This window comes from Aristolochia californica, unplaced genomic scaffold (genome assembly GCF_029961685.1).
Source record: "Aristolochia californica isolate CCGP_79_NKW_82.1479 unplaced genomic scaffold, dmAriCali1.0.hap1 SCAF_13, whole genome shotgun sequence".
NCBI classification, from domain to species: domain Eukaryota; kingdom Viridiplantae; phylum Streptophyta; class Magnoliopsida; order Piperales; family Aristolochiaceae; genus Aristolochia; species Aristolochia californica.
In genome coordinates this window covers 27028893-27148856 of record NW_027181804.1, presented here as the reverse complement: position 1 = coordinate 27148856, position 119964 = coordinate 27028893, and the positions used below count along the sequence as shown (strand labels likewise).

The 119964-nt window shown below is 39.1% G+C and overlaps 11 protein-coding genes across 15 annotated transcripts; 5 read left to right on the top strand and 6 right to left on the bottom strand.

Annotated features, from left to right (window-relative positions):
- The first annotated feature begins 10207 nt into the window (after positions 1–10207).
- LOC137947782 (LRR receptor-like serine/threonine-protein kinase SIK1) lies at positions 10208–17208 on the top strand. Its single transcript, XM_068793546.1, has 27 exons — positions 10208–10459; positions 10945–11083; positions 11171–11242; positions 11328–11399; positions 11496–11567; positions 11647–11718; positions 11836–11907; positions 11995–12066; positions 12160–12231; positions 12329–12397; positions 12712–12783; positions 12970–13041; positions 13145–13216; positions 13306–13377; positions 13467–13538; positions 13630–13701; positions 13827–13898; positions 13995–14066; positions 14153–14224; positions 14545–14616; positions 14697–14768; positions 14887–14958; positions 15088–15161; positions 15244–15375; positions 15461–15799; positions 15889–16259; positions 16620–17208. The coding sequence occupies exons 1-27, from the start codon at positions 10372–10374 to the stop codon at positions 16959–16961; spliced, it is 2922 nt and encodes a 973-aa protein (XP_068649647.1). The 5' UTR covers positions 10208–10371; the 3' UTR covers positions 16962–17208.
- A 1376-nt stretch (positions 17209–18584) lies between these two features.
- LOC137948490 (protein TPX2-like) lies at positions 18585–30321 on the bottom strand. Of its 2 annotated transcripts, none has more exons than XM_068794577.1 (17): positions 29752–30321; positions 29189–29341; positions 28145–28451; positions 27794–27902; positions 27597–27647; positions 27363–27460; positions 27201–27279; positions 26985–27047; positions 26792–26878; positions 26256–26353; positions 25994–26081; positions 25822–25887; positions 25665–25727; positions 20243–20320; positions 20086–20133; positions 19783–19912; positions 18585–19056 (listed from the first exon to the last, which is right to left on the bottom strand). In XM_068794577.1, the coding sequence occupies exons 3-16, from the start codon at positions 28213–28215 to the stop codon at positions 19820–19822; spliced, it is 1092 nt and encodes a 363-aa protein (XP_068650678.1). In that variant the 5' UTR covers positions 28216–28451; positions 29189–29341; positions 29752–30321; the 3' UTR covers positions 18585–19056; positions 19783–19819. The 2 variants fall into 2 exon arrangements, with proteins under 2 accessions (XP_068650678.1, XP_068650676.1); XM_068794575.1 differs by having other exon boundaries at positions 26256–26398; positions 27794–27893.
- A 1316-nt stretch (positions 30322–31637) lies between these two features.
- Positions 31638–43623, top strand: LOC137948971 (1-aminocyclopropane-1-carboxylate synthase 6-like). Its single transcript, XM_068795213.1, has 4 exons — positions 31638–32285; positions 32370–32495; positions 42156–42316; positions 42396–43623. The coding sequence occupies exons 1-4, from the start codon at positions 31815–31817 to the stop codon at positions 43219–43221; spliced, it is 1584 nt and encodes a 527-aa protein (XP_068651314.1). The 5' UTR covers positions 31638–31814; the 3' UTR covers positions 43222–43623.
- Positions 43265–45279, bottom strand: LOC137948972 (uncharacterized). The gene is made up of 2 exons (XM_068795214.1): positions 44365–45279; positions 43265–43532 (listed from the first exon to the last, which is right to left on the bottom strand). The coding sequence occupies exons 1-2, from the start codon at positions 45247–45249 to the stop codon at positions 43380–43382; spliced, it is 1038 nt and encodes a 345-aa protein (XP_068651315.1). The 5' UTR covers positions 45250–45279; the 3' UTR covers positions 43265–43379.
- Positions 45280–45673: 394 nt separating this feature from the next.
- LOC137948970 (probable LRR receptor-like serine/threonine-protein kinase At1g12460) lies at positions 45674–49359 on the bottom strand. The gene is made up of 2 exons (XM_068795212.1): positions 47265–49359; positions 45674–47175 (listed from the first exon to the last, which is right to left on the bottom strand). Exons 1-2 carry the CDS (start codon positions 48428–48430, stop codon positions 45684–45686), a joined length of 2658 nt encoding a protein of 885 aa, XP_068651313.1. The 5' UTR covers positions 48431–49359; the 3' UTR covers positions 45674–45683.
- A 987-nt stretch (positions 49360–50346) lies between these two features.
- Positions 50347–59851, bottom strand: LOC137948973 (uncharacterized). Of its 2 annotated transcripts, none has more exons than XM_068795217.1 (5): positions 59117–59851; positions 51897–52133; positions 51559–51776; positions 50649–50825; positions 50347–50563 (listed from the first exon to the last, which is right to left on the bottom strand). In XM_068795217.1, exons 1-4 carry the CDS (start codon positions 59366–59368, stop codon positions 50651–50653), a joined length of 882 nt encoding a protein of 293 aa, XP_068651318.1. In that variant the 5' UTR covers positions 59369–59851; the 3' UTR covers positions 50347–50563; positions 50649–50650. The 2 variants fall into 2 exon arrangements, with proteins under 2 accessions (XP_068651318.1, XP_068651317.1); XM_068795216.1 differs by having other exon boundaries at positions 50655–50825.
- Positions 59852–61619: 1768 nt separating this feature from the next.
- LOC137948729 (uncharacterized) lies at positions 61620–85205 on the top strand. 3 transcript variants are annotated; one of them, XM_068794884.1, is made up of 13 exons: positions 61620–62135; positions 63377–63543; positions 63640–63743; positions 64571–64648; positions 73883–73986; positions 81449–81535; positions 81791–81993; positions 82407–82608; positions 82704–82754; positions 82847–82945; positions 83120–83179; positions 83716–83840; positions 83927–85205. In XM_068794884.1, exons 1-13 carry the CDS (start codon positions 61854–61856, stop codon positions 84918–84920), a joined length of 2556 nt encoding a protein of 851 aa, XP_068650985.1. In that variant the 5' UTR covers positions 61620–61853; the 3' UTR covers positions 84921–85205. The 3 variants fall into 3 exon arrangements, with proteins under 3 accessions (XP_068650985.1, XP_068650983.1, XP_068650984.1); XM_068794882.1 differs by having other exon boundaries at positions 64568–64648; XM_068794883.1 differs by having other exon boundaries at positions 61621–62135; positions 64568–64648; positions 83719–83840.
- Positions 85206–85854: 649 nt separating this feature from the next.
- LOC137948078 (probable sodium/metabolite cotransporter BASS5, chloroplastic) lies at positions 85855–90542 on the top strand. The gene is made up of 9 exons (XM_068794016.1): positions 85855–86010; positions 86100–86150; positions 86255–86352; positions 86716–86846; positions 87023–87216; positions 87302–87554; positions 88774–89027; positions 89106–89188; positions 89982–90542. The coding sequence occupies exons 1-9, from the start codon at positions 85878–85880 to the stop codon at positions 90054–90056; spliced, it is 1272 nt and encodes a 423-aa protein (XP_068650117.1). The 5' UTR covers positions 85855–85877; the 3' UTR covers positions 90057–90542.
- Positions 90543–93159: 2617 nt separating this feature from the next.
- LOC137948079 (uncharacterized) lies at positions 93160–98327 on the top strand. Its single transcript, XM_068794017.1, has 5 exons — positions 93160–93533; positions 93647–93725; positions 95436–95504; positions 97254–97424; positions 97537–98327. Exons 1-4 carry the CDS (start codon positions 93187–93189, stop codon positions 97359–97361), a joined length of 603 nt encoding a protein of 200 aa, XP_068650118.1. The 5' UTR covers positions 93160–93186; the 3' UTR covers positions 97362–97424; positions 97537–98327.
- Positions 98328–105122: 6795 nt separating this feature from the next.
- Positions 105123–108767, bottom strand: LOC137948681 (4-hydroxy-tetrahydrodipicolinate synthase, chloroplastic-like). The gene is made up of 3 exons (XM_068794808.1): positions 108555–108767; positions 107644–107727; positions 105123–106506 (listed from the first exon to the last, which is right to left on the bottom strand). The coding sequence occupies exons 1-3, from the start codon at positions 108638–108640 to the stop codon at positions 105579–105581; spliced, it is 1098 nt and encodes a 365-aa protein (XP_068650909.1). The 5' UTR covers positions 108641–108767; the 3' UTR covers positions 105123–105578.
- Positions 108768–110815: 2048 nt separating this feature from the next.
- On the bottom strand, positions 110816–112487 carry LOC137948945 (pentatricopeptide repeat-containing protein At5g66520-like). Its single transcript, XM_068795173.1, has 2 exons — positions 111413–112487; positions 110816–111214 (listed from the first exon to the last, which is right to left on the bottom strand). Exons 1-2 carry the CDS (start codon positions 112415–112417, stop codon positions 111098–111100), a joined length of 1122 nt encoding a protein of 373 aa, XP_068651274.1. The 5' UTR covers positions 112418–112487; the 3' UTR covers positions 110816–111097.
- Between the last annotated feature and the right edge of the window lie 7477 nt (positions 112488–119964).

Here is a 119964-nt window from a genome sequence, read left to right as displayed (position 1 = left end):
ATTCATTCATCTATTTAATGATCATTAAACTTAAACTATGTAAACTAACAAACTTGTAATTCATACATATACATTTTCTTCAAATAACTCAATTACAAGGTCTATAAGGAATAACCGATAAAACCGACACAAGACCTCAAGCTTGAACAAAGAGTCAATCACATTGAAGAAGCACCATGGAGACAAATTAGAAAATTCTCAAGAACTCTAGTTATGATCTAGAGTTTTGAGCATTGCAAAACAACATGATTGACCAACCTATCCAAGGACTAATTGATCATACATTACCAACTAGCCTGCAAAATATAGGCTTGACCGATCAGCCTTTGGGCATGAAGATTAACCAAAATGTGGACAAGTCAAGTTAAAAGCTTGATCGATCAACCAAAGTGTCAAACCTATAAAGCATAATCGATCAACCCTCATAAAGCATGATTGATTAACCCACAAAACTAAAAAAACTAGTCGTTGAAGGTCGATTGATAGATCAATCAAAAACTCTTTACTTATAATTACAACTGTATTAGTGAAATTTTCCCGAACAAAGGTTCTTGGGTAGTGATTACCACTAAGGGGACATTGAAAACAAAAAAACCTTGACCTCCTTGTGGTGTGTGTATTTACTCAAGTTCTTTAATTTTATTTTATATTTTCAATTCACCCGACTTTTTTATAAGCCATGAGCCAACAACAATTTTCCTGACTACACGATTGATCCAATACGAAAAATCATTTGGGCTAAGGGCCCCTTAGTCAACAAAATGAAAATTTGATCTTCATCTTCATCTTAGGGGGGGTTAGTCAACTTGAAGGACAAGATGATCTTCAACCACATAACGCCCTTCTCCACTTGAAGTCGTTAGTGGAGCGCAGATGAAGCTTCATCTCGATGCGGGGGATGAAGGGGCCCTTCATCTCCACGGTTTAATTTCAATCATGTGGAAGAAGGCCCTTTTTGATCTTCTTCGAATTGAAGGACGGGCGACGCCCTCGGCCTCGCTCTCTCTCCTCGCACCCCCCCCCCCCCCCCCCATCGCGCGTCGTTTTTTCTTTTTTCTTCCTCTCTCCCGCACTGCCTTCCCCATCGCCGTTCGCCGGGCCAATAGCTTTCGCCGCGCCACCGTCGTCCACCGCCATCCAGCAACCGAGAACAAACCCGAGGAGAGCTCGAGAGAGTCTCCGTCGAGGTGAGTTCGACAGTAGTCGCTCGCCAGGCCGAGAAGAGATCCGAGAGGCCTTCTCCGGTGCAACTTCCGCTTTCCGACCATCCTCCGGCGTCGGTTACGTATTTTCGACCAGTCCTGGAGCTATTCCGACTCCAACCGAGACTCGAGAGAGCCGGTTGGAGAACGTCAGCTTTGTTTCGCTCTTCGCCGGACGTTACCTCCGTCCGTCGGCTTCTAACCGTCGTCGCCGGCGTCGTCTCTACCTCCGGCCACTCACTATTGCTACCCGACGCCACCAATTTCCGAAAATTGCAGCACCCGTGAGAACGAGTTGCTGCCCGAGCGAGAGGAGGAAGAAGGGGAGTAATTCGTCATTATTGAATTTAATTTTTCATATAGTTTGAACTTAGGTTTTGAATGTTAATTGAATTTGATTTGATAATTAAGGTTTATTTAAGATTTGTTTTCTTGATATTTGATTAAATTAGCTAATTAGGGTAAGATTATAATTGAGGTTGGATTTTGGTATTTTAATCCGATTTCTGTCTTTAACCCTAGGCGCCCGAGAGGGGCTAGACGCAAGGATTGAGAATCCGGATTCGTGGTTACGTGGCGCTCGAGAGAGGCACGAATCACGGTAAAATCCAAAGTTGATAATTTTAGCATCATCACAATAGGAAATTGATTCTCTGTATTCTATTGTAATCCGATCTTTGTCATTAACTCTAGGCGCCCGAGAGGGGCTAGACGCAAGGATTGAGAATCCAGATTCGTGGTTACGTGGCGCTCGAGAGAGGCACGAATCACGGTAAAATCCAGAGTTGACGTTTCCTGTTGTGCAAGTAGTTAATTAAATTATTGCTTGACAATTTAGGAAGTAGTTAATTAAATTATTGCTTGATATTAGGATATAATTAGTGTTTAGTTCAGATTAATTCATCATATTTGGTTAGGCTAGTTGACTGAAGAATACACAAAATTCAATCCTCCCTGGTAAATAAAATATAATTAAAGTATGCATTTGATTAATATATCATCATTAATTATGTCAAAATATATTATTAATTAATACAATACAAATCTATCTTATGTTATTAATATAATATTTTTTATTCATTAATCAGAATTTTTTTTATTCACTCTATTGTATTAGTGATTTAATAGTGGTAATTAAAATATTGTTAACTCAGACACTTTGGTTTAATTAGTTCATTTTTACAATTATTAAAATCAATAATTTTAAATTTCTATAAGATGAAGATGAAGATGAAGTTGTCTTGACTAACACCCATTTCGAAGATGAAGATCATGTAGATACATAAGATGAAGATGAAGATGAAGATCAAATTTTCATTTTGTTGACTAACCCCTCCTTATGTATCTACATGATCTTCATCTTCGAAATCTTTGAAATAGGGTGTTAGTGTGGACAACTTCATCTTCATCCTCATCTTATAGAAATTTAAAATTATTGATTTTAATAACTATAAAAATAAACTAATTAAACCAAAGTGTTTGAATTAACAATATTTTAATTACCACTATTAAATCACTAATACAATAGAGTAAATAAAAAAATCCTGATTAATGAATAAAAAATATTATATTAATAACATAAGATAGATTTTGCATTGTATTAATTAATAATATATTTTGACATAATTAATGATGATATATTAATCAAATGCATACTTTAATTATATTTTATTTACCAGAGACTTAAATATGAAGTTTAATATAGTAATAAAATAAAATAAAATAATAAATAAATACATATACAACTTTTAAAATAACCTAAAAAAATTATTCAAATAACGAGTTCGTGCCTTTAATATTACAATCAACGAGTTACAAGTTTAGTACATATCAATTACGCATGTTCAAAAGTAATAAGAGTAAACCATCATTTATCGTTCCACATGGATGCCAGGGGTAAATAGGTCACTGACAAATAAATTTGGACCCACACGAATGGACGGTCTGGTTATAATCTTAAGAAATAACTTAAAAATCTCAAGAATATTCTTCGCACCGGTAAAAAATAAGTCCACAAAAACCTAGGGTCTCTTTGGAACCCATGAAAAAAATAAAAGAAATAAAAATAAGAATTTAATTATTATTATTTCTAAAAATAATTAAAAAACAAAAAAATATTATCTTATTTTATTAACTATTAAAAATAATAATAATCAAAATCTTATTTTCTTTTTTAGGATTCCAAACAAACCCTAAGACCGATCCAACTTGGATTTTCTTGTATCTAAATCAGGTTCCAAATCCGATTCAAGTCCAGAGTCCAAATAAAAAAACCTTAAAGACACCTGAATGAGACACTAAGCCCTACCATTTTGTTACTTGTCTTCCATAGGATGAAAATGAATTTAAAACAAAGCATTATCACAACCTTCCCATATGAAACCACAACTACTTTATATGTGATAAATTTACACAGAGTTACCAGGAGATTGTACACTTGCAACCAAGTGGGATGTTATAGAGCTAAATAATGCAATGAATAGATACAAATAGGTACAGATGATAATGGAGCTACACAATGTACAAGCAAGTTCGGAAGATGATTTGGGAAATCACTGTGAGCAAGCTTCAACCAACTTGCTTGCAAGAATTTGCTCTTTCCTTTCGATATAAGCAGAAGGAAACCAACCGGCCGTTCCATTACACTCTCCTTCAGACCAACCATTAGGTGCAACCTGTTGATCGTTAAAAAGAGAGTAGAAGCGTTTTGAAGAGATTCTAATGATTTTCTACAGTGAATGCAAAAAGAAAAACCAAATATTATGTTTACCCAGTTTAGTCTAAGAAACCTACAATTTTGCACCAGTGGGACTTGTTTACAGTGAAACTGATAATATTGTTGTTCCAGTCGAGATCAATAGAGAGTTGCAGCTGAAGATGATACCATATAATATCAGCAAGTTCACACCAGAATAGCAAGATGGATTACCTGTCTAACGACAACATAGTCACCAGCAGATAGACTAAGTTCACCCTCTGCCTGTGCATCAAATGAATGTAAAACCTGAATATAAACAAATAAAAATGGCAGTGTCAAATTATTAACTACATCAGAAAGAACTTTTGTCATGCTTGTACTAATCACCGAAAGGATACAAAATGATTACGTATCAAATAGATAGTGGGCATAGCTGTTTGAAAATAGAAAATAGAAAATTTGCAAGAGAGGTGAACAAGGAAACAGTGTAGCTATAGTCATAAACGAAGATTTATGAAAGAAATAAATTCAGTTATAGAACATGGAATGCGGGAGATAGATTTTTTAGAAAGCATGAGATGTCTGCATGTTTGGTAGTCAGTTCACTGCCTTTGAGAAAAAGGTTTAGGAAAGAAACAAATTCAGTTATAAAAAGTGGAATCCAGGAGAGAGAGGATATAAGCTAATTCAGATGTCTGCACCTTTGATTGTCAGTTCATAAGCTAATTCAAACAGTTCACAGCATCGAACTGCTCTATGGTCAGAAACAAATCATACAAAAACTGTTTAACACAGTTAAGGCCTTACTTTTGCAACAAAAAACATATTTTTCTCCATAGCAGTCTGCAGATCATTGGGTTTATTAGAATGTTTGGTATCTATGCACTCTGTTGAATTCTGCTCAGCAGTTGAAGAAGCTGTGTATTCTAGGTTTGATTCAGAAGCCTGCTTCTGCCAAATCATCTATTCCCAACAGAAACAAAACAGTACAGATTAAGAAACTAAATTTCTTCACAAAGATGCAAAATGATGCACTAGTTTGTGTGAGTACAAGTAAAAAAAATATGCACATACAAAATTTGTGGCATTGGGTTGTAATATGATGTACTTGAGCATGGAGATTGTCTAGAATTTTGCCAACACTGCGATGGTAAGATCTCTTAGCATTTACCTACATGGTAAGCACAGTCACGTCATTCCACCTGCCACATAATATCTGGGTAGAAAATATTAAAACTTCTAGTGTCTATAGCTCACCAATAGTAAGAGAGTTAATAAACTAAAATATACTCTGAAGGAGGGTAGCAGGTTCAGATTGCTCTTCATGTCTTACACGGATCATGGTTTTTAAGTTTGCAGCAGGTCAAAAATGACGGGGTCCTAGTACAGTATCCCGGCCAAATACTACATTACAGTTGCATCTTATGTAAGCTTTTTATGATTTTCTTTAATATCAAGATAAAGCACATTTGCCTACCTCACAAAAGAAAAAAAAAGTAAAAAAACACTGAAATCAGGAGATCGGTTTTCCATATAAAAATTAACTAAAAATAAAAATAAATAAATCCCACTGTTATCAAAACATTGGCTTTTCCATTGAACAAAACCATATCTTCTCTTATTTCCTTTCTCTTTTAAGTCCATCAAAACACTGATCATATATAAGAATTTAGACTATAAACCATAACCCTAAATCCCAAAATAATGCACAAATAACCCCCAATTACGCACTGAAAATAAATTTAAATAAAATAAAACACTAATTTAATGAAAAAAAAATATTAGGGTTTAGGTATACCTTCTGAAATTTGGGAAAATTCGAAGCCGAAGGGTGAAGCCGAAGGGTGAAATCGAAGGGTGAAATCGAAGGGGAAAATCTGAAGCCGAAGGGTGAAATCGATGCCTAATCGAGACTAGCCAGAGAGAGAAGGGAGTGGGAGGCCGAAAGGGAGAAGAGAGGGAGAAGACAGAGAAGAAAGGGAGGTCGAGAGGGAATAGAGAGAGAGAGAGAAAAGCGAGAGAGAGCTTGTCCGAGAGAAGAGAAGGAGTCACGGAGAAGAGAGAGGGGGTGCCAGAGAGAGGGCGAGGCTGAGAGTTGAGGCCGGAGACGAGAGGGAACTGAGGTAGTGGCCGAGATCAACGTCGGGGGCGCTGGGAGAAGAAGGACGAGGTCAATGTCGGGGGCGCAGGGAGATGAGAGAGGGAAGGAAGTGCTGGAGAGAGGAAGAAAAAAGAAAAATGACGACGCTCGATGGGGGGGGTGCGAAGAGAGAGAGGAAAAAATACGAGCGTCGCCCGTCCTTCAATTCGAAGAAGATCAAAAAGGGTCTTCTTCCACATGATTGAAATTAAACCGTGGAGATGAAGGGCCCCTTCATCCCCTGCATCGAGATGAAGCTTCATCTGTGCTCCACTAACGACTTCAAGTGGAGAAGGGCGTTATGTGGTTGAAGATCATCTTGTCCTTCAAGTTGACTAACCCCCCCCTAAGATGCAGTTCGTATATTTTGCACCAAATGGTTTTTTTGTATTTGGATTTGTCAATGGATAGTCTCTTCCCAATTGGCGTCTCATATCACTCTCTTTACACAGTGAACAGAACAACAAAGAAGTCTTCTGCAATGATTCATCGAGTTTGTTGCTCGTCTTCTCTCTCTGCTCGCGCTCTGTCAAAGTTAATGGCTATTACTGAAAGGAAACAAGTAAGGTGAGTTCTCCAGATGCTAACCGTTGGAAATTTTACTTCCTGCGTTATGAATCTCAGTCAATGGACAAAGTACAGGCCGAAACTTCAAACAGAATTCATTCCTCCATCATTTGCACCTTCTTTGATTGTAAAGGCACGTACATATCTACCCAGTTTATTCTGCATTTTCTCTTCTTTCTGGATAGTTAATCTAAAAGAAAACCTCGTTATTAACACTTCCACTTCTTTCGATTCTTCTCTTCCGCCATTAATCTATTTGTCCACTAAGAAATTTGAGTTTATTCTGCATTTTCTCTTCTTTCTGGATAGTTAATCTAAAAGAAAACCTCGTTATTAACACTTCCACTTCTTTCGATTCTTCTCTTCCGCCATTAATCTATTTGTCCACTAAGAAATTTGAGTTATTCTGCATTTTCTCTTCTTTCTGGATAGTTAATCTAAAAGAAAACCTCGTTATTAACACATCCACTTCTTTCGATTCTTCTCTTCCGCCATTAAACCAGTTCGTTATACGAAACCCATCACCATAGATTGATGGTATCTCAGGAGTTGAAATCCCGTGCTTAGATTTTGAACTTAAAAGCTCTGTACAGTGTAGTTATTGCAGGCAGCTGCTATAGAAAACTGCAGTCGGCTCCACACGGGATGGATTTCAATTTTGGATTTCAATTTTCAACTGTTCCTTTTAAACGTACACAGAACAGCAATAAAAGACGTCGATTTGAAGGAACTTTTTCTCTAAAGAACGACGAAACCATCGTTAGATTACGTAAATAACGACCGAGTGCAATAACCATCAGCATTCACGTTCGTCTCTACCTGCTCCGAGAGTTTTCCAAAATCCCAAAGTACAGATATTTCGAATATCCAGGCTTCTTCCGCGCTGAATGAAAATGGCGAACCCAAGCATCTGCACGCAAGAATTAATTGAGCCAGCAGCTGCAAGATGATGATTTGATGAGTTGCCGGCCAGGTCCACGCGGGATATCTTTCAAGAGTAATGCTTTTGAGAATTCAGATCGAAGTAATTGCACCATTGAGAATTCAGTACTCTTGCCTGCAGATTCCAGTAAAGTTCATCAAAGATCTAGTTATCTTCTCAATCTCCCAGTGGGCATACACAGGGATCATTCTTAACTTCTACAAGAATTGCCTCAACAACTTCAATGACATGAATTGAAAACGATAATTAAATTTTAAATTTGTGATTTAAAGAAGTTTTTCAATCAAGTCAAATACTATTGTGTTTATGCTTGATATTTCACTTATATTATAGGAAGATTATGCTTTTTTTAAGACTAGTTATTGTAGTATATATAGACCAAAAAAAAAAAAAATCTTTTAATGTAGATAAATTTACTTAAAACTTATAAGGATAGATAAAATGATAGAGTCGTGTTAAAATATTTGTTTGTATCGACCGGGCAAACAAATATTGCAACAAGTCGTTAATCGGTGAAGTTGCTAACCCCCCTGTGGTAGAAAGAAAAGAAGGGAGGCCCTCCCCTCTATCGATACAAAGTTTAGCCTGAAAGGGAGTGTTGGGGGGGGGGAGGAGAGAGAAATGAAGCAAACCATCCCATTTTTTTTTCACATGGGGAGGGGGTAATAACACCCTTATGGCAAAAAAAAAAAAAAAAAAGGGAAATTCTCTCTTTTTCTTCTAGGGCATCAATTAACTATTTTTCATATTCCTTTTAATGTTACCCATTTTGTGTAAACTAAAAAAGGATATTTCCTTTCATTTTTACGAGTAATCGGATAAATGGGTAAATTTTGTTATATTATTTTAAAATAAATAAGTATAAATAAACCATAAAAATATTAAAACCAGAGTTTTTTTTACTCAGATACATAAAAAATCCAAATCATATCGATACGAATAAACTTGGGGCGAATCAGTAATCAGATAAATGGGTAAATTTTGGTATATTTTTTTAAAATAAATAAGTACAAATAAACCATAAAAATATTAAAACCAGAGTTTTTTTACCTCAGATACATAAAAAATCCAAATCATATCGATACGAATAAACTTGGGGCGAATCAGTAATCAGATAAATGGGTAAATTTTGTTATATTGTTTTAAAATAAATATGTATAAATAAATCATAAAATTTATAAAAATCAATTTTTTTACCTAGATACATAAAAATCCAAATCATATACAAACTCGCTAATCGAGTGAACTTGGGGTAGATAAATGGGTAATTTTTGTTATAATATTTTAAAATAAAAAAGTACAAATAAACCATAAAAATATTAAATCTAGAGTTTTTTTTATGTAGATACATAAAAATCCGAATCATATAGAAATGAACTTGGAGCGAATCGATAATTGGATAAATGGGTAAAATTTGTTATATTATTTTAAAATAAATATGTATAAATAAATCATAAAAATATTAAAACCAGTTTTTTTTTTTTATAACTTAGATACATAAAAATCCAAATCATATAGAAACTCGCCGGTTGAGTGAGTGAACTCAGGGTGAATCGGTTAATTATGGTGGGATAGAAACAAAGGGGTAAAATCGGTAGCTCCATTCCAAATAATGAAGCGAATAGCTGTTTTATAAAGGCAATGCCCCGTTTCGCAATCATTCCAAGCTTTTTAATTAAAGGCAATGGAAAGGAGGCGTCACGGGTCCTATGATGTGTTCAATCAATTTCCCTTCCCCGGGGGTCTCTCCCTCCTAAAACCCTCTTCCCTACGGACCCCCCTCCCCCCCCTGCTTCTTCCTAGACAGGAGGCGTCGCAGAGAATCAGACCTCTTTCTCTTGCCTTTTTAGTTTTTACCCGCCCACTTCGGGACTTGAATTCTCTCCCTCGTCACGTCCCGTCGCTTCGGCACGCCGCTTTATGCCTTATCTCCTTTTCAATCATTACTAACTAACCTTTCCCTCTAATTCCTTATTATCTCATCATTATCTCACTTAAGCCAGTGCCGGCGCCGGCGCTCCGCCATTTTCCCCCGAAATGCCCCTCTTCTCGCAGGCCCCACAGCAACCGGAGGGTATGAATTTAAGGGCGTTTTAGTCCGTTTCAAAATATTACAAAACCGGCGATATTGCCGATATCGGCGATATTGTTTTATACGAAAAGGGAGAAAAAAACAAGGATCGGGAATAATGGGATTGGCGCGGCTGTCCCGAGGAGAGCAGCGAAAGCGGCAGCTCCTCCCTGCACCTGTCTCAAACTCGACATTTCTTTTTTCTAATTTTATCTATTTACGGAGCAGCAACGCTGTAAGCGGCAGCTTTAAGCGAGCGACCGACTGACGAAATTTGCTCCAGACGCTCTGCCCGTGTCTAACCCGGTTTGCCCCGGTCTTTGTCGCTACTCACTCTTTTACCTTTACCCGCGCCCGGTGTGATCTTCTCGGCACGCGCTCCGTACTCCCGGTTAGAGCGAAGACCCAATCGCTGCGACTGTCGTTTTCGGTTACAGCGGTTCAGCTACGCTGGTTATTTTTGGTTCTTTCGTCCACGTCCGTTCCCATTCCCCCATCTTCTCACTTCCTTGTGGCTCTCCTCGCCTTTTAATTTGCTCTGCACCTATCACTGCTGTACAGTACGCATTACTCAGACACACTCTTCTCTCTCTTCATAAAACGGAGTCGTCGCTTCTCGCCTCTCTTTCCTTACTCTTCACGCCAAGCGCCTTTCCTCTCTGAAGAACATGAAGCGGTTTCGCTGCTAGACGGCTGAGGGGCTGGCCTCTTGTTTTCCTCCTAGTAAGTCTTTGTGTAGTGGTTGCAGGAATGTTGGGGAGGAAGGAAGTTCTTTTCGCCCTGTTAATGGCGCTGGTTGCGTCGTCGTTTACCGCTGTGTATGGACTTCCAGATGAAGGTGAGTTTATTTCTCAGCTTTTCTGTTCACGTTGCGCTTTTGGGTTTTGTGTGTTTTTTTTTTCCTTCTTCTGGTTCTCTTCTTGTTTTCAAAGTTGCTACTGAATGTGGCTTCGGAGATATATGTATTTGTTTTACCTGGAAGAGCTATATAGTGTGCGAACCCTGCATGTATTAGAGAACGGGTAAGGAACAGTTTCGTGGTGATTGTCTTCTTTAAGCGTTTATTTCATTTCGGTATATGTAACAGCATTTGCTGTTTTGGTCTCCATTCGGGTCGAAACGGCTACCTTAGAAAGTACCCTGTGACTTTCGAGTGCTTTGGAAGTGGTTGTTCCTTTTCTGAAGCTGCTAGTTGCTGAAAGATACGATTTCTGGGCTTTTTTACTTTTTTTTTTAAACTGATCTCTTCCTTTTACCTCTTTTTAGTACTGTAATGGTTTTGTCTTTGTTTATGATTTTTCGGACTTGCTTAATGAACGTCAGGAAGAGCATTGATGAGCATCAAGGCGTCGTTTAGCAATGTTGTTAATGTGCTTTTGGACTGGAATGAAGACTCTGTTGAAGATCACTGCTCCTGGCGTGGTGTCATTTGTGACAATGTGACATTCAGCGTGGTTGCTCTGTACGTATCCCTACTTCTTCTGTTCCTTTGGTATCGGCTGTCCCTTGTTTCCACTTGCTAGTTGCTGATGTTACCCTGTCGGTGTAGCAACCTATCCAATTTAAATCTAGGAGGGGAGATTTCGCCAGCAGTAGGAGACTTGCAATATTTGGAGTCATTGTATGTTGATTTGGTTCTTATCTTATTTACTTTCTCTCCTCTGGGTATTTGCAATCAAATTTTAATTGGCTCTATTGCTGTGCAGAGATTTAAAGAGCAACCGCTTGTCTGGACAGATCCCAGATGAGATCGGAGACTGTATTAATTTGAAAAATCTGTAACTTCTCTTGTCCTCTTCAATTTGCTTTTCTCTAGCAGTGTTTTTCTCCACTGATCATTTGTTAAATATGAGGGTTGGACAATGATTTTACAGGGACTTATCTCTGAACTCCCTTTATGGTGATATTCCTTTTTCCGTTTCAAAGCTCAAACAACTTGAGGACTTGTAAGTGAACTCTGATTACTTATTAGACATGATGTCTGCCTATGGTGCCGACTGAAGGACAATAATGCTTGTAATGTAGGATTCTCAAGAACAATCAACTTACTGGTCCAATACCTTCCACGTTATCTCAGATTCCAAATCTGAAGACCTTGTGAGCTTCTCCCTGTCCATGCTTTAGATATGGTGGCACATTTTGCATTTTTTCTGAATTCTCTTTGTGATTTTTAACAGCACTGGACTCTTATTTACTTTCCATTACTTTAAATAGGGATCTTGCTTTGAATCAGCTTACTGGTGATATACCTAGGCTAATTTACTGGAATGAAGTTTTGCAATATCTGTAAGTCTTTGCCTTTCATATATCAACCATTATGAGTTAGCTTTTTTACATATTGCTCATATTATGATTGGTTTTCTATGTTTGTAGTGGGCTACGTGGCAACTCATTAACTGGAACACTATCTCCAGATATGTGCCAATTGACTGGTTTGTGGTACTTGTAAGTGCTTTCTTTCCTGTTACCTGTCTACCAAACTACCAAGGGACTTCACTTCCTTATTTAGGCTGACCAGATCTGGTATTCATCTTGCAGTGATGTGAGAGGAAACAATTTGACCGGAACTATTCCTGACAGCATTGGAAACTGCACCAGCTTTGAAATACTGTACGTTTATTTGAGTCATCTTTAAAGATCTTCGTATCTGTATTACACTTTTAATGCAGTTCATTATGCTAAAATTTTACTGGTATCTGAATTCCAGGGATATCTCTTACAATCAAATTACTGGGGAAATTCCTTACAATATCGGTTTCCTGCAAGTGGCAACATTGTATGAAATGTTTTATGTTGTTATTTTACAGCTTTATATAATTGAAACTGGGGTTATTTATTTTTCCTGCAAACTGAAGGGTTTTCCTGACCCTTTTTATATAAGTCAACTTCAAATGCATCAAGTCTTTATAGGGAAAGATATCATTCATTTATGAATGTTAGTTTGTCAACCTTCTTTTCTGTTGCCCATATCAACTAGTTTACTAGCCATTGCATCATTGGAGGTTTTCCCATATCTGTTATTTGCTCTTTCAGTTTGATTGACAATTTAGATGTGATAATGCTTTTTGTTTCACTTATTATTTCTTTCAGGTCACTTCAAGGAAATAGGTTAACTGGTAAAATTCCTGAGGTGATTGGTCTAATGCAAGCACTTGCTGTCTTGTAAGTTGTTGTAATCAATATTCTCCAATTATATGCACTTTTTTTCTTTAAGTATTTTCCATAAATAGTTATATTACTCCTTATGTCATCAGTAGTTTTATTTTGGTTTTTCATCTTAATAATTTTTTTTTGTAATGTTGGCACCTTCTTTGATGGTGCTAATAATAATATTTTATATGCATCCAGGGATCTAAGTGAGAATGCATTGGTTGGGATCATTCCTTCAATACTGGGCAATCTTTCTTATACTGGCAAGCTGTATGTTGTGAATTCCAGAGTTACTACATTGTTCATGGCCAGAGGCTTTTACCTTCATTTAGATGTGGTTAGAACTGACTCTAGGTTGTGTGTCCTGTCACAGGTACCTGCACGGTAACAAGTTTACTGGACCTATTCCACCAGAGTTAGGGAACATGTCAAAGCTAAGCTATCTGTAAGCATGTTTTCAGTTGAATAAAAATTTGAAGTGTATCAGTTTAGAGAAGGTGGATTTTGTGACCTGTTATTTTGGTTCTCCTACAGGCAGTTGAACGACAATCAGCTGGTTGGTGGAATTCCTCCAGAGCTTGGCAAGCTGGAAGACTTGTTTGAGTTGTAAGTTGTGTAATTGATCTGGTGAACTTCTTGTCTGCAAGCCTAATGGAATGGCATAAATCTTAATTCACATATGTTGACCACGTCAGAAATCTTGCCAACAACGACCTTGAAGGACCCATCCCTCGAAGTATCAGTTCCTGTACTGCACTAAACCAGTTGTGAGTCTCTACCGGATTTAGTTATATCTTGTAAGTTTTGTTTTCTATCTTCTGGTGAGTCTCTTATTTTTTCTGCATTTTCTTGTCTCAGTAATGTACATGGTAACCGGTTGAATGGTTCTATTCCATCTGAATTCCAGAAATTAGGAAGTCTGACATATTTGTAAGCACCTATGGACCTAGATTCTTCTACATGTTTTTAATCTCTTTCATTTCAGATTTCCAGTTACATTATGGTAAGTCAGGAATTTGACGTAGTTTCTTTCCTCATTTGAAATGCAATTGCAGAAATTTTTCTTCTAACAACTTTAAAGGAAGGATTCCTGTTGAGTTAGGGCGAATCATCAATCTTGATACATTGTGAGTCTTTCCCCATAACATTATTACTTTCTGAGCAATGTGACATAAATCTTATTTTTCACTATTTGTTCTTTCTTTTTTTTGGGTGAAATCCAGAGATCTGTCCGATAATGACTTCTCAGGACACATTCCAGTGTCTGTTGGTGATCTAGAACACCTTCTTCAATTGTAAGCTATCAGGACTTTGCTTAGTGAATATGTGTGTATACTTTTTCAGATGTCATGATGGTTACATGATTGTGCATCTATAACAGGAACCTGAGTAGAAATCGCCTTAGTGGAGCCTTACCTGCTGAGTTTGGAAACCTCAGAAGCATCCAAGTCATGTAAGTTTTGTTTATGACAGTCATTCGCTGTAACTTTTGGTAACTTCTCAAAGGTTTTGTCGAAAAGGCAGTCTGAGTGGCCATCGAGGACACTGGGCGTCATGACGTTGTGCATTAGCATGCTGTGTAGACCAAAGCAAAGTAGTGACTTCTCTTTTCTACTTTTCATCTCCCACTTACTGTGTCTGTCTCTCTCTGTGCCTGGCACTGTGTCTATCTTGAGTTTCTTAACATTTACCATGGCAATTGAGCAAATGTCACTCTTTATTGGCAACATATATTCATTTACTGTAGGGTAGATACTTATATAAACTTTGCAGGGATATATCTTTCAATCAGCTCATGGGTGGCATCCCAGAAGAACTGGGGCAATTGCAGAATATTGAATCCTTGTAAGATCACCATTCAAATTGCCATAAATTGTTCTAGAATACTTGTAATCCTTGTAACATTTTCCATTTTGTTTTTCTAGAATTCTCAACAACAATAACATGCATGGGGAGATACCTTTGCAGTTGGCAAATTGTTTTAGCCTAGTCTCCTTGTGAGTTTCCCTTCTTTTCTCAGTTCAACCGTTGTTTTCCTTCATTACTGTTTAATTTATTTATTGGAGTGTATGTAAACTATTGACAGCTGTTCTATTATTCAACTAAAATTTGCAGGAACCTTTCCTACAACAATCTATCCGGGAATATTCCTGTAACTAAAAACTTTTCAAGGTTTTCATCAGAAAGGTGCTAATCTACTAAACGAAATTGAGTGCAATTGAATCAATGAGAAAGATGAACCTACTGCATTGGTAGTCCTTTCATTTCTCCCACTATATGGGCATTGATATAAAGTATTTTCTTTCTTGTGTTCAGTTTCTTGGGGAACCCTCTGTTGTGTGGTAATTGGATAGGATCTTTTTGTGGAATATATGGTCGAGGACCCAAAGGTTTGCACTCGTCTCAATTTCCTGACTTTCTTCTTCCTGTGACGCTCTTCAAATTCTGTGAACTTCTGTTTTCTGTTTGCAGTTATTCTGTCCAGGGCTGCAGTCGTATGTATAACGTTGGGATCCATCATACTGTTGTGTATGATTATTGTTGCCATTTACAAATCCAACCAACCAAAGCAGTTCATAAAAGGCTCTAACAAAACTATGCAAGGCATGTGTACTTTCATGACTCAAACACTAGTATCTTACCTTGTAACTTTTTTATTTTTTCTGAAGTGTTTCATGATTTTGTTCAGATCCCCCAAAGTTGGTTATTCTTCACATGGATATGGCTATTCACACATATGATGACATTATGAGAATTACAGAGAATTTGAATGAGAAATACATAATTGGTTATGGTGCTTCAAGCATTGTGTACAAGTGCATTCTCAAGAACTCGAAACCCATGGCAATTAAGTGCCTCTATACACACTATCCGCATAATCTGAGAGAATTTGAAACAGAATTAGGGACTGTTGGGAGCATCAAGCATAGAAATCTGGTCAGCTTATATGGATATTCACTATCACCTCATGGCAACCTTCTTTTTTACGATTACATGGAAAATGGGTCTCTTTGGGATCTCCTTCATGGTTTGTGGCTTTATGTTTTCTACCGTCCTTGGATTTTAGTGAATTTATCATCTATTCTTTCTTATAAACTTTTGATTGTGTACTCTTAGGTCCATCAAAGAAAGTAAAACTTGATTGGGATGCAAGACTGAAGATAGCTGTTGGTGCTGCTCAAGGTTTAGCATATCTTCACCATGACTGTAACCCACGGATCATTCACAGAGATGTGAAATCATCAAATATCCTCTTGGATGGGAATTTTGAAGCACATCTTTCTGATTTTGGGATTGCCAAATGCATCTCATCATGTAAGACCCATGCTTCAACTTATGTTATGGGCACAATTGGCTATATAGACCCGGAGTATGCCCGCACCTCCCACCTCAATGAAAAATCAGATGTCTACAGCTTTGGGATCGTTCTTTTGGAGCTACTCACCGGAAAGAAGGCTGTTGATAATGAATCCAATTTGCACCAACTGGTCAGTACCTTTTTTTTATTTTATTGAAAATGCATTTTAGCAATTAATCTTCTGGTTATTTCTGTGAGCTCTGACATTTCTTATGCCTGGTAAATTTACGCATTTAAACACCGAGTAGAGGTCTCACCTATCAAGGCCCTGCTTTAAATCCCACTTGGTCAATTGTCCCAGCTAGCTACATCTATTACATGGTCTGGTAGCTGGTATGCATGTCCAAGGTGAGGCTTTAGGGTAAATTGACCATAGCCCAATGTATGTATGCAAAGGTGCTGTGCAGTGTTGAGGCCTTGGCTACTTGATTGTAGTGCTTTGTGGCATGTTTTGAATCTGACCAGGACCTCTTCATGCATTTCTACTTAGATCCTCTCAAAAGCAGATGACAATACTGTCATGGATGCTGTGGACTCAGAAGTATCTGTTACATGCACGGATCTCAACTTAGTGAAGAAGACCTTCCAACTCGCTTTGCTGTGCACAAAGAGGCACCCTTCCGAGAGACCCACGATGCATGAAGTTGCTCGAGTTTTGGTGTCTTTACTTCCAGCCCCCTCCATAAAAACCTGCTCAGCTCCATCCAAAGGAATTGACTACACCCGGTGCGTTGTTGATACAGAAAGAAAGCAGAGTAGTCCAGACAACAGTTCCTCTGATGCACAGTGGTTTGTTAAGTTTGGGGAGGTTATATCAAAGACATCTCATTGAAACATCATAGGAGAAAGACAGCCGGGTCCCAAATTTTGTTGCAGTGAGGACTTTTTTTCAGATAGAATCTTGATTTCGTGTTTGTTAATTTATATCCTGAAACAGATGGATGGTTTACACTTTTACAGTAAAAGATTGCAATCGTGTTTCATCCATTTACAGTAGTGTCTGTTCCATATTTAGTTGTTTTGCTTCAGTTTCTATGTGAACAAGAACTCTTTTTTTTTAAGAAGCAGGGATTAAATCATGACCAGCTTGTTTACTTTCCCAGTACTATGTTTGTCAAAATAAATTAACAACAGAGACTAGTGAATGCTCCTTCACAACAACAAGGCAGAGAACTTGAAAAATAGGATGGTTTTAAATAAAATTTTCTTAGATATAATATGTTTTAATGTGTTTGGGTAGAAGTTATAATTTCAATAAGACCCAATAAATTTTAGGAAAATATTAGTAGTATTTTTTATAATATTTAATCATTTAAAAAATTGAAATAAAATTAGGAAGGGAAAAGGGGGAGAAATTAGGAACTGACTTACTATTTTGATCATTAGCTCAAAATGATAGTTTTAATTATTTTTCCAAGATTTTTGAGCTTCAATGTGATTGGTTCAAAAAAAAAAAAATTGATCATTTTTTTTATAAATAACAAAGGACATTTTCTAAGAAAAATGGCAAGAAATGGCTAGTTTTTTATCAGTTAATCAAGTTCTATTATATCGATTTTACGCCCCATATTATTCAAACATTGCTAAGCAAAACAAGTTGTGATTCCCGAATTCCAAACAAAAACACCAAAACTCGGAGATTTTGAAATTTCTTGATTGAGCTTAGAAATTTCATGTTGAATTTAGCTCAATATATTTTGAAATTATTTGATTTAATTTCAAATTACATTTTGGTTGCAAGTCTTTTAAATTATTATACTCTCAAATTAGGGCTATGGATAATTGAGTTTTTTTTTTATTTTTTTTATTTTATGATACAATTACTTTGAAAACATACTTGAGATCAAAGTTGAGTTGTATAGGTTGTTGTAGAATCACCTAAGACTAAATCGTATTCTTGTGTATTTATTATTTTAATATATGTGTATTTAGAAGGTTTTGTGCTATAATTGAAAAACAAGTAATACTTGTATTTATAAAGCAATTAATTAAACTTTGGATAAATTGATTGGCAGCTGAAAATTCATTTACCCAGTTGCTCCTTATATCAGTTTGATGCTTTCAAGTATCTCCCAGATTTTCTTCGATACATCCAATGGAAATTCTAGGTTTCCTTTAAAGTTCTCAAACCTCGCCTCAAATCTTATTAGTATCTCAATTTTACTAACTTGTTTTGGGAATAATAATGGTCAAATTCTTATTTTCTTTTCTAGGGTTTCCAAACAGACCATTAAAGACAATTAAACTACCCATCTCGCTTTCGACCCTGTATTTCCTGAACATCTCTAATACTTGCAGCATAAGAACTGCTTATCTTGAAAAAAAACTTAAAAGTAACTAAAATTGAATAAAAAACTTGAGACCCTGAAAATCCCTTTTCATATTCTTACTCAACAAGATGAAAATCTAGGCACAAAGTTCAATTCTTATGACTGGTTTAGCATTAGAACACGTATTTCAGGAACTTTAGAGATGCCTGATCATATCATTCATCGGTTACTCAAATTCAGCTGAGCATCACATTTTGTATCAGAAATAGCTCTGTGCAATATCAGAATTCTGAAAATATAATTCAACAAAACTTACAAGCTGTTTAGGCGCTATAGAAAAAATGCAAGAATTGGAGCTGCATTTCCTGTGCTAACTCCAGCTTGGCATACTTTTACTACTGACTTGACAAACTCATCTTTACAACAATCAATACCATCAATGAGATTCTGGATAAACCCAACTGCAACAAAATAAAAGCTTTAATGATTTATGAAAGATTTCCTACTGACAAGCTTCACAAAAGCTGGATCTCAGAGAGAAGAACTCTCCTTGGAAGAACATATTTATCACCATCAGCTCACAAGTGCACAATGTAAGGTGTCAGGGCTCACTCCAGAACATTCCTATCTCCCAGAACTTGTCAATGGATGCTGCAGCTGCATAGTGATGACCATGTGCCCATGGAATCAAAGTCTTGATTAGAAGGTGAATAACAATTCCATAGTTTTGTTCATAGAAAACCTCTGATGCATAATGAAAAATGAATTCCACCCGGAAAAAGCATTCACTACTTCATCATATGAACATGTGGTTATTTCATCAGATAATTCAAAAAGCAAGAAGAAGGAAAGGTCCCTGTGATGCCCCTACTCTCATGAATTGCAATGTGAGGGAACAGTAAAATGTCAATCCTATAAATAGAAAAAGTCCAATAAATACACCAAAAACAAAAAACAAAAACATTATTATGACTTTCAAACTATGCTGATTTCATATTGCTGCCACTATCAAACAATTTATAGACATAAAAGAACACAATTAATCACTTTACCCTTTTCAGCTCTTTAATCTATTTCATATTCCTGCACTAAACAAGCGTCTCTGAAAACTAATGTCAGCTGACATGAAAATTTTATGCAATCATTCGGTGTTTTTCTGGCCTATTTGAGGATTTTCTCCTGCCCTCATTCTTGATAAACTTTAAACAATATATTGCATCTTTAAATAGAAATATACCAGTACATCATACACCACATATCTGCCTTGTAGGCCAGATAAAAAGAACAGAGCAACAAGAAACCTTGATATTGATTGAAGAATGGATGACTTATATTGGCACATTATAAGTAACTATATCCCACACTCATCAGTCCTCAACTTACTCTTTGTATGATTTATTGAGGTCATCTACACATGTTCTCAAGATCTAACTTCCGTCAAACCCCCTTTACTCCCACACATACTCTGCTTTCCCCTTAGGTTTTGCGATATTTCTTTGCTCAAGCATGTGCCCTGAAAGTATAAATTTGATGAAACACCCTTAGAAGATATATCACCCTCAAAAGACTCACAGAAACACTTATCATGTGTAAAAAGAAAGAAAGTTTAGTTATAACATCCTTGAACTCCTAACTGACAGCTGATCAAGCTGAGGATGCTTAGTCAGTTTTCTTTCAGTAACTTACCTTGCTTTCTTCTCGTCCTAAGAAATCTGTCGTGTTCTCTTTTGAACCCTTCCATTCAAAATAACAAAGTATATATAAGCATGAATCAGAAAAGAAAAATAAAAGTAAATAGGACATGGAACAAATGCAATACAATCAACATGTCAAACATGAAAACCTTATTAGGTGCTCGAGGAATGCAAGACAATTTTGGCTGAGATTTTGCACTTTGAGGAACTTCAGATGCCAGTGAGAGCTAACATTCAAAATCACAAAGAAATGGGATAAGTTACAGCCACATTAAACAGTAAAAACCACAATAGTCAGATCAATATTAGTGGTGTTACAGACATACTTATTGTTATAACTAAATCGAAAACGATTTCGAGATTATATCCAGCATCGAAATATATATGTAAATGAGAAATAAAAAGAGGAAATAAAGAAGTAAATCAATCACACACAAAAACACAGAAATTACGTGGTTCGGCAATAGCCTACTCCACGGGAAGAGACGACGAGCGATTCCACTAAATCAAAGACAAGGGCTGTGCGGCTCCGAGCGATTACAAATCGATTTTCGATTTCTCCCGTCAAAACCTCTTTTTCGAAAACCCCCTTATAAACTCAAAACCCTGTTTTGGCTTAACAAGGTCGGGCCATAACAGTGTGGCCTAATCGGGTAATCGGGTTTACATTCAAAACACCTACATAACAAATCTCCACCTTGGCTTGAATGCAATTAATCCTCTCTGAAAAATGGAATTATCTATCGTCATCTCCACCTTGCCCCTTAGGGCATCCTCTTCAGATACTACGAATACCAATCCAATCCAAGTAGTGCTTGAACTTGAGTGTAGGAACTGGTTTGGTCATCATATTTGCAGCATTCTCTGCGGTACCAATCTTCTTTACCTCAATCTGGCCCTGAGAGACAATATCTCTCACAAAATGATATTTGACATCAATGTGCTTAGTTCTCTCATGATACATCTGATTTTTAGTCAAATGTATAGCACTCTGACTATCACAGTGAACAACTGTAGCACCTTGTGGTAAACCAAACTCACCAAGTAAGCCTCTCAACCAGATAGTCTCTTTCACTGCCTCAGTCACAGCCATGTACTCGACCTCTGTGGTGGATAAGGCAACTGTAGTCAGTAATGTTGCCTTCCAACTCACAGCACAACTCGAGAGAGTGAAAACATAACCTGTCAGAGATCTCCTCTTATCATGATCGCCAGCATAATCAGAATCAACATAGCCAACATCACCATTATCTCTGCAACCCCCAAATACCAAACCAGTATTAGTAATACCCTTCAGATATCGAAATATCCATTTCACAGCATACTAGTGTCCCTTGCCCGGATGTCCCATATATCTACTCACAATACTAACTGCATGTGAAATATTTGGACGAGTGCAAACCATAGAATTGCACTAGCATATGGAATATGAGACATGTGCTTCTCCTCCTCCTCGGTCTGCGGTGATGACTCTGCTAAAAGTCTGAAATAAGTAGCAAGTGAAGTGCTGACAAGTTTAGAATCCTGCATCCCAAAATGCTCAAGTACCTTCTCAATATAATTCTTTTGTGACAGGTACAACTTGTTTGCCTTTTTATCCTTGCGAATCTCCATGCCCAATATTTTCTTTGTTACGCCCAAATCTTTCATCTCAAAATCACCACGGAGTTGAACCTTTAACTTGTTGACCACAGACATGTCTTTTGCTGCAATAAGCATGTCATCAACATACAACAACAAATACACAAATGAACCATTTGCAAGCTCCCTGAAATAAACACAACTGTCATGCTTACTTCTAGAATAATCATGGTCCACCATAAACATGTCAAACTGCTTATACTACTGTCTAGGTGATTGTTTCAGCCCATAAAAAGATTTCTGAAGCAAACAAACATAATCCTCCTTTCCCAAAACAGAAAACCCCTTAGGCTGATGCATATAAATCTGTTCTTCAAGCTCACCATGTTGAAAAGTTGTATTGACGTCAAGCTGCTCTAGCTCTAAGTCAAACATGGCAACCATAGCAAGCAACACGTGAATAGAGCTATGTTTCACAATGGGTGAGAATACCTCATTGAAGTCTACACCCTCTCTCTGACTATAGCCCTTTGCCACTAAACGTGCTTTGTATCTAGCATCTTCCTCACCTGGAGTTCCTTCCTTTTTCTTGAAGACTCATTTGCATCCAACAATCTTCTTTCTAGTTTCACAAGCTCCCAAGTTTGATTCTTTTGGAGAGATTCCATCTCTCCATTCATAGCAATAGTCCACTTTTCAGAATCACTACCCGTGACAGCTTCACGGTATGTAGAAGGCTCTTGAAATTGAACGGTCTTTGCCACAATCAATGCATAAGCAACCATGTCTGCATAACCGTACTTTTGAAGTGGCCTAATCTGCCTCCTCACTCGATCTCGAGCCAAACTGTATTGTTGCTCTTGTGATGCATCTTCTACCTCACTAGAATCTTGCACCTTTTCCTCAATAGACTGAACTGGAGTGTTTACTATGTCTTTCCCAGAAGTGTCACACTCTAGCTCCACCTGTTCATTGATATCATGATTTCTACCTGCATCATCAGACTCCTTTCTCGGGTGAAGCTTATAAGTTTCATTAAAAGTAACATCTCTACTAATAAGAAACTTAGGTGACTTTGGATCAAGACACCATAATCTATACCCTTTCACCCCAGATGCATAACCCAGAAATATACATTTTTTAGCACGAGTTTCTAATTTTCCTTCATTAACATGAGCATAAGCTAGACAACCAAAATTTTTTAAACTAGACTAATCAGCAGGAGTTCCAGACCATACCTCAACAGGAGTCTTACACTCAATAGTAGTCGATGGAGACCGACTCACCAAGTAGCATGCTATGGAAACTACCTCAGCCCAAAATTCTTTACCCAAACTTTTATTAGAGAACATACATCTAGCCCTCTCCAAGAGTGTCTTGTTCATGCGTTCTGCGACACCATTTTGCTGAGGAGTCTTCCTAACTGTGCGATGCCGAGCGATTCCCACATTCTTGCAAACATCATTAAACTCCCCTGAACAAAACTCCAAACCATTATTAGTCCACAGATGCTTTATCTTCTTACCAGTTTGGTTCTCAATCATGGCCTTAAATTGCTTGAAAGTAACAAACGCTTCATCCTTTGTCTTTAGTGGATAAATCCAAACCTTCCTAGAGTAGTCATCAATGAAGCTAATGAAGTACTGAGCACCACTTTTTGAAGGAACACGAGAAGGACCCAACAAGTCAGAATGAATATAGTCCACTGTACCCTTAGTTCTGTGGATTGCTGTACTGAATTTAAGTCGCTTTTGTTTCCCAAAAACACAATGTTCACAGAAGTCTAAATTCCCTGTTTTTTTACCACTAAGCAAACCCTGGTTGCTCAAAATTGTCATACCCCTCTCACTCATATGCCCTAAGTACATATGCCACAGACGAGTAGTGTCTGGATCTGAATCTGCAGATGAGGAAACTGTTGCAACACCTATAATTGTACTGCCCTGAAACACATAAAGGTTACCAACCTTTTTTCCTTTCCTCACAACAACCAAAGCACCTTTACAGACCTTAATAACTCCACCTTCAGCAGTATATCTGCAACCAAGACAATCAAGAGAACCCAGAGAAATAAGATTTTTCTTCAAATCTGGTACATACTGAACGTCTAACAAAGTTCTCACTATACCGTCATGCATCTTGATTTGAACCGTTCCAACCCCTACAGTTTTACAGGGCATGTTGTTCCCCATCAAAATTGTACCACCATTCACCGACTGATATGTCGCAAAGTAATCCTTGGTAGGACACATGTGATAGGAGCAACCCGAGTCAAGTATCCACTCATCTTGTGAGTGTGCAGGACAAACATCAACTAAGAGAACATATTCTGAACCATCTGAATGATCTTCAGCAACCCCAGCAACGTCTTTATTTCCTTCTCTTTTCTCCTTCTCTTTAAGTTTTGGACAGTCTCGTACAAAGTGACCCGGTTGACAACAATAATTACACTTGCCCTTTTCCCCTTTTAACTTTGACCTAGAACGACCACTGACTTTAGAATTTGATAAATCTTTTCCCTTCGTTCTCCCTCTAACAAACAAACCACCTACTTGTTCCTCGTTCCCATTGGTAGACACCTTCTTCCTCAACTCCTTAGAGTATAAGGATGCCTTAACATCCTCCATAGATATGGTATCGTTCTCATGGAGCATAGCCATAACGAAGTGCTCATAAGAGAAAGTAAAGAGCACAGTACAATCAGTACTTGATCCTCATCTTCAATAGTACCATCAATATTTTTCAAATCCATAACAATCTTATTGAATTCATTAAGATCTTCTTTAATAGATGTACCTTCTTTCATCCGAAGAGTGTAGAGGCGTTGTTTCATGGATAACCTGTTCGTGAAAGATTTAGTCATATAAATACTCTCCAACTTGAGCCACAAACCAGCCGCGGTAGTCTCATCTGCAACCTCCCGCAAAACCTCATCCGTCAAGCACAACTGAATTGAACTAAGTGCTTTGATGTCAAGTTCCTCCTTGACTTCCTCTGACATCGTCACTGGAAGCTTCTCCTTCCCATTCAATGCTTTGTAGAAACCCTGTTGAACCAACAGGGCACGCATTTTCACGCGCCATAAACTGAAACTCATTTGCCCATCGAACTTCTCTACTGTATACTTCGCAGCTATTTGACCAAAATAATCTCAATTGCAAAACAGAAAAAAAATTAAGTTCCCTTGCTAGGTTGATTAAGCCCTCTCGGCACTTACAGAAACAAGTAGCAGAACAGGGCTCCCTCAAGACTCACGAAAAACGAGCTTCTCTCTCTCGGGACAGAGATCTCTCTGTCGCCGCTCAGAGCTGCGGAAGCAGAGAGAGGAGCTAAGATCCGGCGCCGTTGCCAGAAAGGCAGCTCTGATACCAGTTTGTTATAACTAAACCGAAAACGATTTCGAGATTATATCCAGCAACAAAATATATATATGTAAATGAGAAATAAAAACGAGGAAATAAAGAAGTAAATCAATCACACACAAAGCACAGAAATTATGTGATTCGGCAACAACCTACTCCATGGGAAGAGACGACGAGCAATTCCACTAAATCGAAGACAAGAGTTGTGCGACTCCGAGCGATTACAAATCGATTTTCGATTTCTCCCGTCAAAACCCATTTTTCGAAAACCCCCTTATAAACTCAAAACCCTGTTTTGGCTTAACCGGGTCGGGCCATAACAGTGTGGCCTAATCGGGTTTACATTCAAGGCACCTACATAACACTTATCCTATAAAGAAACATTCAGTATGCAGGGAAACCAGATCATAGTAGCTAAAGACAAATGATTTCTCTAAATTGAACATTTAATACAGGCAATGTTCCAAGGTGATCAAATTTTCAGGCACAGTGAGAAAACAGATAATCAATGCACACAATTATCAGACGAATATATCATTGCTCTGCTTGTGCTGATATTACATACTAAAGAAACATCACACCTTATCTTTAAACAGCTACTAAAGTAAAAGATAAATGACATACTCACCTTGCTCAAAAGTTCCGTAGGTGGATTATGCTGAAATCGCTTGTCTGTCGAGAAATTAAATCCCTGTAGAAATGCAAAATATGACATGAAAACCTTCAAAATCAAGATATTAGAAAAAGTAAATCATGCTTAGTTATTCAATAAACATAAACAGAACCATGGGTATAGTGGTTTCACGCTTGACTGTTCGAAAGACACCCATATCCCCTTTACTTGTAAATATCTGCATGTTTATAAAAGAAATATCTTAAAGTAAATATCTACTCATTGACATAGAATATTGAACTTGTTAAGGTATTTCTAGGTATAGAAACAGACTGTCATATTACAAGATACAAGTAAACCTTCTTGTCAAGAGGTCGAGCTTTCAGTTTGTGCACATTATCTTCATGTTTTAGATCATCTCTCACATTGGCTCTGACCAAAACAGTAAGAAAGGGGTTCATCCAGAATAAGCAGCCACCAATAAAGACTACCACGAAAAAGCTCCAAATCTTGGATAAAGAGAAGTGCATAAAATTCTCAAAAGTGCACTCTCATTAAACATAAGCCACTCAATGACATGAAACCTGCCTGTAAAACAAAAGTTACCTTTGAGGCTTAGAAGGTGCCACAGATTGCTGCATGAATTGAGAGGACCCAATCACTCCAGTAATCGTACCAAGAGTTGTCCTTTCCCTCTGCATGACCTGCAAATATGACATCATCAACATCTTACAGAGCAAGACAACTACCTGGCTTTGATTTAGGACATTAATCAGTCAGTCACAAGCAAGACACCATCTTCAGTGCAAACTGGACATAGCTGTGTAACCCTAACTACTGTTCACTAGCTCTTCATTAGTTAACTTTTAGTACTAGTGATTCACTATTCTACCTTCCATATTTCTAGAAAATGAAATGATTCTACAGTGAATTTTTTCCTGTGACATTCTCAAGTCACCTATACAAAAGTAGAATTGTTTGTAGGTTACCCGAGGCCACGCATACTTAGGGTTAGCACCATTAGTCTTCATGACTACCATAGAAGTAGATGCTATGAACAAACCAAAAAAAGAAATAGCATGTTCCCTAAGATAAGAAACGCTACTCTCATTTACAATGACATCAAGTAAAAAACCACATACCTTCACAAAATATTTTCCAGGCAACTGTGATGAAGACGCATTAAACAAGTGGTGCTTGGCCCTCTCAGATGTCTTCAGGTTAAACTCCTAAAATACGCAACATACAAGCAAAACATTCAACAATGACAGCAGGCCCATTAATGACAAAGAATTCTCTAAATTGACATTATGGAGAAGGGTAATAATCACTGACTTGAAACTCAGGTATCCGGGGTGTACGTTTTTGTAAGAGTGACAATGATGGCACTTCAAAAATCTGTATTTACAAAATATAAAAATTGTGACCACATCAAACACTTTCTTGTTCAAAATTTATCGTCAGACAAATGTCAGTAAGGTTCTGTGTGTGGGGAGAGAGAGAAAGAGAGGTAGTGTACTATTATAAGACCAACAAATATGAGGTGCTAACTTTTCGATTCAAAGGGCGTGCTCTAAATATGGATGTAGTGGTTGGTCTGCTTTCTCCAAACTCCATACCATTCTTGGACCTGAAATTTCAGTTTAAAATGTTTTGGGCTTACCATTTCCTCAACAAAAAACTACATTTACCGATATAAAAAGTCAGCTCTACCTCATCCTTTGTGCTCTTTTAGATGTTAACAATTCAGGCTCCCTAGGAATAGTCAGCTTCAATCTTGGCAGCTCAAAACAGCCATCAGCAGGGGCACCCTGCAGGAGCATTAAACATTTGTAAGGATTCGGAATTAGTCAATAAATACTAACAAATGAATGCTATCCAAGGAAAAAGGAGAAACCACTTCTGGAAACGTTAATGAAGTTCTTGGGATTTCAAAGAGTTAGACACCTTTTTGGAAACCTTGTGGGTCAAATTGGTTTGCTGCTGTGAATCAGGTACCTGTCATTGGAAAAGATATGAACACTCTAAACAATTGCATATATAGATGCTAAATCCACAAAAATAAACCATTTCAAAGAGTAACTATCATTCAGCATAACCAGCACTTAAATGTATATAGATTGGAGATACTCGTCTTATTCCACCTTGCACAGATGGCCTCCCTCAAGCTTTTGCCTCTTAGCAGCCTGAATCTCATTTGCAGACTGATTCTTTATAATTCTCTCAACTTCATGTCCTAATACCCTGTCAAACCTAATTTTAGAATATATTTAAATTACATAAAAGAAAAAACATTTAAAAAATGAAGCTCATTAATTGAAATGTTTAAATCCTGAGATAACCCATCCCAGCAGTAACTTCAAACAAAATCTGTAGTATAGCTGAGCATGGAAATCAAATTAGATACGTCAAATAAACCCAATCAAGCTAAATCTGAAAATTATATGCTAATATGAATTGCAAATTCCATGTAGTCAAAGCGGAAACCTAAGCACCTGTGCAGTGATCGACTAGAAAATTTAACTTCCAACCGCTGCTTGGCCAACTGACTCGCTGTAGGTTTCATCAATGTTGTGCTTCTTGAAGATGGTGCGCTGACAAGAGACTTTGCCTTTGCTTTAGGACCATCTTGGATGGCATGATTATAAAAAGTGCATCCTATTAGGAGGAATATGTATAAGTGTTTTAACAGGTAAAAGTATCATAATATCAATGTTGTGCTTCTTGAAGATGGTGCGCTGACAAGAGACTTTGCCTTTGCTTTAGGACCATCTTGGATGGCATGATTATAAAAAGTGCATCCTATTAGGAGGAATATGTATAAGTGTTTTAACAGGTAAAAGTATCATAATATTAATGACAAGGAAGCATGACTGCAAGTAAGAACTCACTAAATATTTGTTTATAAAAATAAAAATTAAAAATAAATAATTTCAAACTTGAAAGTTGAAACATGCCAAAGATTAAAACAACAATAACGATCAACCACCTACAGTTAGCAGCAGGAGAAAACCCTTAGCATAATGAATGTGCAAAGACTCCTAAAGTGCCTACTGTTTTGACTAACCTCTTCTTTTGCTACCAAGATGCTCTTGAAAAAGATTAATGGAAGTCATAGAAAAAAGAAAGTAACAAAAGGGAGATATTTTCCAAGCCATGTTCAATAATTGTTTGGATAAATTATGCAGATTTGTTTGAGTCACCAACAAATGAAGATATCCTCAAGAATTTAGATAAACTTAATAGAGTCAATAATTTCATAGTTACTTGATTTAATGGTTATATGCTAATAGTTTCATATTTTGGATGGCCTTTAGGTCTTTAGAAAAGAATGAAGCACCAAGTGGAAATTTACATGCCAAATGCCAAATAGTGTCTGATTAGTCATCCATCTCTCATGGAAATTTGAATTTCAACCTAGTGATCAAGAAAACAAAAATAAAAAAGAACAGAAAAAGAATCAAGACCAATGCCCAACAAAATCTGTATGAAGCCCCATTTGGACTGGAGAATCCAAAAACAGTATTTCAGAATGTTACCTTTTCTCTCTTCATCTGAGGCAGACACTTCCGGCCATACACCATTAACTGAGCGAGTAATAGTACAGGTTTTTTGTGCTGCATCATTAGAACTATGATAGGTATTTGTGCTCTCTGCGAGTATACCCCTTGCGTTCAGCTTTGCCACATAAGCTGGAAAGGCAGAAATGTTTTCAATTAACCGGTTAATTTTGGTTCAGATTACTTCTTAGAATTTATGTAAAACAGGAGCAAATGAAAAAATGACAAGAGAACCGAAATGCAGCAATCAAGTCCAAGATTAACAAGGACAAAGAACTGCACCAACAACTAAAATCAAAAGAAAACGCAACTGTTTTTCATTATTGTTTCTTAATGCTGTATTTTAATGAGTCATCTGGGCAATCAAAACACTTTTTTTTTAGTAAGCCGTACGTTATCCAATCTGGACGTAAATCTGAGTTTAAACCATCTACATTGTCCAGAGGTAGATTCCTGCATGCAGAGTAACTAACAGCAGCCAAAATCAAGTGCTTCAACTCGAAAAAGCGAACGAATCGACTAGGGTTTCCGTACGGACTTACGAGAAGGTGGATAACTGCCAGCAGTTTGAAACCACAGCTCAGCCTCCCGGCCCTCTTCAAACGATTCCCCGAGAACAAAGTCAAAGTATCTGGGGGCGTCAAACTCACAGTCGAAATCGGTTTCTAAAGGCGGATCTTCAAAATCCTCCATTTCGTCGACCATTTCGACTCCTTAAAACTCTCAAGCTTCAGTTAAGTAATCACGGCTCGCATACCTCCCGGACCTCTTCAAACGATTCCCCAAGAACAAAGCCAAAGTGTCTCGTGGCCTCAAACTTATAGTCGAAATCGGTTTCGAAAGGCTGCTCTTCAAAATCCTCCATTCCGTCGTCCATTTCGACTCCTCGAAACTTTCAAGGTATCAGTTAAGCAATCACGGCTAGAATGCCATCACCGCCATGGATTTGAGGGTCTTCTGTTGTGGTCACTGCTTCCTCAGTGCTGCAATCACGGCTAGAATGCCAGCACCGCCATGGATTTGAGGGTCTTCTGTTGTGGTCACTTCTTCCTCAGTGCTGCTCTGCGAGGAATCAAGGAGCTGATTCGAGCAATTTCCGGCCGAAAATGTGGCAGATTGCCTTCAATGAGATGAGTAAGACCGCAAGGAAGAAAACGTTATATAGCGCCGAGGTAGAAATTTGAAAGAGGGGCCCATGCATGAATCGCTAAAAACCCATTATACCCCTACAAAATTTGAAAATATTTCGAACATCGCTTCGTAACTGTGGCTACACTGTAGGGATAATTTAGTCTTTTGACAGGCAAGGTTTCTCCTCCTGTCTTTTTCCTGGAAGATAACACGCGTTTTCCGTTTGCGGGCTTTGAAGCTTTTTCCCCCTAAAATACCCCTCATAGTTGAGACCAAACTCCCCTCTAGTCGGCTTTCCCGAGGGACAAATCCGTCATGAAATATAAAACGCATGTGCCCGTTTCCGTCATTTAGATAGCGTGACGTTGACTATCCAATATAAACGGGAAGCCAGGAGCGCATTGTGACCGTTGGGTACTTTTTCAAACCAATAATTTTGAATTTTGAATTTGACGATTTTACCCTTAAAGTACTCCCGTTATGGAAGTCACGGGATGGGCGTTTGATGAGATCTCCGTACAATCCAGAGTCGACCCAAATGGATCTAGAGACTCCGGTCCGTACATATCGGGGCTTCAACGAAGTGGTCCGGTCTATTATATCCGGTTTCGGTGTGTGGGCCTTGTCATTGAGACTTTTGTGACGGTGGAATCTGAGAGAATTTTCTAGAGTATAACGAACGAGGCTTATGATAAAGAGTGGCCTGATACGTGGCTTGAACCTGGCGGTGTGTCCACGGGTTGGGGACGGTGGGGACAGACTCACCAGACGCGGACAAATCCGGATTTTGTCGGGAAACGCCTGGAGGCTGGAGTGGAATCTCTTCTGGCTTCTTCCCTGTCCTCTCTCTCTCTCTCTCTACAGATTCCTCCTATTTACCTTCTTTCTCCTCCTAAAACGCTTTCTCCTTCTATTTTGCCACCTATATGACGTACTCGCGTTAGATTTTTGGGGTATTTTTTGTAATTTAATTGGGATACGATGGTGCTTTCATGGTGGCCTTGGCGCGATGGAGTACACGTTCAAAATATAAATTCGACGGCGGCAACGCGTCTTACTCAGATCGATCCGTTGGGTCTTGTATGATGGCGGGACCCGCTAAGATGGACGGTCCGATTTGCACTACGTGAAAACAGTGAGACAGGAAAATCTTGGGGGCGTTTTTGTTATTCGAGGAATGTGGGAGGGGTTTTCCGGTAAAATCAAGGTTTGCCTGCCATCTCTTCGTGGAAGCAACGGCGGAGAAAGAAAGAAGCTGAAGAAGAAAAAATTAAAATTTCCTACTCGGGACTCTTCTCCCTCTTCTTCTGCTCTTCACTCTTCCCGAATACACCTGTCTCTGCTCTCCAAAGACGGAGGAAACTTGTTTTCTCAAGGAAACGAATAAGATACTTTCCGCACGGAAAGCGTTAGATTCCGAGCAGGGAGAGGTGAATCAATGGTTATTTTCCGGCCGTAAGAGGCTTCCTTCCAAATGACCCACAACCGCTTCCTTCTGCCAGAATCGGAGAGAGACGAAGAGACGACCAAAAAGAATTCTGGTGGGGGTACCGCCATGAGATTGATTGTGCCTCTGCAAGGGGTGGTCCAAGGGAGGGGAGGCCTTGTTCTCGGTTCTATCATTCCCTGCGCTCTTTTCTATTTCTTGCAGCTCTATCTAAAAAAAAATCGTTCCCCGCCTCCGCCTCCCTCGCCGAATCCTCCCACACCCTCTACGTCGTCTGGACACCTCTCCGACCTTGACAGAATTTCCCGCTCCCTCTCCCGAGGACTTCTCACGCCCAGGGGTTCTGTGGGTCCCGCTCATGTTTCTTCCAGGGCTTCCTCGATTCTCAAGTCAGGAGACTCGGCTTATTATGCTGGCCTCAAGGTGTATGCGGATGATCCTTATGATGCTACTACCAATCCAGATGGTGTTATTCAGCTTGGATTGGCCAAAAACAAGGTACGAGTTTTATTTCATTTTTCCAAGCTCAATTGTTGAGTTTTTAATTTGGTTTGAAGTCTTACGTAGTGTGTTTTAGAGCAGTTGTCTACGGATCTTGTTGAGGAGTGGCTGGCAAAGCATCTGAAAGACGTTTCTGAGGGTGCGGAATTGAATCTTAGTGGGATTGCAACGTATCAACCCTTTGGCGGCTTGATGAAGCTGAAGATTGTAAGCACGGTTCCTTATCTGTGTTTTTCCTTGTTTTCTTTTTAAGAACGTTTCTTCTGTCCCTGTTACTCATACCTCTACTCCTTTTTGCTCTCTTGTTTTGCTATCTATTCCTTTGTTGGCAGACTAGTCAAGACCGTGCTAGTGGAAACTAAAAGTTGTGGTGATATTCTTGTAAAGTTCATCTATTGTTTATTCTATTAACAACATGTAGATTATGCATCAAGTTTAGCGACCGATTGAAACTTAATTACGTATTTATTGGAATCTCCCTCTCGGGCATCAGGTTGTTCCCCTTGTGTCTTTTTGACCTAGCAAGAACTCTCTGGTGGAAAGAATGTTGTCTTGTATAACTGTTATTTGCCTGCAACTTGGCATTTAACTGGAGATATATTGATATTCACTGTGTTTTCAGAAGTTCCCTGTGAGAAGAAGATCCTCTGGTTTCTATAGACACAGCTGTTCTTACTGTCTTTATCTTTTCTTGGGATCCTAACACCTAATTGCTTAATGAGGGTTGAAGATTTTTTTTTTTTTTTGAATATCTTCAACATTTGCTTGCATTTTTCGTCACTTCATCATCTTTTGGATGCAATTGCATATTGTAGGTACGTAAATGTGATTCTTTGGCTGTTGGAAAGTGGTTCTTAGCAGCATTATCTTGTCATTGCTGCTGTTCTTATATAAAACGATGGAACATCGGATACAATGAGTGGCCTAGTCCTGTGAAAGTTCTTATTTTTATTCATGTCTTTCTTTTCTGGTGATTCATTTTAATTTAGTCTTGCTCCATTCAGTTTGGTTGAAGAAAAATAACATTATATGGAGTTTTTAGTATACTAAGATCAATCTTTACTCCTTTTAACCACTGATACATGGAAATGATAAAAACCTGACAATCTGATGTTTGCCATTAGGCATTACATGTTAAATGATCAAGGGCAATTAAGAGGTATTTGTGTACTTTAGTCAGGAATTCAGTAAAGCAAATTTGTACAATCCTGTAATCTACAAATTTGTGTTTTCATTTTTGTTCCCAGAATGGATGAATGGTGCTATTCCTTTTTATTTCTCTGTTAGTGTGTCATTTGTGGCATCCACATATTTCTTGAGGATATCCTTTTTGAACTTGATATTTTACGTGTTGCATATGAGAGAGATGAGGAAATTTTATATGTATGGAAGGTTAAAATGAAGACCTCATTTGATGACTAGTTTACAAGAGAGAGCAATACTGGGTAGTGAACCTCTTCTATGAATGATGTTAAGACTTGAGGTTTATTCTGCTTCATTTGCCAGGATACCTGCATAGGAGTCAAAAATGACTTGATGTGTGCATGCAGCTTGTAGTTCAGGTTGTGGACTTCCTTTTTGTTATGTTAATGTGCTGGAAGATTTTATATAGGAGGTTAACTCTCTCTTGCTATCTGTGGATTGAATCTCTGGTTCAATGGTGACTTCTTGCTGTGAGGTCTTCTGCTCATGTCCCCATGGATATTTGGGTAACTGGTGTGTGTATGTTTCTCTAGAAATTGACTTCTTTTGCTTCCATTTGCTCATATGTTTATTGCTAGAATTAACTATATTTTTTTAAACAACGACTTCATTGTTTTATTGATTTCCTTAAAACTATTTAGCTTGAGAATTGCAATAAGGAGTGTAGCTATTGTCAGCTTGCAACTATACTGAGAATACAGGCTTCTGTTTATTCACATGTGGCCTTTTTTCAATGTTCATTATACATGCACACGACATGTTTTTCCCCATGAGACTTGAATCCAAGATCTCATATTCACATGCCCCCCCCCCCCCCCCCCCCCCCCCACCCCCCGCGGCCACCTTATCAACATTGAGCCAAAGTGAGACGGAGGATGAAGCCATGGTGTGGCCAAACACCAAGGACGAAGACTGTGCAAGTCCAGTGCACAGCAACAGCAGCGACAGCCAAGGCTAAGTGCAATGGCACGGCCCAAAGGGGGGCACGCATATGGCCGGCCCAGCATCAGCTGCAGAGGAAGAAGACATACTTGAACTTGTCAAACGGATGGCCAAGTAGCAAGACGCGCAACGACCCCAGTAGCCAGTCGAGACAGAAACCGTAACCGCAACGCGCACAACAAGCAGAACGGGCGCACGGCTCAGGCAGAGGGGTCATTGGCGTAAGGGGTTGCGCACGCGACGCAGAAGCTATGTTCGCGCAAGTGCATTAAGCAACAGCGCGGGTGCCCAGCGCAATTGGGGTTGCCATGCTGGTTCTGCAACACGCGCGTACATGCTCATGCAAAGTGGCAAAATTTGGGAGGTTGCCATTTCGGGGGAAATTCTTCTTTGGCCACTCCCAGACATCCCCTATGCCAACTAGGACTCATTTTAGGTGTGATTTGAGTGTTGATTGGGTGGGCACATGAATGGAGACACCTAGGACGTCAACATACGAGATTAAGTCCAAGAGGAACAAATCAAGGGATTTGGATAGGGAGCAAATCAAGAGATTTGAATGGGGAGAGGATCAAGGGATTTGAATGGGGAGAGGCTCTCTTCTCATTGGATGGAAGGGAGAGATCCAGGGGGGGTCGAAGCCTATAAGTGCAATGGCACGGCCCAGAGGGGTGCACGCATATGGCTGGCCCGACATCAGCTGCAGAGGAAGAAGACATACTTGAACTTGCCAAACGGATGGCCAAGCAGCAAGATGCGCAACGACCCCAGCAGCCGGCCGAGACAGAAACCTTAACTGCAACAGACGCGCGCGCATAGCAAGTAGAACGTGCGCGCGCGCACGGCCCAGGCAGAGGGCTCATTGGCGTAAGGGGTTGCGCACGCGGCGCGGAATCTATGTTCGCGCAAGCGCATGAAGCAACAGCGCGGGCGCCCAGCGCAATTGGGGTTGCCATGCTGGTTCTGCAACGTGCGCGTACGTGCGCATGCAAAGTGGCAAAATCTGGGAGGTTGCCATTTCGGGGGAAATTCTTCTTTGGCCACTCCCAGACGTCCCCTAAGCCAACTAGGACTCATTTTAGGTGTGATTTGAGTGTTGATTGGGTGGGCACACCAATGGAGACACCTAGGACGTCAACATACGAGATTGAGTCCAAGAGGAGCAAATCAAGGGATTTGGATAAGGAGCAAATCAAGAGATTTGAATGGGGAGAGGATCAAGGGATTTGAATGGGGAGAGGCCCTCTTCTCATTGGATGGAAGGGAGAGATCCAGGGGGGGTCAAAGCCTATAAATACCATGGCATTCGGCCCTTGTAAATTCATTCACCATCTTGTAGAGAAAGTTTGTATAGCACGGGAGGGAGAGAATTGTAGAGAGACTCTAGTCCTCCACGTTGGACGGCCAGCCTTGTATTTTCAGTCATCAATATAAGGTATTCTCCCCTTCTAATCCTTTTGGTTTCCTTTGTTTTTATACTGTTGTTCGACTTGGGAGGGAAGGAGCCCTGTGACGACAATTTAGGGAAGGAGGTTGTACTGTTTTCGAAGGACTGAAAGCAGGCCACATGAGACTTAGAATTTCCACCAGCCTAAAGGAGTTTAGGCTCGTCTAAGCCCGTGACAAACTAGTATCAAAGTGTACGTTGCAATCAATAGCTTCCACAAGTGGAGAAGATGCTTCAAGAGGCAAAGAACAAGTAAGTGACATTAACTTTCGTTTTACAACTCTTGAGCATCGTTTGGACAGAGTTGAAAATTTTTGTACGAACTGGGAAGAGTTTGTTCAAAGGACGATTGAGGAGCATCAGCCAACTCCAAATTGGCTGAGAGGATTTGAGGAAGGCGTCCATTCAGCCATTGCCGTCATGAGGGTGGAGATGGAACAATTGGGGAAGGATGTCAAAGACCTCTCTGGGGAGCTGCATGCAAGACTCTCCTTGTGCGAACAAGCCTTGACAAATGGAGGGGTTGTTCACACACAAGCAAAGATCAAGGTGCCTGAGCCAAAGTCTTTCACTAGAAAGAGAGACGCAAAGGTCATAGATAATTTTCTATGGCAAGTGGAGCAATACTTCCATGTTAGCAAGTTCACCAACGATCAAACGAAGGTTAGTACTGCTACCATCGCACAAGCAAAGATCAAGGTGCCTGAGCCAAAGTCTTTCACCAGAAAGAGAGATGTAAAGGTCATAGATAATTTTCTATGGCAAGTGGAGCAATACTTCCATGTTAGCAAGTTCACCAACGATCAAACGAAGGTTAGTACTGCTACCATGTTCCTTTCCGATGATGCAATTCTTTGGTGGAGGAGGCGTATGGGAGATAAGCAAGGGGGAGAAGAGCCTGTCCAAACTTGGGACGACATCAAAAGAGAGCTATGAAGATAGTTCTTTCCGGAGGACGTAGAGTACCAAGCAAGGAGGGAATTATGGGCACTATCTCAAAAAGGTACCATTCGAGAATATGCGCAGTCTTTTACTTCTCTAATGTTGTGCATCTCCAAAATGTTGGATGACGACCGACTCTTCTCTTTTCTTGCTGGCCTTCGTCCTTGGGCTGAGCAAGAATTGAGAAGGAGAGGTGAAAACACTAACTTCAGCATTGGCTACTGCTGAAAAATTAACCGAATATGAAAGGAAGCATGATTCGGTTAATAAGAACAATACTAAGGACAATGGTGTTGTTAAGAATAATTTTAAAAAGAAGGATAAAGATGAGAAGAAGCCTTGGCCAAAAGAGGCCTAGGCCAAGCCGGAAGAGAAGAAGAAGACGGACAAAGTAAAGAAGAAGGTTCGGTGCTTCATTTGTGATGGAGAACACTTCGCAAGGGACTGCCCAAAGAAGCGTCTCCTCAATATTGTCCAAACCGAACTTGGGGATGGTGGAACCGAGCCTAGAATGGGTTCTTTAACATTGTTGAATGTTGTTCGTTCAAGGGGAGAACGAGACCCTCCACTTCCGGTAAGACCTCTTAAAGAATTTCTTTTTATTAGCTTAACACTTGCTGGACGCCTAGTAAAGGCAATGGTGGATACTAGCGCCACACACAACTTTCTATCTGAAGAGGAAGCTAAGCGCCTAAGGCTTCGAGGGGAGAAGGATGGCAGCAAGATGAAAGTTGTTAATTCTGCGGCTCGTGAGGTCCAAGGAGTTGCCAAGGACGCCTATGTTGTGATAGGCAAGTGGGTTGGCTCTCTACACTTCACTATTGTCCCCATGGACGATTTTAATGTAATATTGGGCATGGAATTCTTTTCAGTTTGTAAGGTTTTTATTATGCCGTATTTGGGTTTGGTGGGGATTATGGACCAAAGGGGTCCTTGTACCATTTCTGAAATTGATGCCAAAGATGTAAACAACAAGGACTTCATGATTTCAGCCCTCCAGCTTAAGAAAGGACTTAAGCAGGGTCGCTCTACCTACATAGCATCTCTTTGTGCTGTTGAATAGGTGGAGTCCACTCCCACCCCCAAGGAGATTCAAACTATTTTGCATGAGTTCAAGGACGTCATGCCGGAACAACTTCCTGCTTGATTGCTACCTAGGAGAGGGGTGGACCATTGCATTGAATTAGAACCGGGAGCAAAGAAGCCAGCCAAAGCACCATATAGAATGGCGCCCAAGGAGTTAGACGAATTGCGCAAGCAACTCAGTGAATTGTTGGACGCTGGGTTCATCAAACCAAGTAAGGCACCCTATGGAACTCCTGTTTTGTTTCAAACAAAGAAGGATGGAAGCATGAGGCTATGCATCGATTATAGGGCGCTCAACAAGGTAACTGTTAAAAACAAGTACCCCATTCCACTTATTGCTGACCTATTTGATCAATTAAGGGAAGCAAGGGTCTTCTCTAAGCTAGACTTGCGTAGTGGATACTATCAAGTTCGAATAGCCGAAGGAGATCAGGGGCAGACGACCTGTGTGACCAGGTATGGGGCCTATGAGTTCATGGTTATGCCTTTCGGCTTGACCAAATGCACCTGCCACTTTCTGCACTCTTATGAACAAGGTATTTTCTGAGTACTTGGACTATTTTGTAGTTGTATACTTGGATGATATAGCGGTGTACAACAAAGACTTGGAGGAGCACAAAGAACACCTTCGCAAGGTGTTTCGTACTTTAAGAAAGAACCAGTTGCATGTAAAGAAAGAGAAGTGTTCATTTGGGCTGCAAGAAGTGTCCTTTCTTGGACATTGGATAGGGGGAAGATGGATTTGGATGGACAGCAAAAAGGTCGAGGCCATAAGGGATTGGCTAACTCCCACTAAGGTGCGTGAACTAAGAAGTTTCCTTGGTCTTGCTAACTATTACAGAAGATTCATCAAGGGGTTTTCAGCACTTGGCACCCCCTTGACTGACCTTCTCAAGAAGGACTATTCTTGGCATCAGACGGAAAAATGCCAACAGTCCTTTCAGCGACTCAAAGACTCCATGATGGTTGAACCGGTGTTGCAACTTGCTGACTTTAGCAAGCCATTTGAAGTGCACACGGATGCCTCAAATTTTGCCATTATAGGAGTGTTGGATCAAGAAGGACACCCTGTCGCCTATGAGAGTAGGAAACTCAATGAAACTGAGCAACAATATACTGTTCAAAAAAAGGAAATGACTGCTGTAATACATTGTTTACATACTTGGAGGCACTATCTATTAGGCTCCAAGTTTATTGTAAAAACTGATAATGTTGCTTCTAGCTACTTCTTGACACAGAAAAAGCTCAGTCTGAAGCAAGCTTGATGGCAAGACTTCTTGGCTGAATTTGACTTTGAGATGATGTACAAGGCGGGGAAAGCCAATGCTGTTGTAGATGCCTTAAGCAGAAAGATGGGTTCTGCTACGCCTTTTGATGGAGAGAAGGGTAACAGGGTATTGGTGCACATACAGCGCACAACACCAGAAAGCATTGCTGGAACGCGCACAAAAATGGAACGCTCACACGCGAAAGAGGCAGAGGCGCGCGTGGCGCAATGTGAACAGCGCTCGACAGCCCCAACTTGCGATGCAGCAGGCGGTAGGCCCTTCACGCGATGCGGTAGAGGCTGCGCAAGACGGATATGCGTGCAGCGCACGTGCGGGCACATGCGCACGTGCGGACTCAGGCACGCACAATGCGCAGGAAGCGAGCCCGTGCAAAACACTTATGGCGCGGTTTTTGCAACCGAAAAGGATGCCCTTTTTCGTTTGCAGGCTCTTTTGGCCATAACCCAGGTCAGCGCCACCATTCTTGATAGAATTCCCGAGGGAATGCCATGATTCTTTGTCGGCAGGACGTCCAGGTCAAAGAAGGATGTTGGCCTTGCTCTTTGGCCAGTATTATTGGCCAGACTTGGAGAACGATGTGGAGGAATTTGTGCGCACATGTCTTATCTATCAACAGGATAAGATCGAACAAAGAAAATTCAAAGGCTTGTTACAGCCTTTGCCCATTCCAAAACGATCGTGGGAGTCTATTTCAATGGACTTCATTTCTGGTTTGCACAAGAACAACGGGCTAAGGTCTATCATGGTAGTGGTGGACCGTTTTACGATGTACAGAACATTCGTAGCAGTGCCAAGTGATTGTACAGCGGCAGAGGTTGCTCAAGCATTCATGACACAGGTGGTGAAGCACTGGGGCGTGCCCACTACGATCATAAGTGATTGTGACCCCAGGTTCACAAGAAAATTCTGGACCGAGTTACTTAAACTATTAGGAACTACTCTTAATTTTTCCACTAGTTTTCATCCTCAGACTGACGGCTAAACTGAGCGCATAAACGCTTTGTTGGAGCAATATTTGCGCCACTATGTTGTAGCTAATCAAAAGAATTGGCCAGACTCATTGGACGTGGCCCAGTTCTCATACAACTTACAGAAATCCGAATCCACATGGCATAGTCCTTTTGAGTTGGCAACAGGACAACAACCCTTAGTGCCTATGGGACTCATTCCAGATACCTCATGGAAGAGTCCAGCAGCCCATTAGCTGGCAAGGAGATGGAAAGACAAAAACAAAATTGTCGTGGGTCTTACTACACAAGGCAACTAAAAAAATGGAGAAGTATGCTAATTTGAAGAGGAGTGTCTTCTTTCAAAGTAGGTGACCAGGTCCTTCTGAAACTAAGACCTGGACAATTTCGTCACCTAAGAAGGAAGAACAAAGGTCTTTTGAAGAAATATGAAGGCCCATTTCCTATCATTGAACGTGTGGGCAACCTAGCCTACAAATTGCAACTGCCAAAAAGGATTAAGTTCCACAATGTTTTTCATGTATCAAACCTTAAACCTTATTTTGAAGACCCGGAGAGAATAGTTGACCCAAGGGCACCAATGGATGTATCAACTACTTTTGTAAACAAAGTAGAGTATATTATTGCAGACCGAGAGGAGCGCCAAAGGGACAAGCCCTGGAGGACGCAATACTTGGTCAAGTGGCAGGGTCAACCGGAAAGCGAGGCAAGATGGCAAGACGCTGCCGAGTTGTGGCAGTTCGAGAAGGAGGTAATCGAGTATCGCCAGGGGATGCAAACGAGGGCATCTGCCTTATGGCGGTTGGAGTATGAGACGGAAGATGAAGCCGTGGTAGGGTCTGACACCAAGGACGAAGATTGTGCAAGTCCAGTGCATAGCAACAGCAGCGACGGCCAAGGTCAAGTGCAATGGCACGGCCCAAAGGGGCACACGCATATGGCCGACCCGGCATCAGCTGTAGGGGAAGAAGACATACTTGAGCTTGCCAAACGGATGGCCAAGCAGCAAGACGCACAACGATCCCACCAGCTGGCCGAGACAGAAACTGTAACCGCAACATACGTAGCGCCGCACGCACACGCGTACACAACCCGGGCAGAGGGCGCATTGGCATAAGGGGTTGCACACGCGACGCGGAAGCTATGTGCACGCAAGCGCATGAAGCAACAGCGCGGGCGCCCAACGCAGTTGAGGTTGCCATGCTGGTTCTGCAACGCGCGCGTACGTGCGCATGCAAAGTGGCAAAATCTGGGAGGTTGCCATTTCGGGGGAAATTCTTCTTTGGCCACTCCCAGACGTCCCTTATGCCAACTAGGACTCATTTTAAGTATGATTTGAGTGTTGATTGGGTGGGCACACGAATGGAGACACCTAGGACGTCCACATAAAAGATTGAGTCCAAGATGAGCAAATCAAGGGATTTGGATAGGGAGCAAATCAAGGGATTTGAATGGGGAGAGGATCAAGGGATTTGAATGGGGAGAGGTTCTCTTCTCATCGGATGGAAGGGAGAGATCCAGGGGGGTTGAAGCCTATAAATACCAAGGCATTCCTTGTAAATTCATTCACTATCTTGTAGAGAAAGCTTGTATAGCACGGGAGGGAGAGAATTGTCGAGAGACTCTGGTCCTCTACGTCGGACGGTCACCCTTGTATTTTCAGTCATCAATACAAGGTATTCTCCCCCTCTAATCCTCTTGGTTTCCTTTGTTTTTATACTGTTGTTCGACTTGGGAGGGAAGGAGCATTGTTACGACGATTTAGGGAAGAAGGCTGTACTGTTTTCGAAGGACTGAAAGCAGGCCACACGAGACTTAGAATTTCCGCCAGCCTAAAGGAGTTTGGGCTCGTCTAAGCCCATGACAAAGGCTCTTAAATGTGTCAATATCTAAAAATGTTAAATTCCTGGTTTAGTTCATGGTTTCTGTTAGTAGACCCGTTGTTTGAAAACCTAAAATTAGGGAAATATCTCACTATTTCATTTTGCAGGCTATTGCTGGATTCATGGAACAAGTAATGCAAAGACCAGTTAATTTTGATGCATCACAAATGGTACTAACAGCTGGAGCAACCCCTGCAGTTGAAATACTCAGTTTCTGCCTTGCAGATCCTGGAAATGCATTTTTGGTGCCCTCCCCATATTATCCCGGGTACTTTTTTTTTTTTTTCCATTTAGGTGAATATTCAAAACTATAATATTCTTACCTTTCTGAGGGAAGTGCACTGCAGTTTTGACAGGGATGTGAAATGGAGAACCGGAGTGGAACTAATACCAGTGCCATGCCGGAGCACTGACAATTTCAATCTAAGTGTGGCTGCCCTTGACAGAGCATTCAATCAGGCAAAGAAACGAGGCACAAAAGTACGTGCGGTTCTCATGTCAAACCCTGTAGGAAATCTTATTGATAAGGGGACACTTTATGCCCTTCTAGACTTTGCTAAGGAGAAAAATATACATATAATTTCTGATGAGATATTTGCTGGGTCAACGCATGGAAGTGGTGAGTTTGTTAGCATGGCCGAGATTGCAGAGTCTGAAGATTTTGACCGAAGCAGGGTTCACATAATATATGGGCTTTCAAAAGATCTCTCTCTTCCTGGCTTTAGAGTGGGGGTGATCTATTCTTTCAATGAGAAGGTAATGGCTGCAGCTACAAGGCTGGCTAGGTTTTCTGCTATTTCAGCTCCAACACAGCATCTGCTAATATCAATGCTTTCAGATTCAACATTTGTGGATAATTTCATTGTAGTCACTAGGGCTCGATTGCGGAAGATGTATGAGTTGTTTGTGAATGGGCTGAAAGATTTGGGAATTGAGTGCAGTGACAGCAGTGGAGGTTTTTACTGTTGGGCAGACATGAGCAAGTTCATTCGATCTTACAGTGAGAAAGGTGAGTTTGAGCTGTGGGATAAGCTGTTGAATGTAGCAAAGATTAATGTAACCCCAGGATCATGTTGTCACTGTATCGAACCCGGATGGTTTCGCTGTTGTTTTACCACATTGACTGAAGATGATGTTTCTGTTGTAATGGAACGGATTCGGAAAGTTTCCTGATGCAGGTACCATCAAATTCAATTGTTCAAGTTGCATCATTGGGTTGAAGATTTAATTACTAGTTTGCACCAAGCCAACAATAATCTATTCCCCATAGTCGAAAATGCAAGACTTCAATCCGTGTACATTCTTTATTAAGAAAATAGGTAAATGAAGCATCAAATATCTGAAGGGACTCTGGTTGTAGAGGCTGTTTTCTGCTGTCCAAGTATCTGCCTGTTCCTGAACGGCTGACTGCTCAAGCTTTTGTTGGTTCGTTTGCCACTGGTTCCGAAGAGACAGCGAGCAAATGCTATCTTCCTGATACCATCCTGTAGGTAGATTGCACATTTGAGTAAGAAATCTCCTGATTTTTATTTTGCAATACAACCAGTAAGAAGATACTGGCATTAATCTTCTTCACTGATTTTCTGTTTTTTTTGGCCTTCAGTAACCATGAAGTTGGATTCTTATTTGCCTTTCAATGACTAAAAGGAAAAATAATAGCATGCATATAGATACAATCTCAAGATTTTGGAAGGGTCTCAGTAAACCAAAAATGTTCTCAAGCTTAACATACTTGGTTCGTGGGTCTGTAACTAAGTTTCTTAAATAGTTAAAATATGATTACTTTCATGGTTAAATTTTGTTATTTTTTTCAAATTACAATAAAATTTTAGAAAATTCAAGTGCTGTAGAGACATTCATGAAAACGTTAACATTTCAGGTTTTTTTTTTTTCTTTTTTTTCCCATATCAAAGAATCGTTCTGATTCTCCAGATGAAGTATAAATAAATTTTACTCTATTTTTCAAACCAAATCATTCCTGGCCATTGCCAGAAGGAAAGCTGTTTATTAAAATGTAGACTCAAACGAGACCTGAATAACCCCCTTAAAATTAAAAGATAAATTTTAGAAAAAAATCTATTGGTTTTTAGTCCAGTTTCAGTTGTTGTTGTTTTAAATCGATTAAACCAGGGCCTCTCTTGGTGTAAACTAATCCGTTTGGATGAGTAAACTGTAGCTAATCCATATATAACTTGGGTCAGGTTTGAGTCGAGTTTGTGTTAAAATTTACCACCCTACTGGTTGAATTCAAAACATAATAGAAATAGAAGAAATATGGTAGAAGGTTTGTTTGGTATAAGCCTTTCCGAAAATTACCAGGGAATGCTTCTGCTTTTTGATTGGGATGACCTTTCTTCCATGGCTTAGCATGCGACTCAGCATTATCAGTTCACCCAAGGTTGGGCCCTTTCTCCCCATCAAACTCCAGTCGTCGTTCTCCCTTGTCAACATTGTGGGCATGGCAGCCACCCTGTCAAGAAAACCAGAACGAGGAGAAAATAGTGGGAAAAGGAACTCCAAAACTAAATCCTTAGTGATTCCATCTCCTAACAACGTGCTTTCCCCGTCACTAATGGCTGAAAGAGATGAATTTGGGGCTTGAATAGCATCCTGATTGTTCTCCTGCAGGCCACTTGAAGGCACAGGAATAGCGCTAGACATCATTTGAGTCGTGGTAAGTTGATTGGCGAGGAGAGATGGAGCTGAATGGAAGGTATCATCAGAGTGAAAAGAAAAGGTTTCAAGATCAAATTCTTGAGTGTCATCATCATCGCTGTTATCTTCACTGTAGTCGTATTCTTCTGTCTCGTCTTCACTCACCAAGAGGCTGCTTTGTTTTTGAAATTTAATGCTTAGCTCGCTGTCGGCTGTACTGAGAGAGGAGTCGTCAAAAGGGTTGGAAGAGCATGACGAAGAGGAAGAGAAGCTGATGATTTTTGGTGGTGGAGGGGAAAGATAAAGATTAGATGAAACCAGTGGGTTCTGTAAGAAGTTTGAACGCGGTATTCCAGGCTTCTCTTCCCACTTGAAAGGAACGGATGCAATGAGCTTCACTGGGATTGGGACAGAGAGAACTAGGCTAGCCTCGGGCTTCCAGTCTTTCTTGGGCTTTCCTGGCTTTTCCTCCCATAGGAACGGGACGGAAATTGGTTGCCTCAAATGGGGTCTTTGGAGTGAAAGAGAGACTGGCGTCTCCTCCATTCTTAGACGAAGAGGAAGATGATTGAGCCTCCGCTCTGTGGAGAACCTTTATGTAGAGAGCAGTAGTGGAGCAGATGCTGACTATCCAACTAATCCAAAAACGCTCTGCTTCAGTCTGAGGCTTGACCAGACCTGCTCCTCTTGCTCTTTCAGTTGAAGCACCGAGTTCTAGTCTTCTACAGCCAAATGCCATTAAACAAAAGTTGGCTTGCTTCACTTGAATTTCAACTGCAATTTCATGAATCAATGGTTTTTATTGTTGGAAAAAATGGCAAAGGTAGAAGTAACAAATGTCCATAAGAATGAAAAATGCAAACCAAAAAAGAAAAAAAGAAAAAGAATGAATTCTTGTACACTACGGGGACCCTATTCTCTGCCGACTATCTACCAAACCCACATCCGAATTTTGTTTACTCTCTGTTTCTTCTCGGGTGCTACGACTCTGAATTTGGTTTAATGGATTCAAGAACCTGAACAATCTCTGCCATGCTCGGTCTCCTGGTTGGAGCTTCTGATGTACAAATCAGTCCCAATTTCATAACCTGAATCAATTCGTTCTCTGAAAACCCACGCAAACTCCTGTCAAAGCAGTCTGATGCCGATCCCTCCTCCAACAAATCCCTAACGTAATCACGAAGAACTACTACTTCTGTTGCCGCTGGACTCTCCACTGGCTTCCTTCCTGTAACTAGCTCCAGCAAGATGACTCCAAAACTGTAAACATCACATTTATCTCCATACTTCAAGCTTAGGCCCTGAGAAGCCAACTCTGGGGCAACATAGCCCACAGCCGTATGAAACTTGGTCAAAGCATAGTTGTCTAACATCGGAAGGAGTTTTCCTAATCCGTAATCTGATAATTTCGCTTCATAGGTTTCATCTAGCAATATATTAGTAGCTTTGATGTTCAGATGAAGAACTTGAGGCTTGCAGTCATGATGAAGATAAGCAACAGCTCTTGCTGTCCCAAGTGCGATGCGGAACCTTCTTGCCCAGTGTAGTTCACTGCGAATGCTGCCAGTGCTGCTACCGGAAAAACTTTGCCGGTGAAGATGTTGATGAAGATTTCCGTTCGGAACAAACTGGGATAAGATGAGTTGCATAGATGACGACCAGTAGTAGCCTTGAAAAACCACTAGGTTAGGGTGGTGGAGCTTTCCCAGCCGTCCAATCTCTTGCTCAAATTCCTCTTGGTTTCTGATCCTCCCTAAAGTTTCGAGCTTCTTGACTGCAATTGAGATTCCACCTTCAAAACTGGTTCTGTACACTGTTCCAATTGACCCAACGCCAATCAAGCACTCCTTGTCCAGGAGAGCTTTCGTACCCGCTTCCCAATCTTCATATTTGGACGGTAGGCTCTTGCTGAAAAGAACAAGCTTCCCGATTGTGATGTTTGTTTCCGTGGAAGATGGTGGCGTGCTCTCCGAGATCATCACCTCTTCATCCCTTCTCCGTCTGCGAGCCCGAATGTTCATCAAACTGATAATGCAGACACCAGTAAAAATTGCAGCTGCTGCGACAATGGCTACTATTGCAGAAACACTGAGTACTCTCCCGGATTTTGACGTGCGGGCAGCTCCTGAAGCCGAGCACCGATTGTTGAGAGGGGAACCGCAGAGACCAGGGTTGCCAGCGAATGCTGAAGGACCGAATTGCTGAAATATGGGGCTTGAAGGAATTGTGCCGCTGAGATTGTTGAAAGAAACATTGAAATGGGTCAACAAGGTCAGGTTATCGAGTGCCGGAGGGATCGGTCCAGTTAGAGAGTTTTCAGATAAATCCAGGTACTGCAGTCGAGATAGTTGTCCAAGACTCGGTGGAATGTCTCCACTCAGCAGATTCTTATGAAGATCAAGAAGTTTCAGGTAGGTCATATTGTAGAGGTTCCGAGGAATTCTTCCCTGCAGACGGTTACCTGATAAATCCCTGCAAAACATTTTATCTAGAAAATGTCACTTTTGAGTCCAAGGAATTGATTGGTAGATACGTTAATGGCGAATGACAATAGGACTCACAGTTCAAGAAGAAATCTGCAGTTGCTGAGAACTTCTGGTACTTCACCAACCAGTTGAAGGTTGTGCAGATCCAGAATCTGAAGGAGTTCAAGGCCGCCTAGCTCTGCGGGAATCGTTCCTTGGATGAAATTATTTCCCAATACGAGAACTGATAGCATCCTAATCTTTGCAATATCGGCAGGAATACTTCCGAATAGCATGTTAAACCCTAAATTCAAAACCCTGAGGTTCCTGCAGTTGGCAATGCTCGAACTGATTTCTCCATTTAACTGGTTCTTCGAGACGTCGAAAATACTCAGCTGATCGCCACAAGTTCCAGGGTTAGGCATCGCCCCCTGAAATCTATTATCGGAAGCATTAAAAAAGCTTAAGTTTTTGAGTTCAAAGAGATCGAAGGGGAGTGGTCCGATAAAAGAATTGCTTGCAAGGTCTAGAAATTCCAAGCTCTGACAAGCAGAGAAGAGATCGGGAACGCTTCCTTCGACTCTATTACTTCTGAGAGAAATGTAAGCCATGTCTGGAGGAGCACAAAGTGCAGAGGGAAAAGTCCCCGATATATTGTTAAAAGAAAAATTAATGCCAGTCAGCTTCGAGCAATTCGCGATAGAAAGAGGAATTTCGCCGGAGAGATTGTTCTGTGACAGCGAAATAAACTTGGTTATGTAACAGTTCCTGAACAGAGACGGAGGTATTTCTCCTGTAAACCAGTTCTTCGACAAATCGAGTAAACGTAGCTTCTCGAGATCGCCCAGAAAGTCCGGAATTCCCCCAGACAGTGCATTATCGCTCAAATTGAGCTTCCTTAGCGTCCCAATACTTGCAAATTCTTCGGGAACAGTTCCCGTAAACCGATTCCCGAAGAGAGACAAGATCTGGAGAGATTTCAACCCCGATAAGCTGGGGGAGAGAACTCCGGCGAGACTAGTGTTGTGCAAGATTATTTTCTCCACATTACCTTCTAAACCGCAAACAACTCCGGTGAAATCCCGGCAGGGATCTCGATTCGGCGACGGTCCCCACGAGTCCAAGCTGTTGAAAGGGTCGTCTGTAATTTGTGCTTTGAACTCGAGAAGTATCTCCTTCTCTGAAAGTGGATAGACCTCAGTCGATAGAAACAACAGGACGATGACAATGACGACGCCAACAGATGGTCCGAATGCTATCATGTTCGCCAGAGAAACTCGATCATTCAGGCGAACGGTGTCATCAGATCCAACCTAGAGAAAAGGATGAGATCAAGCCGAATCCGGACATTTCAGCTACTTCTCTACCTCTTCGTCTTTCCTTCAATCAGTCGTCCCACCTTTTCCTAACGACAAAACACAATGAGGACCGTATCTCTCCAGTTTCCATTCTGCAACGAACCTAAAGAAGGATGAATCCATATCTTCCCTGCTTTACTGAAAATCGCTTTCAACAAAATGTAGACAAAAATCAAACCCCGGCCGCCTTTACTGCTTTGACAAAACCAGCTTTTAACACGGGATGAGTAGTTCTAGCATCTCAGCATCTGTCCAAGTTCGGTAGTTCCGGACAGGATCTGTCGATATAAACAAAAAAAAATCGAAGACGCAGTAGCGAGCGAAAGAGATCAGAGACGGAGAGGGAAGTAGCCGAGAATCCTATGCCTAGTGAGGAAGAAATATATTTCCGGTAAAGAGGGTAGTTCACAGGCGGGCACGGCGTGGAAAGAAGCAGTTGAGAGAATTTAATAACTGCGCTGGTAAAGACCCAACTAGGGTCATGCAATGGGAAAGGCACGTGGTGGCGATTGCTCCCCGGCGGGCATTAAATTCAACCAAACCCTCTACGCATTCTGCTCCATTCATTATTCGACCACCCTCCACGCCTTGGCAAAAGAAAGCTGCTCCGAATTATGCTCAGTGGAGAGAGGACGCGGCTTCCATTAAAGGTGAAGGAAGAACTCCTATCTTTCTCTGCATTTCGAGGGGAAAGTACTGAAATTCACACAGTGAATTTTTGTGACTGTCTCGGGGAAGAAGAGAATCCAAATCAAATTAAAAAAAAAAAAAAAAAAGTGGATTGCAGAGAAGAGCTTGGTTGTTTTTGTGTGGTTCGCAGTTTCTTGTGCACAAGACACGAGAAGGTGGCATCTCTCACTTTGCAGAATCTTTGCCTCCACCGATCTTTTCAATTCTTCTTATTCAAAGGTCGGAATTTCCACTCTTGACCGTACCCAGAAGAGTTAGAAAACAACAGAGTTATGGAATCTTTTATATTGTATTGTGAAACGGTCGAATAACAGCAGCATGATCTCGTCCGTTGTGAATGGACCCTGCGAAGAGACTGTAACCTACCAACTGTTTGATGAAATTTTCTATTTTCTCACCTTTCACAAAAAACCTCCAACCTCCAACCCAATTGATGTGGATTCAAGATTGACAAAGAAGAAGAGAGCGAGCATTGAATGCAACAAGAAAAGAGATGACATTAACATAATCCGCCAATCAATAGTTCATAATTCATACACCTGAAATTTAATAAAGGTTTGACGGAATAAGAAAAACTTGTTGTGGAGGACAGTCGAATTGATTGTTGTTCTTCTGTTTCTTCCCCAAAAGTTTAATTGAAAGTAAGTAAATGCATGCCAATTGAAGACGGAAAGCTTAATTATGGAAGCAGACTTTATCTCACTCACCTACTCCAGTCTCCTTCAAATTTCCTCCATCTCGCCCTTTTTATCTGCCATGAGTTTCTTTTACTGCTGGATCTCCACTTTCTGGCTTCTTTTGACTTGACCCAACATTAATTGCAGTTCGCACATTCAAGGTTGGAAAAGCTCTAGATTTGAAATCCGCAACGGACAGTAAACTCAGGACCTACCGGGATCCCATCAACTCAGTTAGCTTCTGGGTTGAATTTGGCTGAATGGCCCTACAAGACAATCAGGACAAGGCTGCGAAAAGTATCGTGGGCAATAAAGAGGGAGACAATAAAAGAATACACCACTTCAGGATGTCTAGAATGGCACAATTTATCACTATAATTCTCACGAATCACAATGATTTCAGTCATCTTCCTTGGAGGGGGCAAATGCTCCTGTTGCATCAATTACTCGACAGAAACGAAGGAACACTGCTTATATAATTTATATACATGTAAGTGATCATAATGAATACATTTGTCTATATTATCTTTTCTTACAAGATAACCAGCTTCCGGGCACTGCCTCTTCCTTCCATATTTCCGTCCAATACCTCGAAGCAACAGCCCTTGTTAATCGTATAATACACCCGGATCCACAATCTTGTATCTACACTTTTGTTACTCCAGGAGACCTGCAATCCAAAAAGTACCCGATCTAAAACGGTATCACATGATAGCAAACAGAATAGAAGAAAGTGGTATTGTTCTGAAATTAGCTGTTACTGAAGCAGGTCTTCAATTTGAAGCTTCCGAAGTGCTCGTTTAGCATAAAGAGTGATAGCAACTGTTGCGCCCAAAGTTGCACAGAAGCCAAGGGCATTACAAACGATCTGCTGCACAGACATGAAACGGTGGCCCTGAGAGGCATCTGCTAAACTTCGGAGAAGAATCCCACTGTACAGAAGGGGAACTAAGGGGTTACACATAAGGAAAAAGACTGCCTCATTTCAAGGAGATTCACCAATCCAGAGTCTACCAGAACTGATGTGATATGAGGAGGGTGACAAAAGATACAGCAGAGAAAAGAAAATGAACAAAAAACTAGCATCCATTCATATAACGGTAACATAAACAGAAAACATAGATTAAGATATATGTACATGATCAATTTGCCGAGTCTTTTGTATATAAATATAGCATAAGGGAGTCACCCCCTGTGTCATGGTAAAACACACATTTCAAACAGAGAAAAGTATGGATCTGTGACCATTTAAGTTAGCACCCAATTTTTAATTTAATCATGTTTAAATGAAATAAAATTTTAAATTATTGTTACTCTATATAATTTTCTTGTCTTATCCATCCATGATTGAAGTTTAATAAGACTATTCTTATTATTTTTAATGATAAATTGAGGAGATGGCATTGTTGTAGATACAATGAAATGACATTCTTATAAATAATGAGACTTTTTTAAAGAAAAAAATGTTGGATGTACCATAGTTGGTTGGCTGGATGCTAGCCCCCTTTTCCTCTTTCAAATAACTCAAAGCAAAATCAAAATTCAAAAGTATACAGAAAAAAAAGAGCAATGAACAGATATGATATTGATAGGCAGCAAGCATACTACAGTAAACACAGATAGCACAGTTTTAAATTACGGTAAAAGACAGACCAGAGGACTGACCTGTAGATTGTTACAAAAACCTCAGGCACTGTACCAACCAGTGACCCAAATATGTAAGGACCATATTTGACATTTGTGGCAACCACAGCATAGTTGAAAATAATGTATGGAAATGGAGATACTCTCAGTAAAGCAACAGCTCGAAACTGATGGAACCAATTTCCTTCCCCAGCTAACCTTATTATAGCAGCTTTCTTAGGCCACTTCTCAAGCCATCTCTGTGTTAAAAGATCAGAAGTTAGACAAGTTTAAATAGATACAAAGAAAAAAAGTACAGATAAATTATAATCACTTATCAAAAAAATAAAATGGAAGAGGAAAGAAGATCAGAGACTAACATGTATTCTTTGCTGAAAAAGTGAACCAATGAAATATGGCAATGACATGCCCAAACTTGTCCCTGCCATAATAAGCAGAAATCCATAACCATAGCCAAAAGTCATTCCGGCTAACCACATAGAAGGGGCAGATGGTAACAATAAAGTAGGGAATATTGCTATAGAAGTAAACAGAATAAAGCCCAGTACAGGAGTGCTGAATGTTGACATCTCCCATTCCAAAATGGGTATGACCACCTGCAGCAATTAAGATATAAATCATAAAATGTATGAGATTTGATGAATGGCCATGCAGATTGTTCAGCAACTATCATATACTAACCTCACATGCATGTAAGCATTTCAATAGAAGATCAAATTTTCAGCAACCTAGACTACAAATGTTTTCATTTAATTTTTAAATTTTTTTATAACAATGAGAAAGGGGATTACATTAAAAAAAAAAAAAAAAAACTCCCGAGAGAGTAAAAAGTACAGCAAGATACAATCAAAGGACAAAAAGAAAAGCAAGAAACCCTAAAAAGCCCAAAAAAAAAAGAGGATTGGGTGTGGGAAGATGAGATCAGAGGGGAAGGGAAGCAATGTTAACAAGTTGTTGCGAGGAACCTCTACCTAAACTAATGTGTCAGCTATGCTGACTTGGGCGTACTGCAAAGAAACATTCAGGTTTTTTACATCAGTCTTCAATATCATCGAAATACATTAAGAAACAAGCAAAGGGACATTTCTTCCCATTGATCCAGCTAAAGACAATGGTGGAATCCCCCTATACAACTAAGGGACTGAGAACCTTCCCAATAGAGTTGAAGGCCCTAGAAGAGGGCTATTAATTCCACCACAGTGGGCCTCCCCATGACCAAAGGAGCAGAGCAAACAAGGAAGATGTTACTTGAGGAGTCTCAGATCATACCTTCCCTTCCAACCGGACCCAGGGACCCAGGTTGCCCAACAACTGCCATCAAAGTTTAATTTCAGCCATCCCCCGGGAAAGGAGCCATGAAGCAAGATTGGGAACAAAGCAGCCCAAGAGGTATCATGGAGCTTACTTGCCCCCAAACAGAACACAGTGATTTGTAACTTCAATAATACCTCCAACAATATTTTGCTTACCTTCAAAAGTGAACCATTTTTTTCATTTTCAAATGTCCTATACAATTATAAAAATAGATAGCATTAAAAAGTTTTCCCAGCTTTTCTCCATGGTGTGAAGATCCTTTAGGCCAAAAGGGAGCAATGAGAGAAGGGGAAACAAATAGATAGCATTGAAAAGTTCTCCCAACTTTTCTCCATGGTGTGAAGATCGTTTAGGCCAAAAGGGAGCAAGGAGAGAAGGGGAGACAAGATTTAAGACCAAACTTTAAGAGGAATGCACTCCAAATGTCCCCTGGATGAGACAATGGAGGAAGAGGTAGTCAATGGGCCATGCTTTTTGCTTTAGGTCATAGCCATTAAGGAACTCATACCTCTACTGAACTTCTGATCTAAGCATTTTCTAAAAGAGATAAAAGGTTCATGACTTCAAGCTCTTAAACCCTTATGCTCTTCTTACATTGAAATCTGATACGCTGCTATCATTTGTGTTACAATATGAGCTCTTTAATGATACACTCACATCTTTGGCCAACCAGAAAATTGACGGGAATACAGTTGCAAATTCTGCTGCCTAGAATGTGAGATTCCCACAAATAGAGGGATAATGTTGCATATTTGTCTACAAAGGCTGGATGCATTAGTGAGTGGGTATGAAGGGGGAAGCCAGAGACTATCCACATAATGGTATTTCCTTGCAACAATTTTCGTCAAGCTACATCTACTATTGCCAAATTTCCAACGCAATTTTGAGAGGAGTTTGCATATTTCGTTGAAGGTGACCAGCCAATAGAATTTTTCTTTAGGGAAGAGTGTGAATTTAATTCAAAAAGAGGAGCGATATATAACCTAGCGTTATGGGCCCTCTTCCACAACAAGGTATTGGAGGGAAGAGCCCCTTGTAGCGTGATGGTCCTCCATATGATTGGCGGATCTGGGGGTGTGAGTCCATATACAATTTAGATGAGAAGTTATATTACAGATTTCAAAATAAGTATCCCAATGCCACTAGGGGATGGATTTACTTCGCGCACCAATCAATAACTACCTTGGGGTCACTTGATGATGAGGGGCCTAGCGAGACAATCACGGAAGATTATGAAGCCCTAAAGCAACCTAGCGAGCTCTACAGTAATAGAATAAAAAATAACCAAAGGGCCGGCAAAGGAGTAGAGGAGGCAGCTATTTTCATCATGAATTATCCCACTGAACCCAGCGGCACCAGGGCAGCCAACGGCAGATACAATTAGAATCTCCTCTCAAATGCTTCAATGCTCATGGCCATTGCTATGAGATTGGAGGCAATGCCCCTAAAGACCAAAATACCTCTAAAAAAATAAAATAATTACTTCTAAGGACAATACGAAATATAGATAAATAAATTATTTTTTATGAAAAAGATAAATAAAATAACAACTAATTAATTTATTAATTAATTATCTCATTGTTATGTTATTAATATTAATTGATAAATAAAATAACAATTAATTTGTCCTAATCGCTTCACTTCCCAACCACAACGTGGTGGGTCTTATCGTAGTCCGGTGTCTCCAAGTATAGACTCATATAATCGGTGGCACACGAGATATGTCCCCATCAATAAGTAGTTGGGCAGGCCAGCCAACATGGCTTTAATAATTGTTGCTTGCATAGGCAAAGATAGGTGAATACCGTGCCAATTAGCTAAATGCTTCTAAAAATGCTCAACGATTCCAAAGAGAGCTTCCAACTAAGAGAATAAAACCAAGGTATGAGGAAGGAAGAACACCCTTATTGCACCCAAGAACATTGACAAACGAAGCGATTAGATCTGAGTCCATGTTAATTCCATAAAATGAAAACTTTAACCAATTGATGAGGTGACCAAAGAATATTTCATATCTTGCTAATAGGGCCTTTATGCTTGTCATTTGGTTAATTTCCCCACTAGATGTAGCATCATCGGCATACTGAACCAGCAGAGCTCCTAGAAGAAAGTATATGGTGGAAGGTAGGGAGATCCAACTCTGCCTCTGGTAATGTGGAATAGCAGTTGAGAGAGTGAATCTCCTTTATTAAGGCACCTAGAGCTTTTGAAGGGGCCATGAATAAATCCATTAATAATGAGAGAGAACAACTCCTTGTCCACATTCACCAATGCTCACTGAAACTATCTTGAAAAGGACAAAGTCAAGGGATGACCAACTAAATTGGTCAAAAACCTTTTCCATGTCCAACTTAAGAATGAGGATCACGGGTAGTAAGGTCGCAACTACGATTTGCCTTCCCTTGAGGAAAGCATTTTGGTTGTTACAAAGTTATTCCGGGAAACACCTTGTTGAGTCTTGTGGCTAAAACTTCAGCAATAAATTGGTAACAATTGGATATGAGACTAATAGGCCAAAAATCACCAGGCATTTGGGGCTCTCTTTTTTAGGGAATCAAAGCAACGAAGGAGGATCCCATTATTCCACTAGTGATTCGTGGTCAAAGAAGTCTTTGAACATGTTGAGGATGTTCCCAGAGAGGAATTTCCAACCTACTTATAGCAGCATTGTATCTATCCCCTAGATTAGGTAAAACTGTTGGATAGTTGTATTTCATTTTGCGTGAATATAGTCATTCAAAAAGAGTCCTGGGGAAAAAAGTAGACTTCCTATAAGCTCAATTCCTAAGAAGAAATCCATCTCTGAACCAAATAGATATGCCTTCATAACTTTCCGTTGTTCACTTTTTTTTTAACTTTTTTATAGTTCACTATAAACATTGGTTCATCCCTAACCCAATCTTTGACTATAAAAGACTCAATCCAAGCTAGAAAATATGATAGGCCAAGGATATAGTAGAAAACACAAAAACAGCAGTCAAAACTACTAGTTGAAAACAAATTATCAAACACAATCAGTTTATTTGATTAAAAAAATAGCCCAATTGGTCATACATAACATGGTAATTCCTTCTGTGTTTACAGTTCATGTTTGACCTAACTCCGATGTCAGACTAAGTTCCTCTACTGCAAGGAATCGAATCCAATCCTAAAAGTTTCAACATGTGAAAGAAAACAGATTCATTATGAGGAACAATAGAATGACTGGCAAAAAAAATTTAGGTATTAAAAAATGTAAATTTGAGGCTTAGCATGGTTCTCCATGCTACTAGAATATATTTAGCCGAATACTAGCTTTTTACATTTTAGGTGTACTGTGCTCTCTGGAATTATTGTTCACAAGAGAGGAAGGAATCTGGCAGGTGGAGGCATCACAACAGCCTCACAGCCAGATCTTGTAGCAGAGTCTGAAGCTACAAGAAAGAGATCTGGAGCTCCAATTTTATCATTAAAATAAATCTGGGATTCTAGATTGAGGAAAAGATGTCACTGTCGCAAATGGAATTTCTGAAGATGCCGAACAATGAGTGCTGAAAATGAAAGGCAAACTTCTCCCAATTGCGTTGAACCCTCAAGAGCAGCCTTCCCGTGTTATTGAGGCTCCCTCAGGTTACTCATTTTCTATGTTGTGCTGTGAAGGGTAAGGTCCTCACAACTGATCAACTTCTTAGGAGAGAATGATTATTGAAAGCCAAAGGTAACCTTTGCCCTCAAGACTATCAACCACCTCCTCCTTCAATGCGGATGTCCCAGCTACTTTGGTTTTCAAACTTGCCCTTCTTCTCTTTTTTACCTACTTGAACAGGCTAGGGCAGTCTCTTGGAAACAAATTGGTAAGGAAGTTTTGACTTTGGATTTGCAGCTATTTGTTGGTAAAAATGGAAAGAAAGAAACGAGGGATTTAGTTTTGACTTTGGATCATTGCAGCTAATTTTTGGTAAAAAATGGAAAGAAAGAAACAAGAGATTTTGTTATTTCACCAATCAACACTGTGGGGTTGGGGGTTGGGGGAGGCATTGAGATCTGTATGCATAAATTAAAATATAGGGAAACTTCACATAGAGATCATTAGATACCATAATTCTTAATATGGCTAAATTCAAATGCAGCCTTCAACCTTAATGAAAATAGTGGAAAAGAGTTATTAATAGTCACGCTATTGTTCATTAACATTTAAAATTATCAAAAATAGCAAGAGAGGAAGGGCAATGGGAGGAAGGGGAAGGCCTCCTCCTGTCACCTTTTTGACTGCCAATAGTGAGGATGGGAAGACATTTCCATGCAAAAAAGAGAGTGGCAAGAAGAGAAGTGTTGGGAGGGTGAAATCATTGAGCAGAAGGAGAGCTCCACCCTATATCTTTTCAGGCTCTCCCTGTCCCACCTTGACGTACCCTCACTTTTTCAGACTCTCCCTCTCCCACCCTGCCCTCCCTTCTCTCTGGTGCCAGAGAAGGAGAAGAATTCTTTTTTAATATATATTTTGAAGTATAATATTTTCAAAGAATTCATATAAGAGTGATTTTACCCAGAATCTATGGCACTGATAACTGTAGCTGACAATAAACCAATTTGTCCTCTAGATCTTAATCATAAACCAGCATTTAGAAATACAATATCTAAATGTCTGTAATTAGAAATTACGATATATAGAAATATGTAATTGGAAATAATTTTAGATTACTCCATAAACATCTTCTGGCATCCCACAAATTGCAGCTAACAACTAATGTCATATTTTGGAGAACTTGGCTAGTCTATCTATCTTTTCTTCATTTTGAGCTAAAGAATAAGTTATCTATTCTTTGTTTTTTTAATCAAATATTGGCTTCGAAATTCTCCTCACCATCCAAGTATCATTATTAAAATTTACCCATTGACCCTTGTTTATGCAAATCACCTTTTTAAGCTGAAAAAATATAGTTTTCCTCACCCAGTCAATGATCACACTTTTCCTATTCGGACTAACTTGCTCAAATTCAATATTTGCTTTCCAACTGCAAAATCAAATAATTATGCCCACCACCCAATATGATACTCCCTTGAAATGAACAAACACTATGGCCACAGAGAAATTCAATTTTGACGTGGGTTCAAATAGAAAGTTGCATAAGGAAAACACACAGGAAGAGTTCACATAGAAAATGCTACAAAGGTCCTCACTTTCAGCTTAAATATTTCTGTATTTCTACTGTCTACACCAATATCCTGTTGTGAGAGATGCCAGAATAGTTTACTTTGACTCCCCTTCAATTAGCAATGAACCAAAATGTTCTTTTTGTTCTTTTGCTTTAATAAATTCACACTTTCCATAAAAAAAAGAACCAAAATGTTTTCTGTAAAACTCCTTGCAACACCAGAAAGTTAATTCAGTTTAACTGCAACGGAATTTGATGCACTGAACGGCTTAAGTAAACCTAATAACATTTTTAGATATGCCAAGTCATCTTGGTTGGAGTTTGCTAGTCTTTTGACAAGACACTCAGACCATATAGCTCACCAACTCAAATAACTCTGTCAATATGTCCTCACTGCTCAAATAACGATATGAGTATGCACCCCTGCCTCCAGCAATAACAAGCATGAACACCCTTCCAATTATGAAAATCTGAATGCTTTCTGTTCCACTCTTTCAAATGCCAAAGACAAAAGGATGAGAAAGAGCTTCAACCACAGTCTAGTCTGCTTAACAGAGAGATTAGCAAAAAAAACTAAACTCTCCAAATCATGCAAATAACCATAAAGGGAATAGCCACTAGCAAGAGTCCTTTGAGCAGAAAGACAAACAAGCAAGCTTACTAAATGAACATGTTTTCTCTTGAAAACTTGCAAATAAAATTGCACAAATGTGGAGGCCATCAGCTTTAACCAAAAGAAACAAAGTAAAGCTTTAACATGTTCTTCAAACTTTAACATCATCTCACATAGGATAAACTATCCCTTCTTCAACTAAAAGTTTGCACTAGAATTTAAGTAAACCGGGACAACTTCATAAGGTCCTGGGTACTGAAAGAAACCAAATGAAGTACAGATAATTGATTTTTGTTCCCTATCGCTCTAAACTTCAAACCTGAGTCCAACAAAAAAATGAGGAAGAAAATACACTGAAATGCTTGATATAAAAAGAAAATTCGCCTAAAAGTAAATGCATCAGTATGACATGAGTGTCAGCAGAAGAAAAGCAGATTATAGAGTCTAATTCCCCAAGCGCAAATAGAATAATTTACAATGAAAAAGAAAATAAAGATGCGACAGGAGTCAACAGAACCTTGTCAATGAGGTAAGGGCCCCCCCAAATGATGAAACAAGCTGCCCCAGCTGCAACGAAAAGGCCTAAAATAATCGCCTTCATCCACCAACATAATGAACAACTCCTTTCAGGAGTCTGCAGCCGCGAATCTCCGGAACCAAATTCCACATCTTCGGAATACGCTAATCTCACGTAACCATGATCCGCATCCGCCATTGGCTCTTTAGTTTTCGGATTCGCTATATCATCGTCATCTGTCTGACAAGTCATGGCCGGAAAACCAACCAGAAACACAAACTTTCCACGATCCTAAATCCAAAAGGAAGAACATTAAACAGGAGTCTTTCCCCTGTGAATGCGTGTCGTGTAAAGCCGAGAAACGTCAGCAGAATTTGGCTCCACGAGGGTAAATACCCTAATTCCTATCTTTTCGTTTCAGCAATGCCCAGACCGGAATAACCTAAATACTGATCGTTTGAAAAATCCCGACGAGCTGTAAGAAAACGAAGCTGGACAGAAAGAAAGTAACAAATCTTTCCAATAAACGGGAAAATGATCAATGGAAAGAAGAGAGGAGGAGGATTAAGGCGAAAAGGAAAGTGAAATAAAAGGAAACGTGAAATAGAGAAAATTAGAGGGAAAGAAAAGTGCTAATTCGCCATCGGAGAAGGGAAATCTGCCGATTCGCCTCTCAAAACCGTATCCCCTTCTCTTTCCCGGCGACCCTCCCTCTCACGTTACCTCCAGGCTACGTTAATACTACCTCGTTTCGTTTCGTTTCGTTTCGTTGCGTTGTGGACTTCTGTGGGTGCGCCCACGTAAACGCGATTGCGAGCCACGTGTAACGGAAATAGGCAGATAGGGGAGAGGTGAAGTACACGTAGGACAACGGCTAGGCTGACATGGCAGGACGTAGCGTCCGGGTTGAAAGGCTTGACGTAACAGGTAGCGCGTGACGTTACAGCTGTTTTTGGTCTATTGTAGGCGGATTTTTGGCGGCAACGTGGCGGGCTTGTTGAATTGTGATTGTTTTGTTTGGAGAGGCATCGAGGTTGGTCGAGGGGAATGTGGGATGTCGACCGGTTCGGTGACATCATTGACAAAGATTGGCTGGTTCGGTCCACGGATCAAAACTCAGAACTGGTGTAGAATTGGTCATAGTTAGGATTTTTGGATTCGATTAGGTCACTATTGGACTAGTTTGATTAGATTTTAGACTTAGACAAGTGAAGTTGCAAGGAAGGGCTTGACCATTCTATTTTAGCTAAGTTTCTTTAGATTAGCCTAGTGTTTGACCACCAAGTATCTATGGGTCTTAATTTGATCGATCGATTATTATCTAAGTCGAGCTGAAATCCAAATTGAAAAACCCTATTATATCTCTGTGTTGTTGGAATTTAATCAAACGATATTATATTGTATAATACTTGTTGTTTCATCTCTTCTAGTACTCGTTATTTTTCTCTTCACATGGGAGAGGAGTTTTCTTTCACTTTTAGTTTCACTGAGTCAACTCTCTCTCTCTCTCTAACTATATACAAAGAGCGGTTTTCTTTCGACTTTAAATTTTAGAAAAGACTGACCAAAGCCACTCCATTCTAGGACTAGGCTGAGTTTTGAGTGACAACAAGAGAGAAAAACACATCTGTTGCTTACATTGTGACAATTCAATTAGATGCACTGATCAATCTAATTCTTCTAACTGTGCTTTCAGCCACAGCATGACCTACTATCCAAAACTCAGTTCAACACTTTATCTAACTAACACATTATGTTTTTAAACTATGCCAAGTAATTAGATTCCCTCCAACGTAAGTTTAATATCCAAAAGTGGATTTTTCTATCATCTTTAGAACTTGCCTGATAAATATCTACGTAACCCTCAATGTCAATATGTCTATGTAATTTATACACCAATCCTTGTCCAAAACTCATCCAATAAGAAAATATATCGGAAACAAGTTATTTGATCCACCTACTATATGTGTACTTTACAACCAATTTTTTCAACTTTTGGAATTCAACATTTCCATTTAGACTCCTAATCACTTTGACATTAGTTGGATCCATTGATGTTTCCTACAGCCTATAGAGAAGCATCTTTGTCTCTTTTAACAAATCCAACGCATATCTTCTCTATGAAAGAACAAACTAGGATGATATTATATCACCTTAATTCCTCGAAAGTATTTTGATAACTCAAGTCGTTTGAAAGTATTTATGTAGACAAAACTTTACGTTTTGTATTACCTTTGAGAACACTTATTCGCTTGTCTTTTTTAACAAAGACCGAATGATCTACAAAAACATCTTTTGATGTCAAATTTTAACATAGTTGTACTAAAATTTTCAAATTATACTCAATGAGATTGTTTCAATCTATATAGAGACCTACTTATTTTTCACACCTTCTTCCCCTTCGTCACAAATCCAATAGGTTGGTTCATGTACATACCCTGAAAAAAAACATTGTTTCAAGTTAATGGAGACCTTGAGCAAAATTGGCAGCAAGGGAAAAAAGAATTCTTGCCTAGTTGAGTTTGGCGAGAGGAGGGTTGCCTCTTTTACTAATCAATGTCATACGCCTAGGTTTAAGGCTTTGGCCAGCAAAAGAAGAGGCAACGGGAAATAGCAACGGCGTACGTCGGTATCTGTCTAAGGCTTCAATGTCGGACGAACACTCTCCCCGCTTTCTTTAGGGCTTAGCTGATCGTGGGTCATTATCCTTTTCCACTTTTTCCGCTTGTCGTGAGAAATGGCGTTGGATGATCCTTCCAGCAACCTGAAGACGGCAACTCCTGAGATATCGAAGCTCTGTCCTACTCCCAGCCCCAATGGTGAGAATAGCCGACAATCTGAGCTGAACTCCTCGCGTCCACACGAAGCGGACAATTCACCGCTCACTACGATTGTCAGTGGCAAAAAGTACATCCTCTCGGTTGCTCGCAGGATTTCGGCGCAGCCTCTGCAGATTCCCCATCCAGGAGTGTGGGGAGTCCTGACTGCTATTTCCAAGAACGCTAGGCTGCGGCCTCAGGTACTGCCGTTTGGAAAAGTCTGATGGCAATGTATTTGCTCGCTTGGCTTTTTTGTTGTCTTCTGGTTTTTTAGTCTTATAGAATACTAGAACCAAAAATCTCTCCTTCGTTTTGTTCGACGGCACCATCCCCAGAGCCTTCTCTGGGGGACATAAGGATAGCTGTACTACGGTTCACTTATATGGGCTCGCCGTTTATTTCAGTGCCCACTCATGTTGCTATATTATAGTTGGTAATGTCGTATGCGTGTGTCTTGTTGGACCATCAGAGAATTCCTGTCATCATTCAACTGGCGGGTAGGGTTAACCATCATCCTAATCACAGATCTTGAGACTTCAGCTCCATTCTGCGAGTTGAGCGTGCAGGACAATTGGTGTTCTTCCACCTGCTAAATTCGGCAGAATATGCAGCTTTTGAGTCGCTAAATGATTATTTAGTGATGATGTGAAGTCTCAGAATTTTTTGATTTTTGGAAGAAGGAAAAGAAAAAGTACAATCCACTGTTCTTGAAGAGCTGCTTTATTACCTTATAGTCAAACCTCTTAGGTGGCTGCTTTTAGCTCTCTGCTGTGCCAACTAACCTCTAGTTTAAGTAAAAAGAGCTCCATTATCGAAACAACTCCACCTCGTATGATAGACTCTAATTGCAAAGAGATATATCCGACACGGTCATGCTTATGCGTGCGCAGACAATCTGGTGGTGATTATTATACTGATTGTTTCTTCTACAATTATAAAGCTCATGATAAATGCTTCGGAGCAATATATGAATATTTGTTAGGATAATGTAATTTCTGATCTTGCTTATAAATAGTTTTGTTTCATATAACAAGTAGTTCTCTTTCTGGTTGCTTTTCTGACTGTCCAATGTGCTTAATTCATTATGAATCAATGACTCCGCATTGTGGTATTCCTTATTACCCATGCTTATTTGTAAGGTGCTAGCTGTATAATGATATTATTTTTCTGTTTGAAAAAATGTGAAGCTTTTGAAGGGATTCCAAAAGGAAGTAAAAATATGTGTTGAATAGTGAGAATCAGGGTTTCTGGTACTGGGTGTTGCTCCACTACATCACTGATTACACCTCATAAAACAAATCTTGTTATGTTTATTTTCTTTCCATAGGTGAGGAAAATGTTTTATGACTTAATTGTTCCATATCTTTTATGCATAGACCCTGCTATTAGATAAGCATATTGTTTGATAAACGTGAAGTTTATGTTCAACGTCTATCTGCAGGGTATGAATATTCTTTTGGATGATGATGAGCATTGCCTTGGTCGTTTGGTAGAGGATGAAAGTTTTGTAATAGAAGGAGGTGCCGTAAGTGCAAAACACTGTAAGATTTATAGGGCTGAAGATGTGGGGGGCCAATCAAGTTTTATGGTCTTCTTGAAAGATACCAGGTGTTACTTTTGAATCTCTGATCGGTCTTTTTGTGGTCATTTGTATTTATAAGTTAGTATTCCGTAAATTTTGTGACCCTCCTGAGCTTTTTGCAGTACTAATGGGACATACCACAACTGGGAAAGATTGAAGAAAAATGCCGCTGGAGCTAAACTTAAGCATGGAGATATTATATCTTTTCTATATCCACCTTATCAGGGTAGCTTACATCTTTGATTTTGCAGTCATTGTATGCTTTGGGTTGACTGTGGCATTGAACATATGCTCGAGGGAATGTTCAAATTAATTAATCGCCGCTTGAAAACTGATTACGATTTGTTATTCATTAAAAGGTTTATAAGAAAATCTTATAAAGCTCATTTAACATCCCCCTGAAACTTTGTCAATTTATCAAGTTCTGATCATATTGGTCAGGCAGTTCATTTTCAATATTTAACTGTCCAATATTTTTTCTTCTATAAGCTTATGCATTTTGATGCAGATAGGTGTTCTTCTATCTGTTTGCCTTTTGTATTGGGCTTATTTTTTTCAAGAATAGCAGTCTGTAATCTGAGTGGGTTGCCACGTGTTGGAAGCTCTGGTATTTTTTAGGAGGAATGGCTGAAGTATACTTTCTGCCTCCACGGAAGGATTCCCTAATGCATTTACTTTTTCTTTTGGTTTCTATGAGTGATCCTAATGCATGCGTTCCTACAGTTCTGCTTTCAGAAAACATTCTTTTGACAAGGATTTGATGTTTCTACCGGACTTCGTCACAGTATTGGTTAATTCTGCTTTTTTAATGACGATTTATTTATAGGTGGAATTTAAGATTCTTAGTTTTTGCAATGCAAAACTTATTGTTATGCGTGAAAACATATGGATTTTTGGTCACAGAATGTTGAAATTAACTCTGGAAATTTTACAAAATGAGTTTTAAACTCATATGTGTACACAGAACTCTAGTTTGTCTTTGGGATCAAGAGTTTTCTATTAGGTTGCTTATTCTTTTTCCTTTTCCTTCTGGATTGTTACTGGTGACAGAAGGTGCTCTTGCATTTGTATATAGAGAAGTTTGCAAGTCCAGATGCACAGAAGATGGAACAAGCTTCAAAAGAAATTCAGGTATACATATAATTGAGAACATAAAAGAGCACCTGTTGAATGCAATAACATTCCACTTTTAAAAAAATAAAATGCAATAGCATTTATTATTTTTCGTATATTTATGTAATGTAACTCTTTTATAATTCTTATTGCTTGCTTAGATACTGGATAGGGTTATTGGAAAAGTTTAATCAGACATTGAACTGGATCCATCTGTATATTATGTGTTAAAAGTTTAGGGTTCTTTAGTAATTACATGTGGGGTTTGTTCTGCAATACTGTAGTCAAAGTGACCCAGACTAGTAGTTTAAATTTGGTGTAGTTCAAATCGGTTCAATTCCCTCATGGTTAATGGGGAGTTGACCTCTGATTGATTGGAGATTACTAATGCCAGTTTGAGCTACTTTGTAGAGCCATACTCGGAGGAAATGCCAAGCAGGCCATAACTTCCTTGGCAACCTTAAAGAGTCTCTTGAGCATCCTCTTGGAATCTCTAGAAAAGCCGTTCATCGAGGATGAGATTGAAACAACAGTAATATCAATGCCACTGGATAGTGGTCGACCAAATTGGTATAAATGGGAGTTCTTCTATATGAGCTGACATTTCCTCAAGGTTGAATCAGTAGCAACAATGAATGACTTTCATGCCAATGGGCTAACATTCAGAAATATGGGCGCCTCCCTCGTAGATTTGTTCCCAAAAAATCCAATGTGGAAACTCCTTTAGATTTCAGGCCAATCAGCCTCATCTGAGGCTACAAGATCATATCGATCATATCTTGAATCCTTGCAACAAGGCTTAACGGAACACTTCAACATCTCATTAGCCCATGCTAGACAACTTTTATAAAGGAGTGAAGCATCTTGGGCTGGACAATGGTGGTTCATGAAGTCACAAACACCTCTAGAAGAAGCAAAAAACCTAAGATGATAGTCAAATTAGATTTTGAAAAAGCTTTTGATAGGGTGAACTGGCAACACCTTGGTGAAGTGATGGAGCACATGGGCTTCAGGGCAAGATGGTGGAGATGGATTTGAAATTGTTTGTCATCAGCGACCTACTCCATTCTCTTAAATTGATGAGTGTGTGACTATTTCAAAGGATCTGGAGGCATTAGATGAAGGGACCAATCTCCCTGCTCTCCTTTAATATGGTAAGAGAAAACCTTACTGGTCTTCTCCACAAAGCTAGAGAGATTGCACGGCTCCAAAGACATCACCCGCCTTTGGACATCTCCATCATCCAATTGGCTGATGGCATAGTCGTATTCATCAACAGCACTCAAGAACAGATCCTCAACCTCAAAGCTGTCTAGCAATCTTCGAGCTACTATCCTTACACAAGTCAACCATCTACGGTTTCAACCTCAACCATGAGAATTTCAAATCCATAGAATCCACCTTAGGCTGTCAAGCTGGATCCCTCCCCACTGCTTACCTGGGTCTCCCCTTAGTCTCGTGAAGACCGGATAAAATCCTATGGAATTTTGTTCTTGGAGGAATTGAGAAGCGTCTATTAACTTGGAAGGGTGGCTCCTCTCAAAGTTGGGCATCTGACCCTCATTAAGTCCTCCATAAGCAGAATCCCATCTTACTACCTCTCCTTCCTTCACTGCCCGATGAGTGTGGCCCAGAAAAGAGAAAAATTAATGAGGTTTTTATTCTGGAGAGGAGTGGAAAATGGCTTCAAACATTACCTGGTCAAGTGGATAGATGTAACAAAACACAAGCAGCAAGGAGGCCTGGGCGTCAGACCTATCAAAGCAAATCAAGCAATACTAGCGAAATGGTGCTGGAAAATAAATTGTTGTATGGATGCTATCTGGAGCTCAATTGTGTTTCACTAAATGAGGTTAAGTCAGAACGACTGGTAGTTTGGAGGAGACAATCTCACAAGACTCTCCCCCCTTTGGAGAACAATCGCCAGAATTTTTCCCATGATTCATAAGTCCTTGTGCTTCTAAGTCCACTGTTTCAGGTACATTATTCCAGGTTTAATACCAATATGAGAAGAATGGTATTTAACTATTTCAGGGTTTCCAAATCCACTGTTTCGATCTCTGTCTCTTTGATTTCCTCGTCCTCTCACAACTTAAGTGGTATTTGTATCCTGGGCTGATGTATCTCTCTTGGGTCCAGCATCAACATTGGAGCGACATCTGGCTCTGCTTTTAACGCTCTTGCACAAGTGTCCACAGAGGATGGATCCTCTGTGCTGGTTAATACCTGAGCTCTAACAGATTCATATTCTGGGCCCAACGCATGAAGGAAAAAAGCCACTCTAAGCTCCTCTCACTGTCTTTCAACTTCTTGTTCATCTAACAGAAAGGAGGATGATAAACACATTATCTCTTGCCATGCACTATCCATTCTCCAATGAAATCTGTGATAGATTTATCACCTCGCTGTATAGTAGAAAAGCGTGAACATGAAGATCATAAATTCAAGAGGGATTCTTATCATGAGAACATCTTTTCTATAAGGTGATTCTAATCCCCTTAGCTGTATCACAAAAAAATTACTTGATTGCTAATTGAGAGTATATACTATAGAGATTACGTGAAATAACAATGTAGTTATTAGTTTCACAATCTTCAGTCATTGGTGAAGGAGGCTTCTCAATAAGAAACTTAAGTTTCTTCTTTGAAACTAGAAAGTCTCAACTGCAAGAGACTGCACCATATAATTCTCCCATTCAATTTCATAGTAGTATTATAAGTAATAGAAATATCTTTCCGGTCCACCATACTGTGCTTAACCTCTTCTTGATAAGTCATAATTCAGTTCCACACTAAACCTGCTCATTAACACAACAATACACCACTGGAGTGCAATTCAGGATTTGTTCTTACGAAGCAGAATTAAGTACTCAGTAATACAGCAGGTAAGGGCAGATTATATGCAAAAAATTGTAGTACAGCATGCTCAAACAAGATGAAACAGTATTTAACAGTTCCAAGCAGTGCAAAAAACTAGCTCAGATGCCCAGTAAAGGTTTGATAAACAGGTTGCAAGACAAATTAAGGCAGTTAGCAGTAAATAACCCTTCTGGGGGTACAATAGTATCATAGAATGAACTATGAGATGCTTAAACCATTACCCTAAAGTGTTAGTATTAATAACTTAGAATTTATGTAGTTTTCTTTGTTTTTTAAGAAAGTTGTTTACTATAGAAAGTAGTTTCCTAGGGTTTATGGGTCGCAGGGGTACTTATCCTCTATGTTCTACTATGCCCGCAACATTGGTTGGTTAGAGGCCGTCTCTGAACAAGGTTGCTTTGACATCTCCCTGCTCTAGTTCACAGATGACACCATTTGCTTCGGCATCAGCACACTTGACCAGGTCCGCAACGTTAAGACCCATCTCGGCTTTTTGAATTCACTTCTGGTCAGAAAATTAACTGGGGAAAGTCAACCATAATGGGATATCACATCGACCCCCCTTGCTTCAGACTATGGTAGAGACTCTAGGATGTCCCATTGCGATTGCTTCCACATACTACTTGGGTCTTCCTCTTATTGATTGTAGACCCCGGATGGGTCTTTGGGCTCCTGTGATTGAGCGATGCCTCTCCTCTTGGAAGGGTAGGATGCTCTCCAAGGTTGGTATATTAATCCTCTTAAAATCATGCATCGCGTGTATTCCTAACTACTTCCTCTCTTTCCTGGCTTGCCCCGCCTCTATTAGTCGGCGCATTGACATGATCAAGAGACGTTTTCTGTGGCGTGGCACTGGAAATGAGTTTCACTATCACCTTGTCAGTTGGGATGAAGTGTAAAATCTTTGTGAGGGCCCGGGATTAGGCACACCAAGGAAATGGGACATGCTCTTTAGCTCAAGTGGTTTTGGAAGCTCAACTCTTCCTCGGGGACTTTGTGGAAGCCAATGGTTGCCTTCAAGCTTTGGTGTCTTGGTGATAGATGGATCACTGGCAGCAATTATCGTCATCTCTCCCCCATCTGGAAGACCATGTTTCATTTGTTCTCCTCTTTCCGCACTGCCATTCGGTTCTTTGTTGGAGATGGCTTCAGTCTACGTTTCTGGACGGATTGGTGGTTGGGCGATGACTCTCTCGCCTTGTCTTACCCACCACTGCTTCAACTTACCGCCTGCCACTACTTATTTGTCTCTAACGCTTGGTGGAATGGCTCATGAAATATCTGCCTTAGACACGGCCTTACTGATGAGGAAGCCATTTCTATTTGTGGCTTGATTGATAGTCTCGATAGTATTATGGTTCGCCCTCAGACGGCTGATTGGATGATTTGGCTCCCTAATGACAGTGGGCGATTCTCGGTCTCCTTGGTCTACCGTCATCTTATGGGATGGACCCGGCCTCCTGCCCCACATCCGTCTGCTCTTGCCTTGCGCCTCTCGGCCTTGCCCAAGGTGAAGTTTTTCCTTTGGAGTGTTTGCCATAACAAGATCCTTACTGCAAACAACCTTATTAGGCGTGGCAACACCACTCCCGATCCTCTCTGCCCCTTGTGCTAGACGGTGGCTGAAACTGTGAATCACCTTCTCCACTGTGACTTTGCCTGGAAGGTCTGGACCTACATGATTGACAACATGGGACTCAACTTCTGCATCCCGCTTGACTTGAGCACCATGTGTTGTTTTTCTTCTGAAACCCGCCTGCCTAGCCTCGGCAAGCTTCTGTTGGCTGCTTGCATTGCTTTCGTTCCTTGGTGCCTCTAGAAGGATAGAAACTCCAAATGGTTTGACTGTACTTTCCGCTCCACTGCTGAGGTTTCCTTCACTGCCACTGGGCTCATATCTTCCTAGATCTGCTCCTGGAAAGAGTTTCCTTGCCTCTCTTGTGCCCCGGTCCGCACCAATTGGAAGATTATCGCTCAGATGTTTGTCCCACTACCCCCTGCTTAGTTGCTGTTGGGGAGCCTCCTCCTTCGAATATTAGAAGCTAAACTTTGATGGTAGCTCCTTTGGGAACCCGGGTTTGGCGGGGGTGATTTTTGATCCAGGGGGCATTGCCATCCTCTCTTACTCTGGTCCTTTTGGAATTGTTGACTCGACCACTGCTAAACTCACCGGTCTCCTTCACGGCTTGCAAATTTTTCAGAACCGCTTTAGTGGTCCCTTTATCGTGGAGGGAGACTCCAAGATTGTCATCGGATGGTGCTCCACCTCATCTTTCCCCCTATGGCGTCATTGGCAGATTTTTCTTGATATTTTAGACATTGTTTTTTTTTTTTTTTTTTTGAAAAAGATGAATATATTAACAAAAAAAAAGGAATTACAGAGGGACGGGGAGCAATTCCCTAACAACAAGAGATTGAAAGGATGTTCCTGACTTGGCAAACATATCTGCCACTGAGTTAGTAGATCTCGGAATGTGAGACCAAATACAAGAAAATTGAGAAAAAATTTCAAGGATTTCCCGCAAGGAATCCCAATGGCGCCATGGGGGAGAGGACACCTTTTCACACCAACCAATTACCACCTTCGAGTCCCCCTCAATGTGAAGAGGACCACTATAAATTGTATCCACCATTTCTTGTACTTGGTCTCATGTACTTAGATCAGCCAATCCGGCTGCTGATTTGTATGCTAAATTAGGCCCCCTCTTTAATCTCTTGTTGTTAGGGGAGATCTCCCTTGATGTATCTTCTCTTTCTTTGAAATAAAATTATCAACATTAAAAAAAAAAAGGATCATGGATGTGATTATGAATACTGTTCAAGTTATAAATAGAGAAGAAGGGTCTCTTACTACCAATCTCTCCCTCTCTTTCTTTGATACAAAAACTTAATATGGTATTAGAGCAGATTTTTTTAGGGTTTGTGAGTTGACCTCGTCAACTTATGGAGGTGATGTTTTCTCTTCCTTCTTCAATTTCCATCTTTGTGTTTATTAATAGTGTTTATTCTTTGTTTTAAGTCTTGTCTCCCATTAGTGTAATAATCTCTTGTGCCCCCAAAAGTCCCTAGTTCTGCAAATCTGTTACGGACTTCAGCGCATTGCAGACTTCTGAAAAATCCCAGAGAAAAGCGGTGATCTCAAGCGCTCTTTGCAGGTTGGTAATTGTGTGTGTCAACTTCCTCTTAATTAGGAGGCCTCTAATGTAATTTGTTTAATCTCCATTGTAAGGCTTTGCTATTTTTTTAGTCTGCCATCTTCAAGAACGGGGGTACATGTATTCCAGTACATAGCCTTTCTGTGAGACAATTCTAGAAGAAGGCAGGGGGAGGAATCTTATTTGTTTTTTCATCCCACAACCTGGTAGCATCAACAAGTTTGAGTCAATTATCTAGGTTATACTATACATTATCTTGGCATTGTCTTCTCTGAACTGTACAGAAACTTGTCTTATGTTGGGTACTGAAGCTTTATTGGCTGCGATTCCTCTCTCGGGTTTTACAATGCATTATTCTTATGGCTAACATGTCCTCTTCTCATGGTGATTGGGCTTCTTCATGTGCTCCTCTTGTAAACCAAAGAGACCTTTTTCATGTCATTGGTTTCTGCAATCATCTTGCAGTAATTCCGTGTTTACCACTACTATACTTTTGATGACTTATTAGAGTGAGAGAGACTGCCTTGGAGGCCCTTTGTTAATTGGGAGATTTACATAGAAGTGGCTGTGCAGAAGTCACAAGACAAGAGTAAATAGAAAGAGTGAGAGGGGGAAGGCAATTGGAAAGGCAGGTTGGTTGTTGCCTTTTCTGCCATGGTTGCCAAACAAGCTGTGCTACTCTTGTGCAGGAGATTGGTTTCTCCCATGACCTTGTTCTTTTTCCAGTTTGTGGAGTTCGCCTTCAACACAAGTAAGAAATCTATCTTTTTTTTCGTTTTTATTTCTTCTCACTCAGACAAGGTCAGTGTAATCAATTATACAGGTTAGTGAAGTCACTCTTCCATAAGTCGCCGTCTTGTTGTTCTAGTTGTTGGAGTTAAAGCTGATCAAATTGCTGGTCAATTGTGGTTAATCTTTTGGTCCAACTTGTTGGTTAAATTTGATGATCTGACACAGTGGAATATTTTGTAGTCAATCCTCTAGTCTATTTTGATGTTAGTCCTTTGGTGGTTCTACCATTGCAGCATCTTATTAATGCGAAATTTGGATGTAAGTTTGTGTTTTTGCAAACTTTAATCTACCTATTTCTCATTCCATTTCATATTGTGTGGACTCTCTTATTTCATAAGACCAATGCCTTATATTTTTCTTTTTTTAGAACTCTTTATTTCTATTTGAACTTTTAGTTGCTTTGTGTGGTCCAAATTTTGTGTTTGGAATTTTTTCCTCTTGGTTTTGGGAATTGAGTATGTCACTTCCTTCGTTTGAGTTCCTTGAGTTCTTATTTTGTTAATATTTGGGTGATTTTGTCCTTAGTGACATTTTATTGCCCTTAAGTGGGTTTTCTTATTGCTCTTAATTTGGTTTTTTTTTTTTTTTTTTTTGCCCTTTAAGTGGGTTTTCTACCGTTGTCCTTTAGTGAATGACTTCTCTTGCTTAGTGTTTGGAATCATCTTTGTACCGGTTTTGAATTTTCTTCATTGTTTCACCCATATTTTTTTACCCTTTTTTTGGGTTGTGCCCTTGGTGAAGGTTGTGAGATTCCTCATTTACTTTATTAGTTATTCTTAGAATATCTCGAGGTGGTTTATTATTTAGGGAGAGATGGAGGAAGATGAATGTTGTAGTATCTTGAGTTTCTATTTTATTTAAGCTGGGATCATTGATGTGCATGTGTTCCCCAGCTTGAGGAAGAGAAAGCATATAAGTGTGCAAGTATTGATAAAGTTTAATCTAAGAGTCGTCCTTCATGTGCAATCTCAAAAGCTGAAGACCACATAGAAGCCACAATGCAATAACTAGCCACAATTTTTTAAGACCAATTTGTTGTATTTTAATCTTTAAAAGTGGGTATTTTGTGTGACATATTTTACAACAAGTTGAAGTTATATGTTCCATTTTGAGTGAGGGGGGTTGGAGTTTCATTTCCTATAGAAAGTAATTTCTTAGAGTTTATGGGTTGTAGAGACATGGATGTAGTTATGAAGATTTTTAAAGTTATAAATAGGGGAGAGGGGTCTATAAGCTCTAAACTTTTCCTGACCTCTTCTCCTAACAAAATTCAGTAGGGCAATGGCACAAAAAAGGAGAACACAAGAGTAAGAGAAGGTTCATTGGTCAAACAGAAAGTATTTTACCTAAATGAAGTTTGAGACAATAGAAAGGAATTGGAAAATGAGTTGCTTAAATCTCTCCTGATTTATTGAACAAGGCTTTGATAACATGAAAGAATGAAATAAGATAATATGAACTCAAAAAACAGAGACCAGGTGATTTCTTCTATTTTATCATATTAGGGCTTAAGGACGACCCTGAGTTCTCCTTTTTACAGCTATATGACCCAACCGCAGTATCATGACAAAAATACCCTGAAAAACATAACTTTCAATCACTTAATCTGAAAGAAGTGGCAACTCGTCTTTAGCAAAAGAAGATAATTACAAGAATGCCTTTTCTTAACATCTCTTGACTGAAGCCAGTCAAGATAACTTTTATGGCTTCCACCCTCTACACATTATAATAACATGAAATGTATTGAAGGCGTTGATCTGATCAAGCTCTTATTAAAGTTTTACTTTTTTTTTTTGAATGTGATGTATATATTAACAGAGAAAATTACAAAGGACAAATGAGCAAATCACTAACAACAAGAGATTGAAGGTTTGCTCCCATCTTGGCGAGCACATCTGCTGCCAAATTTGCAGATCTCAGAATGTGAGACCAAATACAAGAAAATTGAGATGCAATTTCAAGAATCTCCCGAAAAGAGTCCCAATGGCGCCATAGGGGGGAGGATGCATATTCGCACCAACCAATTACCACCTTTGAGTCCCCTTCAATGTGAAGAGGGCCACTACAATTGTCTTTGAAAATGCGGAGCCCATTGAGAAGGCCTTGGAGCTCAGCCGACGTTGAATAAGCAATGCCTAACGGGCCAGCATACGAGAAACACTGATTTCCGGAGGGATCCAAGATAACAATTAGAGTTTTACTTGGAAGCTAGTCAAGATAACTTCTTACAAATTGCACCTCTGAACATGTGATAGTAGTAACTATATTGAAGACCTAGGCTGTTATTATTGGTGCTCTCTAGTTTTTTTATTTATAGAATATGTTTCCTTTCAACAATAATGTTTATTATTTCTGTGCTAATGTTTTATATTTTTGTACTTTTTGTATTTTATTTTAGTTTTTAAAATTTGTACTTTCTTTTGCAGAGGAACTTGGTTCTGAAAGCAAGCGACTAAAAGGTCTTGGTATTGGTGCACCTGAAGGTCCCATATCTCTTGATGATGTTCGAAGTCTTCAACGATCTAACATGGTATTCCTCTTATTAATGTATTGACACATGTATTTTACAATGTTCTATGGCATAAAGGATAAATTTTGGTGGGGGAAAGGCTAAATGCTTTAATCCTTGTATAGTGTGTTCAAATTGGATGGTAAGCTATCTATTGCCCTTTGGTCTTTAGAAATAGCAACTTTTCAACGGGATGGAAATTGAAGATATTATGCTGACATTGTTCCTTTCAATGTTGGTTTCATTGTAAAATTGGTCATGAAATCTGAGAGTTATAGATCTTTCATTCGAATCCCACTGGAGGAGCTCCATACTTTTTCATATACTTTTACGAGAAGAACCAAGGAAATGGACGAGAAGAAGTCTTTGTGGGCCAAAGACATGAAATTAGGTTCCGTTCTAGAAAGCAAAGAGGAAGTACTTACTTGCAAGATAACGCAGAGAAGAACTAACACAAAGCCCGAGCTTATTGATACCCCAACACCCAATTTGCTAGACTTAAATCACCCACCTGCCAACGAAGGTCTCATAAACATCAATCCAAAATCCATTGAAACAAGTTAGAGCTGCTAAAAAGTTTTCTTTTGATCAAACTGGGAAATTTTTTTTGTTTTAATTTTTAAGAAGGATGTATAAACTATTAAAAAAGAGGGAGAAAGAATACAAACCTAACTAAGCAGATCTTCCTCCACAACAAGGTGTTGGAGTGAAACAAACTGGAAGATCCTGATCTTGATATAAAAAAACGATTCAAAGATGCATAATCTCTGGCCTACTGTGCTCCAACCTATGGGACCCCTATAAGACTCTATCATATTAATTATGGATCTATGAGACTTCTGACTATGAGAATAATGTAAGACTCTTCCATATCTATTCTTCAACACCCCCTCTCAAGTTGGAGTTTATAACTTCAGCTTGCAATGAAAAAGATTTTTGGTCTTCAATCTTGGTATTTCATTGGCTAAATGTTTTTCATAGATGTTAAACCTTCATCATTTGTTCTCCTCCTTTCTTGAATATTTTGGTCACATAAAAATTATTACAACATGTGGAACAAAATACCTTTTTTTTGTACTTCTTCTTCTACTTCTCCTCCTCAAGCTGGGATAAAAAAAGATATAGAGACCCAGCTTGGACAAAACACTGTGGGAGAAGAAAATCACTCATAGTTGTACAGCAAAACTCCATACACGAATCAAAACGGTCATAATCTAAAACACACTCCACTTTTTTTATGGCGGAAAACCGATCTAACTTTAGGGCTTAACAAAGAGATTGCTCACTTTTTAAGGATAACTCAAACTCAAATCACCTCTTGTGTGAAAAATAAAAGAATTGACTTAAGCTGAATATTGGACACACTCCTATACTTTTTAGGTAGTGGGTCTAGGCATGACTTTGAAGTGATAAAAACACAAGAAGATAAATTGAAGAAATACTAGAGGAAAACAACCTTAACCTGAAGGAGGCGTCTATGCAACACTCAAAGTTCCAAACGAATCTAGAATATGACCTTTTATTTTTTATTTTTAAAAACTAAGGGAGACTATAGCGGTGGAACTTAATAAATTTGATGCAATATAATTGTTTTGGGGGGTAACCATAATTTTTGGAGTTGACGATGTGTTAGATACACAACCAAGTAACAAAGAGTTGACTCGTTATTTAAATCAAACGAAACCTTAGTTTCAAAACAAAAAAACTCAAAACTTGAAAACAACATTGAAGTAGGAAATTTTTGCATACCTTGAACGAGCACATCATGGAGTGATTAATTCTGATCAAAACTCTCTGATTCTAGGATTCTAGGAGAAAAGGAAACTTAATTCACGCTAATGCATGGAAAGATAATAGGAGAGAAAATAAGAAAAAAGAGATATTTTCGGTAGAATTGACCTTTAGTACTTTTGATATCAATATCTCCCACAATATAGATTAGAATTATAAAACTTTTGTTGAATAAGAAACTAGACTCAAAGAGCTTTAATTTGATACCTGATTTAACATAAAAATCTTCGTTTTTGAATATGTTATGATCTCTTATTTTCTTCATTCTATTGCTTGACGATTGCCGATTCCAATGCGAATATCTCCTTACATATAGATCAGATTGACATGAAATTTTCTCCTTCTAAAACTAAACCTCGATACCTTTCGTTTGAGTATAACATTTCTTCATAAAATATACTTTTTTTGAGAGAAAGAATCTGATAGATTTTGGACTGTAATCTGGCCAAACTAAGTACTCTTTCTTCTTTAGCCAGCATGACTATTGACTCTTTCGATATTGATATCTCCCTCTAGAAAACTCAAATTGAGAATTGGTTTTATAGGTAATAAAATAGACTTACAAATCTATCTTTTGACATATAATTCTCAATATAAAGTCTCGTTCTTGATGTCATAAAACGCCTCGTAAGTTGAAATTTTGTGTTGCTACTTGAACTCCTCTTGCAGTCTGACCTTTGCTGCTTCAAATATTGATTTCCCTTTGTAGAAAACTCTGATTGCCAAAATTTTTTTGCATTGGAAAGTAGACTCGAAGATCTCTTTGTCAATATATAATTTATTATATGAAAAGTTCAGTATGGAGGTGCGAACGACAAGAAAACAACGGGTACTAGAACAGGAAAGAAAGAGAAGAGATAAAATACGAACCTAAACTACTAGAGATGATAGATCAAAGAAGGAATTACATTATCTCTGTGGGTTGATCGAGTCAACTTAGGGAACCCTCTCTAATTCTATGTTGAATTTATGGAAAAGAGAAAAAAACTTCTCTGATTTGATGTAATTTGGGTATAGTGAGCTTCTATTTATATTAGAGGAAACAAGTAAAATCTAATTACAATTAAACTATCCTTATCCCAGTTACACCCAAAGTTAAACACTAAAAGATAAATCCTAGAATAATTGAACAACTGAACATAAATAAAAGACTAACATATTTTTTTTTTGAAATAGCGTTTGAAGACTAACATAATTAAAACACTTTTAACTGAGATTTTTTTGCGAGACCCCCTCCTGTTAGACTCTTGTAAGACTCCATATAAATTCTGGCTCTGTGAGACTTCTTACTCTGAGAGTTATGTAAGACTCTTCCATATCTATTCTTCAATAATCTGAAAACTTAGAAATTCAAGAAAACAAGGAAGACAGTCAATCCCAATAGCATAGTCACCGGAGAAGAAAATTCTTCAATAGAGACTAGATGAATTCTCGATCGAAACAGGTGTCTCAAAATCCTTCCAAGAAATGATGAGCCCCATTCAAGCACACCTGTTTGCACAAATAAAAGACTCTCAAAGCAACAAGTATGTTCCTAAATGAACATAATGTCCTGAAATATCAGAGGTCTGAGAGCTCCAAGCAAAAAGGCAGTAACTAGAGACATGGTGTGAATGCTGAAAATCAAAATTGATCTAATTCAAGAAACAAAATTAGCAGAAACCCAAGAATCCTTCATCAAAGACATGAGGGCATTCACATCCAAGTTGGTATCTGGTAGATGCCAAAGGTTCAGCTAGGGGTTGTCCAGTTATCTGGGATTGACTCCTTCAACTTACTGGTTCATATCTAAGGATCCTGCTCTGGAGCAGTAAGACTAGCTAGGGAAGACAACTGGGTGAGGTGGCCAATTGCAATTATGGGCCAACTGATCTAGCTATTCTCTCATGAAGAAAACAGGGGCTCTAGCTCTATCACAACATCCATGAGACAATTCTTAGATTTCATTTCATATCACACCCTCATAGATATTCCAATGTTAGAGGCAATGTATGCATGGTGAAATAAATGGCAAAACCCCACAATTTTAAAGCTAGATAATTATAGCCAATCAGGACTGAACCAGTTCCCTCAGGGTACAGCTCGAATATTATCAAGATCAATTTCAGACTACAGCCCAATCATTTTCGAAACAGAAACTGAATCCTGGGGTCCTCCTAGGTTTGAAAACAAGTGGCTGCAAGACTCCTCTTTCTGTCTGAGGTGCAAGGTACTCCAAGTGTGAACTCTTGAGAAAGCTTAAAGCTCTTAAAGCTGAAATCAAAGAATGGCAGAAAGAGAAATTCGGCAAGATAGAGGAAAAGAAGTCCATCGTGCTGTCAGAATTTCAACAATGGGATAATTTAGAAGAATGTCAGAAGATGTAATCAGAGACACTCTTAATGCTAAGTATGACAGGCAACACATCAAGAAAGAATCTACTGGAAACACAGAGCCCCCTTCAGCATGATGAAAAAGGGGGACACCAATACTATATTTTTCTACACAATTGCAACAGCTCACGAAAGGAGAAACTGGATGTCTGTATTGTCAATTGAAGGGAGGCAAATCACCAAGAGAGAAGAGATAATTGGCAATTTCTTAAAAGTTTTTTAAGGATTTATATTTAGAGGAGGATTTGTGGAGATCTGTAGCCCAAAATCTAAATTGTAAAATGTCTGCCTCCTAAAATGGCCAGCAAACTTGAAGCACCTTTTGCGATAGAAGAAATTGAAACTGCCTTAAAAGCTCCATCTGATAAGGCTTTGGGCTTGATGGATACAACATGAATACTTCAAGAAATGCTGGCTGTTCATCAAAGATGAAATTGTTGAAATGTTTATTGATTTTTACAATAACGGGATCACTGCAAAGAGCTTAGGAGCAACTGTCATTGTGCTGTTGCTAAAACAGTGGGAGCAGATAAGATAAAAGATTTAAGACCCATCAGTCTATTAACCGGTGTTTATATGTTTATAGCTAAAGTATTGGCAACTAGGCTGAAGCAAGTCTTACCTCCAGTGGTCAATGAGTATCAAAATGGATTCATTCAGGGAAGGCAGATTACTGACTCCGTGTTAATTTCATACGAGCATATTGATGCTTTAAAAAGAAGGGGCTCTCCCATTTAAAAAACAAAGAAGGGACTCTCAAGGGGTCGTTTTAAAACTTGACGTGGAAAAGCATTTGTCCAAGTTAGTTGTCTGTTCCTTGATTTCAGCCTAGAAAAAATGGGCTTCAACAGCAAGTGGAAGAGTTAGATAAATAACTGTATCTTCTGCTTCCTTTTCTCATATTGTTGATGGCTAATCTAAAGGTAAGAGTTAGATAAATAACTGTTTCCTCTGCTTCCTTTTCTCTTATTGTTGATGGCTAATCTAATTTTGGCAGCTCAGGAGGTCTTCAGCGAGGAGACATCCTGTCTCCTCTTTTATTCAACCTAGTCAGTGAAGCCTTTTGCTCCCTTTTGTTGGGGTGGACATCGGGTCGTGTTTTGCGTGGAACCTAAACTGACCTAACCCGAAAAAGTGGGGATGGGGTTTCGGTTTCACCTGTGGGTCGGGGACAGAATGGGGATATGAAAACTGGGTAGGGACAGGATGAGAACAAGTTGCAAGGATGTTTGTTTTGGGGTTGGGGTTCATGGTCTGGTTAGGGTTTTAAAAAACACAACCCCAACCCGACCTGTGCTCACCCCTACTATTTTCCTCTTTGGGCAGCAAAATGGATTCGTTTTCTGGTTTAAGTCCAAAAGCAGGAGGCTTTCGTATTTCCTAATTTCAATATGCAAATGATACAATAATCCGCAGTGAAAAGGGGCAGAAGATCCCATTATCAGTGTGAAAACTCTTCTGGAATTATTTGGTCCCGAAAGTGAATTAGAATAAATCAGGAATGATAGGGATCAATTTAAACCAAGTCCAAGTTAGCAAATCTAAGCAGTTCTGGATTGTACCAGCATTGAATTGCCAACTAAATATCTGGGTCGACCTACCAAGCAGCTCTGGAACCCTATCTTAGAAAGGTTTGAGGATAGATTAGCTTCCTGGAAGGGAAGGCTCCTCTCCCTAGATGGGAGACCATGCTTATGAAGTCCACCCTTACAGGTCTTCTAAATTATATTTTCTCTATTGGAGCTAGTGTCATTGCAAGGATAGGAGCTCTGAGAGAAATTCCTTTGGTGGGGATCTCAAGAAAAATTCTGACATTCTCTTGTAAGGTGGGAAACAGTTTGCCAAAACAAAAGAATGGGAGGCTTGGGAATTAGAGACCTGAAGTCAGTTAACTCAGCTTTTCTAGCTAAGTGGTAATGGAGATTCTCAAATGAAAAAGTTGCCCTTTGAAGAAGAGTACTTGTGGAGAAATACAATATGAGCTTTGAAGCATGGGGCCCAAACGTTAACCAACAAGTAGATCTTAAAGACTGTGGAGAGACATTTGTAAGTAAAAGAACAAATGCTCAGCCTTATTCAATATCATGTGAAAGGTGGTAGCAGCATTAAATTCTGGACAAACCTCTGGGTTGGAGAATCTGCTCTCAGTGTTACCTTCCCTCTTCTCTTCCAGGTGGCCAGAGACAAGGACATATCAGGGCAGCAATCTTGAAGGGCCGGAGACTGGAACTTCAACTTAGCCCTGCTCTACCCTCTTTTTGTTCTTGACCAAGGTGAAGATCAGCCAATTTGGAGCCCTTGTTTGTCTAATATTTCTTCATTTTTTATGGACTGCGGCTCGTAACAAAATTCTCACCTGTGATGAGTTGGAAAAAAGAGGATGCTCAGTGGTAGAAAACATGGTCAAGCAGAAGGTAACTGGGAAGAACATCAGCTCACATTCTCACTCACTGTTCTTTCAGCTTTGCAGTCTAGGCAGTTGTCTTCTAGGAGTTTGGCTGGAAGTTTGTGTCTCGAATAGCTACTCTTGCTTCATTAATCAGCTCATTAAGGTTTCCTTTCCTAAAGTGGGAGATATTATCTGGATCTTTTGGGAAAACATTCCTAAAGTGGGAACTTCTGATGGAGCAAAAGAGGACTTTTGAATTACAGTCCATTTCTTTTGGCAGTGTAATTGACAAAGTTTTACATAACTTTCTGCTATGGTTTAGCGTTTTCGATGTGTTTCGAAGCTCTATCATCTGGCAGAATTGTAAGGAAATTCTCTCCAGCAGTGAAATTTCTCCTTGGGTTTTGTTTCCTTAGTTTCCCATTCCTGGTGATTGCTTGAAATTAAATTTTTATGGCAGTTCCCTATATAATCTTGAACCTGCTTGAATTGGTGGCACAGGCTGATATCTTAGGGAGAAGTTCTCTCCCACTTCTTTGGAGGGTGTTCGTCTTTAATTCCAGAACTTCTCTATTCCGGTAATTCTGGAAGGGGATTCACCAGTCATTCTCTCTTGGTTTGGCAAGAAAAAAAGACCCTCCTTGGAAGCGCCATCATGTTCATGATGACTTATCTCATACTTGCTCTCTGGCAGCACACCCTCCAATCAGGCAACTCCCTAGTCCCTAGTCAACCAGCTGGCTAAGCAGGGTGTTTCCCGCCTACATCTTGTTGTAGGGAGTTCTTTCCCTCTGTAATTGTGGGCATTTGATCCTTTCTTTCTAATTGTTCTTCTTTTCAGCAAAAAAATCATTCGCTATTTAAAGAAAAAGAACAATTTTTTCTATTTTATATTATTGGTTTATCTGAAATGTTTTTCTGGCAAGCGCAGGAGTTAAGAAAGCAGCTGGAGTCTCATGTTCATACAATTGAAGCACTGAACAGTGAAAGCCGTGCTGCTGTTGCACAGCATGAAAATGTATGCTTTTATCTTGTTATGGGGTTTGATTTTTTCTTGTCTGTAATGTAGAGTGCTAATTATGGTATTAATAAGTGGTAGTAAGTTTTTAATCGGCAGGAATGTAGTCTTTTTTGAGATGGAGATATATCTTCTATAGTTTGATCTATTTGCTGCTATGCTTTTATCTTTAGATGGACAAAAACATTTATGAGCTGTATTTGCTCGTTGCATTAGCAACTAAGATCTCTTTGTCCCTCTCTTCTCTCTTTTTAGGAGATAAAGTTGCTTAAAGAGTCACTATCAAACTCGTACCTTGATCAAATTAAAGAACTTCAACTTATGTTGGAGGTTAAAGAGAAAGAACTGGATGTGGTTACTGCAACATCTGCTGAGAGACAGCACGACGTGGAGGATTTGAATGAAAGGCTTATTTCATCTATGCACTCACGTAAAGATGCCGACGAGATAATTAATAGGTAAGGACAAAAATTTTCTAGCATACAATTGCATGCATTGAACTAAAGTTAGAGTCAGGTGCATCCCAAAATAACTAGCCGAAATTAGGAGGCTTCTTCCAAGTAACAAGAGAAGAACTTTCTATCTCCGGATCCAAATGAGCCTTCTTTATAGTTCCTACACGTGGACAGTTTTGGTTGGAGACTTACTAATAGGTACTGCTTCTAATACCATATCATAGTTGGGTCCAGGTCCATCCCTAAAATGATTAGCCGAAGCTAGAGTAACTCTTCCTAGGTTATAAGCAGGGGATCTTTCTAATCTTGGATCCGTGTGGGATAATTTTTAATTCTTTCTTTTTTTTGGTTAATGAGAAAAAGTTAAACCTCTTTGTTATTTTTGGTGATAAAATTGGTGCACATAAATTTTGTAGTCAAAAAGCATCTATATCTGAACTTGAAGCACAATTAGATGAAGAACGGAATCAAAGAAGGGAAGAGCGGGAGAAAGCTGCTGCAGATCAGAAAGCTGCATTACAGAAGGCTCATTTAGAAGCCCAAGAAGAACTGAAGAGGCAAACTGATGCTGCATTAAGACAACAAAGAGAAGTGCAAGAGGTTATCAGTAAGCTTCAGGTTGGATGAGTTTTATCCTGTTGATTTAAAGAATATACTTCAGATCATTAAAGTTTGACATGAAAGGCAATTACATTTTATTTGAATGTTATCAGGAATCAGATAAAGAAAGCCGTTCACTTGTTGAGACATTGAGGTCCAAACTGGTGGGTTTCATTGCTTCACGCTGTCATTCTCAGAGGTCACTTCAAATACTTGAATAAAAAATGCATCTGATTCTAAATTTCCATTGCTACAGGAAGTCACCAGGGAGAGCTGTGTTATGTCCGAGAAGAAAGGCAGGCAGTTAGAAGCTCAGCTCCATGAAGAACAGCTTGCCTCTGGAAGTAGCAAAAAGGTACTAACTTTTGCCTTTGTTTATATCTTAAATTCATCAAGTCATATGTTAGGATGATGTGCTTCATTGAAGTAAAACATATCTCTTTATTACAGTTATTTAATGCAATGTGTAGTTTATTCCATGCAAGCAGAATTGCAACTTTTTGCTGAATTTCTTTGCTTGGTGTAACAGAGGGCTGAGACACTGGAGTTGGAAATAAAAAGACTGGAGAAGGAACTCGAAAATGAGAAGGTAGAAAAGAAATGCTTCATCCTATTATAGTAAAACAAGTGAAGAACCGAGGAGGAATTCTGAGTGTAAAAATGTTTCCTTAAAATTATTCTTGCTATCTCAATTTAATTTACATACTTTGCATATACTACTGAGTAAAAGTAGTCACTTGGTTTCTGTTAGAACCGTTGGAATTATCTGTTGAGAGATGTTAAAGTTCAGGGAATAAATTTTTATTCTGTTTCATGTTTTATGTTTTATGTTTTATGTTGAGGGTATAGTCACCTAACTCGTATGGAATGACAGATAGGCTTTTACTGAAGGGTATTTTAGTCTTCTCATTGAAACAACTCATGTAATCTGATTATAGAAAGATTAGGGGTCAAATTATGCCCTGATCTCACTTTGACCAGAATAAACACTTTCTGGAGTTGGCTATTCTTCACTCACAACTTTGTCTTTCTTATTTTTGATAAATCTTACACTGTAGATATCCTTGAATACTATAGTTCCTCTGCTTTTTTGTTTAAGCTGACATTTTTCATTATTATTGTTAGCAGCTAGCCAGGGAAGAAGCTTGGGCTAGAGTTTCTGCTCTTGAACTTGAAATATCTACTGCAATTCGTGACCTTTCCATCCAGAAACAGAAGTATCAGGGTGCTAGAGAAAAAGTTATTCTTCGGTAAGAGCACCTATTTGATCTGTGTTGTTGCTCTCTGTATGTCATACAGCTATTTGATCTATGCTGTCATCGTGGATGTGGTACAGAGAAACCCAGCTTCGTGCATGTTACTCAACCACAGAAGAGATTTCCGCTTTGCTAGGAAAGCAGCAAGAACAACTGAAGGCGATGCAGAAGACTCTAGAGGATGAGGACATTGATGACAATACCTCAGTTGACATAGATTTCCTCCCTTTAGAGAGAAACATAATTGGTGACTTAGCCAGAGAAAGTGGAGCCCACCCAAGGATCAACTTGACAAGAGAGAATGCCTCTACCATCCCCAAAAATGGGGGGACACAATCTAGCAGTGATACTGCAAGTGCCACTGAAAAACAAGACGAAGGTCAAACACAGGACATGGAGTGCACGAGTCCTGACCCATCATTGAAGGGCTTTGGTTCTGACATAAATGGAGATGATACAGCAGCAGTTCTAGGTGCAGATCCTGTTGAAACTGAGCGGCAGATTGGAACTGAAAGTGAGGCTCATGATACCAGATCTGAGGAACACAATTCTTGTTTGATTAAGTGCAGCAATCTTGCTGGAGACACTATGCAGCTTGATGAAGAAACACAAGCCCATGAAAATGAGATGCAAATAGTTGAAGACAGTGGCTCTCCGGTTCTACTTCTTAAAACAATGGAAGATTCAGAGCCTGGAACTATCAGAACTGCCGACCTTTTGACCTCTGAAGTTGCAGGGAGCTGGGCAATTAGTACAGCTCCTTCTGTTCACGGGGAGAATGAGTCCCAAATGAGTGGAAATGATGGTGGGCCTGCATTGGCATCCTGCGGTGATGGACCGGCAGCTGGGAGTCAAACCCATTCTACTGTGCCTGTAACTGACAAATTGAATCAGGAACGCCAGGCTCTGAACAAGATGATTGGAATTGTTGCTCCAGATTTGAGAGACCAGTTTAGAGTAGAGGCTGGGAGAGAAGAGACTGGTTCAGTCTCAGATGCAGATACACAGGAGGGTAGCGAGCGCGTCGATGACAGTGATGATGATGTTGCTACCGGAGAAGATTCACTTGGGTGATCTTCAAAGATGATGGGAGGGAGACCCAAGCTGTGAATATACGAAGATAAGATAGCTTGTTCCTTGCAGGAAATTGGAGACATGGAACTCTTTTCTGACTCCACATGTAATTAATTCTGCAGTTACTGTGAAAAAATAGTAAATAGCGTTCTCTTGTAGACGAATTGCTGCTATTTCTGTACGTTTTTTTTTTAACTGTAGCGAGAGAATTTTCTGTAAGAAATCTCCATTGAAATTGAAGTGGTTGAAAGTGTATGTTAATGTATTCACTGATTGAAGTGGGAATTAGTTGTGCATCTTAAAAGAAATTCTTCTACTCCATATCTCAACATGCAACCCATATTCATGTAATAGCATGGAAGTTGTTACATAGGAAAATTTACCTCCCTATTTTATCTCAAAATTGTATCATGCTTTCCTTTGCTATCCTTGTTTCATCTCTTTGCTTCAAAATCCTATCTTGTTTATCTGTTGTTTGAAACCTGTTTATCCTGTTTTATCTCTCTATTTTGATAATCATATCCTATTCACCATTTCTCTCCTATTTTTCTCCATTCTCCATCTCTACAATTATTCCTGGTCTTTTCTCTAGTTACTTTTGTTTAGACAATGAGTTGGTAGAAGGAGAGTTTGCCATATTAGGGAACTTTGAAAAAATCTCAACACTCGTTCCCTTAAATTTCTTCATAAGTTCCCTCATTTTTTGAACAAAAAACAATAAAGCAATGTTTCCAAATTGGATTGAACCGACGGATTCAATCGAAAATTGGAAGCAGGTCCTTTTCAATTTCTTATTTAGACAAAAAATGGATTGACTTTAAAAAATGGAAGTAGAGTAATTAGGCGGTAAATAAGTAAAGAATAAAGAAAGCTTATAAAAGAAAAAAGTACACGAGCTCTGTTCGACTGTTTGAACTTGGGAGTGGAACCAGTTCAGAGTCTTCTTCGTGGAGCAGGATGAATTCCGATGTTCTCCTTTCCCAGGGCTCCTCGACGCTGCGACTGAATTTAGCGTCATCTCCTGCTCTCAACCTCTCGACAAGGAGATCTTGTTTCCGTCCGTTTTCCTCTAAATGCCGTCAACTATCAGGTCTCTGTCACTCTCGTTTACTCTCTTTTTCTCTTCGTTTCATCGGTTTCTCTTTACCAATGTACGCTTCTTCTTTCCTTTCTCTGCAGAGGATTCTTCGCTTTTGAGGATCCAGAGGCTTGCGTCTTTCTTCTATCCGTGTAAGCATATCGGTTGCTAGTCTAATTCTCTGTTTTGTTATCAGACGTGGCGTTTGGTTCGATTTTATTTGAAGACTTACATATTTCATTTTGTGCACGTCTAGTGAAGGCTAATCGGATTTCAGTTAGGAAATATGCTAAGGATGCGTTTGATTCCTTCGAATTCGATGGGGTTAAGAAAGAAGCTTCCGACTTACCTCAGGTTTTCTCTTGTTCCGAGAATCACTGCTGGATTTATTTCTCCTCTTTTTTTAGTTGGATGTATTTCTTTTTATTTTTATTTTATTTTTATTGTTTCTTCTCGCTAGAATCTTGTTGCCATGGAATTGATATAGTGATCGTTTCAACGCTCTAAAGCTGTACTTCTTTAACTGTCTTAATAGCATTTATCTTGTGTAGACATTTTCGTTTTTTTGAAAAATTGAAAATTTTATTTCTTTACTGTTGATTGACGTATCCCATCCTCTATGGAGTTATATATTTACTTGCGTCAAGGTTATGAGATTTGATTTTCTTTGATTTTTCAAATATTTAGGAAATTAGAGCACATTTGAAACATTTTCAGGAATCTCAGCCGAACAAAGTAGATGTAATAAAGATTCTACAGGGTGCAAACTCTATTCTCCCTCACGTAGTGATTGCAAGTACAGCATTGGCTCTTGTCTACCCACCTTCTTTCACATGGTTTACAAACAGGTAAAACAGTATTATAGGAGTTGATGCATGCTCATGCTCATTGTCTGCTTTAATTTCCACCTATTATGATCCTCTATAAGTGCTCTTCTCATGAAAGCTAACTCTTTTAGCTTCAAAAATTAGCTTCAGTCTCCTGTTCTAAATTTGCTTGATTTTTTTTTCAAAATTGCTTTCAGGTACTATGCCCCAGCCTTGGGATTCCTAATGTTTGCAGTTGGGGTTAATTCAAGTGGAAAAGATTTTGTAGAGGCAATCAATAGACCAGGCACTATTTTGGCTGGATACTTTGGGCAGTTTGTTGTAAAACCCTTTCTTGGATTCCTTTTTGGTACCATTGCTGTAACAACTTTCAATCTCCCAACCTCTGTAGGTATGAAATTAGTTTCTTTCTATTCTTGTTCTTCTGAATTGGAAATGATGATGAAATCTCAATTCTGCTTCAAATTCTGCTTCAGGTGCCGGTATCATGTTAGTGTCTTGTGTCAGTGGTGCACAACTTTCTAATTATGCTACTTTTCTTACGGATCCACCCATGGCCCCTCTGAGCATAGTTATGACTTCACTGTCAACTGCCACAGCGGTTTTTGTTACACCAACCTTATCGCTATTACTTATTGGCAAGAGGTTGCCTGTTGATGTAAAAGGAATGATGTCCAGTATAATGCAGATTGTTGTTGCACCTATAGCTGGAGGCTTATTTTTGAACAAGTAATTGCCTTCATATTCTCTTTGTCCTTTTCTAATTTAGGCCTCATCGATAAATAGCTATTTGCTGGCAATTTTAAAACTTTTGAGTTTTTCTTTGTAATTTTTGTCTTGAATTTGGATGCTTTGAATCCAGATTATAGACTAATTGCTTGAACGGTTGTCTGGCTAAGCTATACCAATTTATTTAAAGCCCTAATTAGTTGACAGTCAAGCCGTCAAGATCGCTCAACAAATTGTTTCAATGCCCTTTGATGTTCTAATTAGTTCTCAAAAACCTACATCAAGCTTGAGGATACTGAATGAAACAACTTTACTCAAACTTGACTAAGCTCCTAGAACTCATTGGTTACTTTGTCGAGAATTCTTAAAGTTGGGTCTAGGTCCATCCTAAAATGACTAGCTGAAGTTATAGGCCTCTTCTTAAGTAATAATCACATAATTTCTCTTATTCTGATCCATGTGGGACTATCCTTAGTAGTTTCCCTTATATGTATGCCCTTTTTTTAGCTCTTACATGTGGACAATTTTGGATGGAGGCCCGTGTATGAGTACTGGCTTTAATACCATGTTTAGGTCCATCTCAAAATGACTGGCAGGAGCTAAGAGGCTTATTCCTAAGTAATAAGTACATGATTTTTCTTATTCTGGATCATGTGAGCCTATTTTTAACAAGAATAAATATAATATTTTCGCAAATGCAGCTCTTGCCCCTTGGTCTCTAATATGTGCTTCTTAAACTGGTAAGCGTTGATCCTTATTATATTTCTTCTGTTAACTAGTCTAATTTGGTGAACATTTTGACCAAAATGAGTTGTCATAGGCTGAATTCATTTTGGAAATCTACTTTTGTCAATGTTGAAGTTTATTTGACAAATTTAGATGCTGTTTCTTTCTTTTGTGGTGCAAAGTATATGTAGAGCACATTCATTCATTCATTCATTCAAAAAAAAAAAAAAAAAAAGATAGAGAGAGAAAAAAAAAACAGCGACAAATATATTTTAGAGCGAACTATTTTCTAATTGTGGGAATTTAAACCATTGTCAGACCATTTATTTTCCTGTTACATGTAGATTCTTTGTGATTCAATCTTTGAGGCAAAGTACTGATGTGCAATACCAAGTTTTTATTATTGCTTGCTTTATTATTCTTGTAAGCTGTTTCTTGTGTATGTACTATGTAGATGATGAGACCACTCACTTTTCTTTTTCTGCACTGTTAGATTCTTTCCTCAGATTGGTTCAGCTATCCGACCATTTTTGCCCCCACTATCAGTATTTGTGACTGCTCTGTGTGTGGGCTCACCATTAGCAATAAATATACAAGCTATTCTGTCACCTTTTGGCATAAGTATTTTGCTCCTCGTCACTGGATTTCATCTATCAGCTTTCTTTGCCGGTTATGTTCTCAGTGGGTTTGTTTTCAGCAAAGCACCTGATGTAAAAGCCCTGCAGAGGACTCTATCATTTGAGACAGGTTATACTTTTTTTTCTGTACTTGGTGTACCTTGTTTCCATGCTCTCATTCTAGTAAGCTGATTATATTCTTCTACAGGAATGCAAAGCAGTCTTCTGGCTCTTGCTCTGGCAAATAAGTTTTTCCAAGATCCACTTGTAGGCGTACCTCCAGCTATATCTGTAAGTGAAGGCATTATTTCTTTTGTTTCTTCACCAGATCCATTCTTGCACTATTGGTTTCAGTTTAGGCCATTATAGAACTTGCTTCAGAATGAAAAATTTCTCATGTGGCATTTAAATACTTGGGGAATACAAATTATTTGGATTAATGATAAGCCTGCATTCTTGATTTTGCTCTGGTCACTGTCATACTTTGCTGGTTGTCTTACATGTGATATCTAGAACCCCTTTAATAATATGATGTCTTTTTCTATGAATATAGTGAAAATGCTACTTCTTCAGACACTTCTGTCGCATGTGCTAGGGGGGCTTTCTGTATGGAGGGAGGAACCTCCCCCATCATTGCAGGGAAAAGAGGGAGGAGAGGTGCCACCCCTCTCCTCTTACCTATTTTTGTATGCATAGAGAGGGGGAAGGGAGCTGCGACCTCTCCCTTTTCCTTTTTTGGTGTCACTAGAGGAGGAGATCTGGCCCTTCCTGCTGTTCCTAGCAGGGAAGACTGAGGCTCTTTCACCTCTGGTGCTGAAAGAGTGAGGGGGCAAGGGCCATCCTTGTGGAGAACTCAGACTGATTCACGGGTGTCATCCAGATTTTGGCCCATTTCCAGGTCTTGTAGAGTCTTCACTTGGTGGGCTGATTAGGTCTGGTTGAACCTCGTTCAGTTGGCTGGTTATATTTGGGACTGACGGCACTGGTTTTAAGTATAATTTACTTGTTCAAGTATTGTTGAGAAGAGACATTCACCATAGCTATACCCTCTAATACATGTGACCGACTCCACTATTGCTGGCAGGTTGTGCTCATGTCCTTGATGGGGTTTTCTCTCGTCATGCTGTGGACAAAGAGAAAAAAGCAAGATGTAGTGTGATGGATTTGTTTTGTCGTTGACATAGTCAAGTTTCACTGCTTTCTTGCTACCAAAACCTCTTGACTGTCTTGCCCTTGCCAGCATGTTGATGAAGGACCGGCGTTCTTAGGTTGAATAATATAAAAGATTGAACAGCTTATTACTCGAACCAGGCATTATTCCCATCACTGTGCTACATCAAGCATCCTTGATCGTGGCTTTCGCAGCACATCCATTTGGTTGCTCACCGAGGTTTACTAACCTCAGATGCTCCTCAGGTTCATCCAGGATGAAAAAATGGTACAAATTTCTCAAACGAATTTATTGCTTGTTGAAAATAAACTCTTGTCTTTAGATTCCACTTACACTTCTGCAATCTTGTACAGTTGGAATAATGTATGAAACAGTAGATGGAGGTGGGACTTAAACGCCATGACTATTGGCCCTGGATAACACTATTCTGGGCCTCGTTGGGTGTTAATTTAATTCCTGCTGATAAATTAATGTTTTTTACGCAAAATGATCATCTGAACTTTGAATGCTGACCCTATGTCGAGCAGGATCACCAACAAAGTGAAAGTATTCCGAGTTCTTTAATTGCTAGTTCGATTGGACCATGTTCAGTGAAGATGTTTCAAAACGAGCTGATACATTTGGAGAAGTAAACCCTCTGATGAAGGTCATGTTAGGTTTCCGGTCCAACCTTTTAACTCTCTGTGGAAATTACTGGAAGGACGAAAGTAGATTATTTGTGAAAGTGAAGAAAATTTTAAACTAGTGCCTTGCTTCAAAATTATTTTTTCAGATAAATAAATAAATAAAAATTGATAACCAATCTCATATATTACCATACTTATCCGATAAATTTTTAGAAAAATAAATTGTCAAACACAGGATAACTATGAAAATTGCCTTTGTGCTGAAAGTATTATAGGAAAATCTAACACAGAGAATTATATAATTTTCTTGGTCAAAATTTTAAGCTAGAAAAATGATTTTAGGAAATATGACGTACTATTGGTCCTTATAAACGTATTTTTATTAGAAATGATTTTTCAATATTTTCTAGAAAAGACACCAACAAGGCCTTAGTGTCCTTCCCATAAATTTTACATGTGCCATTCTATAAGGGAAGCAGATGTGGTAGGGGAAGGGGGAAGGGAAAAAGGGACACTTTTCACATGAATGCTTATACCATCTTGTTTTGATATACGCAGAAAATGGAAAAGAAAAAAGGTTAGTAATATTTTAAAATTATGATGATTAAAATTTTCTCTCAAGTTTTTTTTTCTTCCCAAATTCCATTATTTTATCGAAGAAAATTTGTTAATTAAGAGAGAGTGACTTTCCCTTTATTTTATTTTTTCTCAATAATTCTCTGTTGCCAAATAGTTTTCTCTTCCCTTTTCTTTGTTGTCGGTTCCAAACAGGCCCTAATGAGAATGGACCTTTTATTTGAAACAATAATTTAAATAAAAATATTAAAATACTACTGCAAATATTTTCAAGAAATATTTGGTCCCTCGGTTTGTGGGCGTTGCCCGTTTTGTAGGGGTTACCTTGTGTTGTGGGTGTTGCAGGTGCACGGAGTGTTGACAAATTTGGTCCCCCGGTTTGTGGGGATTGTCCCGTGTTGTGGGTGTCGCAGGTGCATGGGAGTGTTGGAATTTTATTAAATTAACATTAAACTAATATTAAACTCTCCAACTTAAGAATTTTATTCCTTAGATCTAAACTACCCAATCATTCTTTGATATTGATTTGATGACCCTCTCTATCTACTTCACGTGAACATTTGACACCAAGTTAACAACTTAGGCCCGTAAAAAAATATTTTAAATTTTGAGAATATTTTATTATATGAGAATAAAATTTTCTTATCTTCACGATTATTATAATGCCATTTACTCTTTGTAAATTAAGGAACAACACAAGTCATTTGAGTAATCATATATTACAAGAGTAAAAAGAGTGGAAAGTCGATCATCATTATCTTTTCATTGATCAAACATTATAGGGTGAATCAATTTATGAATTATTATCTATTATACTTGGGTTAAAAATAAATTATAATTTTTTTTCTAATCTGCAATAATCACCCTGATTCGATCCGTAAGATCAAATGAGCAAAAAATATTAATAAGGCCCTGTTAGTGCCCTTTGTATTTTACTTATGCTGGGTAAAATACGCTAAAACCCGTTAGTGCTCTCTGTAAGTTGGGAGGGAAAGTAAATTACAAATGTAATATATTTTTCTCGTTGTAGGCATAATGCGAGGGAAAGGGAATTCAGAGGCGTCGAGCTTTGAATTCACTTTCCCTCCATCAATTACATCATGCTCGGGTTGTCGAATGAAAGGGTTTTGGAGAAAAAAATTTCTCCTCTCTTGCTCGCGATATTCGGCGATCTCAATTGCCCTCTTTGCGACCTCTCCCTGGCGCTCGACTCCTTTTCTCTCTCCGTCCCCAACACCGACGACCATCGGCGACTTCTCTCCCCTCTTTGTAACCTCTCTGTCTCCTCTCTCACTCGCAACCTTTGGTGATTTCAATCGCCTCCTTTACAACCTCTTCCTGGCGCTCGACTCTCTTTCTCTCTGTGAATATTTCTCTTGGATGAAAGAACCTTAATGGCCCACATCACTAAGAAGTGCAAATGCCCCTTAATGGCCCACATCACTAAGAAGTGCAAATGCCCCTGCTGCTGAAATTTCCATTAGAGATCGTCAAAATCTCCCATCATTTTGTATGGATCAAAACAAACAACTGACCAAACTTCAACCCCTAAAATGCACCAAGATTAGAATTCCAGCAAGTTACTAAGAAAGTAATCCTCAACATTCTCAATGTAATATATAAAGATGCTATATAAGAATGATGAAAGATAGTATATTAGACTGCTCTCAGCTCCACCTCATGTTTCTTACGACAGGAAGCCAGTCAACAGTTTGGAGACCGTGCCAATGGCTTTTGCTGTGGCCAAAGACTAACACAAACACGATAGTTCACTTTCCCCGGAGAAAGTAATTCGCTTTCCCTCCCACTTTCCCCCGGCACTTACAAATTAGGATATAGAGTACATACTGGCCGTATTCGATAATTACCCAATATTTTATGAAGGGACATAGTTCTCGTCATCCGAAAGGTGGGAGATGGCTGCTGTATCCGCCGGAGCTCCCTTGTCTCTCACATTTACGAAGCAATATCTGAATTTCATCGTCTATAACCAGAAAACTATACCCACTTTTTCCTTGAAAGGACGACCTCCAATTAACTCATCCCAGTTTGACCGGAAGGCTTCAAGAGAGCTTTCCCTTGTGGTTTGTCCTACACGCTCTGGATCTCTTCCTGCGGCAACACTTCTCGGCGCGGGGTTTTCCCTAGCTTTGATAGTAGCGTTCCCAGATGTCGCCTCCGCCGTTCAATATCCTCTACAAGAGCCACAAAATGCTCTCTCTCTTCCGACTTGGATGGTTCACGTCTCTAGTGTCATTGAATGGTGAGGATGTTCGTCTCGCTTTGAAATCTTGTGTTTGTTTACTTCTCTTTGTTTAGTGTTTCCTTGACTTTTAATGCGTTCTCGTTTTCTTCTTGGTAATGGGGGTTTTCAAGGATGACAGCAATGGCTTTGGTTTGGCAATACGGGGAGAAATCAGGCTATGAGCGTTGGAAGGGGCTGTCATGGGCTATGGTAAGGGGTTTCATTTTGCTTGTTTTCAATTTCCAGTGTCCATTTGGTGAGATTTTGTTGCGTTTTTTCTTCCCGCCTGTTTGGATGTGGCAAATGAGCTCTATCTTTTCTTTGTCACAAGCATTGTGTAGAAAAACATTTAGCTGTTCATAGCTGGGCTCAAAAGGGCTGAATTTTTGGTTTATTAGACTTTGAGATATCAATAGATCTCAGAAAGTCGTATTCCATAAAGAAAGAATCTCACAAAATTATTAGAAATTGGAAAACTTCTTGCTTAAGATATGACGTGACCTCCTGAAATTCAGAGAAAACTTTAAGAGGTTGGAAATTAAAAATGGGTATGGACAAGATGTAATATCTGCAATATTTCCATTTCGAAGGTTTGCGACATAAAAAAGGCTACGTATTTATGTCAGTTGTCTTAAAGTGTGTGATCTTATCTACGAGTTGATCTTGCACCAGGCAATGGGATTTTGATTCCAACATATTACCGGAATTTCAAGAAGTCAAAATTCATGGAGTCGTGTATAAAACTGGTCTAGTATGTCACTGTGATTCTTACTAATAAGAAGGTTACACGTATACGACCTGCTTTTATTGCATGGCCAGCTGATCTAGCCAGTTAGGCTGGCTTGTCAAATAAAATGGTCTTGTTTTATCAGAAAAGCCTATCTGCTTTCAAATTTAAAATAAGATTTTGATTATTCTAAGTTTAGACTTTTGTAATAACAAGAAAAAAAACTAGAAAGATATTTGTATTTATGTGAAGTGTGGAAAAAAGGCTTATCAGGTTTTTGTAATAACAAGAAAGAAACTAGAAAGATATATATCTATATCTTTTGTATAAAAAAAGGATTTTTTTATATTATATACTATGATGTCATACTGGTCCAACTGATAGTTGAACCTAGTTGAACCATAAGTGAATTCTGGATTGGTCTCTGGTTTGTTATCCAGCCAAAATTTTACGACATTGGTATGAAATCACACTTGCTTTCTTTTGTTAGAAATCTCTCTTAATAAAGGCAAAGCTTTAAGAGAGAATGCAATGGCATAAAAAGTTCTATAAATCTGAGTAAATGCAGCCTGAATTTCTTGAATCAAGTAAGATCCAGTGGTTGGAGAGGATTTTCACTAAACTTTAAGTCTTATGCTGAAACATAGATGATTTTCAATTATCTGTGACTGTAGAAGAGCTTGCCCACATTAAGTTTTCTTGGATATCCTCTTTGCTTAGTTTGGGTTTTATTAACACATATGCTACTGCATGAATTGTTTTTGTGCTCACAATGCACTGCTTTCTTTTTCATAACTATAAGACATGTAAAACCTGGTTGAGAATCAGTAAATGCATTTAGTTTATCAGCAATGGAGACTTGGCATTTTATGAGCACTTAGAAAAGCTGGAAGTGTTGCATCTTATGATTTTCTCTGTCATTTGATTGCAAACTATCTTTTTGTCTATAAAACATCTCACCATTCATATCCATGATATTAGGAGTACAAAGTTATTCTGGTTGTTAGAGATCTCAAAGATTAAGAAACAGAATTAGCACCTGCAGAAGGAATTGAGTGGTAGTCAATTCCTATATTTTGTTATAAAAACACACTCGCATAACATGTGCACATGTGAACAGATATATAGCAGTGTATGGGAATAAATTATATCATGCGCTTTCAGTGATCTCCTTTGATGTTCACTGCCTGCAGGTGCCGCTGCTTGGTGGGGCACTTTGTGCTTGTACATGGCATTTCTTTTATAATGCAGAATCTTTGGAAGTAAGGCTCTTTGCTTTGAAAGAAATCTTTGGTATTTTGTTGATGCATGTTTAACATCTTCTTGTTTGGAACCCCCTTTGTGGTCTAGATTTCTGAAACTATTGGTAACTTGAATTTTAGTTCTGTAGTTTGAATCTCTTGTTCTTTTGGCTGCAGAATTGATTTGAATCTCTGGGAAAAACATAAGTATCTTCTGTGGTTTTACTAACATAATTATAGACAAGTAAGTTGCACCGGATGACTGAGACGAAGTCTGTGACAATGCTACAATTGGATGGAGTTTTGTGCTCCATTGGTGTGGCACTGTAGTTGTGTCACAGAAATATGCCTGTCTGACATGGCATGAGAATTGTACAGTTATTTGAGTTGGCTGGAGAAATGGGGAAAAAAACTGTTGGTGTGAATGTGTTCATCAGCTTCATAAGGCTTAAACCATACTATTTGAACTTGTGTTGTAAGAACAGGACCTACCATTAAACTGGTGAAATAATGGGTTCAGTTCAAACCAGCTCAAGCCAGTTCAAGTCAGTTCAAATACCAATTGAACTTGTAGAACATCAATATATGTAGTGTGAACTAATAGTTTTATAAGGTCAACAAGACAAGTGGAATTTTACCAAAACTTGGTCCAGTTGGAACCGACCAGTTCCTGTTCTATGGGTTATCCTTGCCATGTTAGCTGGTCTCTAGGAGGAACAGTTTCTGCATGTAAGAGCTGAACCAGTCCTTAGTTCCAGTTCAACCAGATTCGACCATCTGTATTCAACCATTTTCAAAGGCTTTTTAAACAGTTTTTACATTTCTGGTATTCTGTTAACATTGAAAAGCCAATAGGCATGAAACATGGAATGTTACAAAATCCTACTTCCTGGTGGACAGGATAGAAGTGACTATGTTTTAGATTTTTATAATATTTTATGAAACTATCCTGAAATCTAATTTGGTGGCTTGAATATGCCGTAGACCCTGTTATTAACTTGTATTATCTGAGTACTAGAAGCACTCCTAGATAATGAAGGCTAAGGATTAATGGAGATTATTTTCAGAAACTGATGAATATGACACAGTTGTTACACACAGAAATAGATTTGTTGGTTCAACGGTTGTTATTTTTGTCATTCAAAGAGAAGGAAACTGTTGTTTTCTCACTTTCAAATCCCTTAATTTATCTCTAAAGCTGACAAGGATCAAAGGTAGGCAACTTCTAGAGATTCCATCAATCTAAACCTTCTAGAGCAGCATCACATTTATGTGTTGCCTTAAAAAAGCACAATCTGTAGTAATGCTTTTTTTTTTCTTTTTATTTATTTAGTAATTGGTGTAATCACAATAATAGTTGTCATTATTATATTATTTTCTCTGTGTGTGTGTGTGTTTGATCAGACCACTAAACTAGGCAAACTATCAGAGTTTGTATGTATGGAAACCTAAAAGTATATAGTACTTGTTCACACTCTTTACAGTCTTACAAGCACTCATACATTTACCACTAACCATCTTCTATTCCTTTGAAACTAAGATGGTTCACAGAACTGTAGGAACCGTATTTCTCCATCCTAGCATCATCATGGACTTGATGTGCAAGCGAGGAATACGATATTATTGCATTTAAAAGAGTAGTAATTTTGTGTTGGAATTATCTTATTATTAAAGGAGAAGGGTCAGCTGCTACTTTAGATTGACCATTCCGGTCTCTTTTTCTCCAAACCTCTTTTTCTTTCCTTTCTTCTTATTCTTCTTCTGCTGCAGATATTAGTGGCTCTGCAAGCTGCACTGACAGTCCTCGGTAACATCACAATGTTCATTGCGGCATTTCGCATTTACAGATCAACTCAAGGGGGCTCAGGGAATTCTTAATATGCTGAATGGTTCAGTGGTCCCTGCTTGTGAACCCATCAAATTTGATACTTAAAATTAGCGGTAAGCAATACCTTCTTTGTGTTTACTGCTATGTTTAGTTCCTAAACACCATTGAATGTTGATGGACAGCAGACTCCATTTCCATCTGATCCACTTGCTATTGTTTCCGCAGGTCTGTACTCTACAACTTTGCTGCCGAGGTTCTCTCAAGGAAAAATAGTTCCACGAAACCAAAACAACTGGCGCTGGCATCAGCTGTCCTTTTCTGTTTTCATTTTTGAGGATTCCTCGGGTGCCAGTCTTTCAATTTCGTGCATAATTACTGGTCAAAAACAGTTTGACTGTGATCCTTACCTCTTGTTTCAAGCATATGTAATTGTGGAGCTTCTTTTTCAGTCTTTTAAAAAGAATTTCTGTGCTATGAAAGCTGTTGTATGTAAATTTGTAAACTCAATCAGTAGACTGCTATATTGTTTCTCTGCAACTAAATCCGGATGTTAAGCATATGTTGCAGGTCCCATGATATGCTGGCGAAAACCAATTACAAAGTGCTATCCAGCAGGTTCAGTACATGCAGAAGGGTTTTTCTGTACCAGAGATGTCTTGGAGAAAAACAAATGGTAAGAGACAAGGTGCCCCATTCAAACATTGGGGTGAAGATCAGTGTGAGTTTTTCTTGCACATGATGATTTCATTGACACACTATAAATTTGAAGGCAGCTCGAGTACATATTAGGTGACTGCATCAATCATTTTTCATAAATTTATAAAATTATTCTTTTCTTTTCTTTTTTCTTTTGGTACTTGGTTGAAGTTTTAGAAGACAAAAGCATATTAAAATTCTGTACCAAAAGCTGATATAATGAAGGCCGCATCAGCAAGAGCTCCATTTCCATAAGAAGGGAGCTAGAAATATATGTTTTTACTTGTTTTTACCGGATATTACTTTAGTTGCTTGGTTTAGTCTCCACTGTTTATTAAACAGAACTGAAATGGAAAAGAAAGTCTTATTTGTATATGTAATCAGGTAATTTTACCTGTTTATCTGTTTATTAAACAAAAATGAATCAGGTAATATCTATTCCATACCTTTTTACATTGAATTACATATTATGTAGGGGTGCTATTGTAATATTTTACATACATTATGGGAAGGATTTTATTATTATTTTTTTTTTGTTGTAGGTAAATAAACCAAATTGTAATACTTGATAGAATGGGTATGAAATATCGGAATAGTATACAAAATAGCCTTATTCCATTTCATTTATATATCATCTACACTTCTATTTATGTTGTTTCCTTCAGGTAAGTCTTGGTGTGATATCATTTCAAAATAACTATTTAATATGGGAGGCGAAATGTCTAACTTATAAAACACAATGTAATTGCATAAACAATTGAAGGTTTCTGAGACAGATATTGGATCTTGCTCTGATATGAAGATGAATGGGGAGACTTGCATTCCTGTACCAATTGACTCAGACCTGGTTAATTGGGAAAAAAACAGGACCAGGTTTGTAATTTGAATGGAGACGTCTACTGCAATGGTCTTCACCCAGATTCACAAACATAAGAAGAGAGTAAGAGTTGTTTCATCCTCTATTGGGTACCATTGCAGTTGAGTTTTATTAAGAAAGAGGGAGTTGTGGGAAAGTTGATTACAGAATTGACTAAAAGACGGCCGGAGGAAGAAGGGATGTTCCAAGTTCAACAGAGGATGATGGTGAGGAATGATGCCTATTCATGCCTCCGGCCATCAAATTGAAGCTTGACTCTGAAGCACCCTTTCTACATTCAAACCAGCATCATGATCCATCAATGAGTGCAACGAAGCGCCCGCCCCTCCCGACCACAGCCATTAGAATTGCCAACAAGAGGTTCAGTCGTGCCTCTACAGGTCGGCCTTTTCTCTTCTTCTCTTCTCTTCTCCCTCTCTATCTTATTTTATTGATCTTCACACTGGGTTTAGGGTTTAATGCTCTCTTCCATTGACAGTGAAAACGTCCCTTTATTTAATAAGACAGTGAGAATGCATAAGACACCACTCTCAGGCTTCCCTCATCAACGATTAAAAATATGAACTGGTCTTTCTATTGAATCATCTCCTCTGATTTAAAATGACAGATTGCATAGAACTTTACCCAGCTGATGAAAAGTTTAAACATGCCAAGGCAAGAATCTAATAATTAAAAGGCTGGAGAGTCAAGAATCACTTTAGATTACATAAACCAATTAAGAAAACTAGTCAAACCTGACATAGATTAGAGAAACAAAAATTAAAACTAATCCAAGCCCTCGTGTATTGTAAAGGTCTTAATTAACTAATCTGACTAAGACCCACCTGTTTTCCGACTTGTGAGTCGGTTAAGTCGGATCGGATTTGGGATTGGTGAACTGAGTCAAATGAGTAGGAGTCGACGACCCTTTTGTTCCGGTCGCCTTCCCCTTCGATTTGCCTTGATTTGGGTGAGTCTTCTTTTCGCTCGGCCTATCCGACTTGGATTTACAAGTGTTTAGGGTTCATCCAAGACTCTTGTAGTGTAAATGTTTTCCGACTTGTGACTCAGTTAAGTCGGATCGGATTTAGGATTGGCGAACTGAGTCAAAGAGTAGGACTCGACGACCCTTTTGTACCGGTCCGAGTCCCCTTCGATTTGCCTTGATTTGGTCACTAAACCGGCGAGTCTTCGTTTGAAATTTCATGTGTTCGAATCCAAAAACACTTTGTTACTCCTTGTTAGTAACAAGTCATGTGTCAAAACCAATACGAAAGTTACATATCAAAGTTTATTTCAATCGAGTATAGGAGAAATGATTTGAAAAAGGAAAAAAAGGGAGGGAAGAGGGCCGAGGGATGGAATCGTTTTCCAAACATAAATGAGCATGGCCTATGTGCAATTGATTACGTGAAGAAAAGGGGAGAAAAAGCAAGCATACTGACTACCCCCCCACCACACCATCACTTTCATCATCTCCTCCAATTTACCACAGGGATGCTTCGCTTTCGCCATATCTTCTGGGTTTTCTTTTCAAGGGTGGACGTGGATTGCTTATAAATTTTCTATAGGGATCATCGAGAGAAGGGATCACAGAGAATGATTCGGTTTTCAAGGGCTAATGGAGTAGTACAAGCCAGGGAGCTTGAACGACTGATCCTGGTTAGTGAAATCGTTTGTGGAGCTTCTGGGGAACTTGTAACAAGCTTTGATTTCTCTGAATATTTATTGTTCTGTACGTCTGTTAAAAACTTTCAGGTCGTCACTGATAACGAGAACACGGGGAAAAAAAAATTCTCCAGTAGCCAAGTCGAAAGTAATGATGTGAAGGACTTCTCGAAAGCGAAGAACAATCATGGAACTTTGTCCCTTGTCTCTGCTCCGACCCTCCGACCCCATGGTAGGTCAGTGAATTTCTGAGTGGAAAGAGGGTAGTTTTGGTCGTGGAGAGCCCAAACTCGAATGTCGATCGAGGAGCCATGACCAGAAGTACCAAACAAATAAAAGAACTGACGACGACGAAGACGACCCTGGAACCTGTTCCTCTCTCTCTTTCTCTCTCTTATCGATCCAGAGACCCTCGTGGCCGTCATCATGATTTATCCCGACATGATTGCCAATCTCTCTCATCTCTCTCCATACATACATTCAGACACATACATGTCTCTTTGGCATCTTGAGTCTCTCTCAGTTATAAATAGCGTTACAGAAAGCGGGCTGTCTTCCAGACTACAGAGATCTTTCTTGTTGAGTTGTTCAGTATTCGTTTCACAATTTTGAGATCAGGGCGAGAGCTTGTTCGAAGGAACTCTGTTCATCATTATGTGTCTCAAGGCTTCCGGCTCCGATAACGATAACTCTTCACCTCCGCGCAGTTCCAGTTTCCGACGGCGGGGGAAGAGAGCAAAGGTTCGGGTGCTCAGGTAGGCTTCTTCCTGTGATTGTTCGAATTTTGTGTTGTTGAAGATGTTTATGAATGTGGATTGGAAAAATAACAGGAGGCCACTAAGAGAAGAGGAGAGGTTGACGGAGATGGAGCTACAAAACTTAAAGCTGTACTTGGAGAACCGGTTGATGATTGAAGAGAACGAGAGACTGAGGAGAAAGGCGCTTCTTCTGGGTGAAGAGAATCGAGCTTTGCTCACTGAGATGAGGAAGAAACTTCCCGGTGTCCATGACGACTGAAGAAGGCAGACTGTTGCAAGCATTAGATATTGTTGATTTCATATTTTCAATATCTTGGAGGGAAAATAAGGTGTAAAATGAAAATATTTCTTGTTTTTAATGTTAACTGTTGATCAAAATGTATTCTTACTTGTAAGAAGACAAGAATATTATTTTTCTTTTTAATCTTTTTATATTTCATTTTACTATTGTTCTTATGCAAATCATGTGTCTACCTCAGTCAAACCTATCAGAGATTTTCATGGGATACCATTCAGAGTTGGGTGTGCTAGGCAAGGTTAAATTAAAAAAGTTGCCCAATCCTCTAGGAACTAAATGAGTCAAAAGTTAATGTACTATCACACTAGAAACAACAATTGTTAAAACTTGATAGTGCCCACAATCTTCTTCCAATTGTTAATAAATTATTAATGAATTTAGTGGATTATCTTCTTGAAAATCTTTCAAAGCATGGAGCCCTACTCTCTCCTAGTCTGAAGATCTCCGTTAAGTTAGTTTTGATGATAATAAATATTTAAGTTACTAATAATATACATTAGTATGCTTTAAACAACAAAAAACCCCAAATTAACAGTATATTTATTCAACCAGTAGAAGAATGTTCAAACAACTCATTGAAAAAGGGATCAAGTAATTCATGCCAGAAAACACATCGATTAAATGGCTTAGTAACAACTACTCGACCAGATTGGAAAGTGAAAACTCTCAGAAACCCTCCATCCATGACAACATTTGAATGCCCAGAAAGACACTCTTCATAGCAAGCAAGTGACCTCATTTGTTTAGAAGGAATAAAGCCTTGCATCCAACCGATAGGAGAGAGAAAAAAATGTTTAAGCCTATTCTCCCATACGTTCGAATGACAAGTTCAATACAGCCAAGAAGAGAAAAAAAATGAAGAAACAAGGTTTGCAAAGAAGATTGTTCGGTTGGACAAGATTGTTCGAACGATGATGAGAAAGAAAAGACTTGGGAAACTATCATTCCATAGATTGTTCAAATAGCCGAGCCAAAGAAACCTAATGCCTAGAAGAGAAGAATGAGGTGTTGATTGAAGAACGTCAAACCGGTCCACAACTATTGAAACAACTCGTTCTAAAAAAGCTGTGAAAAGAGATTGAAGGCTTCAATCTGCATATGATAGGTCTCCAAATTCTATAACTTATGTATGCGATTGACATCTATTTATGAAAATTCTAAGTCTTTTACAAAATTTTAGTCATATTTTACTGAGATTTAAAAATGGACAAGAAATCCACTTTCAAGCTCAATGATTCAATTTGTTTAACGTTGATAACTTGTTTGTTGTAAGTTAATTTCACCCCAATGATTTCTCTCTCGACTCTTAAGGTTGCCAAGACTCCTCCCAAGCACACATACACTAATGAACTAAATTTGGAGTTTGCATTTTGGACTTTCAAAAGACAATCCTCCAAAGAGTTAAGTTTGTCTGAGCTTTTACTTTGAAATCTTTATTTGCTTAGTATTATTCGTGCTAGAGTCACTGCTCTCATGTTTTGAAATCATACCTTCATTTCAGCATTTGGATTAAAAGGGGTGGGGTTGTTGCATAGTATTATAAATTTGGGGTTGAACTTTCAAAATTCAAGTATTTAAGTGTATGTGTTTTAAAATCAATTAATTATACTTGGTCAACTATATTCGAATAAGAATTCTCCTACTTTGAAATTTAATTGGTTTGTTCATAATATTAATTTTGGGCTTGAAATTTGAAATCTTTATTTCTATTGAGTTGTTTTTCATGTGTGCCCCCTAGATTTGAAAAACTAATCCATGTTTTACATCAAACTTAAAATTTGAAATCTAGTTAAATTGGGACCTATTGAGATAGTGTTATATGAAATATGTACTTAGGGTTGGTATATCCATTCATTTGTGCTTGAATTATGAAATTTGCCTAATCAAAAGGTTATTATAAAGGGTAATCCTTTGCTAAGTTGGGTCAACCCTTTATGAATGCAAGACTGTTCTCATTTCAATTTGATCGGCAAAAGCCTTTATGGTTGAAGAGTAAAGGCTGGTAAGTGTTGTTTGTAGTGAGAAAATAGCCAGCATGAATGAGTGAATGAATGAGTTTAGAAATGAGAGAGATTCAATGCATTAAACACCAAAACCCAAGAGAGAGAGCCAAGGCAAGGTGACAAAATTTGTATGTATTGAATGGATGAATGTAGAAGAGTCATAAGGGTTCATGTAGGTTTTTCAAAACCCTTATTTGAGAAATAAAATCTCAAGGTCATCCTCCAACTAGGTGTTGTCGAGGTGTCTTGACAAAATTATATAAATCAATACAAGTCAATGTTTAATCATTCTTTTCTTCTCCCATTAATTTTGGATTTTGATTTCCTTCATATAATTGATTGATTTGACCTTGATCTTCTTCTTTTGATCGAGTGATTTGAGATAATTTATCTCCTTGATTGATTTGGGTAGATTGACCATGATTTGTAGGAGATCCTTAAGTAGCTTTGGAAGGTTATATTGACACCTCATATGAGAAATTTTAGGGATGAATTTACCTTAGACCATGTATGGGGACATCCTCCTTTGTGTGGATGAGATGGACGTCATCAGTTCAGTATGAGTGACATGTCCCCTTATGCTTCTTGGGTCACCTTTGCATGAACTTGATCTTCCTTTGTTTTTTATGTAGCTTGGAATAATGCATCCTCTTGTGCATGTCTTTGTGTGTTGACATGTCTTTGTTACTTATCATGTAGTTGTTGATGGTAAAACACTTTGTGAACTAGTGTAGTTGAAAATCCTTGTGGGTCTAGGCCCATGTGCCTAGTGAGTTATTCCAAAAGCCCTAGGGTCTAAGCAGGATTTCCTAGTTCGTTGTTGGAAAATCTCTTTACGAGTCTGGGTTAGGTAAATTAGTTTGTACCTGTAAATATAATATGAGTGTGAGAATTGTAATTAATTACTATGGTCAATTGAGTGAGTACAAAAATCTTAAGTTTATTAGTTGGAAAATAGGTTTTCTAAGTTGGCGAGTCAATTTGGGATGGGCCTTGGACCCAACTTCACTTGGTATCAGAGCATATACTCATATATGGGCTTCAAACCAAATTATCCACTTGTAGAGCCACAAAAAAGGGCCTACACGTGAGGGGGAGTGTTAATGAATAGTCCCACATGGATTAGTGAGTACAAGGTTCTTATTTTTATTAGTTGGAAAAGAGGTTTCCTAAGTTGGCTAGTCATTTTTGAACGGGCCTTGGACCTAACTTCACAGTTTTCATATGCCCCTCCATTTGAAGCATATAACTATTCGAGTGTTTTTTTGAATCAACCTTGCATTTTTTTGCCAAAAGAAGTCTACATTTTGAAATCAGTTGTTTAGGTTTTGAATTTAGCTATTATCATATATTGGAAAGATATCTAGGAGGGACGACTTGTATTGTGAAATCATCTTATTCGAGGTATTGCATGTGTAGAATTGCAAGCATTGTTCAAGCCTTTGAAGGCAACTAGTTAGTTGCTGATAAACCCTTTGTGATAGAGACAAATGGAAAACAAAAAAGGAGGGGCCACACACTCACTCACACTCACACATGCAAAAGGGGGCTCATGCCCTACTACTCTATTGATTGCATGACCTATTTATCATCCACATCAAACCAATAAGGTCTTCTCAATGCCTGTCCATGACTTGGCATTTCCACATATTTTTCTGCAGTTTCCCAGCATCAATAATGTTTAGGGGTTCAGAAAGATGTCTTGGTGTTTGATGGGAGTTCCATTCTAGCCATCAAACAGTAAGTTTGGATAATTAAATATCACCAAACTCAACATGCAAGTCGAATTAAAACTATTCTTTTGTCCTCACTGATAATATTTACATGCTCATACGAGGAAACTGTTCTTTTATTAAATCAAAACATGCTTGGTTCGGTCACTGCTCATCTTCCAGCTGCTTCTTCTACCCACAGAGTAATCCATATGCAATCTCATATCAATTGCAAGTTGTACTCTAGGACTTCTCTGTCCTGATTGTTTCAATAAATTAATATCGACCTACCAAAATAAACTCCTGATCATCCAGAATTTGTACCTCTTCATTTCCCACAAAATTCTCCCGGCCAAGATCTTTGACTATAGCAACAAACTCCTCCCTCCTTGCACGAGGGAGAGGAACATAAGGCAGCCGAAAGACAGGCCTCGCAACTCCCAACTGTGCCAAGGCTGTATTCAAACCGATGGGATTTGGCTCCCGAAACAACCATTCCACAAGTGGCATAAGCTTTGTATTCAAAGATGGATTTTTTCCTTCCAAAATGAGTTGACGCATTAAACCGGGAACAAGATTGCTAGTGACTGATATTACTCCAGTAGCACCATAAACCCACCTTGCATCATGGCATTGATCATCATTACCACTCCATGTCACTAACCCTTCGTCAGAATACTCCTGGATCCTATCATTACCAACACATTCTTTTACACCAGCAATACTGACATTCTTTGCAAGTTGGAGAATTACAGAGGGTGGAATATCTTGACCTGTCCTAGAAGGCACGTTATAGATGATTGTAGGACCCATAGACAGAACAGACTCAAAATGAGAAAACAGTCCTTCATGAGAGGTCTTGCCGTAGTAAGGGTTAATGTGAAGAGCAGCATGCATACCCATGGCAAAACCCTGTTCAGTTGCATGAACTGCTTCCTTTGTTGAGTTACTTCCTGTATTTCCAATAACCTTGATTGATCCACCAAAGCAGTTGACAGTGTGTCCAATGAGCATAATGTGCTCATCCCAACTCATAAGGTGGCCTTCACCAGTTGTGCCACCCACTACCACACCTTCTACACCATTTATGATCTGAATGCGCATCAAAGCATCGTAAGCTTCCAAGTCAAACCTCCCATCTGGTAAATACGGAGTTTTGAAGGCTGTTATCAGTCTAAGCTTCTTTATATCATCAACGGAAGTCCTGCATCACCAGAAAATTAAGGGTCCTACTGCTGGAAGCTGTATGCCTTTGATACGCAAGAGAAGAAGAATGCCCATGCAAGTTATTTATAATTAACTGAATTTATAATTTTTTTTCTTATTCCTCAATGCAGTTAATTCTAAAAAAAATAAAAATATTTGACAACTGAACCTTCTGAATCATATAATCTGCACAAGGACTATTGCATGTAACAGTAGCATAAATTTGTCTCATCGACTTCTTGCCTTAACAATTTCTAAAACAATGTTGCACAGTCTGCAGAATGACCAGATTGCATGCCCAAAACGAGGTTCTATTCTTCTCTTTCTTTATTAATAGAACTACAAGGATGTCTTCAGCAGGGATAGAAAGATAAAAGTACTTGTATGGTAGAAATTTCACAGAGAGATGCTTGTATTGAGCTATCTAATTAGTTTGCTTTAACAAATGTGGAAAAGGAGGGTGACCTTTCATGTGAAGTTCTTTCCATGCGACCCAGTCGACCGATCCAGGTCTGCCACTTCCGAGATTAAACCGGTCAATCCGGCCAGGTCAGCCACAGTTTTTCCTTTTAATGGGCTTTTAGTTATTTTGACCCAGAAAGGCTGAGGTCCGATTGAACCGAGTTCAACCCTCCAGTCTGGTTCAGGTTTTATAACATTGAGTATCACACAGTATAACTCACAAAAACTCCATTCCCTGTGCTTCTAACAAGCATTGATAGTAGTTTATTTTTTCTGTCCATGAATGGGAAACATTTATTTATTTGTTAAAAGAGCTTGAAGAAAATTTAGTCATTACTGTAATCATTTTCATTATAGCTTTAGTATAAACTATCATGGAGTCAGCTACATGAATGCTCCTCCATTCTACTCATATATTTGACTAACATAGTTTCTAATTTACCTTTCTTTAAATCTTCCATTAGAATTTTCATCCATATGGGATCTGTGTTGTTGTTTGCTTGAATGCAAGGTGGGTGGGAAGTTAGGCAGTGTCTGTAACCAATATGTTTTGAGGGGGAAAAAATTGAAAAAGGAAAAAACATAAGAAGGCACTGAAGGCCATTATATAAACTCAAAAGCAAGGGAAAAAAAATAATCGAAGAATACTATTTCATGGGTATCAAAGCTGGACCTGTTCTTCACTTCAAAGCTTCGCATTGGAAGATGAATATTGTGGACAATTGTTGCCTTGGGTGACCTCCATTGCAAATTCCTCCTGTATTTTGGATGGATATATAGCTCTTATAACAGCTACAAATGAATTTAACAAACAATAAAACATGCTAGAAGAAGGAAGTGGAAGAATTCTTTCCCATTAAAATGACTCTTGAAAGATGCTGATTACAACTTGCAGCACATTCGGAATCATGAGATACATAATGTTAGGGTATGCTCTAGGAATAAACACTGGGCGGAAAAACACAAAAAAAAAAAGTTGATTTACTAAAAGAAAAACACAACAAAAATGCACCCACTCCAAAAAGAATTAACCTGCTTCTAGTCTGTCTGATACAATTCCAGAAATTAACACCACTTACAACTAGGCCCGCAATCAAGCAAGCACCATGAAGATTGATTAACGGTTCAGAGGATACAATTTCAGGAGTTTAATATGATTACTGGTTCCTCATTATCGTTTCTATTTGTAGAAGTATCAGTTTGGTAACCTTGTCACCAGTGGAGAAGCCTTATAAATTTATCGTTTCTAGACTTACTGGTTGGTTATCAGAAAATTTGTCAGCAAGCTCCTTAAAAACATTTATAGGTGGCAGATAAACAATCATTGGCAGACCATTTTAATATCGAGCGGGGCAATCCATTCTCCTGAAGGTGCCAAATAAAAAAGAACAAACTTTTCCAAGATTTATTTTCTTCCGTTTCCTTTACATACAACCGATTGCTCGAAATTATGTGGATCAATTAACACATGAGCAACTTGGTTCATATTTTTCAGTAACAATCGATTTGCAGCCCATAAAAAAATTGAAACAAACAAGATATTAAAAAATTAAAAGAATTGTAAAACCAAAGAAAGAGAATGACCTCGGGAGGACTTTAGGCGTCGAGAGTGGAGATAAAATAAACATATCGTCTAGAGGGCACAAATTATGACTCCTCAAAGACAACATTTGCTTCTTGAGACTTCTATATCCAGGAAAAAGCGCAGTCCCGATTAAACAGTATGTGTGGTGCGTGGCCGGAGCAGATGCTCATAGACGAGATCGCTGAATCACACATGATTTCATCCCCGGCCGGAGGTTCATATGTTACAAAAAAAGCGAGGTGTTTAATACTAATCGAAGTTTTTATACTGAAGCTCAGAATCAATTTGGTACAACTATATCTACTTTACAATCTAATAATGCTATTTGAGTTCCCAATTTCAATGTTTTTGTCTCTGGTGGGATTCTACCTCAAGCTTACTACATTGACTAGATTACTACACATGTTGATATGTATAATAGTTAATAAAGGATGGCATCTATATTGACTGGATGTTAAAAATATTTTTTTGTACAAAAACCTGACAAAGGAAGTATATACGGAGCAATCTCTAGGATTTGTTACTCACGGGGTGGGGAGCCCGGGCAAGTAGTTTTGTTCAATCTATATCTATATCGAGGAGGACTGGTTGTTGATATTGGTAGAATATGTAGATGACATAACCATATTTGGAGATGATATTTATGGCATCACTAGGTGACAGCGGCTAGCCAATACATTCAAAAGACTGATCTGTTAGGTGCAGAAAGTTACCGCCTACAACACCCACCCCGCCCAGTCTGGAGTTGTCTCTCACGGGATTCGAATGCGGGACGTAGCGTACCTAGCTCTGATACCATGACAACAGCTAGCCAATACACCCAAAAGACTGATCTGTTAGGTACAGAAAACTACCGCCTATAAGAGTGGACGGAACCACTCTGACACTAGGTTGGTTGCAAAGGTTACTCTAGACTTATGGGGTGGACTATGGTGATATTTTGTCCCTTTTGCTAGATTAAATTTAGTGCACATGTTGATATGTGTAGCAATTAATAAAAGCTTGCGACTACATTGACTAAATGTGAAAAATGGTTTTCTGCATAGAGATATGAAAAATGCAGTATTTAAGGAACAAGACAACCTCTACGATTTGTTGCTCAGTGGGATCAAGTACAATTTTTAAACTACATTAGGCGATTTATGCTCTTAAACAAAGTCCTCAAGCATGGTTTGACTAGTTTAGCCAGGTAGTTATGGAGTTTGGGTTTGTAAGAGCAATTTTGATAGTTTTGATCTGTCTACATTTATATTGAGAAGGACTAGTTGTGTCATACTTATAGTGAACATGGATGGCATGATCCTATTTGGTGATGATACTTATTGAAGTTAAAGAACATTTATAGAAACACTTCCAAACAAAAGATTTGGGTTCATGCAATTAGTTTTTGGGTATTGAAGTTGCTAAGAACATTTTTTTTCTCAAAGGAAATATGTTATGGGTGTGCTCAATGAGACAAGAACATATAGAGGTAGATTGTCATTTCATTTAGAAATCAAGTCATGAATGGAAAAATTATTACTCATGCGAGAACTACAGATCAACCGGCTAATCTCTTTACCAAAGTTCTGCAAGGTGTTTGCTTCACTAAATTGATTTCCAAGTTAGGTCTTTTTAATGACTATTCCCTAGCTTGAGGGCGAGGGTTAGAATATAAGATGAAATAGATGAACCTGAGTACATGAACAAGGGTATGAGTTGTAATTTTTCTTTATTTTTAAGCATGGATCCATTATGTACTAATTCTCTTTGGGTGGTGTTGGTGTTGGGGGTTAATTGTTAGAGGGTAGGCAAATACTTTTCAAGAGTAGTTTAAATTGGGAAACTATTGCTTGATGAGTTTGCTTTCGTAGCTAAGAGTCCTAACTTGATTAGAAGATTAAATGAACTCTTGTTAGATTCCTAGTGGAAGGGTCAAGCTTGTAACTCATAAGCTATTCAACAAATGAAATACGGGCAGATGGTTGCAAGCCCCTTATTTTGTTTGTCTCTTGTTTGTGTCAACTTTAGCTACTTAAAAACATATTCCTTGACTGGCATCTCCCAAGGTCAAACAGCCATTCCAACTCCCCCCAAGTTCCCAACCAAAGGTCCTCTCATTTCCAAAACTCTACTAAAAAAAGTTTCATAGATTTCTAATTGATTTACCAATAGGATACTAATAAGATCTCCTGGAAACTAATAAATCGACTTTGCAATGATTGGAAAGAAAAAGTATTGCAGGCAAGAGATCATTGGAAGAAAGATGGACAGCCTCCACCATGATTTTGGTTGAAGCCTTTTTCTCACAATGAGATCCTACAACCAAGTCCAAAACAAGCCTCATTGCTTTTGCATCCAGTTTACAATATCTTTGTACACTTGTGTTTTCTGAGGTAAAACAATATGCAACCATAACTTGTGGCAACTCTCTGATCGATGCCATTCACGATTGGAAAACGATATGAATTATACGTTTTCAGCTGCAATGGGTCGTAAATTGCTATAGAAAACTAAGATAAACAAAGGCAATATTCTCGTAAAGAAGAGCCTTCAGAACATTTTAACCCTTCTCCAATAACTTGTCCTCAGAATCAGTAAGAAAGCCCAGTGACTTCAACTCGAAACTGACAGCAACCAATACACTCTCAATTTCACTCATCACAACTTCTGATGACCCCTGCACAGAGAATTCGCGCACAATCCCATCAATTTCAATCATGCTACATCCAGGAACTATCTTTTTGATTCCTCTCTTCATCATCAGAGCCCTTATTCTTTTTACATCATCAAATCTATAAGCCTTGGCATATATATCAGATAATGCAATATAAAAAGCATGATTTTGAGGCTCCAAATTTATTAGATGATGAGCTACCTGTTCTCCCAACTCGACATTCCCATGCATCCTGCAGCCCCCAAGCAAAGCCCCCCATACGTATACGTCTGGCTCTACTTCCATGCCTCTGATGACCTCTTCGGCTGCACTAAAAAGTCCGGTTCGGCTGAGTAAGTCCACCATGCAGGCGTAGTGCTCCGCTTGAGGTGCAATGGAGTACACATTTGTCATCAATTGAAAAAACCTCCAACCTTGTTGAACAAGGCCTGCATGAGCGCAAGCACATAAAACTGGCACAAATGTCACTGGGTTCGGCTTTGTACCATGCCCCTCCATTTCTTTAAAGAGCTCAATTGCCTCTCTCGCAAGTCCATGATCCGCCAAAACTTTAATCATAGAAGTCCATGCTAAAACATCTTTCTTTGGCATCTCTTTGAAAATTTCAACAGCCTGATCAACACAACCACATTTCCCATACATATCTACTAAAGCAGTTCCAATCACCACATCAAATTCCAACCCTCGCCGCTTCAAGTAGCGATGAACCCACTTCCCTTGATCTAGCGCACCAAGTGTGGCGCAAGCAGAAAGTACACTAGCTAAAGTAATCCCATCCGGCAAAACTCCATCACCACTTGTAATCTGCATTTCCTGGAAAAGTGCCAAAGCTTCCTTCGGTCGACCACCTTGAACAAACCCAGTTATAATTGAGTTCCAAGTGATTAGGTTCTTCCCATTCATCATTCTAAACAAGGCCAAAGCCAAATCAAGCACTCCACACCGCAAACACCCAATAATAAGAGTGTTCCAAGACACAACATCTTTCTCAATCATTTCGTCGAACACCCTCCTCGCTGAATCCAAAACCTTGCATTCAGCATACATACTAATCACAACGTTCTGTACGTATACATCGTTATGGAAGCCGAGCTTCAGGACGTGACCGTGTACACCTTGGCCTGTCAAAAGGTCCACCAAGCGAACGCAGGCCTTGAGAAGGAAAGAGAAGGTGAGATGGTCGGGACTGATGCCGCTGAGAAGCATTCGCTTGTAGAGGGAGAGACATTTGACTGAAGTACGGCCGTCGTGACTGTGAGCCCGGATGATGCAGTTATAGATGAAGAGGTTAGGATTGTGGATTTGCTGGAATATCGCGGTGGCGTACGAGAGAGAGGTGGCGGCGGTGGTGGCGCAGAAGAAGAGAAGGCGACTGATGAGGACGGTAGGGTCGGGTAGGTTGGCGGAGGTGATGATCTGGGCGTGGATCTGTTTGAGTTGTTTGATGGATTTGCAGTCATCAACTAGAGAAGAGAGTGAGTGAGACCCTTTCGAAATGAATCTAAGGGCCCCCATCAACTTCGTCAACAAACGAATCGCAGTTCACTAACATGCAGCAACTCAATATTTTACTTACTAATGACCATTCACCACCTTCCTACTGCAAACGGATTCCGATCGGCTCATAACCGATGTTATAAAATCTGATCCGGTAACTAGCTCGTCGAGGTGATCAAGTCCGGTTCAATCCTGTTCAATGGGTTTAATAGCTATTAAATCCGTGTTGGGCCTGCTAGTGCCCAGTGTTAGTGAAATTTCATCGGGCTCGGGCTATCGGGAAGAATAGCCAAAAGCTGTTAGTACCTAGAGTAAGTGTTCGGGGAAAGTAAAATACAAATTACATCGAGCTCGGGCTATCGGGAAGAAAGACTCTGTCGAATAAGGGTTTCAGAGAAATTTTGTTTTATCTCTTGCTTGCGACCGACTTTCGGCGATTTTAATTGCCCTCTGTGCAACCTGTCTCTGGCGCTCGACTCCCTTCCTCTCGCCGTCCCCAGCGCCGACGACCTTTGGCGACATCTCTCCCCTCTCTGCAACCTCTCCGGCTCCTCCCTCGCTCGAGACCGTCGGCGATTTCAATCACCCCCTCTGCGACCTCTCCCCGACGCTTGACTCTCTTCCTCTCACTGTCTCCAGCACCGACGAGTTCTCTCCTCTATTTGCAACCTCCGTTATTCGTTCCACTCCCTGAGTGAGGAAGACGAGTTACAATAACTCAATGCAACACACGCCATAAGTACTATTATTAATTTTTCCTTTTAAATAACCATTGTTATTATTTATGTTCTGTTTTATTTTTTTTATGATATCGTTTTTCTGTTTTTGATTTTATATTCATATTTTGGATTTTTTCATTTTGCAATACTTAGTATTTAATTACTTCTCGATTTTATTTTTTAATTATAAAGTATAATTAAAAATAATAATTTATTTTTATTTTCTTTCATTCCTTTTAAAATAATTTTAGCTTTGTTTAATGTTTGGGTCAAGTGGAGTTTCTAAACACTCAACCTAACCTTGAACCATATTTTTAATAACTCAACTCTACCCCGAACTTTTAATCTTAAACCCCAACTTCTAATTTGACAAAAAAAAAAAAAAGGCTAAAAAATGGACCTAGATCTATCCTGTTTCCCATACTAATTTGACAAATATTTTTTGTGTTATATTTCTGTATGTACAATTGTGATTTTTTTATATTAAATAGGTGATTGAATTATATTTGTATTATTTTTATTTTTATTATTACGATGTTTGTGTAGTACGATGTTTGTATAATTATTTCATATTTAGATATTACAAAATTACAATTTGATTACAATTTTAATAATATAAAAGTAAGTATTTTTTTAATTATTATATTTAATATATTATATTTATTAATTAATATTAATTTAATTTTCTAAAAGTCAGATATATTAATAATAAATAATATATCTGTACTTTAGACCACACTTTCTATTGTGCAAACTAACACAAATAAGTACTTTACATTGTACACACTAACAAAAACAAGTACTTTACTCTACACTTTTCATTGCGCACACTAACACAAACACGTACTTTATTTTCCATCTTACTTTCTCTCCCCCTTCGAACTTACATCGTGCATTAACAACCCTTAATGTCATATTTTAGTCTTGGGAATTTTCGAAGGAATTGGGCACAAAGAAGTTGCTAGGCTTTGGCAGACTGAAAAAATAAAAACCCATTGATGCAGTGCTAGCCTTTGGTAGTCTAGGTAAAATTCATTCTACCAAAGAAACAAGAAGAACCCCCTGATTCCAAATCAGCAGATATATTGGCCACCTATCCACAACAAAATTTCATGCATTAAGCGCAGGAAAACCACAAACTAAAATCAGAACAAAAAACAATTCTCTCTCCAAACTAGAAGAAAATAAAATGAAGAAAAAATAACCTAAAAAACTTCAACATACTAAGGAAGACCAAAAGAGAATATAGACATATAAAGCCCCACCAAAGAAAATATAAGGAGACTCCTTCAGGACCAAAGGTATTGAAAAATGCCTCGATTGAACATCGCTCTGTAAAACAAATTGGTTAGCACTATCAACAACCATTAATCTAGACTGCCCGAACAAGGTGGAGAGTTTAGAACATTTGAGGATAGCCACAAAGAAGAAGCTTATTGAATAAAAGAAGATTCTAAACAAGAAGAAAACAACACCCCCACAAAACAACCATTACTTCACCTAAACGGGGAATGGCAGAGAACCTTCTATCTTGTTTGGGCCCACTGAAATAAAGAAAAAAACCTCGTGCATTATGCATAGGAAAACTACAAACTAAAATCAGAATAAAAACAATTCTCTGTCAGAAGTAGAAGAAAACAAAAAGAAGAAAAAATAACCAAAAAACTTCATACTAAGGAAGACCAAAAGTGATATAAATATGTCTATAAAACAAGAAAGTAGCACTATCAACAAGTTCGTTAGCACTATCAACAAGTTCGTTAGCACTATCAACAACCATAACTCTAGACTGCCCGAAAAAGGTGGAGAGTTTAGAACATGAAAGGCACAAAGAAGAAGCATATTGAGTAAAAGAAGATTTTAAACAAGAAGAAAAAGACAGCGTTTCGCTCCCTTCCCTTTTGCGTTTTCCATGAATGCAAAGAGATCCGTCATCTTTGCCACCATTGTACCATTGTACAGAGACCACTGTTAGAGACTCAAACGAGCAGAGAGCCGTTGAGCTTTGTTGACAGGGAGGCTATGTCGAGAAGACGAGTAAAATGTATTCCAAACAGTATATTCAAAACTTCGTATTGGTTACAGGTTACAATTGGGGTTTTATACAAGAGAAGGGTAAAACAGTAATTTTATAAATTTACATAATAATAAATATTCAAATGATAAAATACATTCTAATACTCCCCCTCAAGGTGGCTTATAAATGTCTTTGACAGCCATCTTGGATAACAAAGAAAAAAGTTGGGTAGAAAGAAGAGGTTTAGTGAACATGTCAGCTAATTGGTACTGAGAACGAATGGGAAGTAATTTGAGGACACCCGAAGTAACCCGTTCACGAACAAAATGACAATCGATCTCAATATGTTTTGTACGCTCATGAAAGGTGGGGTTAGAAGCAATATGGATCGCAACTTGATTGTCGCAGTATAACAGCGCAGGAGAGGCAACCTGAACCTGAAAATCTTGAAGAAGTTGTTGTAACCAGATAAGTTCATTAGCGGTAGAAGAAAGGGCGTGATATTCAGCCTCTGCAGAGGAGCGAGAGATGGTGGTTTGCTTTTTAGCCTTCCAAGAGACTAAGGAATCACCAATAAATATGCAAAAACCGGTAGTAGATCGGCGAGAATCAGGACAGGAGCCCCAATCAGCATCAGAAAAAGCTTTTAAAAGAACTGGAGCACAAGCATTAGAGGAAGCACGCATCGTCAAGGAAGAAGTAGAGGAAAACAACAACCCTTGACCAGGACTGTTCTTGAGGTAACGAAGCAGGTAATGCACTGCTTTGAGATGAGGAAGACGAGGTTGGGACACGAATTGAGAGAGCTTGTGAACAGCAAAAGTAATATCAGGGCGAGATAAAGTAAGGTAAAGAAGTTTCCCAACAAGCCGCCTATAGTGACTTATATCAGGAAGGAGGTCACCTTCAGTGGCAGTTAGACGAAGCTTGGGATCCATTGGAACAGAAGTTGGTTTACAATCCAAGTAACCTATGTCTTCAAGTAATTGTAAGGTGTAATGGCGTTGGGAAAGCACTATACCTGGCTTGGAACGAGCAATCTCAAGACCAAGGAAGTGTTTAAGACAACCATGATCCTTGAGCTTAAAATGAGTATGCAGAAAGTTTGTGAGCTCAGTAATAACGTGAGAGGAAGGACCAGTAAGGATGATATCATCCACATAAACCAATAGTGCGACGAAGGAGGGACCATGACCTTTTGTAAAAAGAGAGTAATCGGATTTCGATTGAAGAAAACCAAAAGTGACTAAAACCTGAGAAAATTTGGAATACCATTGGCACGAAGCCTGTTTGAGACCATAAAGGGACATGTGAAGCTTGCAAACTAGTTTGGTGTGAGAGAAAGTGGGCTCCCCCTGTCGAGGGAAGCCAAGGGGGAGATCCATATAGATTTCTTCAAAAAGATCACCATTTAAAAAGGTGTTGTTGACATCAAGCTGAGCGAGATGCCAACTATGCGAGGCAGCAAGAGCAAGAAGAACCTTCACAGTGACCAATTTGGCCACGGGAGAGAAAGTGTCAACAAAATCCAAACCTTCCTGTTGGGTATAGCCTTTAGCTACCAAACGAGCCTTATATCGGTCCAAGGAACCATCAGATTTAAACTTGATTTTATAAACCCATTTGCAGCCAATGGTATGTTTATCAGGAGGCAAAGGAGTGACGGTCCAAGTGTTGTTTGCTGCCAGAGCGTCTAACTCGTCACGCATAGCCAACCTCCATTCAGGACACTTCACTGCTTGGTGATAGTATTGAGGTTCAACCTGAGAAGATAGACTGAGGGCAAAAATGTCGGTGCGAAGCAGAAAGGGCATGGTAAGAAATGGAGTTAGAGAGTGGATAACGTGAAGAGGGTGAAGAAGATGGAGGGGAACCAACAAGTAAATTGCAATGATAATCCTGCAAGTAATGAGGGGTATGAGTTTGCTGAGTAGATTTTCGAATAAGAGCACCAGCGGATGAGGAAGGAACATGTGTGGGAAGAGTATGAGGTGGAAGATCATTAACTGAAGCATCAGAAATAACTGGTGAATCATGAATAGGGGAAGAATCAAATGCGGGAAGAGGATGAGCGTGAATGGAGGAGTGAGGCAAAACCAAATCAGGAAAAGGATTAATAACTTGATTTGAACCTGTAATAGTATGAAAAGGAAAAACATCCTCATGGAACATGGCATCTCGTGAAAGAAAAACCTGTTTGGTCTCCACATCATAGAATTTATAACCTTTCACACCAGCCGGATAACCAAGAAACAAACAAACCCGAGCACGAGGGTGAAACTTGGTGCGATGAGCAGCTAAGGTGGAAACGAAAGCAAAACAGCCAAAGACTCGAAAGAGAGAATAATCAGGAGATGAGTTGTAGAGCAAATGAAAAGGTGTGTTGTGTTGCAAGAGAGGAGAATGAGTTCTATTAATCAAGAAGGCCACAGTAAGAATACATTCTGTCCAAAAAGGGACAAAAATGCGGGATTGAAAGAACAATGACCGAGCCACATTCAAAAGGTGTTGATGTTTTCTTTCAACAACCGAGTTTTGCTGAGGCCGTTCAACACATGAAAATTGGTGCAACACACCTTGAGCTTGAAAAAATTCAATAAAAGATAACTCCGGTGCATTATCGGACTGAAAAACTTTAATTTTGGCGTTAAACTGTGTAGAAACCATGTTAAAAAAATGCGGTATCACAGAAACAACATCAGATTTAGTCTTCAATAGATAAATCTAAGTAAATCTAGTACAATCATCAACAAGAGTTAAGAAAAAATGATGACCAGTATAAGAAACAGTTTGATATGGTCCCCAAATATCACAGTGCACAAGATCAAAAGGAAATTTTGACAAATGATTATGAGATTCAAAAGAGAGCCTGCGTTGTTTAGCAAGAGGACAAATATAACAAGGATCTGATTTATGTAATCTAGTTACATCACAGTTCAAACGATCTTTCAAGAAAGCAAGTCTCTTAAAAGAAATGTGTCCTAGCCTATTATGCCAAACATGGGCAGAAACATTGTTTACAAAAGCATGCGAAACAGAATTCAAACTTGGAGTGCGGAGGACATAGAGATCTTGGACTTTGTCACCCTTGCCAATCGTCCTCTGGGTGGATAGATCCTGGAGAATAAAACAATCAGGAAGGAAACTTACTGTAAGGCCAGAGTCAGTAACTAAAGCACTAATAGAGATCAAATTGAATTTGAATTGAGGAACGAACAACACGTCTTTAAGCACAATGTGAGGATGCAATTTAATATCACCAGCAAAGTGGACCAAAAGTTGAGAATTATTAGGCAAAGTAACTGTAGTGTGAGGGATAGCATGCAAGGAAATAAAAACATGAGCTTGAAAGCAAATATGTCGAGTAGCTCCGGAGTCGACAATCCAGAAATGAGGTGAAGAAATTAGGGAATTTAAGGAGACAGAAAAGCAAATACCTGCCAAGCAGTTGGATGTAGAAGATTCCGGAGCAGTGGTGACCTTTGCGGAGTTACTCAGGTGGGTAGAAAGCATAGACATGAGTTACTGATATTGAGTTGAGTCTAGATTCTGAACAAAACTCCCAATAGTAGGAGAACCTTGGTTATCACCAGCAGTAGAAACTTGATGAGCAGCGGCATGAGAATTGTGGTTGGGTTTGGATGTAGAGCCATTCGGGTAGCCATGGAGCTTGTAGCAACGAGCAATAGTATGACCTGTATTCTTGCAATGAGTACAATATCGGTCCTTAGTCTGATTCCGAGGAGCACTGTAATCCTGATTCCGAGAAGCATTGGAGTGTGGAGGCCGTGGAGCACTATAAGGGGAATGAAATTTCTGAGAGGTGTGTGAGCTAGGTTTAGTAACTTCTGTCTTCCCATATTTAACGGCAAAAGCCATTGTGTCAGTGGAGGGGTTCGAGCTCGAGGCATGAGTAGTCCTCCGTTGTTGTTCCTCTTGGATAACCAGAGAAAAAACACGATTAATAGGGGGCATCAGATCCATAAGGAGCAACTGACCACGAACTTGGGAAAAAGAATCATTAAGGCCCATTAAGAAGGACATGATATACTCCATATGGTAGTAATCTGTAAGAGTTTTAACGCCACCACAAGAGCATTTCCCACAAGAGCAGTGAGGACGGTAATTGCTCAGTTCTTCCCAAATGGTTTTCAGCTTGGTGAAATAAGTGCTAACGGAATCCTTGTCTTGACGCAAATTCATCAATTCCCGTTTAAACTGAAAAATGCGAGGGCCATTTCATTGTTGAAAACGATCCTGAAGGTCGAGCCAAATTTCTCGGGCAGAAGCAACAAAAATCACACTAGCAGAAATTTCTTTAGAAACCGAGTTTAAAATCCAAGAGATGACCATATTATTATTCCGGGTCCAAGAGTTGAGCAAAATGGGATCAGCACTTTGGGGTTCAGGGATGGAACCATTGACGAAGCCCACTTTGTTTTTCACGGATAGGGCAATGAGCATCGCACGACTCTAACTAATATAATTTTCACCAGTAAGCAGTTGCGATACAAGAACTT

What these genes read in the sequence shown, in the direction of transcription:
- LOC137947782 (XM_068793546.1), top strand. Translation starts at nt 10,372, where the DNA reads ATGTTGGGGAGGAAGGAAGTTCTTTTCGCCCTGTTAATGGCGCTGGTT. An exon ending in CTGGAAGACTTGTTTGAGTT is followed by an intron (nt 13,378 to 13,466) that starts GTAAGTTGTGTA and finishes TGACCACGTCAG; the next exon opens with AAATCTTGCCAACAACGACC. An exon ending in TCAAGGTTTTCATCAGAAAG is followed by an intron (nt 14,959 to 15,087) that starts GTGCTAATCTAC and finishes TCTTGTGTTCAG; the next exon opens with TTTCTTGGGGAACCCTCTGT.
- LOC137948490 (XM_068794575.1), bottom strand. Translation starts at nt 28,215, where the DNA reads ATGAAACCTACAGCGAGTCAGTTGGCCAAGCAGCGGTTGGAAGTTAAA. An exon ending in AGAAGGTTTACTTGTATCTT is followed by an intron (nt 25,888 to 25,993) that starts GTAATATGACAG and finishes ATAAACATGCAG; the next exon opens with ATATTTACAAGTAAAGGGGA. An exon ending in TAGGACGAGAAGAAAGCAAG is followed by an intron (nt 19,913 to 20,085) that starts GTAAGTTACTGA and finishes TTATACTTTCAG; the next exon opens with GGCACATGCTTGAGCAAAGA.
- LOC137948971 (XM_068795213.1), top strand. Translation starts at nt 31,815, where the DNA reads ATGACCCACAACCGCTTCCTTCTGCCAGAATCGGAGAGAGACGAAGAG. An exon ending in GCTTGATGAAGCTGAAGATT is followed by an intron (nt 32,496 to 42,155) that starts GTAAGCACGGTT and finishes TTCATTTTGCAG; the next exon opens with GCTATTGCTGGATTCATGGA. An exon ending in CCCTCCCCATATTATCCCGG is followed by an intron (nt 42,317 to 42,395) that starts GTACTTTTTTTT and finishes AGTGCACTGCAG; the next exon opens with TTTTGACAGGGATGTGAAAT.
- LOC137948972 (XM_068795214.1), bottom strand. Translation starts at nt 45,249, where the DNA reads ATGGAGGAGACGCCAGTCTCTCTTTCACTCCAAAGACCCCATTTGAGG. An exon ending in AAAAGCAGAAGCATTCCCTG is followed by an intron (nt 43,533 to 44,364) that starts GTAATTTTCGGA and finishes ATCTACCTACAG; the next exon opens with GATGGTATCAGGAAGATAGC.
- LOC137948970 (XM_068795212.1), bottom strand. Translation starts at nt 48,430, where the DNA reads ATGATAGCATTCGGACCATCTGTTGGCGTCGTCATTGTCATCGTCCTG. An exon ending in TGCAGATTTCTTCTTGAACT is followed by an intron (nt 47,176 to 47,264) that starts GTGAGTCCTATT and finishes AATGTTTTGCAG; the next exon opens with GGATTTATCAGGTAACCGTC.
- LOC137948973 (XM_068795216.1), bottom strand. Translation starts at nt 59,368, where the DNA reads ATGACTTGTCAGACAGATGACGATGATATAGCGAATCCGAAAACTAAA. An exon ending in GTTTTTGTAACAATCTACAG is followed by an intron (nt 50,826 to 51,558) that starts GTCAGTCCTCTG and finishes CCTTCTGTACAG; the next exon opens with TGGGATTCTTCTCCGAAGTT. An exon ending in CAAATTGAAGACCTGCTTCA is followed by an intron (nt 50,564 to 50,654) that starts GTAACAGCTAAT and finishes TTTGGATTGCAG; the next exon opens with GTCTCCTGGAGTAACAAAAG.
- LOC137948729 (XM_068794882.1), top strand. Translation starts at nt 61,854, where the DNA reads ATGGCGTTGGATGATCCTTCCAGCAACCTGAAGACGGCAACTCCTGAG. An exon ending in ACGCTAGGCTGCGGCCTCAG is followed by an intron (nt 62,136 to 63,376) that starts GTACTGCCGTTT and finishes GTCTATCTGCAG; the next exon opens with GGTATGAATATTCTTTTGGA. An exon ending in AGGTTATCAGTAAGCTTCAG is followed by an intron (nt 82,609 to 82,703) that starts GTTGGATGAGTT and finishes GAATGTTATCAG; the next exon opens with GAATCAGATAAAGAAAGCCG.
- LOC137948078 (XM_068794016.1), top strand. Translation starts at nt 85,878, where the DNA reads ATGAATTCCGATGTTCTCCTTTCCCAGGGCTCCTCGACGCTGCGACTG. An exon ending in TTCACATGGTTTACAAACAG is followed by an intron (nt 86,847 to 87,022) that starts GTAAAACAGTAT and finishes AATTGCTTTCAG; the next exon opens with GTACTATGCCCCAGCCTTGG. An exon ending in GCGTACCTCCAGCTATATCT is followed by an intron (nt 89,189 to 89,981) that starts GTAAGTGAAGGC and finishes TATTGCTGGCAG; the next exon opens with GTTGTGCTCATGTCCTTGAT.
- LOC137948079 (XM_068794017.1), top strand. Translation starts at nt 93,187, where the DNA reads ATGGCTGCTGTATCCGCCGGAGCTCCCTTGTCTCTCACATTTACGAAG. An exon ending in GTCTCTAGTGTCATTGAATG is followed by an intron (nt 93,534 to 93,646) that starts GTGAGGATGTTC and finishes GGGGTTTTCAAG; the next exon opens with GATGACAGCAATGGCTTTGG. An exon ending in AGGGGCTGTCATGGGCTATG is followed by an intron (nt 93,726 to 95,435) that starts GTAAGGGGTTTC and finishes CACTGCCTGCAG; the next exon opens with GTGCCGCTGCTTGGTGGGGC.
- LOC137948681 (XM_068794808.1), bottom strand. Translation starts at nt 108,640, where the DNA reads ATGTTGTCTTTGAGGAGTCATAATTTGTGCCCTCTAGACGATATGTTT. An exon ending in ACGCCTAAAGTCCTCCCGAG is followed by an intron (nt 107,728 to 108,554) that starts GTCATTCTCTTT and finishes TCCAAAATACAG; the next exon opens with GAGGAATTTGCAATGGAGGT. An exon ending in AGCTTTGAAGTGAAGAACAG is followed by an intron (nt 106,507 to 107,643) that starts GTCCAGCTTTGA and finishes CTGGTGATGCAG; the next exon opens with GACTTCCGTTGATGATATAA.
- LOC137948945 (XM_068795173.1), bottom strand. Translation starts at nt 112,417, where the DNA reads ATGCTTCTCAGCGGCATCAGTCCCGACCATCTCACCTTCTCTTTCCTT. An exon ending in ATGTCGAGTTGGGAGAACAG is followed by an intron (nt 111,215 to 111,412) that starts GTAGCTCATCAT and finishes TTCTCTGTGCAG; the next exon opens with GGGTCATCAGAAGTTGTGAT.